Below are 128136 nucleotides of genomic sequence, written 5' to 3' on the forward strand. Positions count from 1 at the left end.
ATTTAATGATTTCAAAAGGATTAAAAGTTGATATGAGACAGGTCATGGATATCAGTATATCATACAATTTTTGCATATTATTTGTTGTAGAAATACTGATAACCACAACTAATGAGAAGCATATTGTTACAAAATATTATTCTGATATGTCTGTAGCTTGTGGTACTTACCTCAATAATGCTAAGAGTGTAACCAGTAATGTAGAAAATTTTAACGCTAAGGTGAGAGCTGCTGCTGACATAGTGGCCCCTGAAAAGACCTTTAAAGAAATCCTCCAGCACTATCCTACCTTGGAAGACCCAAAGAGAGTCTGATTTTAGTACATACCCCCAACGTTAATTCTGCGGAACCCCAGCATGACATTTAAGCAAATTAACTTCTTTCATTGAAATAGATGTACCCAAACCACGTAGAATAAGCCTGCCACTTGTGTCCTCAACACAGTACAAATAGGCTTTTTCAAACAAGTCTCTAATGAGCTAATTGATAGTGTACTTGACATAGTGAACTCATTATTAGATACGGGGGTCTTCCCTGACTGTCTACAGACTGCAGGTGTTAAGCTCATGCTCAACAAAAATAATCTTGATTCCTCTGTCTTTGACAACTTTAGACCAGCCTTTCTTAGGTAAATTTCTAAATAAAGCAATTTTTAAGCAATAAACATTCTAACATTGACAAGTTTCAGTCAAGGTTTCAGACAGAGTCATACTGTATATCTGTTCTTGTTCTCTTAGGGCTGGGATACACCTGATATGATGCGATGCATGTGCACTACACGCAAGCAGTGTAGTGACTGTACTTGCACACACACTTTATGTAAATCTGTAGGATTCCAACAGGTGGCACATTGAGAAAACATCATCAGGTTTCGCCATGTTATGAGCTGAAGGAAGAAAGTTGTTGACAATAAAACTTATTTGCATTCTGATGCTGTTGTGAAGGTGCAAAAAACAGCAACACAGAAGATGGTACATTAGACCCTTAACTGTATCATGTCATTACGAAGGTTAATTTGCAACATTTGTATTGCCATTGTGAGAAATGGGTGAATAAAAGCAACACAAATACTTTCATATGTTAGCATTTAAGTTTGATGATTTGTTTCACTGCATCAAACCATTCATCAAACATCGAAGCACGCACATCACACACACTGTTATCTTGCAACAGGCATCAGTCTGGGAGCATTAGCAGCCAGCTATAAGCTTGGCCCAGCAACAGTTTCCAACATCTTGACTGAGGTCTGCCAAGCCATATGGACTTCCCTAAAGCAGGAGTTTGTGTCTTTACTTGATACAGAGCAATGAGAGAACATAAAAAGAGATTTCTGTTATTTGTGGAACTACCCAAACTGCCTAGGTGTAATAGACAGGAAACACATGAGGGTACATGCACCATGCAACACTGGGAGTGCATTTTTAATTACAAAGGATACTTTAGCTTTATCCTAATGGGCGTGTTTGATGTGTGGAAATTTTTAACGCAAAATGGCAGACACAGGACACACAGAAGGCCCAAAACACACATGTTTATTTTTCCTTTCTTCACAATGCACTAATCACCACAATAAACTCAGTCCTTTTCTTTCCTTTTCTCTTTCTTTCCTTTCTCCTTCTTTTCTTCTGCCAGCTCCACTCCCTCAAGTTCTGTCCTCTGCCCCCCGACTCCAGCTCTCCAAATGGAGTGAGACGGCCCCTTTTATGTTGCACCCAGATATGCTCCAGGTGTTTCTTGATGCTCTTCATGCAGCACTTCCTGGTGTGGTGGAAGTGCTGCATGGGCACCCGAAAGCACTCCAGATGCACCCAGATTCTCTTCTGGCAGCACTTCCTGGTGTGGTGGAAGTGCTGCAGTCCATGGCTCCAGAATTGTACAGGCGCCCCCTGGTGGTGACCACGGGCCCCAAAAGGGCTGAGCTCCTAAGCTCCAAGCCTGTGGTCCCAACATGCTCCAGGGGGGTCGCCTTCTCATGTTCCAGAGGAGGTATTGTCCCCAATATGTCGACTCCTCCAGTCCTTCCATCACGGGGGCGAACTGATGGGGCAAGTTCCCCGGTTGTCTGCCACAGATGACAGATACAGATTCGCTGTTTGTGAGAAGCCAATTTATATCACAATTTATTCAAGGGAACCTGTCCCTGTTGCCTCTTTCTACTCTGCCTGGCAGTGAAGTCCTGAGCCCCATGTGTTCATGGAAGATGAAGTTTTCCCCTTGAAGGAGAACCTGATGGAACCCTATTCAGGTAAGTGTGAAGAATCCTGTCTCTCTCTCACACACACACACACACACACGCACACACACACACACACACACACACAGTTTTCTTTTTTTTGTGTGTGTTCATTTGTTTATCTGAAATATGCACTAATTTAATTAGGCTTTTGTTTCATGTTTTATCAACAGGAACCAATCTCACTCCTGAGTATATTTACAACTATCGGCACTAAAGAGCCAGACAGGCTGTAGAGAATGCTTTTGGAATTCTTGCTGCTAGGTGGAGGATTTTTGGAAAGACCATGGAGTATTCATTTGACAATGCACAAGACATCACCAAAGCATGCATTGCCCTACACAAGTACCTCTGTGCTAGTGGCAGTATGGAGCCTTTAAATAAGCATAGACAATTTTATGGGTGTGTTTGACATGCAAAACAACATATGTGAACAATCAGAACACTTTTTAGTGTGTTTATGTAAACATAATATTATGTTCAAAAAACAAATACAAATGTATATAGAGTTAGCACCTATGAATATAACAAAAACATAACAAATAATACATAACATTGAACAGGGAAGACATAACCTTTTTGTCCGTTGGGGGAATCTGGCTTTTTATGAAAGCTTTTTAAATAAACAAATACATCCATAAATAGGTAAATACATATATTTATACAGAGAATATGGTCTTAACTCATTTCCCATCGGGATTAATAAAGTATCTATCTATCTATCTAGAATGTTTAAAAAAGGAAGAAAATTTTAAATGAAAGAAAACATCTGATTTGAAAATCACAGTCCAAATGAGGCATTATCTGGGACAAAATAAAAGTTATTTCTATGTATCTTACAAACTTCACATATGAATATAAATTCTTTGAATTCTTTAATGTCATTTCTTATTGCAGGCCACCAAAAATATCTCTTCAAAAATTCATCGCTTGCAATACCAAAAATGGGTCATTCTGGTGTTGGAAAAGAGGTCTCTTTTTTGTTTTTCTTTGTCATCGTTTTCTATAAATGTTCTTAAGTGTAGATTCTCCTATGTTGCTACTATTTTGTAGGTGGAATGCCAAGGGGTAGGACCATCTTTGCATCACTGCTAAGGTACCACTCCATCCTTTAAAAGCAGGATGGAAAATGATTTACAGTTCTTTGAAGCTGCTTGGTAGTTTCTGGTGACTTTTGTGTTTCTTTTTTTCTCTTTAATCATCTTGCTTTTATTTAGTTTTTGCTTCTTTTCTTTTGTGTTTGTAACTTGTTCATCTTAAGATTGAATTTCTGCCAACTCCTTTTTGTTCTTTGTGCATTCTCTTATATTTTTGTACTTAGTTACCTTTGTAAATATCCATCCATTTTCCAACCCGCTGAATCCGAACACAGGGTCACGGGGGTCTGCTGGAGCCAATCCCAGCCAACACAGGGCACAAGGCAGGGAACCAATCCTGGGCAGGGTGCCAACCCACCGCAGGACGCACACAAACACACCCACACACCCACACACCAAGCACACACTAGGGCCAATTTAGAATCGCCAATCCACCTAACCTGCATGTCTTTGGACTGTGGGAGGAAACCGGAGCGCCCGGAGGAGAACATGCAAACTCCACGCAGGGAGGACCCGGGAAGCGAACCCGGGTCCCCAGGTCTCCCAACTGCGAGGCAGCAGCGCTACCCACTGCGCCACCGTGCCGCCCCTTTGTAAATATTTTTTATATAAATATCTTTTTGGGACCTGTTATTTACAAGCCAGGGTTTTATGGTTCTCACTCTTGTGAGACATATTTTCAAATATCAGAGACCCCCTTTTAATATATATTTTTTAATTTTCCAAGCCCGTTGTGTTCTGGGGCCTAGTCAGGCCTGAAGTCTCACATTTTCCCAGAGTTAGGTTTGCCTGGATTAGAACATTTTGGGACAGGCCAGTGAAGATTCTGGCCTGTTTTTGTAGATTTATTTAATGTCTCACCTGTTAAGGAATTTTGTGGTGCTAGAATCACAGTACTTGAAGACTAGGCAGACTGAAGTGAGTTTATTAAATCACTTGGAAAGTCCAGGATTATTGCTCATAATCGAATAGTATTTTCAGGTTTATTGAACAGCATTCACAGATTCAGACATTCTGGAGGGAGCATAAGCTGTTATATTACAAAACTATCCAAAACATGTTTTCCCATCTTAAAAATATTAGGAAATTATTTCTTTTTTTGGATTTTATTGATTTTAATAACAAATAACATTCCATACAAATAAGTAAAGTTTTACAAGACATGGTTCAAAACAAATTAACCCCCACCCCTGAGAAAGAGAGCTAGGGCAGTAGAGTAAAACTTTAAGCTAGTAAAAATAAGCAAATAGATAGATTAATAAATGAATAAAAATAAAAAAGATGGAAGAGAATCTGCTTCCTCAATTAAAATGCTTATTCTAAAATCTTATTGATTAGTTCCTGACAGGTTTTGAAAACGTTTTGTACAGATCCTCTAGGTGAAAATTAGATTTTTTCTCATTTCAAATAGTATATAACATCAGTTACCCACTGTTATACAATAGGTGAGTTAGGATTCTTTCAATTGAACAAGATAAGTCTACGTGCCAATAGTGTAGTAAAGGCAATTACAGTTTGTTTGTCCTTCTCCATATTTTCTAAATATGATGGATACTGAAAATTTATTTCATGCATTTATTTTTAATAAGACTGAAAAATGCAATACCTTATTCACTGGTTGTTCAAATTGTTTTACATTCCAGATTTCAGTTAGGTTTAAAGCTGATTTCAAAATCCTCCTTTTACATATAAAGCCTTAAATGGGCATGGCCCTCCTTACTTATCCGAACTTAGTTGTATACATTATGTTGTACTTGTATACTTACTTGTATACATTAAATCTCAAGTTGCCAGCCTAGTTTAGATACCACGAATTAATAAAATATCAGTGGGAAGTTGAGCCTTTAGTTACAGAACCCCAAAGCTGTGGAACGACCTGCCTGCTTGTAAGATATGCCCCTTAAGCCTCAGCTTTTAAACCCAGGCTGATGATACACTACTTTTGTCCAGCATACCCTGACTTCAGCTGATGATTAGCTATGCATACTGCATCTCTGTTTGTAATTTAATTTTTGTAATCTGTGGCACTTGGTGTTACTGCTTTATCGCTAGGCTGTGAAGAGCTCTTTACAAATTTAAATAAACTGAATTTTTAAGTTGTATTATCAGTATTATGTTTATTGCAGAAAGCATGTTTGGGCTATTTGTTGAAAACAGTCTTTGACTGCATCCAAACTACAAACAGAAAAAGAGAATTTTTCGTCAGGCACAGAATTAAGGAACATTCTTAAAGATCAATAGAACTAATAAGAAATGCTGGTAAACAGAATATTTGGTTAATTTAAACAACGATATTAGAACATAACTTACAATAACATCTAATTTCATGATTTTAAAAGGAATCATCCACGAGAATTAATATATATTTATGCCCTCGGGCTGAGGGTTCTAGGTGTCCTACTATATCGACCCCAATTCTTTCAAAGGGGACATCAATCAGGGGAAGGGGGACAAGAGGAGCTTGGTCCCTCCTAGAAATTTGCTACAATTGACACTATGAACAAGACATGCAAAAGCAGTGAACCTCCTCATTAATTCCCAGTCAACAAAATTGGAGCTTAATACACTCTAATGCAGTCTTCTCGGTGCCTGAATGGCCTCTTAGGAGGTGGAAGTGTGCCAATTCACAGACCTGCTGCCGGTAAATTAGTGGAATTAACAGCAGCTTCCACACTCCTTCCTCATGCTCCGCTACCCGATACAATAGGTAATTTTCTAACACAAAGTGAGGACTCTGTGGCATGGGCTGATAAGTGCGTTGGCCATTGACCAATACAACTGCATTTTTTGCAAATTTCAGGGAGTCGTTGTTCCATTGCTTCCTTTTGAAAGAAGCCAGTGTTTCTCTAAACTGACCTCAAGGGGCGGGGTTTCCCCCTGTTCCGCTGAGGCACCATTTGATGATGTTTCTGCCTGCAATGGACCAGGAACCACCCCATCCTTCTCGTGGTCTTCTATATCTCTCTCTGCCGGCTGATTGCATGGCGTGGAGTTAGCCTGAGACATATTATTTAATTAGGCCAAAACTATTCTTAGGAGTGGACAGTACTAAACCGCAATTATTTTTAGCCCAGTGCCGCCCCAGTATCACCGGGTAAGGGCCACTACAACCAACTTTTTTAGCGTTCCCCCATGATTGATGAAACATACGGTGGTCCTATACCCGAGGGTTTCTCCATGGATATAGGCTATACTGGTCTTAACCTTTACCCATTGTCATAGTAGTACATATCGGCGATCAACAATGGAAATGTTGCTGCCGGAATCAAAGAGAGCCTCGATTTTAATACCATTTATAATTACCACTCCCGTATGGGAAATTGTCAGGGGATTTGTAAGTGCACATAACCCTCCTCTCTCTCTCCACCTGAACTCCTCCTCATTCCTGAGTAGATAGCACGCCCGCAGATCCGGGGACTTCAGAACAGGCTCTGGCTTTCAAGGGGCAAAGATTTTGGGACGTAATCCTTCTGGCATCCGCTAAAGAGCCATTCTGCCCTCCCAGATTGTGAGGCTGTCCTGAGCATTTCAATGAGTTCTATGAGCTCAGTTATATTTTTTAATTTTCTCCAGACTGGCTGGGTGAAATTTTTTGGCAGGCAATTTAATAACATGAAGCAGGTCACCTGCTCCATGATTTGCAAGTTACTATTCTGCAATGGCGGCACGGTGGCGCAGTGGGTTGTGCTGCTGCCTCGCAGTTGGGTGATCTGGGGACCTGGGTTCGCTTCCCGGGTCCTCCCTGCGTGGAGTTTGCATGTTCTCCCCGTGTCTGCGTGGGTTTCCTCCGGGCACTCCGGTTTCCTCCCACAGTCCAAAGACATGCAGGTTAGGTGGATTGGTGATTCTAAATTGGCCTTAGTGTGTGCTTGGTGTGTGGGTGGGTTGGCACCCTGCCCAGGATTGTTTCCTGCCCTGTGTTGGCTGGGATTGGCTCCAGCAGACCCCCGTGACCCTGTGTTCGGATTCAGCGGGTTGGAAAATGGATGGATAGATGGATATTCTGCAATGGCCTTAGCCATTGTGTTACCTTTTTCCACAGTATACAAGCTTGCGGGTGGGTTGACTCCTTCGGGTCAAAAAGCCAGTTTTTTAGTCTCATCACCTGTTGGTCTGGGGTTACCCCACGATTAACTGAGGCCTTGGCCTTAGTGGGTGGAGCAACTCTCTCCTCCGAGAGAGCATAAAAAGCCCCTTTCACTTTACCTATAGGAACCAACCCAATCCTGTATGCCTCTCTCATACACTCCCCGTGTTTCTTTATTCACCTGGTTATGTGTATTGGGAGCGGAGCCTGCACTGGGTATTTCCGAACTACGGGAAGAACCCCCCCACCCAGAAACTTGGCCACGGTACTTTCCCATCCAGTTAAACTTCAAGTCCTGTCCCTGTTTCTTCTGGGATTGTTCCATCCTGCCGAATACGCCTGTGTCACAAGAATGAACAGGAGACATCATGGTTTGGGGCAGCCACCCATATATTATGCCCTGGCTGCAAATGTAGGTCAGTGTCCAAAACAGAACTGATTCAGAGATGAAAAGATGGCGGCTTTAAAGGCCGGGACCAGAAGTGATGTCTTCATGGCTGCCAGAACCATGTGGGATTTCCCGTGAATGGTCTGCAGAGGATCAAGAGAGAAAGTCAGTCACCTCGCCACCCTCTAGACTGGTGTGGAACTATCGCTATTCAGGCCTTTTAGCTGCCTCCCATTCTCACGTGTGTCACAATAGATAGATAGATAGATAGATAGATAGATAGATAGATAGATAGATAGATAGATAGATAGATAGATAGATAGATAGATAGATAGATAGATAGATAGATAGATAGATAGATAGATAGATAGATAGATAGATAGATAGATAGATAGATAAGTAAATAAATACATTAAATAAATATACACACACATTTTGGTCTGAACACACACCAGAATAACTATAAAACAAGTTAAATCAAAGGAAAGAAAAGTTCTGACTTGACTGTCACAGTACCAGTGAGGCATTATGCAGATGTATTGCTGTTGGTGTGTTTCATGACATACTTCTTCTGAATATTTTTTTGGCTGAAAGTACTCAATGTTAGTGTATCAGAGAGGGATTGTGCAACAATGTTCATAATGGTACTCTGCTTTGTTTTAATTCTCTCCTTCGCTACTACCTCCAAGGGATCCAGAGTACATCTTCTAACTGAGCCTGTCCTTTTAATTAGCTTGTTGATTCAGTGGGCTGCTCTTGAAATGATGGTATCAACCCAGCACAACACTATAGATTTGTAAAAGATATGAAGAATGTCACTACCCACATTAAAGGAACACAGTTTCCTAAGGAGAAAGAGCCTACTCTGCTCTTTCTTATATAGTTCCCCTGTGTTTCAAGACCAGTCCAACCTATCATTAATATGGACCCCTGAGTCCTTGTAGGTTTGATTCACCTCTGCATCCACTCCTTAGTGACCAGACATAGTCGCTCTTTGGTGCAGTTCCCTTGTATTGCTGATATTAAGATGCAGACAATTCTCTTTTTACAGACAGATGGATTTCATTGTTTCCCAAAATGACATGGCTTACAAACTTTTGAGCTTCCAGAAAAGTGATGGAGTATTATATATTTACAAATGGTACATGTTTGAAAAAGCAGTCTTAAGAATTTTATTGTACAATATACAGTACAAACATGGAATGTGGTCCCTACTGGACTTTCAAATTCTGATGTAAACTTTTGTTTTTGTCAGCACAAAATTCATATATGTTCAAGATACTGATGCTACAGTATTTAAAAAGGTGTATCGCCTTTGCAATATTTAAACGATATATCATAATTTTAAAGGGCCTTCTATACTGTTGGGTCTAAATCTCATTAGCAAATGCACTCAAGGAACAAATTATTGGGTTCACTACATTTATACTGGGTAGGCTCTGTAAAAGGTCTGTGGCTCTTTACAATGTCCCACGCTATTTCTGTGATGAAATTACTCTGTCTTATTTTGCATCATAGTAAATTTTGCTGGCCATGTAGGCTATCTAGAAGTGAGCAGGTTTTATCATTTCTTAAATTGCTCTGAGGGGCATATAATTTTCCAAAGTCACCAGGACACCTTTTGTAGTAATTCTGGATATTTGCACATTTTGGTACCGCTATACTTCTCTGACAAGGAAGACACAGAGGTTTACTGTTTATTTCAGTGAATGTGAAGTCTTCTTTCCATTCTTTGTTAAATGTTCAATGCTCATTTAAAACTTTTCATTTTGACATTTTCTTGTCATTTTCTCTAGTAGCTCTCTAAACTATTTGTCTGCTTCACGTTGTGAATCAGAAAGAAAATAACATCATGTGAACGGAAAAGACTCGTAAAACAATAGTGCACACCCTTCTGAGAGAAAAATGAATGTGCTTGTTTTGAGCAGTTTTAAAAATTATTCCTAGACTTGATTATAATACAACACAATACAGTTTATTTATGTATAGCGCAAAATCACAAAAGAAGTGCTGCAGTGGACTTTAACAGGCCCTGCCTTTTGACAGCCCCCAAGCCTCGAGTCTCTAAGAAGACAAACAAAAACTCCCAAAAAAACTCCTGTAAGGAAAAAAATGGAAGAAACCTGGGAAAGGCATTTCAAAAAGAGACCCCTTTCCAGATAGTTTGGGTGTGCAGTGGGTGTCAAAAAAGGGGGTAAACACAATACAATATACAGAACAGAACACAAGTAATCATCAATCTTTATACAGTGCATCCAGAAAGTATTCACAGCGCATCACCTTTTCCACATTTTGTTATGTTACAGCCTTATTCCAAAATGGATTAAATTCATTTTTTTCCTCAGAATTCTACACACAACACCCCATAATGACAACGTGAAAAAAGTTTACTTGAGATTTTTGCAAATTTATTAAAAATAAAAAAATTGAGAAAGCACATGCACATAAGTATTCACAGCCTTTTCACAACCATTTCGACCTTAATTGAAATATTTAGTTGTTTTGAAAAACTTTTAATTCTGATGCTTTAATAAACTTTAATACAGACTGTTCAAAAAATGATAACAAGAAAAACAAAAGAATATTTTATTTAAGGTCAAATTTTAGTTTTTAAATATTGTTTTTTTCTTAGTCTGATCCCATTTTTTTTAAAATTGAAAACCATTTATGGTCTTACCTTTATTTGTAAATGAAGGGCATGCACCTGTCCTTCTCCATGAAAATCTCCATCACTTTCTTGTATCAGTCATCCTTATTTTCCTTTAGTTTTAAAAGTCCTAATTTTCCATTTTGGCAGTCAGTCGGAACAAAAAATAAAAATAAATGGACCGCTGCAGTGCACTTGACTTTCTGATATCGCTAACTTATTGGCATCTCTGAGTAGAACAGCAGCAACAAGCACCTGTTGGACTCACATGCGCCCCCTTCAGTGCGGCACGGTACTGTCTGCCTCACCTTGTGCCTTTTCACTGTGGATTTATGTCCGATCAGCAAGACTAAATATGTCACACGCATTCATTAAAGATATTAGGCAGACTGTGGAAAGTCAGGGTGTATAATAAACGTGTCTGCAAACATTATATTGGCAATATACAGAGAGAGACAGCAACAGGTTGCAACAGGCCAATTGCATCAACCCTGTATGTGAGGGAGAGTGCACTCCGAGGTGAGACTCGGCTCATCGCTGCCACACCTCGCATTTCTCCCCTGTATTTGAGCAGTATATGTGCAAAGTCAGTGATTTTGACTATAAAATTATCAAAATTATTGAAATCATACAGAAAACAAATATATAGCACAGACCAGTGGAAAAATTTCTTTTATGTTATCATTATTAGTTTTTTTACTTTTCATGATGACCTGCCTCCCCTAACTACACATCCCTGCTCTCACTAGCAGCCTGGGCTGTTGACACAAGTGCAGGGTGGGTGCATGGATTCAAATTGTTGGCTCTACCATCTGTGTGCCTTAGCAGAAATCGATATTTATCAGACCAGACTATGTTTTTCCAGTCTTCAACTGTCCAGTTTTGGTGAGCCTGTACCCACTGCAGCTTCAACTTTTTGTTCTTGGCTGACAGGACTTCGGTTGTAGGCCATTCACCTCAAGGTTTGACGTGTTGTGCATTCTTAGATGCTTTTCTGCTCATCACAGTTGTACAGATTGGTTATTTTCTTTATTGTAGCATTTCTGTCAGCTCAAAGCAGTCTGGTCACTTTCCTCTCTCAAAAAGAAGGCATTTATGTGTGCAAAACTGCTGCTCACTAGATGTTTTATTTTTGTTTATCATAACATTCTGAGTAAATTCTAGAGACTGTTGTGCATAAAAATGCCAAGAGATCAGAAGTTGCGGGGATACTCAAGCAACACAAACAATCATGTCATGGTTGAATTCACCAAGATCACATTTTTCCCCATTCTGGTTTTTGATGTGAACATTAACCAAGGCTGCTAACCTGTGTCTGCATGATTTTATACATTGTGCTAATACATGATAAGCTGATTAGACAATTGCATGGAAAAGCAGGAGTGCAGGTGATTTTAATAATTTGATCAATGAGTGTATGTGCCAATTTTTAACATATTGGTTAAAGGTTTCATCATGTTTTTATTTAATGAAATTTCCAAGAGCAAACTCTTTATAAATTATTTTAAAAATTCTGATAAGAAAACCATGTGGTCAACATCAAAAAATAGATTTTGTCAATCGTTGGCAATATTTTTATCTTTTATTCAAGCCAATAAGCTAATTTAAAACTAGACATAATTTACAATTATGACCTGTTTATGGGTTGAGCACCGCTGGTTAATTGACTTGCTTTGGTTCATTCGATGAATTATTGGTGGGAAATGAACCAGCTTGTACTTGTAGATTTCTTGTCCAACCCCTTTGCTCTTAGATCACCCTCTGAAGGATGAAGATAAATAATAGTCATTCTTCAAAAATTAATAAAGATAAAAATGCATTTTACATTAAACATACTTAAAAAACTCCTTTAATTATAAATCCCAAATATTTGTATTAGTATATGTTAGGATAGATAGTAACCTCCAGTTAGTCTGATCCGGATAAGGTGGGTTTCACAGTAAGCAGATATTTGCATAAATATTATGATTACCTATAAAAAATTAAAATATTGTATATTACAGAGAGAGTTTTTAAAATTGCAATGCATTACTGACAGATGGGATATATGGAGCAGTCTGTTGAGTTGTAGGCTGAAACAAAACAGAATTGATTTTTCCATTTATGATGCTGAGAATAACAGTAACAATATAGTATATAATAAATTTTATTTGAAGTTGCATTATATGGTTTAGGGTTATTTCAGCCACAAAAGTGTTAATAAATGTTGCTCACATGCTTCACGTTGAAAAACTGTAGATACCGGAACTTGTTTTATGGAAGTAGATAAATAAATGTGTTGGGAAATAGAAAAGGGGCAGGACAAAGAATGATGTACAATTTGAGCATATATAGAGCAGCACTCCAGGGCCACTGATCACTATAACTGACAAGACAAGAAGAGCAAAACACTTTCAGCTTTAGCATTCTGAAATTGTTCCTGCATTCAGGTAAGATTTGAAGAAATTATTTTTCAGTTTTTACAGGCAACAGCAGAATAGGCAAATTAGTTTTACGTAGAAGGAAAACATGATAATTTTTGTTTTAATTTGAATGGTATCATTTATCAGCTTATCAAAAAACAAAATCAATTCATTTAAAGCCGGAAAACCTATTATTACTTAATATTTAACAGAATGTTTAAAAATATTGAACTTGAATATGAATTCCAAATATGCTCCTTCTAAAACTTTTAACATCTGGATAGATATTAGGAAGGGAGCTTTTTAAAGTAAGTGCCTTCCCATGTTGCAGAATGTGATATGTAAACAAAATATATCTAAAATATAATGTTAAATTTAAACTGTACAATATTGCATATATGTTAAATAATAACCTATAAAAAGGTCGAGCTGTTTACAGTCAGCCTCTATATTTATACCAGTTCTACTCATTTGTACTCAATGTTTCTGAGGAATATGCTTACTTATAAATATTATTGTGGCATTCCTTAGATTACATATCAAACAAGCTTTGAATTTCAGTTTGAACTGTGAAAATATGCTGATTAATGTCACTCATGTGTAATTCTGTTGTATTGATGTAATTGTAAGTGAACATATTTTAAACCTATTATTAATTTTTATGTTATAAAACTATGGTTTGAAACACATGATTACATAATAGGTGTAATAATGTATCTGAGAAAAATTTGTGTAAAAAATTATGTTTTTGTATGCTACTGGCGTTAAAAAAACAAGTATAAATGGAATACTAAATCAGTTACATGCAGAAAGGTTATTGCAGGCACTTGAATGAATTACTATCCCACTTTCATTCATTAAAATTATTACACTAGCTATGACTTTCTGTTTTTCTCTCTTTCACAACAAGTTCATCTGTTAGATGGAATGGGAATTAAAATGTATTTTTTAAGCTTCATAAATCTGTTTATTTATACAAGGTCCAGCTTCTGACATCTTTAAAAAAAACAGGACAAGCAGTTTAAAAGTTTAGAAATAAAAAGTAATAAATAATAAAAATATTTATTGACTTTTGGCGTGGGAGAAAAAAATGCAAAGCCAAAAACAGAGGAGAAAATGAGAAGCCTGGTTTCAGCATTTAGATACAAAGATATGTTGACTTCACAAGCAATGCTTTATGACTTTTTTTTTAATTAAACAGTTGTGCTATTCAGATGTAACAAAAGTGACATCTGCTGGTTTTGTACAGATTTTTCTGCTCAGGGCATTAAGCCAATTTTATGTCTTACTATTTAAGAGCATTATAGTCACATGTTATATACATTCTATATAATTCCATTACATTTATTAGTGCATTTTAGGTATCTTAAATACCTGTTCTGTCATTCTTTGTGTTATTGTTCCAAGCAAACTGATCTTCATGTGCAATTAAATTATTTTCTTTTTTCCTTACTCAAAAGCATTACATATTTATTTATTTTCATAAACAACTCAAAGAACAACAGAATGACAAATGAAAATATTTGATCAGTACATACATATTGAATCACATTTAAATGTATCAAGAGAAATTATGGGCCTAACTGTAGACAATGCAACACAAGACAGATTGCTCTTTGATGGTAAGCAATTTTTCTGTTAATAGCAAATATTGGTTAATTAATATTATGATTTACTAAAATTAATATGTTTTAGTTTAGTCTTAAATGACTAGTTTCTTTGATGTATATTGCAACATCCTGAAATAAATTGGCATCCAGTGCAAGCTTGGTTCATTCCTTGGATTCTATGTTTCCTGGATAGAATCTAACTCCCCATAGCCCTCTAATGGAAGAACAGATGAAAAAATGAATGAACATAGGTTTCAATTAAAAGGATTTAAAAATATTAGCAAAAGATAACTTGGGGTTGTAGCAGGCTGGAGACCAACTAGACAGATGGACAGAGCATCAGTTCATCACAAGTCCAATTTAGAATCATCGATTAATCGAATATTGTATTTTTGGAATGTGAAAGGAAAACCAGAGGATCCTGAGAAAAATCCCACAGAGACAGGGAGAACAGCCAGTTCCATTTAGACAGTTATCTAACACAGGATTCAAACCTGGGACACTGCATCTGGAAATCAGCAGTGCTAACTATTGCACTACTGTTTCATCTTCTAAAAGAGGTATTTACTTTTTAATTAAAAATAGTACAAATAGTACTGATTACATTTTAATTTAATAAATAAAAAACAGGCTGCATGGCACATATGTTAAAGAAACATATGATTGAAGGATGGCAATAGCTTTTCTTTTTCTTTTTTAAGGGGGTCATATTCAATCAATTCAATTACAGAGCAGTATTTTTTAAAGTTGTATGGTCCAGCAGTGACTGATGGCTTAATGTAAAAATTAAACAAGAAACAGCTCAAATCCACTTTTCCAGTGTAAGCGATGAGATCTTAGGTCTCTTTGAAAGTATTCAGGCCTTGTTGAAGGTTATAGTTAAACAAGTTTCATTTTGAAATTGCATTAAAAGGTTTGCTTTCTTTATCTGTTCTCTCACAAAAAGTATCAGATTTATTAAATGTATAGATTGCTGATTACTTATTTCGTAAAGTACAAGTAACTCTAACCTGACACCCCTGTAGCTAAAGAAGAATGACTGCGGAAGTGAGTCAAGTACATGGTTGAAAATACCTCTAAGTATGAATTCAGTGAGTCTACAGTCAAAAGAAAGAAGTATGTAGTATTCTGATAAAGAGAGAGGTGGGGGGAGCGCGTAGAGGTGTTAAAAGGAGTCAATAAGTCAGAGATTCTCTGCATGTAGACAAGTATTCAAAACCTCTACAATAAAGCCCACTGGGACAAATTCATTTTGTTTTACTTTTGTCTAATTCTTTGTACTTGTGTTTTCACTTATTTATCCCCCCTTGTGTACTTTTTTTTTGTAAATTAATCATGTATATTCTCGTGTATGCTTGCTTAGAGACATTAACCTTTTACAATATAAATACACCAAATAGCTGGGTAGTTTGAATAGATTTAAAAATTAAAAGATGCAGTGTTTTAAGGCTTAAGGACACCAAAATATAAACAAAAAAATAATTTCTATCATGTAAATTATATTGCTATTTGGTCTTTAAAGAAAAAACATGCCTAAATCATGCAGATGTTAGAAGACTAAGGACTCTCAGCTGGCATTTTCAGAGTTAAATGATTAATATGTGATTAATGTTGTAGTGTGTAAGAATGCTTCTGTGTTTAGATAAGGGACAAAATATGATGACTAGGAACATTTACTCCCTGTGTTGCAGAATTAAAAGCACAAACCTGTTAAAGGCAAATCAAAGAGATAAAAATCAGTGCTTGGGTCTGTATTGTTAAAGAGTCCAATAAAGGTTAATAAGGAAAGAAACTAGGGTATGAACATTTTTTAAACATTAAATATAGTATTCTTTTATAGATACATAAAGATATGAATCACCAAAACAGACTTAGCCAAAAGGCCTCAGTATGCTTAGTAATAATTTTAATTACAGCCTAAAATCCTTCAAATTATTCATTCATCCCTAATGCTAAATTGTGTAAGATATAAATCCTCTGTTATATTACTAGTTAGACAATATGCTGAACTACTTTAAAATAAGAAATCTGTTGCACATTTCCTATAATTATTGGAAATTAAAACATCATTTTCTATCCCACATGTGGTTCTTCTCAGCTTTTTTTAATTTAGCTTACTTCACACTGATATGTGAAGAATGCTATCAACATTTTCAAACAAAGTATCACTAAAATTACATACAAACACACAAAATAACAGCATCTTACAAAGGTTTACACATACAGCATAATTCATGAAATAAAAAAAAATTAACATGCAAAAAAAAACACATCCAAAATGCTATTCAAGATTGTGCGATTGTAACTCCAAACACACCACTGGGGAACAAACAAAGAATTTTTTTTTTTAAAAATTCAATAAAAGTCAATTATAGTGACTAGTAACACTATTAATTTTCATTGTTTTTAGCATGTCTAATGCTTTCATGCAATGCCAAAATAATGAGTATTCAGCTTCAAATGCTGTGACTAATGGTACATATCTTATATTGACAGGCAGATCATTACAGAGACTGGATGACCTAAAGCTAGTGGAAGTTTTATTTAACCTAGGATTCTTTAAAAGGCCCAAGTCCTTTGATTGAATTGCATGATTTAAAGCATAGGCATTAGTAAATGTAAGGTAAAAGGAGGTCATTTAAGACTTTAAGTCCTCTAAAAGAGTTTTTTTAAAATCATCTTTACTCTTTATTCTGCCTTACTCTGTGCTGTCCGTGCAACGCGGCTGCAGAGAGCTTAAACAACTCGGCACATCCCACATAAAAACGACAAGGGGTGAGCTTTCTTGAAGGCTTTTACTGGACATACCTCGTTGTAAACTGAAATATATACAAAAGAAACATACATGTATATACAGGTGTAAAACCAAAGACAATAAAGAATGGTTTACAAAGCAATACATAGCAGGCAGTATACATTAAACAATAAACCTTTAAAAAACACTTACAAGGCGAATGATTTCCACGGTTGGCTCAAGACAAAGAGAAGCGCGTAGACAGAGGTTCAAATTGCTGCCTACCACAACTAACCAGACCTAGGGGTTTATACACCCAAAAAGATATGCTTTGTACGTGACCGAAACAAGAGATAAAGGGGTGCCTACATGAGACACATGAGGTATATTGTATTCAAATGATTATTAGGCGACCTACATGCTTTACGTGAGTTTCATAGACATTTATGACACCACTGTGAGTGTGGAACATGGCTGATAGGTGTGTTAATAAATGACAAGATGAAGGGGAGCACAGCTCAACAAATAACAGCAAACAAGATGTGGGGCAGAACACCCTTAATAGGAAGTAATTTCAATAAAGTAAAGATGTGGAGTTATATTGTTATACTTAATCCTTGTTATGATCTTTGTTACCATATTTTGAGTTAATAGAGAAGTGATAAATTTGAGCAGCCTGATCATAACACATTAAAAAAGTAAATTTTGCTTGACACGAAGGGATGAGTATTTTTTCTATTCCGCATATAAAGAAAGTAACTTTATTTTACAGATAGTGCTCTTTTCTCAAGAATATTGAAATTCACACTGCTATATTGCTTTGTTCAGTGCCCATGTCCAACTCACTGTGTTACCCTAAACAAACCCTTAACTAGTGTATGCTCCTGTGGTAAATAATAATAATAATAAATAAATAATGTATATGAACAATTATAGCAACCATGTGGAATTATAAGGTGTTTTGGTTAGGGGTTCACTATAGAAAGGTGCCATAAATAATACTTGTTTTCAAGTGGGAAATAGCAGGTCTCATATATCACGGAAATGTAACAGCTGTGGTAACTGGCCCGGACACAGACAGGCGGACACCGATGGTTCATCACTCAACACATTTATTTACACCGTTCATATGTACAAGTGCCACACACAACCCCAGTACTTCCCCAAAGTCCAGGCCCTCAGGCATTGGGGCGCCCCCTGGCGGGCCCCTATAAGGTTGAGCTTCTGAGCTCTATTCCCCAAAGCCACCAGGGCAGTCACCCCCTCGTGGTCTGGAGGAGGCATGATCCCTCCTCCGGTCCTTCTGTGCATCCCGGCTGGGTGCCACCCCCAGCCGCTTGCCACACAGCTAAAGAATACATTTTTGTCTAAAATAATACCTTGCTTTCCTGTGGATTCAGCTAAGCCAATATAAATGTCTTTGAATTGAGAGTCATCAGTATTGTTTATAATGGCCTGATTCATAACAACTGAAACAGGTTCAGTCTTCTCCTGACCTTAAAGAAAAAATGTTTTCACACACCTCAATAAAGCAATAAAGCAGTAAATGAATGCCATAGTGTATGACAAATAATCCATTTTAATTAAGACCTGAATTTGAGTTTCTACACCATAGAAATGAAAGTTAACACTATGTTTCTCAGCAACATCTCCCAAAAGAAATATAAAAGAACATAAACATAAAAAGAAAGTCAAGAATTGACCCAAGCACCAAGCCCCAAGGGATGCCATGCCTAACTGCACACAATAATGAGGGAATAATCTCTTTGGTGGATTTCATGTATTAAAATGATGAGTATGAAGAAAACCAAATAAAAACAGTGCCTATCACACTGAGTATATTCTAACGGGTGAGTAGTAGAATACTGTGGTCAAAGCTATCAAAAGCTACAACTAAATGCCAATTGGAGGAGTTTAGAATATATAATACAGATCATTTGAAAGACTCAAATGAAAGTAAACAGGTACTGTAAATGTTTTGGGAACTACAGGTTGTGTCCAGTAGTGAAAAGTCAAAAGAAATGTTAAGAAAGGTTAGGTGCATCACTAGTGATGTCTTGGCAGCTTTTTGCAGTTTGTGTATGACTTTGTTTTGGGAGGAGATCCTTTCCAGGTACTACTCTAGTCCAGAGTGACATTGGACTTCCTGTGGACTTCCTGTGGTAATATGGGTTAGGTAGAGGAGGAAGCGGAAAGATAGGAGCTGACACAGTCCATACAGGAAATGGTGTCAGTAATCCTCCAGTGATTTCTCCCCCAGTATTCCCCTAGTTATCTTCTAAAAGTAATAAAGATCCTTCCACATATTCAGACCATAGCCTCTAGGAAGCTGGAGCATTCCCCAAAAAGCACTTGGTGCAAATAAAGAATAATTCACACCCACACACCCCCCCCCCCCCCCCCCCACACACACACACACGCACACACACACGCACACCCACACACATACACACACACATCAAGAGCCAATTTAGCATTGCCAATCCCCCTATTTGGCATGTTTTTAGACTGTGAAAGGAAAGTGATGCACACAGATAAAGCCCATGCAGACATTGGAAAAATGGACAAACTCTATCCATGTAGTACCTGGAACTTGATCCACTGATATTTAAGATACCTGACTCAACCACCCACTAACAAATTACCAATGTCAAATTTTATGGTTATATTCAGAAAACTGTGGCTAATACAGTAGAAAGTGTGAGTGAAATGGGCATGTCTGAAGATGGAAAGGTCATATTAATTTTGGTAAAGTTAAATTTTTAGAGACAGAATATTCTTTATAATTGTTTAAATTTAAATGTCCATATTTGAATAATAGACTAGATTTGTATAAATGACACAAATGTGAAACATTTGCCTGTTCCAGGAAACTGCTTTCAGGTAGAGTAAATAAGAAATGTTTTGAACATGAGAAACTTTATGGTTTGGATGAATTTATTTCTTGAAATATTCTTCTAAGATAAATCTTCTAAATCTTGACTTTTAATGTATATCATGAAAAAAAAATAACAACAACTTAATAAATGAGAATAGGATTTAATCTCATAGTATGACATCTTACATTATCAAAATATCATATATGATTTTAAGATGTCATTCTCATACTTAAAAGAAGTCAGTTATTTATTGCAACTTAATACATAACTAAACTGATCTAGAGAAAATTTGTTACTCATCTTTATCTAAGTAGCAGTGATGATATTTAATATGCCCTAACAGCTTAAACCTTTTACTAATATGCAATGACATGTGACTTACAATTTTAAATTTTCATAGTTGAGTTATTGTAATGTTTGTGATAAATACAAGAGCCAGTGGACCAAACATTTTTTCTACCCATTAAATTTTAAATGCTACAATTCATACACCATTTAAGCCTTTCATTGAGCAGCAAAAAAGCTTAGAGTGGGAATCTAGTGGAAATACAGTAGACTGATGGATTCCATGTTTTTCTCATAGTCATCTATATCTGGATTGTTCTAGAACAGCAAATAGAAAAGATAATATTTTATGTCAAATATTTAGCATAGTTTGCAAAGAAATTTTACAGATTTTTCCTTTTACTTTAGTAATAAGCATGTAATGTTTTATGAAATTTCATACTGTCTCCTTTTCATGCCATTTAATGACAGTATATCAAGATACAGCTGAGGTTTCTGACAGTATCAAATTCAAATATCTTTACAGCTGAGTGTGAAAAGGTCAGGATAAGAATTAGCACTTCCAAATCTGAGGTCAAGCACCCTTCCTGGAAACATGTGGCTGGCTTTGTGCAGAATACTTCTGATAATTTGTTCCATGACAAGTACCTTTGGGTCTTCTTCGTTAGTGAGTATAAAGGTTATATTGAGACTGACCAACAGATCGGTGGAGATGTTGTGGATTTACAGATATTACTCAGGACCATGCATGATGAAGTGTGAACTTAATGAACCTTGGACAAATATATAAATTTGTAGATCTACAATCTCACTTATGGTTGTGACCTACGGGTATGGATTGAAAGAATGAGATCACTAGTATGGTCTGGTAAAATAATGTTTTGATGAAGAGTTGTTGGGTTCACTCTATGTGATATTGTGAGAAGCTCAGGAATACAAGAGGACCTTCACAGACAACTGATTAGGATCCAGTTGGAGTTGTTTGGTCATTATTTAGTTAATATACCAAATGGTGATTATTTGGTAAAGTCTTCTGATAGAAGACCCAGTGGTAGACTGAGGACTCTCTTAGAAGGATTAAATCTCTTGTTTAGGAGATCCCCAGAAGGACCTGAAGGAAGTTACTAAAAATATGATTGTCTGTTTGATACAACTTGTTATAGTACCTTATCCAGAAAAGTATGTTATGGTACCTTAATCAGAAAAGTTTACATATGGTAAAAATTATGTCAGTGTATCAAGTATATTAAGCTACTTCACACTCAATTAAATTCACTTAATTTTACCATGGTGCCATTTCACTGGACACATTTATAAATATACTATATTGAATGCAAAGCATAAAGAGTATACAACAGCATAATATCATAAAATTGGAGTGCTGGAGCCTATCCCGGCAACATTAGGTGCAAAGCACAATTTGCCAGTTTAGACATTAGAAAATTAGAACAATCTAGACAAGAACAGACCATTCAGCCCAAAAGAAACTCACCAGTCCTATCCATTTAATTCTTCCAAATAACATTAAGTCTAGTTTTGAAGGCTCCTAAAGCCCTACAGTCGATCACATTACTTGGTAGCTTATTCCATGTGTCTGTGTTTCAATGTATGAAGAAATATATCCTAATGTTGCAGTCACCAATTAACCTCACTTTCATTTCTTTGGGAATGTGGCCAATGGACGAAGCACCACAGCACTGTGTCACAGAGCATGCAATGTGATATTAGCGCTTGGTTGGCGCTGACCCGACACAGACTGACACCAGAGGCACGGGCAAAATAAACAAAAAGTCTTTATTTTCTTCAGTCATGGGACACATCTTCCCCGTGTCCCACTGGCCCTACACAGTCCCAAAACACAAATAAAACACCCCAAATCACACTCTTCTTTCCTCCACTCCTCCCAGGACAGCTCCATCCTCCTCCTCCCGACTCTGGCGCCCTGAGTAGTGGCTGCAGGCTCCCTTTATAGCCCACCCAGAAGTGCTTCAGGTGGTAATTAAACTCAATTAGGGTGCACTTCCGGGTATGGCTGCGTTGCCGTCCACATGCGCTCAGGAAGTCTTGCAGCTCCCCCTGGTGGTGGCCATGGAGCCCAACCAGGATGAGCTCCGGTGTTATATATTACCGGCCCTGATGCAACCCAGGGGGGCTGCCACCAAGTGTTCTGGGGGACGTAGCGTGAATCCCATAGCTGCTCTCCCGGATCCAGTGGCGAAGGGGCCTCCCGGCCAGGCATGGGCCCCGGCCGTCCGCCACAATACATATGTCAAAGGAGACAAAATCATATCCCATTTTTATAGGGATATGCAACTGGATTAACAGCAACTTGATTAATATCATTTTTATTGGCATTAATAAAAAGGCTTCAAGAGTTCTTTATTAATGGTGCAGATCATGCTGGAAATTATTGTCTATTTTAAATAAAAATGAAAACAGCAAACCCAGAACTGATTTAACTGGCTCTGCATTTTTTCTCTCTCTTCTCATCAGTTTTTACTGTTATTATGTGATTGGACTTTTTAGCATCATTACTTTAAAGACAAGAAGAAAATGCTTACTATTGAAGCCCTCCTTTAAATTATTTTTAAATTAGAAAACAAAGCCATTATTACAAGAATGGGCATGGTACAAAGAGAACTTCTGAGTTGGGGCTGGTTGTTAAATCTTATTATCTCAAACGACTGATAAAATGATCTTTAATTTAATACTTCAGAAAGTTAGTTTAATGCTGACATCAAATAGCTTTTGGTTATACTTTATTAAAGCAAACTGGATAGTAAAAAACTTGGAAAATGAGGATATTGTGGGTTCAGTGAAGTATTTAGTTTAAAAACTACAATGAAATAATTGTTCACTTTGAAACATCTTCATACACCAGTATTCCTTTGAAACTTGAATGAAAAAAAGTTTTATTTTACATTGGTTAACAGAAGAAATTTGCAATTATTATTAACTGTTCATTTTGTGATGTGTGAGTCACTGTCTTACAGCCGAGAGAAGAAGCTGAGTCTAAAAGCTTCAAGAAAACCAACTTTATTCCAATTTACGGTCTTTATTCAAGCAGGATTTATCACTTCAATATACACAGAAACAGTAAACAAGCAATGATGGGGCCAGGTCAGTGTCTGGGTTAGAATGATCCCCATATCAATCATTGGGTGATAGACATGTTACATGGGAAGGCCTTGAACTTGCAGTTGCCTCAGTGGCGTCACGAACCTGCAGTTGCTTCGGTTGTGGACAAGCAACCCTCGGCAGATGCATCAATTGTGTTTTCAGCATGCACCACAGTTGGGGAGAGTCTCAAAAGAGCTCAAAAAATCTCACAGTTTGTAGTGACTAAAAAGTGTATTCATTCCTTGTAAATTTTAAGATTTTATTGTTATATAACATTGAATCACAATGTATTTGATCTGGCTTTTTTGAGATTGATTAATGTGACGGACAGGCAAGAGTGAAAGGAAAGGTCTACAAGACTGTAATGGAACCAGTTATGTTATATGGGTTAGAGACAGTTGCACTAACAAAAAGACAGGAGACAGAGCTGGAGGTAGCAGAGTTAAAGATGTTAAGATTTGCATTGTGTGTGACGAGGATAGACAGGATTAGAAATGAGTAAACTAGAGGGTCAGCTCAGATTGGATGGTTTGGAGACAAAGCCAGAGAGGCGATATTATGTTAATTTTGACATGTGCAAAGGATAGATGTTAGGTATATTGGGAGAAGGATACTAAGGATAGAGCTGCCAGGCAAGAGGAAAAGAGGAAGGCCTAAGAGAAGTTTATGGATGTGGTGAGAGAGGACATGCAGGAGTTGGGTGTGACACAGCAAGATGCCAAATACAGGAAAACATGGAAACAGATGATCCTCTGTGGCGACCCCTAATGGAAGCAGCTGAACGACAAAGAAGAAGATCAACAGAAAAAGACTCTTTCATGTCAAAAACAGGTCCTGACAAAGTGATCTTGTTTAATTTAAAAGCTAAAGCGCAAAATAATTGATCACATAACTTTGTCACCGCCTTCATGTTTGTTTTTCGCAAACACCCAGTCTATAGCCAACAAGATCAATAAGTTGAGACAATGGATTTCGACCCACAGGATGAACAGCTGCACCTCTCTTTTCATCGAAACCTGGCTGAATGCTAACATCCCTGGTGCGGCTATTGAGCTTGCAGACTGGACTGCTTACTGCTCGGATCAAAACGCTACATTCGGTAAGGACAAAGGCGGGCGAGGTGTGCATATATGTAGATAATGTTCAAAACTTGCCCTACTAAAGTTAAACTTAACAGATTTTAGTCCTTGCATCACCGCTTTATAAAACACTGAGAATTCTATTATATTATGGTCACTTGACCCTAATTTTTTTCCTTATTATTACAAAATACAAAATCAAGACAGACTTACATTAATATATTGTGTTAAAAAACAGTCACCGATTAAGTCCATAAACTCTTGCTTTTGCACTCTGCAATTTGCAAGATTAGCCCAGTTAATATTCGAGTAGTTAAAGTCCCCTATGACTATAATTATGACTATAATGGCCCCCTGTACACTTGCCTTTTTAATATTATTAAAGAGATGTGCATTGAAATTACTGTCTGCATAGGAGGGTCTATAGCAGATTGCTAATATAAGGAATCTTTCCTTAATGCTATCCAAGCGAAACCAGACATCCATACTCAGGTGTGGTTCATCAGCCACCTCAAGAAGACTTGTATTTAAATTCTGCTTTACATAAATGGCAACCCCACTACTTTTCTGTTCTTTCTATCCAAAAAATGTGTGCTGATCCATGTTATACTTATCTTCCTCTTTGTTATTTAGACAGGTTTCAGTTATTGTTATAATATCATAATCATGCCCAGCTACATACAACCTCTACTACCTTGGTTTTTTTTTTTTTGGTACTTTTTGTGCAATCTATTTTAATGGTGTTATTCATTTTACCTACTTACCTAAATTTTGGGTTAGAAATTATGTTACTACGCATTTTTATTTTTACACTGTTGTTTGTTCCTTCATGCACAGTTCTAAACCTGGCCTGTCCTAAAATCTCTGCCACCCTAATCCCAAATTTAATCAATCCTTAACTAACCTGTTTATATGCCTCCCCAACACATTTGTTTCTAAAGGAGTCCCAAAACCCCATAAACCTATATCCTTCACCAAGGTCTGAGCCATAGGTTAAGCCTTATAATCTCCTCAGTCTTACCTGGACTGGCGCCTAGCACAGGTACAGAATTCCAGAGAAGTCAACCTTGTCAGTTCTGTTCTTCAGCCTGTCACCTAACTTTTTAAATTTGGAATACAGGACTGAGACACAATGGACAATGACAAATTGATCCACCCCTGCTCTGGCCAAAACCTATCACCACTTCCAAGAAGGTCTTCCATCTGTGCATGCAACACACTGTAAAAGACTCCCTGTCTCTGGGTTAAACCAAAGTTTCATTCCCCCTAATGACTGAAACTGCTGTACGAACAGCGGAGACCCTCACTGTCTTCAAACGTCGTCTGAAGACACACTTCTTTCAACAGCACTTGGACTAAAGTCCCTATACTTTTTTTCTACCCTTTTTCTCAAAAAAAAAAAAAACATTTTTGTACTAACAACTTACTATTTACAAGTACAATAGCATGGTTTTGTGTACAACTTGGTCAGCGGTAACTTGTTTAATGACAGTAGATTTAATCCTAGCCTTAAAGACTGAAGAACAGTCGTAGACTACTAAGCACTGTTGTAAGTCCCTCTGGATAAGAGCGTCTGCTAAATGATGTAAATGTAAATGTAAATGAAACCCCCAGTATCACAACCTATCTCTTTTTAGGGGCTGGTTTTGAGGTGGCCCTTACCACCTTAGAGTCTTCAGAGACACCGTCCAACTCAACAAGAACCTGAAAATTGTTTTACACTTCTAATTCTGGGGTTGCACCTTGCCACTGTGACTCTCCTGTCTCTGCCTGATTGGACTGGAGTCTCCTCCCACACCACCTTAAGGGTGCACACCAGCTCTCTAAAGAATACCAGGACCAGGTCCACCAATTCTCTACTGCAACAAAGGCCAGCCAACTCCTCCTCCAGTTCTGCAAAACAAGGCAAAAAAACCTTTTCATGGTTCTTTAGAGACATCCAAATAACAATTTTTTAGGAGCAAAATTTGCATTTTAATTAACTCTTACACAGCAGTAGCACAACACACTTTGCACTGCTTCCTATTCAGTTTGTAAAGATGATATCAGTACATCTCAATCTCTAGAATCAACAGGTCTGTCTCCAATCCAAATGTTGCCTGGATTGTTGTTGTCATTTCATAGGTTAGATGCACGTATTCATGAGTGAAGATTCCTCACAGGGCTGCTGGACAGACAGATACCGTGAGTACAATACAATACAATACAGTTTATTTTTGTATAGCCCAAAATCACACAGGAAGTGCCGCAATGGGCTTTAACAGGCCCTGCCTTTTGACAGCCCCCCAGCCTTGACTCTCTAAGAAGACAAGGAAAAACTCCCAAAAAAACCTTGTAGGGAAAAAATGGAAGAAACCTTGGGAAAGGCAGTTCAAAGAGAGACCCCTTTCCAGGTAGGTTGGGCGTGCAGTGGGTGTCAAAAGAAGGGGGTCAATACAATACAATGCAGTTCACAGAACAGAACAATTCCTCAATATAGTAAGGAATAAAAAATATAAATTTTAGAAGTACAGAGCAGAATTTAACAGTAGATGATATATCCCATGATAAGATTTGGATTTGTGTAGAGTCCTGGAGACCTCATCCTTCAAGCTGCCTCCCCCATTTGGCCATTCCATGGCTGAAATAGTGCTGGGCCAGCCAATCCGATGAAAGGACCCCTCTTTCCCACGATTCCTGCGATCCTCCATCTGGGATGACTTTTCCTTAGGCAGGCAAAACAACTTGGCAGGTGGGCCATGGCACCAAGTGCCACATTTGAGTACCGAGAAGAAAAACAGAATAAGTGAGGGTTAGTATACAATTATAACTGTCAAGTTACTTATGTTTAAGTGCTAATGACTAACAACAGAGATGCAGTCTGTACAGTTAATCAGCAGCTCTAGTCAGGATATGCTAAACTGAAGTAGTGAGTCTTCAGCCGGGATTTAAAAGCTGAGACCGAAGGGGCATCTCTTATAGTAGCAGGCAGACCATTCCACAGTTTAGGGGCCCTGTAACTAAAAGCTTGACCTCCCACTGTTATTTTATTAATCCTTGGAATCATAAACAGACCGGCATCTTGAGATCTTAATGTGCGCTCAGGTTTGTAAGTCATGATAAGTTCAGACAAGTAAGCCGGACCTCGACCATTTAATGCTTTATATGTTAAAAGAAGGATTTTGAAATCTGCCCTAAACTTAACTGGGAGCCAGTGTAAGGATTTAAGAACTGGAGTTATGTGTTCGTATTTTCTTGTTCTTGTAATAATTCTCGCAGCCGCATTTTGGATTAACTGGAGGCTGTATAAAGAACCGTTTGAACATCCAGTGAACACCGCATTGCAGTAGTCAATCCTACTAGAGATAAATGCATGAATTAGTTTCTCAGAATCCTGTTTATTTAAAAAGTGAGTGGGTGAGATGCTCAGCAATTCAAAAGATCCTCAGAGTCAACGGTTCTTCTGAAGTGACAGAAGCAAGATGAGGTGGTTTGGGCATGTCATAAGGATTCACAACCCCAAAATTCCCCCCATGGGGGAATCCCCCAGAAGTGCTCTTGGAAAATCCATATTTTTAGATTATATCATTTGGATGGCTTGGGAATACCTGGAAATTTCTCAGGAAGATTTGGGCTGACCTGCTTGGCCTCCTGCCACCATAAACCTCATAAGGAGATGCAGTTCCCAATGATGAGATGAGACTGCACCATCCAGTCAGAGGTGCATTTATAGCTGTCTATTACAATCAATTGGAACTCTTTGACTACTGATAGATGATCTCTATTTATGTGATTATGTCATTTTTAAAACCAATTGGATGATTTAGGTGTGTCATATTGAAGGGTGAATACTTATGAGATTACTTATTTAATTTTGCGTTCATGTTTGCAATTAATTTAGAATACTTTGCAGGATCTTTTTTCACTTTGACATTAAAGAGTTATTTTCTGTTTATCAGTGTCAAAAAAGCCAAATTAAATCCATTGATATTCAATGTTGTACAGCAATAAAATGTAAAAACTTCTATGGCAGTCAATACTTTATATAGGCACCCAATTTTTGTTCAAAATACTGAAAATCACATGCATTCCTACCAGGGTTATTTTTTGCTTCATGTCTGGTACTCCCAGCTTAGCCTTTCTTTCCATAGCTCCTGAAACAACAAAAAACAAATTAAAGACTGGTTGGAGGAATAAGCAACAAACATGCAAATTCTGTACCTCAAATGGTTGTAATTCTGATACAGATTTAATAATAGTACAGCTAATTGTCACGTGTACAAGAATTAATGAGACACTTAATGGTATGGACTCTCACAAACATAGATAAATAACCAAAAGCTGACAATGTTTTAATAAAGAACAAGCAGCATTATTTAACAAACATTTAACATACTTACACATTATAAGTCTATGCATCATTATACAGTAGTCAGCAATCATTAAAAAGTCTAATGATGTCAGGAAAGAGGCCAGTTTTTAATCTAGACTTGTGGACATTTATACTTCTATACCACTTAGCAGGAAGAAAAGCTTAGGACCTTGCCTATTGTAGTTCTTGTGTATGTTGTCTAATTTCCTGTGGCAAAAGATTATATAAATCTTCTTGGCTTGAGAAATCTATTTCTATCAACATAATTGCATTGTGAATGTATTGAAAATGGCGGCACGGTGGCGCAGTGGGTAGCGCTGCTGCCTCGCAGTTGGGAGATCTGGGGACCTGGGTTCGCTTCCCGGGTCCTCCCTGCGTGGAGTTTGCATGTTCTCCCCGTGTCTGCGTGGGTTTCCTCCGGGCGCTCCGGTTTCCTCCCACAGTCCAAAGACATGCTGGTTAGGTGGATTGGCGAGTCTAAATTGGCCCTAGTGTGTGCTTGGTGTGTGGGTGTGTTTGTGTGTGTCCTGCGGTGGGTTGGCACCCTGCCCAGGATTGTTTCCTGCCTTGTGCCCTGTGTTGGCTGGGATTGGCTCCAGCAGACCCCCGTGACCCTGTGTTCGGATTCAGCGGGTTGGAAAATGGATGGATGGATGTATTGAAAATGTGACATACTTGGATTTCTGGAAACACCTGAGGAAATGGAGGCACTGAAGAGGTTTCCTGTTAGTGATTAGATCCACAATGGAGTTCATCAGCACCCTTACATTTGAAATTTGCTTAGCCACACAGTCATTTGGAAGCAAGTAGTGAAGCAAGGGACATTTCTGAGTTGAGAGACAAGGATCTTCTTATCAGAAAATCTAAAATTGATTTGCAGAGATTGATTCTAAATCCCAAATCAATTAGGCTTAGTGAAAGTTTTAAAGGAGTTATAGTGCTGATTTGCTATAGTCTGAGAAAAGTAATCTGATGAACATGGTTGATTTTATTGTCTGAGATGAAGCAGCAAAGAAAACAAGGTAAATTACCTTTTCCATGGACATGTTACAACAATGAACAAATTGGAGCAGGTCTACTCTGAGAGAGATGCCAGCTTTAATGTGTGCTAACAGCGGCCTCTCAAAGACTTTCATTAAAACTGAAATAAGGACTACTTGGTGAAAGATGTTGATAAATGTATTTCTATCAAATTTATACAGTGGAATTAATGTGTTTTAAAGTAAAGACAAATAACACTCAGGAGCAGAAAAAACTGCAGACACACGGAACATCATTTTTGTGGACACAACCAGGACACCATACTGATCTACAGCTCTATATTTAGTCTTTTGAAAATGATCTTTATGTCAGTCTATGTGACAGTGAGCACAGGATTTACAGGAACTGGCAGTTCCTTGTTCTCTTGTGCGAAGTGAAAATAAAATGAATTTTGTTCCTGTATTGTTTCTGTATTGTCCCATTAGTTTTTGAAATTCATATTTTTTCCCTAAAAAACACGGTTGGCTTTCTTGTCATGATTACACAAATAAATAAACAAATACTGTCCAGTCAGATATAAACATCAGTTTATTCATCCATCAATCTTCTGAATCTACTTATTTCATTTTATGGTTATGGTGTCGGGTCACATTAGACACAAGCTAGGAATCAATGCTAAACAAGACAGCAGTCCATCAATGCACAATTATACACACAGTTATACATGGCCAATTGGACTCACCAATTAACATAAAATTTGCATCTTTAAGATGTAGAAGGAAACCACACTAAATGGAGAAAAGCTGGGTGAAATTTTAAACTCTACATAGACAGTGACCAGGTCAGGATTTAAATACCTTCTTCTTCACATATTCTCACATATAAATATTATCTCTTATACGTATATAAAGTAAAAACTATAAAGAATGGCATTTGTCTAAATTGAAAGCATTACACATGTTCTTATTTTACACACCTTTCAGTAAAAGAGTAATGAGTCTCCAGTCTCCATGTTTTACATGTTTTTTGAAAGAAATATAATAGAAAAAAAGAATTCACAGTTGATGATGTATTAATTATAAAGTAGGATCAAAAGATAATAAACAGTAGATAAAGTGAAAAAGAGAAAAAGAATGGTAACAGAAGTGGAGTGTTCTAAACATTACCAGTCTAGTACAGAGCACAGTAACTGACAGAATACTTTTATACTATGTGCTTCAGTAACATGTAACACTGCACAGCAGCTTCTTCGTAAAATAAAGCATTAATATGAAAGTCTGGAACAGTGACCTTAAAAATCTTAGTGTCGCCTTTGAAAAAATAATAGCAACCCCAACAGCTCCAGTGCACAAGGTCAAAAAGTATATACATGCCTTAGTGTCAATTGTTACATTTTCCATTGCCAATTAACACTAGAATTACCAAAGTTTACGAAAAAAACTCGGAAGCCTGGCCCACCTTAAATCCCTTCACACTTCTCTGTCAGCGTCTTTTGTCTGCAAATGTGTTGATCAAGATAAGCAGAAAGCAGCCTACAATTCCATCTCCCCACCGTCGCAGAATGGGCACAAAGTTCTCCCAGCTCAAGCCTTGATTATCTGGGAGTCATGTACCTAGAGCTGTATAGGGAAATAATAGATTGTTATTTGGAACACATGAATTTCATGTGTGTTCCGTTTCTACAATAATCTATGTGAACACATCGTTAAAACAGAAATGTTCTTCATATTTTAATAATAAACAACAAAATTTAGACATAAACTGTATAATGTGTGAAGCCTGAAGTCCAAAGATCAAATAAACACTTTCACAAAAGGTACAAGGATGATACAGCAGCTTCTGTGGCGCAGCGGTAAGAATTGTTGACTTGTAATCAAGAGTCTCCCTGTTTGATCCTGACTGCCTCCTATATTTACCTTTTTAAGTAGTAAGCTGCACTTATTGTTTGCCCATATATTTGAATTGCGTCAGTAACAGCCGATGTAAATTTATAGTACTTGTAAAAGTTCATTTTTTTTCACTTTTATTCCCTAAGTCACGATCATGATACATACTAACCATCCCTGTTAGATTTTATTTGAAACTGGGAATAACTGTAGATGTCAGTGGTGTTTTGAGACAATGGAACTGGAAATTCACTGACCTGGATGCATAAAAGCTGACACACAAACGCTGGTGAATGTCTTGTTTGGAACTGGTGATGTTATTAGTGTGGGATGGATGTATCTCCAGTCTGAATAATTCATCTGCTCTCCCACTAATTTTAATTCATGAGTAAAAATAAGAGCTTTGTGTGTCCTTTTATTAAAATATTTAAACCTGTATGCCAGGAGCATGGCTATTGATAAGTGGTGGTGGATAGTAATCAGTAAAAGATTATTGTGCCATTTAACCGCCCTCCCTACATATCCAAATGAACAGCCCAGAATGACATCCTACTGTAGTATGTATGCAGTTATTTTTATGCATGAGAGAAGAGGAATTATAGATTGGAAAGAGGGTAGATACAGGGCTCCCTGAAATCATGGGGTCTCCTACTTTGAGATGGACTTGCCCATTAGCTAAGAAATGTTTCCTCTAAAGCAAAGTTGCATTTCTGTCATTTCTGTCGGGAAATATTGGAGCATTCCAATGATTTTATATTTTATATCTTACAGATTCATTATTGACTTTAAACTAAATAAACTAATGCAGAGTTTGCAAGTAAAGATAAAATCACAAAAGATGTTTTACAGTTAAATGCTTCATCACTTTCTCACAGTTTAAAATAGATCATCGTACTATGTGCAGCACTAAAATTGAAAGCAGAATGTATCGCTTTTGCACAAATTCACTAAAAAACTGTTCCAAGTACTGATTCCTGTGTTTTTGAGCTTCTTTGAAGCACATTTTTTGAGCACATTTGAAAAGCTTTTTAAGTGCTCTGACATGTAAACATTGCGTTTTGACTGGGATTTTTCTTTTTCTGCATACAGAGAGTGAGTCACATCAGATATGAAGACTTTATTAAGGATCATGTTGTTTCTGTGCCTCTCTTTACCTGGACATTGTGACTGCCAGAGAGAATGTCTAATCTGTAGCCAAAAACTTTTTCTTCAAAAAACTTTTAACAGATTGGTGAGTGTTATTATTCTGTATTATAAATAACTTTGTTTACTAAGATATACACATTATTTGAGAAGTATAATTTAAAATAAGAGATCAAAACTAAAAGGAAAATATAGTTTTGAGTCTTGGACAATGTAGCTTTGGTAAGCTGGGGTTATTCCTTAAAAAAGGTACATTTTTTGAAAACTTTATGAAAGTTATTTCTATATGATGTAATAATTTTTGAAAATATTAAACCCTTATTAATGCAACATATTTCTTCATTGTTTTATATATGGTTCTGTACATGCACTTTATTTATGTTTTCTCCTTCTTCAGATTCCCTCAATAACAGCAAAAATAATTATTTTCAGTTACATTGCCTGGAAAATAAAAATCATTTACAGTATATGAACTTTATTCACTTAAAATAATCTATAAAAGGTAAAATGGAAATTGCAATCAAAGTGCATGGTATGACCCTAAATGCAGACACCGACACAATCTTGAAATACAGGAAACATGATCAAATCAAGGAAACATAATCAAATCAAGATATTTTTACATGAAAAGTTCTCAGGCTTACATTGGTAAAAATGCATTCACGGTGTAGAAAACCTTTACTGTTTATGGTATCAGCTTTGGGCAAAATTTGCTTTATTCATAAGAAACAAAGAACAGCTTTTGAATAGAACAAGCAATTTACTATACCATATTTCATTGTATTGTATTTCATTCCTGTTTACTTAACTGTTCATGTCAAGATTTAAAATATTTTGAGGATGCTACTTTTAAAAGCACTGATGAGTTCTATGTATCTGTAATTCTCTATGTGAACAAGTATTTTCTAACATTTATGTTTACTTACCTTCAACTACAGTAACTTGAGTTTGTACTCCCTTGTTCTTAGTGAAGAAAATGTTTTAAACTAGCAGCTAGAAGATGCTCTGCTGACTCACTTCATAATTTATGCACTTGTCTCATATTATAGTTCTCTTGTTTAAAAATATAAAGCTATAACTTCTATTTTTCTTCAGGCAGAATTTTTACTTCCCTCAGTGTTTCTTATGTCCATCCTAAAATAAACAGACCAAAACTGAGCACACCATTACAAACATGGTATTAACAAGTTCATTATACATCTTAAGAGTAGCATCCTTTACTATCATACATGTTGTATTCTGACACATACTGTGCTAAACTACTCCTGTTTTATGAACAAGAGTATTGTGTAGATTTGGATGGCATAACAACAATCAGTTTATAGCTGAAAAAGCCTGAAAATGATTTCTTATGGCCAGATCAAAATGGTGATGTGAAACATTTCACAGAAAAGCTAGTATGCAGGAGCCCACTTAGTGCACACTTTTATGGCAGAGATACTTTTGAATTACAGTATGTCCATCAACAGACTAGGAAATAACCACTGGCTTATGTAATAAATTAAATTAGAATTCTTTTATATGGGCTCTCCATCCCAGCTGAAGGAGCTAGTGCTGATGTACTGAACCTTTTAAATGGACTATGCTCCCAATTTTAATATTTGTCTTGGGATATGATGTAAATATTTAGTAGCACAGTTATGACTTTAAAATGCAATTATTATAAGTTTGTCTGGCTCCCATAACCTATGGTAAATGTCAAGCTCTGCCCATGGCAATAATCTATTTTAATCTGTCTGAAAATTAGTCTATACACAGTACAAGCAACATGACAGACCTTCATTTTAACCACTGCTGCTGCCTTAAGGCCTCAAAGACTCTGATGATACAAAGATAATGGAGAGCCCATTTTACAAGATGAGGCCATTCTAATCTTCCATGACTATCTGTGAAAGGCAATAATTAGAGTGAGATGGCAATAGTGGGCCATATATGCACAGTGAAGTGACAGTAGGTAGTGATTGCTTTATTCAGCTGTTTATGTACATTAGTTTTTTTTTTCTTTTTCCTTGGATAATTTCAGGTTATCTTTGAATTAGTAATTGATCAAGCAGGTCCAGAAAAAATGTGAATATGATGTTGAATTTCTCCTTAGCTTTAAAAGGAAATGAATACTGTGGTAGAAATTTAACATCTCTCTATCATACAAGAAAATCTTGAGACAAGACTATTGCCAAGAGATTTTTTCAAGTCCTGTGAGACGAGACTATTGCCAAGAGATTTTTTTCAAGTCCCGCCCTCCTCTCAACCATTTTCAGCCACGCAAACAGTCTTCTCACCTCTCATTCGTGTGAATGCTTTTGTCAGACACAGTTCCTGCGCTCTCACGTTGTCACGATGTAAGTCCAAACGCAGAATCAAAATTCAATGCGATATTGAAGAAAAGTTAATTCCAAATATTGTTTTTTACTGAAGTTTTACAGTAAAAGTGTAAGTTTAAAAAGTATTTGCGTAAGTTTAAAAAGTATTTGCGTGTTAATTTCAAATCCAAACAGAACAAAAATGTATAAATCAATGAATACCTCTAATGCAAAATGAAACATAATTTTCTTTCAATTTATTATGTTTTACTATTTTTTACTATGGTTAATTACTCACTGTAACAGTTTCTATTAAAAAAACAATCTGTTTAAATTGTACATCCGCTTACCCATACAGGAGTAGCAGAGCCGTGAAGTGGCGGGTGCTTGGCTAGCGAAGCGAGCAGGGGGCAGAGCCCCCTAGTCTTATTAAAGAAAGAAACATCCTCTAACAGGACAAATCAGTAATCGGGCAGGAGAAAAGCTGTTCATTGTATCTTTTAATTACTCCTTGGCAAAATGCCTTAAAGAGAACATTCTTCAAAAGCAGCCTGTTACAGCATGGTTAGAATGATCAGAGCAGCAAATAATATAGGTTAATTTTATAAACTATTGAAATGACATACAGTGTCAATCAATGCATACATTTTACTCTGGTTGGTTCATTGGTTTACACCCAAATGACTTCTATAAAATGAAAGTCTGTTATATTATATTCTGGTTCTTCTTATACCTTTGAGTTGAGCCACCTCCCTTGAAATTTCTATGCATATAACAACTGTCCATTCTGGTTGTTTCACAGAACATCTGCTGATTTCTTTGTCATCTTCCAGTAGATTTTGTTGTTCACTTGAACTGTATCTGGTTTCCTGATATGCCTGCAAAGGTTTCTGACATTTATTAACCCTTTATGGTATTTCTTTAAGATGAATGCTATGTTACCCTAAAATTATTCTTCCACAATACCTATTAATTAATATAAGGACAATAAAATCATGTACTGTATATTACAGTATGTTAAATGTAATATGCATTTGTTTAATATGATATTAAGCATAGAATATTTAGGGTCAGATTTAGACATATGTCAAACAAGCTATGCCCTTGGGACTCACTAACTCACTTTCAGAATTTGAAAATGCTTTTAATTGTTTTACTGTTTGACTTGAAACATTTTAAAGTTATAAAGAATAACCCTTTTCCCACCCCCGCACAGGTTTGTTATGCTTGTTGGCAGCATTTTATACCAAGTTTACCTGCTGCACATTCTTAATCTATGACACCACTTGTCAAACAGGACCTCTACAAAATCATATTACTTAGCGCCTCACCAAGTTTACATCTGGTCCTGGGCATGTTGGTATAGTGATTAACTTTGCTAACTTACATTTCAAGGAGTTTGCAATCAAATCAGAACCTGGTCATTGTCAATGTATCTTCTAAAAAGATCATGGGTTCTTGTCCAGGGTCCTCCCTGTATGGCTGTGCTTTGTGTAGTGAGAAAAGTGATATATAAATGTAAAGAATTATTATTATTATCATTACCTTTCTATGTTTTTCATTTTCTCTTGTTTTCTAACCTAGACCCAAAAAAAGCACAGACAAGGTTTTAACCTAAACCAGTCCAGTAGTAATAAATGGTAGGCCTTCATCAGTCTCAAATGACCATGGATATTGTGCTCTATCTATCAGTGTTACAGCAGCATCCTTTATGGCTGATACAGTATGGCCATTTCAATAAAGGCAGATTCTATTATAGAGGTCACATCAGTTTGAGAACTCAGTTCTAGTGGGGTTGCAACATTTATATCTACTGGCCTGCTTGTCTTCAGATGCTGCTTCAAGACAATTTGCCACTTAGTGCAGTTAGCTGTGAGCTCTTCCCAGGAATCGGTGTCAGTGTCAAGTTCCTTCATGTCTTACTTATAGACATCCTTGAAGCAGAGATACAGACAGCCAGGTGCCATTTCACCATAGAAGATGTTCTTTGGGATGCAGCTATACTGTGCTACCTGAGGACTGTGTTTATGCTGGGGGTGGTGTGGGTTGGTATTGGGCACTTTGTCTCACCAGGACATGCACAAAAGGCACTGTATATGAAATGTGCTGAGCCTCTTCTCCTATTTGGTGTACATTGTTCATGTCACTCCAGTACAGCAGTTTACTAGTGATGCAATCACTCCCATACTGGTGTTTATAGTAAGCATGGAGTTTTCCCAGATGTGTGTGGTGAAGTGAGTGAGGGAGGTGACAGCCTTACTAATGCACTTGTTGATTGTCTCATCCAAGGAGAACTTATCAGTAAATGGTGGAGTCCAATTAAGTAAGCTGTTTGACAATATTGTCAATGTCAATTGTTGACATTAAAGATAGCTAATGGTACATCAACATTCTGCCCCATAACATTGGTCTTCTTCAGACTGATGCTCAACCCAAACTTTTCAATGGTTCTGGTCTGTTGTGATTGAAGTGAACTGTGCCCTGTAAGTTCTCATGATAAAATATAGTCATATATTTATTATATATTTATATAATTCATGTCTACAGTCTATCTTTCTGCCCAGAGTCTACACTGTGATTCTGGGTAGACAAGTTTAGCCAGTGTTTAGAGTTGCACCAGAAAGATACAAGCAAAGACTTTGTCAACAATGCACAGTAGGGAAATGCCTCTGGAATTGTTGCAGTCACTTCTGTCACACTTGTTTTTGTACAGGGTGATGATTCTTCTGTCTCTCACGTCTAGAGGTACTGCTCCCTGTTGCCAGCATTGACAGAGGATTTTGTGCTGTGGCTTTAGAAGAATGGTCTTGCACTGGTTGATTAAGTCTGAGAGAATGTAAGACGATGATTAACCTGTGGCCAGTCTGTCAAAGGCCTTGCTGAGATCTTTCATAGTGGACTCTTTAACAAGCTCATGCATGGTTGTTAGACACTCAAAGGAGTCAAGGACTAATGCAGTTGCAGTGTTCATGCTGGAATAGAGTTTAGACTAGTGTTCAACCTATCTGTCAATCTGCTTGCTATTGCCTGTGAGCACCTCCTCACAAGTGTCCTTGTGAGATTGTGTCTTGCTCTGCATACAAACCAAAGGCTTTCTTCATGCAGTCATATATCCCCATGAGGTTATGTGTTAACACTGCTGCCTAAAAAGCTTCACTGAGCTGTACCCAGTACTTATTATCACTGTGCCTGGGATTCTGCTGGTCTTTGTGTCTCACAGCCCTGAGAATTTACAGGTTCTGCTTGTTTGATGAGTGATTGTATTCTGCAAGAGTAGTTTGGCTTTAATGATAGGTTTCATCTCACTGAATTTGGTATCAAACCAGTTGCTTGTTTTTTGACGTCATATTTCCTAAGATTGTTAAGGCTCTGTGGTCCACAGAAGTTTTTATTTCTAAGTGGCTGTGTTCCAATATTGCAAGGCAATAAGCTCCCTCATAAAGGTCTATGCGAAACAATTCCTGTAGGTCTTGGTGGGCTACCTTGCTGATATCAATGCAAGGGTTCCATTCTTTCTATGGGCATGAAAATTCTTGGTCTGAAATTTTATCTTGCAGCACACAAATGATTGGTTGGTGTTACAGTTGGCAAAGTGGAACGTGAGTGTTTTTGAGAGAAGAACAGTTGATGCCAATACTTGAAGGCTTGGTGTAGAAGAAGGAACTGGTGATGCACAGTTTGTGACAGTAGCAAAACTCAAGCCTTCGCTGGCCATTTTCATTCATCTTGCCCACACCAAACTATCCAGGGCACGAGGGTCATGAATTGTTGTCTGCATCCTGAAATTGAAGTTGCTATGATAGGCCTGGGATGCTACTGATGATAGCTGAGAGGTTCTCATAGAACCCATCTTTGGATCCCAGTGTTGAGTACAATGTGTGAGGTGAATGTGCTGACCAGGGTGATGGTGCCTTTGGTGGTGTGGAGATCAAGGAAAAATGCCATTGTTGCCTGGTTCCACCATTTTCAGCATTGCATTCTTAACAGCAAAGCCTACTCCATGCTCTCTGAGCTTGTCAGGGCCTCATTCCCTGTCCAAAAAATTTGTAGTGTTTCTCTGTTATTAGCCTGCCTCTACTGGTCAGATTTCTTAAAGACTAGCTATGTCTAGCATGCAGTAATTTCTTACCTAGTGCGGTGTTAGCAGCTTGCTGATCAGACATGTTTTTCTAATCCCCATGCACCTGGTAAGGAAAGCAGGCTGTTGAAAGACAGGACCTAATTGGCTACCTTATGCCAAGCTTAAGGAAAGCAATAGCTGTACATTGAGATCCAAAAATTCCCCCACCATCAAAAATGGCCCCTGGTGCAACAGTGTATGCTAATTGAGCTCAAAGGCTAATAACTGGTATCTGATGTTTCCTGTATTGTACCCAAGCCATAAGACTGAGCTGAAGTGTCTTTTCCAGGGTTGTGTAAATGCTGCAAGGTAAGGTTTTATGGAGCACAAACTGTTGCCCAGGCAGCAGGTTCACTCTCTCCACATGGCTGATGAATCTAATGGAATGGGAAGGACCATTACAGTTTGGCACCAACCGTGTTGAAGAAGTTGCCAAAGCAAGGTTTCATACAATGAGAGCTGTCTTACTGGCCCCAGATTCTTCTCAGGATTAACTCCCAAATCCTTTACTTAAAATGATTATAGCCAAAAGGCAATGAAGGTCTGAAGTCTTTAGTTTCTCTACACTAGCACCATTCAATAGTATTTGAGCCTCTTCTGCCCAAGGTGACTGAATTGGGTGCCAGTAGTCTGCCTTTACCACTTCTCCTGACAGTAGTTTTAGTTCCACCATGAGAAGGCAAGGAGCTAGATTTAGTTGTCTATAATAATGCCATGTTGAGCACTTTGTAGGGAGTGGGAGCTTAACCCCATTTCCACCACCAGCTATGACAACCATTTGTGCCTCTTGTCCAGTATCAGTGAATATAACTTTTTGAGTGAATGTGATAGACTGTTATTGTTAAGGGTAATTAAAAAATAGTATATTTACATGTGTTGTGATAAAAAAATTAGGCAACAGACAGAAAAAGGTTTGGGATGGCCATGTCTTTAAAATTGTCCGAAAATGTATCCAAGGCAAGATTCAGTATGTGAACGCTGCAATTTTGCTTCAGCCTCACTGGGCTACATGTTAAGGGCACACGCCGAATTAACATCATTCTGGATAATAATCTTTGAAGGCCTATCAGACAGCCTTGGTATCACAATCACTCCTAACCCATTAACAGTTATGTTTGGTGTAGTACTGGATGAGCTTAAAGTGGAGAAAGACAAACTGATTTTAATTGTCTACATCATACTAACAACACATAGACTTATCTTGCTCGCTGGTAGCCCAGCCCACTTGTTTTAAGTCAGTGGGTAACTGATTTTCTATACTATTTAAAATTAGAAAAATATTAATTCTTACTTAGTGGATTTGTTCAAAACTTTTGTAAAATATGGTAAGTTTTAATTAAACAAATCTTAAAATTTGCTGTTGTTGTTGGATCTCCTCTCTTTCTCTTGAGTTGGGGTTTGAATAATGGTTTGTTAAGTTTAAAATGATTGTATGGAATGTTGTTTTCTTAAACTATCAATAAACTTAAAAAAAGTAAAAGGGTGTAAAGAAAGACAAAGGAGCATAAAATGGTTTGGGGTTTTTCCGGTCCCGTGTACTGTACAGTCTGCACAACATCACAATAAGGTCCAGTGAATATCAATTGCATTCAACAAAAGACAATACAAAATGGCAAAACGGGGACATTTATAGAGGAGGGACCGGAAGTGCCAGAGGAATGCTGGGAAGTGTTGGTGAACTGGATGCTGGGAGCCATGATGTCATCAGGGGGGAGGACTAGGCGTAAGTGGCAAGGCGTGGTCAGAGACGTGTTGTGGTTTCATGGTGGTGACGCTTTCTTCTTTCTGGGAAAACAAAGAGAGAGGTTAGTGCTCCACCATTCCCGCTTGGCATGAGGTTGCACGTTACGTCTTGGGTCCTTCCGCGGCTCCCTAAGCGCGCGTGCGTGACATGACCCCCCCTCAGCCCAGACCCATCGGGGCGGGAGCACCGGACCGAGAGGTCATGAACCCAGGAGAGGGCATCAGCATTGACCTGAAGGTTGCCCCGACGATAAGTGACAGTAAACTTATATGGCTGTAGGTCCAAAAACCACCTGGTGACCCGGGGATTCGACTCCTTATGCAGAGCCATCCATTGGAGAGCGGCATGATCTGTCACCAGGGTGAACTCCCGGCCCAACAGGTAGTACCTCAGATGAGTCACTGCCCACTTAATGGCCAGAGCTTCCCTCTCCACTGCTGCATACCTGGTCTCCCGGTCCAACAGTTTCCGGCTCAGGTAGAAAATGGGGTGTTCGACACCGTCGACACTTTGGCTCAGCAAGGCCCCCAGGCCTGTGTCCTGTGTCGGTCTGGAGCAAAAAGGGGAGAGAAAAGTCAGGGGTTTTCAATATCGGTGCCGTTGTCAGGGCCGTCTTTAGGTCATGAAATGCCTGTTCTGTTATATCGTCCCATACCACATACAAAGGAGCCCCATTCTTTGTGAGGTTAGTCAAGAGCGCTGCTCTTTCAGAGAAGCGAGGTACAAACCGGCGGTAGTACCCGGCTAACCCCAAAAAGGCTTGCACCTGTCTCTTGGTATTCGGACAGGGCCATTCAAGGATGTCTTTGACTTTAGAACATTGTGGCTTCACCTGTCCCCGTCCCACTAGGTAGCCTAAATATTTGGCCTCCTTCAAACCAAAGAAACATTTGCGGGGATTTATACGGAGACCAGCCTTCGCTAGTGTGGCGAGGACAGCACAGACCTGCAAAATATGTTCCTCCCAGGTGTCGGAATAGATGACAACGTCATCCAGGTAGGCGGCACAATAAGACTGGTGGGGCCAGAGCACTCTATCTACCAGGCGTTGGAAGGTCACTGGTGCCCCATGCAGTCCAAATGGGAGGACCTTATATTGCCAATGTCCACCTGGGGTACTAAAGGCTGTTTTTTCTCTCGTGGATGCCGTTAAGGGAATTTGCCAATACCCTTTGGTCATGTCAAGAGTAGTCAAATACTGTGCCATACCCAACCGTTCAATAAGGTCATCAAGTCTAGGCATGGGATAGGCGTCGAACTTGGAGACCTGATTCAGATGTCTAAAGTCGTTACAGAATCTCCAGGGCTTGGAAACGAGGACGATAGGACTGGACCAGGGGCTATGACTTTCCTCAATAACGTCCAAATCCAGCATCCATTGGATTTCGACTTCTACCTCAGCGCGTTTTGCCTCTGGAAGACGATATGGCCGTTCCCTGACTACCACCCCGGGGTCTGTAACGATATCGTGCTCAATCAGCGAGGTGCGGCTAGGCGTCTCGCTGACCACCTCGGGGATGGCTAGGATAGCTTGTTCCAGCTCCTGCCGCTGGTAAGGGGTCAAATCTGGTCTGAGATTAAGAGTTGTTTTCTTCGAAAAGAGGGAGACGGATGCACCGGAGACTGAGGTGTCATCTTGTTCTCTCCATGGCTTTAACAAGTTCACATGATACACCCTTTCCGCTGGGCGTCGATTTGGTTGTTGGACCAAATAGTCGACCAGCCCTTTCCTTTCCTTAACCTCGTAAGGTCCCAGCCAATGGGCTAAAAGTTTAGAATGGGAGGAGGGGACGAACACCATCACCCTGTCCCCGGGCTGGAATTCCCTGAGGACTGAGTTCTTACTATAACACTGCGCCTGCGCTGATTGAGCTCACATCATGTGTTCTTTTAGAAGTGGTCTGGTATGTTCCAGTCTATCACGCAGTTGCGCGATATACTCCAAAACATTAGTGGAAGGAAGAGGTTCCGCCTCCCATCCTTCTTTTAACATATCCAAAAGTCCCCTGGGTTGGCGTCCATACAAGAGCTCAAAAGGGGAAAAGCCAGTGGAAGCTTGTTGTACCTCCCGATAGGCAAAGAGCACAAGAGGCAAAAGTTGGTCCCAATTCCTACCGCCCGCGCTGACTACTTTACGTAGCATTTGTTTCAGCGTCTGATTGAAGCGTTCCACCAACCCGTCAGTTTGCGGGTGATAGACAGACGTCTTAAAATGCGAAATACGGAGTAATCTGGCTACTTCCCTGAACGTATCCGAGGTGAAGGGAGTACCCTGGTCCGTGAGGACTTCTTTGGGTATTCCTACTCTAGAAAAAAGGTTTACCAGTTCCAGTGCGATATTTTTTGTGTTAGCGGAGCGCAATGGAACCGCCTCTGGGTATCGAGTTGCGTAATCAACCATGACTAATATATACTTAAAGCCACGGCTTGAAGCACCTCACCTTCGTGAGTCGCCACCCAATACAACAGATCATTATCTAGGACAAAGTAGGGCTCAGGTGGTAGGGGACTAAATGACAACTGGCCATCCACAGAAACAACAGCATTTCTAGTGAACTTAAGGGAATCATCGTTCCACTGTTCACATTTAAAGGAGGTTGGAGTAGAGCGAAACTGTAAGTCCACGCAGCCTAAAGGATCGTTTGTTGCCGGGAAGTTATCGGGCGCACAGCTCGGGCCTTCGCCAGGCGTTTCCGGGTTAGGGTCCGTCACCTGCCTATCTTCCCCCCGGCAACCTACGTCATCAGTGCATGGCGTGGGAGCCACGGGGAGGGAGCTGCAGGGAGAGCGCCCCGCCCACCCATAGCGAGACCCAAGCTGGCGACAGGTTGGTTTTTATTTTACCGCTTTTAGTTTTAGACCAGTCATGTCCTAGGATCACCAGGAAAGGGGGTTCGGGTAACACAGCGACCGACAGTTGACTTATTTCCCCTTTCCAAGTAATAAAACACTTCGCGGACCGATATGCCCTGGTCTCACCATGTACACAGGTAATTCTCACATGTTGATTCAACCACTGTCGCGGCAAAACAAAACGGCGAGCAACAATGGTAATGTTACTCCCAGTATCAAATAAAGCAAGGACCGAGTGTTCATTCACTAAAACCACCCCTACATTCAGGACTGCCAAGGGAGTAGACAAAGCACCATACCTCTCTGCAACTGTGACGCTGCAATCCATCGGCTCCAGGTTGAGTGGGCACGCAGGGAGAATGTGGCCGACCTCGCCACACTTGAAACAGCACGGCGCGGCCGTTTTTTCTCGGGGCTTCATTGTGGCTTCCGCCGCGCGGCAACTGGGCTCGGGGTTGACGGCACGTCCCTGTCGGGCCCCGCAAGCCGACCTCTCCGGCCCCCCGACTCGGTGTACCGCGAGCTGACGCTCCAAGACCTCCATGAGACCTTTCATATCCTGCTGGGCAATATAGTCTGGCATGGCGTTAATTAAGCCCTCGCAGGCAACCTGCTCGACTACCCGGCGTGCCTGCGGCCCTTCTGGCCGTAGCCAGCGGCCCATCTTGCCCCAGAAATCGAATGCCTGCGCTCTGGCAGGGCGCTCCGGATCAAATCGCCAAAGCCATCACTCGCTCGCCTGCTGGTCCGAAGTTATGCCATAGCGGCTAAGGATTTCGGCTTTTAGGAGGTCATAACTCGTGGCCTCTTCCTCAGGGAGGTCGTGATAGGCCCGCTGCGCGACACCCTTCAGATACGGCGCCAAATGGACGCCCATTCCGCCTGCGCCCACTGGTTCCTAGAGGCTGTCCTCTCAAATATGCTTAGATGTAGTCTGCTTTGGAGAGAGGTACAATCGGTGGAGGCGGAGGCCGGGCGGGCTCTGGTCTTACCGCTTCTGCGTTGTCCAGGCAGGCCGTGGTTTCCTCGAGCTTCCGCTTAGTTGCTGCATGTTCCACCTGTAGGTTTTGGAGCTGAGTAGCAAGGGTGGTCAAGACAGAGTTCAGGTCCTGTCCTTCAGTCATACTCGGACGTTCTATCCTGCCGACTACGCCACTGTAAAGAAAGACAAAGGAGCATAAAAAGGTTTGGGGTTTTCCGGCCCTGTATACTGTACAGTCTGCACAATATCACAATAAGGTCCAGTGAATATCAATTGCATTCAACAAAAGACAATACAAAATGGCAAAACGGGGACATTTATAGAGGAGGGACGGGAAGTGCCAGAGGAATGCTGGGAAGTGTTGGTGAACTGGATGCTGGGAGCCATGATGTCATCAGGGGGGAGGACTAGGCGTAAGTGGCAAGGTGTGGTCAGAGACGTGTTGTGGTTTCATGGTGGCGACGCTTCCTTCTTTCTGGGAAAACAAAGAGAGTGGTTAGTGCTCCGCCATTCCCGCTTGGCATGAGGTTGCACGTTACGTCTTGGGTCCTTCCGTGGCTCCCTAAGCGCGTGTGCGTGACAAGGGGCTGGAGGTGTATTAATAGGGCAAAACTGGCTTCCTTGCTTTATGCTAAAATAGGTTCATTCAAATTCAAGCTTAGAATACAAAGTGCCTTTCTTAGATGCTCTTCCAATTTCAGCAGCATATACTTCTCAAGCGACAGCTTCTATACACTGAGTGGGTGGCCAGAGTATGCAAGTGAGGATGAATTGAATCCTTATTTCCAGAGGACAGCAGAGATCACAGTAGAGAACAATTGTCTGCATTGGGGGCTGAGACTGATAACTCCAGCATCGTTACATAGTACCCTACTGGACAGGTTACATGGGGAGCACTCAAGAATAGTAGAAATGAAAGTGATAGCCCAGAGTCATTTTTGGTGGCGAGGACTGGATAGGCAGATAGAGGAGAGGGTGGCTGTGTGCAGATCCTGCCAAGAAAATAGGAATCTGGCCAGAAAAAGCACCTGTACATTCCTGGAGTTGAGCTAAATATGGACAGATGTTTTTTTGTGTTAATGGATGCCTATTCTAGGTGGGTTGAGATTGAAAAGATGATTTGCCACTACTACCACTAGGTTGTTTGAGGTTTTGAGAAACCTATTTGCTGCCAATGGTCTTCCTGAAGAGATAGTATCAGACAATGGTCCTGAATTCAATTCAGCTGAATTTGCTGAACTTCTCAGACTCTGTAAAGCAATGGAGCTGCAGAATGGATAGTGCAAACATTCAAATTAGAATTAGAAAAGCAAACAGGGTGCCAGAGATTATTACAGCAAAATATAGCTAACTTGTTTGCTAATTGTACCACACCTCTTGTGTGACCCTCTGTTGGAAAGGACGTCTTTGTGTTTTGCCTGTTTTAGAAAGGTACTTTTATTTTGGAAATAAAAGTGTTGTTCATTCCTAGTATACCAGACCTTGATACAGAATTTTAATCCATATAAGGCAATACATCTCTCCAGTGTTAATTAGAATGCATCTGACTGTTCTTTTATTGCATCAAACTGTTTTATATATACTGAACATCATGTTTGAATGTAAGCAGTTGTCAATTGGACTTGTCTCCGGTCTTCTGTTAATTTTTTTGAGAGCTGCCCTGTATCGAGTTATGTACCTGAGACACAATATTTTGTGCTGTCCATTAAATAGTGTTTAGCATTTTGTAAGCACAAATTATTTTCCGCAGGGGAGGCATAAAAGGAGTATATTTATCATACTGTATGCACAGACTGATTAGATAATGCAGTCTAAATATTCCAAAATTGTAAATCATTTCTAGATTACATCAATAGTACTAGGGTGTTGTACCGTGTTAGCCATTATGAATGTAGAGAAAAGCCAAGCAAAATGACACCTTTTATTGGCATATTGTAATCTTTTTAGTTAGCCAATAAAAGGTGTCATTTTGCTTGGCTTTTCTCTAGATTACATCAAAAAAATTCTTAATTTATTTAGATAGTGGTGTTTTCTTATTTGTTTGGCCCGCATTTCAGTTTGTTCCCAGAGGATTCAGGCATATTCTCTTATGCATTGTCAATACCCTGCTTTTCTCTGAACAGATTACAGAGTCCTTATCTTTCATTTTCAATTGCTACAATCCTTCTACTCCCAGACTATTTGTGTAAAGGAACAGTACAAAACAGAAAAATGTTCTCAGTCATCACAGCAGCTAAAAGAACAATTAATCTAAAGCCCTCTCCACTCTCTTTGCTGGAGTTTTCTTCAATTGTAAATAATTAAAAAATTAATTTTCCTTCAATTGTACATTTTGAAACTTACAGTTGATTGATTAATGGTTTTATAACACTCTCCTAATAAACTAATATCCATTATAGTCAATGTGAGAATGTCAGAGGACTTGTTAGAGCATGACATGCCTTACAGGAAATTGCATGGTTAAACCAACATTGTTTAAATGTGATACTTTACAAGAAGACATCCAAATCAAAATCTTTCTTCTTGCAATGTAATAATTGACTAGGTCATTCTAATTCAGAATTTGTTGCATCCAAAATGGCACTATGACTATCATATATATATATATATATATATATATATATATATATATATGGTTGAAATAGTTTACTGTCAAGTAATGTATGCTAATACTCAATGCACCCACCTCTCGGTGAATCGAACCTTGAACGTCAGTGAGTGTGTACGCCTGATGAGCCCAGAATTAGGGCAAAACACGTGTCACATACTCTTTATATTATTTGACAGTAAACTATTTCAACCATTCTATGATCTGCTTCTCGCAACTGAAAGAGGGCACCATGACGGATATTAGCCAACTTGCTGACCAACCACAAGCGTTACCTGGTAGGTAACCACCCATACAATCAGATTGTGATTCAAACTACGAATGCTTGGCATTATATATATTATATATATAGTATTCACAGCGCATCACTTTTTCCATATTTTGTTATGTTACAGCCTTATTCCAAAATGGATTAAATTCATTTTTTTCCTCAGAATTCTATACACAACACCCCATAATGACAACGTGAAAAAGTTTACTTGAGATTTTTGCAAATTTATTAAAAATAAAAGAATTGAGAAAGCACATGTACATAAGTATTCACAGCCTTTGCCATGAAGCTCAAAATTGAGCTCAGGTGCATCCTGTTTCCCCTGATCATCCTTGAGATGTTTCTGCAGCTTAATTGGAGTCCACCTGTGGTAAATTCAGTTGACTGGACATGATTTGGAAAGGCACACACCTGTCTATATAAGGTCCCACAGTTGACAGTTCATGTCAGAGTACACACCAAGCATGAAGTCAAAGGAATTGTCTGTAGACATCCGAGACAGGATTGTCTCGAGGCACAAATCTGGGGAAGGTTACAGAAAAATTTCTGCTGCTTTGAAGGTCCCAATGAGCACAGTGGCCTCCATCATCCGTAAGTGGAAGAAGTTCGAAACCACCAGGACTCTTCCTAGAGCTGGTCGGCCATCTAAACTGAGCGATCGGGGGAGAAAGGCCTTAGTCAGGGAGGTGACCAAGAACCCGATGGTCACTCTGTCAGAGCTCCAGAGGTCCTCTGTGGAGAGAGGAGAACCTTCCAGAAGGACAACCATCTCTGCAGCAATCCACCAATCAGGCCTGTATGGTAGAGTGGCCAGACGGAAGCCACTCCTTAGTAAAAGGCACATGGCAGCCCGCCTGGAGTTTGCCAAAAAGCACCTGAAGGACTCTCAGACCATGAGAAAGAAAATTCTCTGGTCTGATGAGACAAAGATTGAACTCTTTGGTGCCAGGCATCATGTTTGGAGAAAACCTGGCACCATCCCTACAGTGAAGCATGGTGGTGGCAGCATCATGCTGTGAGGATGTTTTTCAGCGGCAGGAACTGGGAGACTAGTCAGGATAAAGGGAAAGATGACTGCAGCAATGTACAGAGACATCCTGGATGAAAACCTGCTCCAGAACGCTCTTGACCTCAGACTGGAGCATCAGTTTCATCTTTCAGCAGGACAACGACCCTAAGCACACAGCCAAGATATCAAAGGAGTGGCTTCAGGACAACTCTGTGAATGTCCTTAGGTGGCCCAGCCAGAGCCCAGACTTGAATCCGATTGAACATCTCTGGAGAGATCATAAAATGGCTGTGCACCGATGCTTCCCATCCAACCTGATGGAGCTTGAGAGGTGCTGCAAAGAGGAATGGGTGAAACTGGCCAAGGATAGGTGTGCCAAGCTTGTGGCATCATATTCAACAAGACTTGAGGCTGTAATTGCTGCCAAAGGTGCATCGACTAAGTATTGAGCAAAGGCTGTGAATACTGTACTGTACTGTACATGTGATTTCTCAGTTTTTTTATTTTTAATAAATTTGTAAAAACCTCAAGTAAACTTTTTTTCATGTTGTCATTATGGGGTGTTGTGTGCAGAATTCTGAGGAAAAAAATGAATTTAATCCATTTTGGAATAAGGCTGTAACATAAAAGGTGGAAAAAATGAATACTTTCTGGATGCACTCTATATGTATAAATATTATATATATTGTAAAGATAAAGAGGGAGAGCACTCTTAAGGAGCAGTCTCGTAAAGGGCTGGAGACTGTCCAAGTACCTAGTTTAATACATAAAAATCAGAATAATGAAAGAGTTCAAACAAGCAGTTGGGACATTTCACATTCTCTGCTGTCTATATGTGCTGTACCTTAAGAGAATTTCTCTCTGGTTCAGGGTAATTGTTCAAGGAGATCTGTGCTCATTGGGTGCAGGTTCCTGATTTTACACCCAATTCTAGTGCTGCCAATGTAAATGGGCATGCATTATATGTATATGTGTGTGTTTGTGTGGGTGAGTGTATGTATGGATATATGCAATTACTCTTAGTTGAGACAGGAACTGGAATAAATTCCTGTAAATTAAGTGACAAGGGAAAACACATTTCCAGAATTGTACTTTCCAATTTTGTAGAAGAAAAAATAAGAAAATGCCATTAAGTGATTCTTCATCATGAACATGAATGTTTGAGTATGTGCTGGTGAAATCCACAAACCTGATTAGAGACCCAGAGACCCAACTATGGGACAGCCAAGGCAGAACCAGTGGATGAAAAGATGGCAGTGTTCTCCTAAACTGGCATAATGTTAATGTGGATCAAACTGACCTTTTTGACTTTTACACTGCCAATTATTTTGTATATGCCAAGATTACTATTGAAGTTGTTAAGGAAATACTATTATTTCTTTTATTTCAGAGTTTCTTAAGTAGATAATGCATATGCAGTGTGTATATATATATATATATATATATATATATATATATATATATATATATATATATATATATATATATATATATATATATATATATATATATATATATTGTAACAATAGCACCTTCTTGCGCCCGTCCCAGCACAGACTCATATGGAGGCACGTATAAAAATCCAAATAAAGATTTATTTTTTTTCACCTGTGGGGTACGTCTTCCCCGTGAACTCCACAGGCAATGCACAGTCCCAAGCAAGCACGGATCACAACCAAAACACGCCCTTCTGGCGCCACCACTCCTCCCTTGAAGCTTCGTCCTTTCCTCCTAACTCTGGCCCCTTTTATTCCCACCCGGATGTGCTCCAGGTGCCTGATGACACTCTTCCGGCAGCACTTCCTGGTGTGGTGGAAGTGCTGCCCTTGCACGTCCCTGGAAGGTCCTTCCTTCACTTTCCCAAGTGTGGGAGAAGTGTCGATCTCCCGGGCTCCACGACGCTCCCGGCTGGGTCTGACCCCCACCCTCCTTTGACACTATATATATATATATATATATATATATATATATATATATATATATATATATATATATATATATATATATATATATATATATATATATGTATATATATATAATTTTCAAATGATCTTTGTACTTAGCATAATGCAAAGAAATCATTAGTGAGTAATAAACACAGGCAGAAAACAAAGTAGCCAGCAAACAGCAAATATACCTAAAATTATGTGCCTTTTAGGACTTAAAAAACAATAAACAATTATAAAAAACAAAACTAATTTTTCAATTAGATAAATTCTACAGAAATAACCGATCACAATAGTTAGGACTTAAAGTTCCGACACTTCACTGTGGGTGTTGTCTTCTCTTAAAATACAATTGTGCTAATTCCAGGCCCAAAAAAGGACCAAAAAGTTCAACACCTGATGAGAAATGGAAAACAAAAATATATTTTAGAAACAAAATAAACATTATTATGATTTGTAAAAAACATTAAATGGGGCAGACCCAAACCCAACATGTTTGTAACACAAACTAATACAATTATGTATTTTTGAATTCTTTAACTTTGTTGTCACATGGAGAAAAGCTACAACAACTGCACAGAACAGATTAATAGATGTATTTAAGTTTTCTTAGCTCCTTTTTGCAGATTTATTCCATATCTGACAGGAACTACTTATGTCCAGTCACAACCAAAATGCCATGTTAGCCCTGTGTGTTGCTTTCTAAACAATAAACCCTGGAATACAAAGGAGCTAACAGGTCTCCTGAATGAGAAAAAGAGAGCATATAAATCCAATGACAGAGACTCTGAAGGATGTTAAGCGACTACTGAAGAAAAAGCTGAGTGAAAAACTGAGAGCTAAAACAGAAAACAAACTCACTCAGAATATCATGAAAGATGTCTGGAAAGAATTGGACATAATTACTGGACTCAAGCAATCCAAGGCTCAGGTGCTAGAAGAGAGACAACGCTAACACCCTGAATCAACTGTTCCCTCACACTGCCACCTTCCTCCAATGACCAGTCTGCCCACACTAAAGACCAAGTAAGGAGGCAACTGTAGAAGCTACACACAATCAAAGCCACAGGACCAGTCCTTGAATTCTTAGAGCCTGTGCTGACCAATTTTGTGGTATCCTTTGTCACCTGTTCAGTCTGTCAGAGAGGCTCCAGAATGTGCCACTGCTGTAGAAAACATCCTGGATTGACTCTGTTACGAAGAAGGCAGGCATCACTTCATCTAATAACTACAAACCTTTGAGAGGCTGGGCCTTGGTTATATATGTCGACTTGTGATAGATCACCTGGACCCACTTCAGTTTGCCTATCAGAGAAAGATTAGAGTGGAGCATGCAATTTTCTGTCTATTCCAAAAGGTTTATTCTCACCTGGATAAAAGCTGGTAGCACTGTGAGGATTATGTTTCTTAATTTATTCTGAGCCTTGAATACCATTCAGCCATCCTTGTTAAGAAATAAGCTCAGATATATGCAGGAGGACAAGACTATGGAGTCCAGATAATGGAGTATTTGTTGGGCAGACCACAGTTTGTGAAACTCAAGGACTACATTTCTAATATGGATGTCAGCAACACTGGAGCACCACAAGAAAAAGTCCTCCTTTTCTCATCACTCTGTACACTTCCGACTATAAATATAGCACCAGGTCTTTCACACTTGCAGAAATTCTCAGATGATACTGCAGTTATGGGGTGTATGAATAAGAGGGGTTGTACAAATTATAGCAGTCAGGTGGAAAACTTTGTTTCTTGGTGTAGAAAGAATTGTCTGCAACTAAATAACAGCAAAACTAAGGAAGTGGTTATTGACTTTTCTTCTTCAGTTAGTGGATGTAGGGGTATTGCACTCCTATAGGTACTTAGGTTTTCATCAATGACAGGCTGGACTGGTCTCATAACACAAAGGAACTATATAAGAAAGTGCAGAGGAGGCTCTTTGTCATTGGGAAACTGCATTCCTTTAATGTGGGATGTGATATCCTTCTCATCTTCTACAATTCTATGATAATCAGTGTGATTTTCTAAACTGTGGTGTGCTGGGCTGGTAACATCGCTTCAAGAGACCCACTGAATCATCAAACCAATTAAAAGGGCAGAGTTAGTTATGGGGAACACTCTGGACCCTCAAATGGTGCAAACCCTCTCCCTGACACACTTACATTGAGCTCATTCAGCTAACGAACCATTCAACAGAAGTGTGTCACGAAACATTACTGGGGCTCCTTTATACCAACAACAATACACCTGTATGATGCCTCACTGTGACTGTGACTGCCAAGTCAGAATTTTTTGTTTCCTTTCAATTTTCTTCCTTTTAGTCATTCTGGTGTGTGTCATACTGTAGCGTATATCTATCTATCTATCTATCTATCTATCTATCTATCTATCTATCTATCTATCTATCTATCTATCTATCTATCTATCTATCTATCTATCTATTATTTTAAAAACTTCTGTAAAAAGCCAAATCTACTTTTGCCACTCAAAGAATCTCCAATGATCTCATACAACTAATTTCAAGTGTTGGCAACTACATATTATACCTTACAATAGCAATTTTGAAGACTACCGCTTAGACTTAGTGGAACCCTCAGTTAACAAAAATGACTTCTATCCAAGTCTATACAAAAGCATGAATGTTTTTCCCAACTGTCATCCTCAAGTCATGGTAATTAGCCAACACTTAGTATTTTCAATTGCTCTTCTTTTATCCAACCCCATGCTTTGTCTTGTCTTTGGGATTTGATGTCATCAAACACTGCCCGGTGAAACCTACCATGTTTGTGTCTATTCTTTTTTTGTTCTGCAAAATATTTTAACTTAAATGTTGTCAAGATCTTACAGTATAATATTAAGATTTTTGAGACAAAAAAAATCTTACATTTACCTGTTGATTTTGTTTTCCTGAAGAGATTAAATTTGTGGCATTGTGTAGCACTTTCCATTTAGAAAACAGATCCTTAAAAGCCATTAATATAACTGAGGACCAACTTAAATGTGTGCGTTTGCATTTTGTATGTTTGAGTATACACTGGTTCATGGTTATTTTTATAAGGACTGTTTGAGGTTTGACATGCTAATCCAGGAGTATCAATCTGACCTCATGGAAGCTGAAAACAGAAAAAGCTGGAAGAATTGTTTTATATAATTAGTTATAGCAGCTCATAGCACTGGACTTCGGGTGGCAAAGCAGATGACTTCTAAGTATTCTTGTTTATCTGGCATAATAATGTGTAAAGGTTGGGAGGACCCTCTTTATTAGAAAGTTATATGCTTATTTCATTTGATTGGCTAACAAATAGGTGAAATAGGTGAAATATGTAAAAGGTTTCCCCCTACAGATGTAAATGGCAGTTGGTTTGTACGTTTTTGGAAGATGCTGACTGGTTTAAACATATTTTTCTTATTTACCTTAGGCAGATATTTCTAAAGTTCTAGGCAGATATTTCTAAACTTTCCTTTAGGTAATGAGAAATTTTAATTGTTGCAAACTCAGTGCCATTTAAATATTTTTGGAGGTGGACAAATTCAGTCTCTTTAGTTTGCCAAGCCCAATTTAGAGATCCATTTATTTATTGAAGCTAATTTGCTTAATATGATGTTTTTATATTTTCAAAACAAATTTCTTTGACCTGCCTGCATTTTTATTACTTCACCACTCAAAATACCAAAAGTTATTAAACTCATCTTTGTGTAGTATCTGATCAGTGGGTACTTTAGACATGTTTAGTCTTGATTAAAAAGCAAGCCAATTCTCACCACCTTATCTTACATGTCATCTTCCAAACCAAATTATTCCAGTCAAGTATTCCAGTATTATGCGCAAGACAGAAGCCAGCAGTAAACTGAATGCAAGCCTTACCACAGGACATACAGAAGTGTTAACCTACACCTAATCTATAACCAGTTAATTTACTGTAACAGGTATGTCTTTGGCATATAGAAGGAAACTAAAGTATCCAGAAAAAAAATCTATGCAAATCTGGGAAGAATGTGCACATTCCACATAGAAAATAAAAGGTTAGACTTGAATTCAAAGGCAACCATTCCAACATTGAGCTGGTTGCATATTTAACATGTTGTCCAGGCTACAAAAAGGACATTACAACAGTGGAAAAAGTCCTGAGAGGAGTGACTAGTTTGCTTCCTGGGCTACAGGGGATGAATTATGAGAAAAGAATAAAAGTTTAAAGAAAAGGAGATCAAGAGAAGACATGATTGAAGGGTGTAAAATTGTGAAGGGAATTAGTATAGTGGATTGAGACTGTTACTTTAAAATGAGTTCATCAAGAACACGGGGACACAGTTGGAAACTAGTTAAGGGTAAATTGAACATTAGGAAGTTTTTCTTTATATAGAGAACCATAGACAACTGGAATAAGCTATCAAGTAGCGTGGCAGACAGTAAAAATTTAGGGACTTTCAAAACTAGACTTGATGTTATTTTGGAAGAATTAAGTGGATAGGACTGGCAAGCTTTGCTGGGCTGAATGGCCTGTTCTAGATTTTTTTTTAAAGTTCTTTGCAAACTTAAAAGTTACAAGCATACTTTTTCCATGCCCTTTTGCTTTAAATAATAAAGTTACAAACCTACTTGTTTCTGTGCCCTTTTTCTTTAAACGGTCATTTATTTTGTCAGTATTTAAATTACTGTACTATAATGGCCCTATGCTATTGGATTTGATTCTTAAGATGCAACAATAATTCTTAACTGTAGCAGTAATGACTCATTCAGATTAATAGCACTCACTGTGTAATTACACAATTCTACAATGGATGAATCTTGCTAAACACATTTGCCAGTTTCCATTAACTTTATGGTAATTAGGAAGATGCTATCTCTAGTGTTGCCAATGGGCTGTGTACAAGCAAAAATATGCATTTCAGACAGTAGACTAGGAGCTGTAAGCTGTTAAATGCACTGGAATTAAAATGACCTTTTATAGTTATTTTGCTTTAATGTAGCTAATTTTATTTGTCTGAAATCCCCTGAGTAGCATGCTGTTTTTTAGTGTAGTGCCTTCAGTTTGTTACATTCTGACAAACTTACTGATTAAAATTAACTTAGCTGTCTCACTAGTGTCTACCATCATTTTACAAATTATTAATGGCTATGGCATTGACAATATCTTACAACTGAACAACTCTAAATTTATTTGAATTCTTATGTTCAATGGAATGAAACAAACATATTTTTAATGTAATTTAATGTAGCAATGTAAATTCTACCTCAACATTTAAATGTAGAAGTAGTAATACATTAAAATAGCTTGCCTTAATGCTAGAAGTATCAAGTGAGTTGGAGCTGTATATAGCAGAGCATAATTATGATATTATATCAATAACGGAAACCTGGCTAAATAACAAAGATGGGGATGAGTATAACATAGAAGGACACACATTTTTTTAGGAAATATAGACAGAAAAGAAAAGGAGGTGATGTTATGATGCTGTTTATGTCAAACAGAATTTAAATGCAAGTCCTCTTCAGTTGAATGATGTGTCCCATCTTAGTGAGGACATATGGCTTTTTTTGGAAAGCATTAGGGAAAGAGGCCTTATTTTAGGAGTGTGCTATAGACCACCCAATGCAGAAAGTAATTTCAACACAAATCTGTGTTGTGTACTTGTGTACACAAGTTCTCCGCTTGGTTTTGCAAACTGGCGATATCCAGTGTCAAAGCAGTGCTACTGTTCCTATGTGGTTTCCCTTTATTTTTAGATTCACATCCCTGACTTGGCTTTATCAAATACACTGAAAATAACATCTTATTGTTTATTAGTTTAAGGCATCTGATTGTAATCAACCCCTAACCATATAACGGTGCACAGAATGGCCAAACTATTCCAAACACTATAGCTGCTTTAGCGTTGTCACTGTCATTGCACCACTCAGAGTATTTAACCCACTGTACTGTATCTGAGTGTGGAATCACAGCTCTACAGAAAGCTCTACCGCAAATTGCATCAAGAGCAGGGAAAAATATCGGGATAGAGCTTCTAACACACACTGTCTCAGCCATGCACACAGTCTATTTGAACGTCACACATACAGCAAATGCTTCAAAGCCTTTCCTGTATGAACCTAGTGGTTCAGAAAGTTTCATCCCCAGAGCTCTAAATGCACTCAATCAGTCCATCAAGTGCTCCCAGTAGAACTGTTTGTACTTATAAGTACAATTACCTCACTGTAAACTTGCATTACAGTTGTAATATATAGCGGGTTTAGCACAGTTAGAGCGGACAGAAACGCAAGTACCTGTGGGAAGCACAAAGGAAGAGGACTCGCTCTCTATGTTAATACACGGTGGTGTAACTCTGGACATGTTAAAGTCAAAATCTCCACTTGCTGCAGGGACATCGAACTGTTGGCCGTAAGTCTGCGTCCCTATTACTTGCCCAGAGAGTTTGGACACGTCATTGTTGTCATCGTGTATATTCCTCCTCGGGCGGACGTGGAGATAGCGAGTGACATCATCCATTCTGCTGTTGCTAAGTTACAAACACAGCACCCCGAGGCACTTGTGCTAATCGCTGGAGACTTTAACCATGTGACGCTGGACAAAACATTACCTGCATTCTCCCAGTATGTGGACTGCAACACCCGGGGAAATAAGACTATTGATTTACTGTATGCAAACGTTAAAGACGCATACAGTGCCACCCCGCTGCCTGCGCTTGGGAAAGGAGATCATAACCTGGTTCTGCTTCAGCCTCACTACAAACCAAAAGTGAGAGTCCTACCTGTAACCACACGATCATTCAGGAAGTGTACCCCGGAGGCTGAGAATGCTCTGAGACAATGTTTTGGAACTACAGACTGGGATATCCTGCAGGGATCACATAATGAGAACATTGAGGAGGTTGTTGACTGCACTACTGACTACATCAACTTCTGTATGGACACTGTAGTTCCAGTAAGAACTGTACGCTGCTATGCTAACAACAAGCCATGGATTACAAGTGACATCAAGGGCCTTTTGAACCAGAAGAAAAGGGCCTTTAAAGACGGTGATCAGCATGAGCTCAAGCGCGTGCAGAAGGAACTCCGAGTCCAGCTCAGGGCGGCGAAGGAGCAGTACAGGAGAAAGCTGGAGCAGAAGTTGCAGAACAACAGCATGAAGGAAGTGTGGGATGGGATGAAGATCATCACTGGCTGCAGGTCAAAGCGGGGTACCACCATCGAGAGAGACGTGAAGAGAGCAAACCAAATGAACATCTTCTTTAACACTAGAATTACCAGAGCCTACGAAAAAACTCGTATATCCGGCCCACCTTAAATTGCTTCTTAAAACCTTTCTCATCTCTCCGCCAGTGTCTTTTGTCATCTAAATGTACTGATAAAGACAAGCTGCCAGCAGCCGGCTATTCCATCCCCCTAACGACTTAGAACGTAAACAGGCTTTTCCCAGCTCTTGCCTTGATTGATTATCTGGGAGTGAAGTGGAGTTTTAGAGTAGAAATAATAAGATTGTTATTTGAAACACACGCATTTCATATGTGTTGCATTTCTACAGTAATCTGTGTAAACACATTGTTAAAACAGAAACGTGTTATATATTCTAGTAGCAATTGACAAAATGTAGGCATAAACTATATAATGTATGAAGCCTGAAGTCCAAATATCAAAGAAACACTTTCACAAAAGATACAAAAAAAAGCCACCGCCAAAAAACCCGCCTTAGTGTGAGACATTGATATGAATTAACTGTCACTGCTTCCGTGGCGTAACAGTCGCTAACTACGCATCAGAAGGTCATGAGTTCGATCCTGCACAACTCCCATTTGAGAAGTGTTCTTATTTTCACTATTTTAGAATAAAAAGATACATTTGATTTCAGTCTGTAACAGCTGGTGTAATTTATGATATTTGTAAAGGTTAGCTTTATTTTTTTTAAATTCACTTTTCATTGTCTCAGTCGCGTTCAGGATCCATCCCTACCGCCCCCAACCTGACACTGCGGTTTTTACATAAAGACGCGCTATAGTTCTGCAGTGTATCACGATACATACGACCGCGTGTTTTTTTCCCCCAGTATTGCCAGTCCCCACGTGTTGCTGTATGCTGTTTCTTTTGTACTCCAGGACATGCAGAGGAAAGCATAGTAAAGAGCAGTAACTTCAGCGCTATATGCAATCATCAGACACTCCCCATCTGACACTGCTGTTTTCACATAAAGACGCGCCAAACCTCTGCAGTGTACTTGTGACTGCATTGTCGTACCAATGCTTGCGAACTGAAGTGTCTGCATGCACTTTTCGTGGCATTACACGCGTATTTTTTGAGCATGCCCATGTAGCTCAAACACAGGAACATATGTTGATGTAAAAGTATAACAAAACAAGTGCACTTTTATTCAAGACTATATAACCGAAGAAAAAAGAAAGCAAGTTACAGTAGGCGGTTGATATGACAGCTTGCGTGGTGGAATGCTAAGAACTGCTGATTTCCATTCTGTGCTATATAACTTAACATTTGAATCTGATGATTGCATATAGCGCTGTCTGATTTAGTGTGCGCAAGAACATGCAGGTGGCCAGTTGCTGAGTGCTACAACGCACATTTTAAAAAAGAAAGAGACAAATATATGTGACGTTTTGAAGAAATCATTTTATGACGCGAATAGTACCAATCAGAAAACATCGTCGAAGTAATGCAATATTATTTGAAAACGAACAGCGTCAGGTTGGGTGTGAAGTTATACTGGCGCTGTTTGAGTCAGATCAGAAGCTGAATAAGCTGAAAAAGCTCCTGTTCTGACTCTAAGTAAAAAAGCATGAATTAATCAACAGAAATAACCGCGATTGACATTTTAAAGTTAACGATTTACAGTGCATGCCAATTTATTAATTCAATGTCCGTTTGAGGAAAAAAAAATCACTTTCTTCAAAGCTGGGAATCGAACTCGCGTCTCTGTGGCACAGTAAGGCAGTGGTGCTCCAAGTCAGCAAACCGTCCTTATAACTTATTTTTTTCAAGATCCATAACACACAGACAGACAGAGCACTGCGTAATACAGAGACAGACAGGCAGAGATATACAAATAAACAGGGAAGGCACATGTACTGAAAGAAAAAAAAAATCAACATGTGCGTTGTTTCTGCAGCACTGAATGAGCTCACCTGGTCTAACATCACCCCTCCCCCCGATCTGACTCTCTAAGTAACAGCGCAAGTACAGACACAAATCAAGTGCATGTGTGTACTGTATAATATTAACAAAAAGAGCAGCTTACTACTGAAAACGGCAAATATAGGAGTGAGTGGGGATCGAACCAGTACTCTTGATTACACTTGGTTTGCGTCTGTACTTGCGCTGTTACTTAGAGAGCCAGATCGGGGGAGGGGTGACATTAGAGCGGGTGAGCTCATTCAGTGCTACAGAAACAACGCACATGTTGATTTTTTTTTCTTTCAGTACATGTGCCTTCCCTGTTTGTTTGTATATCTCTGCCTGTCTGTCTCTGTATTACGCAGTGCTCTGTCTGTCTGTGTGTTATGGATCTTGAAAAAAATAAGTTATAAGGACAGTTGTTCATGTTAATTGCAGTCTCAATTGTTAAAAAAATATTTTAAAAGGAGCATCCCACATGAAAATATAACGATCTCATTAACTGACAGTGCATACCATTTTACAAATTTTATGTCCGTTTGAGGTTAAAAACAAAAAAAAGAAGTAACACTTTATCCCCAGCGGGAAATTGAACTCATGTTTGTGAGGCAGAGAAAAGCTACTTGGTCTGAGAAGCAAATCTTAGCGTGCTACACCACAGAAACTGTTATACGGTGTGTGAAGCTTTTGTGGAAGTGTTTATTTGATCTTAGGAACTCGGGCTTTACACATTCTACATTTTGTAACATTTATTACTAAAATATGAAAAAGTTTCTGTTTTAGCAATGTGTTTACACAGATTACTGTAGAAATGGAACATGCATGAAATGCATGTATTCCAAATAGCGATCTATTATTTCTATTCTAAAACTCCAGCAGTTCAGTCACTCCCAGATAATCAAACAAGCCATGAGCTGGAAAAACTTAGTGAACGTTCTGCGACGGTGGGGGACGGAATAGCCGGCTGCTCGCTGCTCCTCCAAATCGGCACATTTAGAAGACAAAAGAGAGGTGAGAACGGTTTTAAGGTGGGCCGGATCTACGAGTTTTTTCGTAGACTCTGGTAATTCTAGTGTTAACAGGTTTGACCACCCTAACCCACTCTCACCTCGGAGTACTGCACTCTCTACACATCCTTCTGCTGATACCAACATAGAAGAGACATCCCCACCCACAATTACAGCAGCGCAAGTGAGCAGAGAGCTGAGGGAACTTCGTGCCAGCAAAGCAGCAGGTCCAGATGGAGTATCGCCACGACTGCTGAAGGTCTGTGCATCAGAGCTGGGGGGTCCTCTACAGTGCATCTTCAACCTGAGCCTGGAACAGGGGAAAGTCCCGAGGCTTTGGAAAACATCTTGCATCACCCCAGTCCCAAAGGTATCACGTCCTGGTGAGCCGAATGACTTCCGGCCTGTCGCTCTAACATCACACGTGATGAAGACCATGGAGCGGCTGCTGCTTCACCACCTGAGGCCACAGGTCCAACACGCCCTCGACCCTCTGCAGTTCGCATACCAGGAGAAGGTGGGAGCGGAAGATGCCATCATCTATATGCTACATCGATCCCTCTCCCACTTGGACAGAGGCAGTGGCGCTGTAAGAATTATGTTTCTAGACTTCTCTAGCGCCTTCAACACCATCCAACCTCTGCTCCTTAGGGACAAGCTGACAGAGATGGGAGTAGATTCATACCTGGTGGCATGGATCGTGGACTATCTTACAAACAGACCTCAGTATGTGCGTCTCGGGGATTGCAGATCTGACATTGTGGTTAGCAACACAGGAGCGCCGCAGGGGACTGTACTTTCTCCGGTCCTGTTCAGCCTATATACATCGGACTTCCAATATAACTCGGAGTCCTGCCACGTGCAAAAGTATGCTGACGACACTGCTATCGTGGGCTGCATCAGGAGTGGGCAGGAGGAGGAGTATAGAAACCTCATCAAGGACTTTGTTAAATGGTGCGACTTAAACCACCTACAACTGAACACCAGCAAAACCAAGGAACTGGTGGTGGATTTTAGGAGACCCAGGCCCCTCATGGACCCCGTGATCATCAGAGGTGACTGTGTGCAGAGGGTGCAGACCTATAAATACCTGGGAGTGCAGCTGGACGATAAATTGGACTGGACTGCCAATACTGATTCTCTGTGCAAGAAAGGACAGAGCCGCCTGTACTTCCTTAGAAGACTGGCATCCTTCAAAATCTGCAGTAAGATGCTGCAGATGTTCTATCAGATGGTTGTGGCGAGTGCCCTCTTCTACGCAGTGGTGTGCTGGGGAGGCAGCATTACGAAGAAGGATGCCTCACGCCTGGACAAACTGGTGAGGAAGGCAGGCTCTATTGTTGGCATAGAGCTGGACGGTTTGACATCCGTAGCAGAGCAATGGGCACTCAGTAGGCTCCTATCAATTATGGAGAATCCACTACATCCATTAAACAGTGTCATCTCCAGACAGAGGAGCAGTTTCAGCGACAGACTGCTGTCACTGTCCTGCTCCACTGACAGACTGAGAAAATCATTCCTCCCCCAAACTATGCGACTCTTCAATTCCACCAGAGGGGGTAAACGTTGAACATTATTCAAGTTATTGTCTGTTTTTTACCTGCATTTTTTATTACTCTTTAATTTAATATTTTTTGCTGCTGGAGTATGTGAATTTCCCCCTGGGATTAATAAAGTATCTATCTATCTATCTATCTATCTATCTATCTATCTATCTATCTATCTATCTATCTATCTATCTATCTATCTATCTATCTATCTATCTATCTAATATTGTACAACCACTTAAGTTCACTCCTGGAGGACCACATGGCTGCAGGTTTTCGTTCTAACCCTTTTTAATTGAGTGCCCTGTTTGTGATGTTAATTAACTTCTTGTGAATTCATTATAATTTAATTGCTTTTTTAAGATTTGTTCCCCTGAATTTCTTCATTATTCCTCTGAATTGCTTCATTTCTTTCCTCAAATGGCACCTAAACAGAAATGAAATGTGAAGTGAGGGAGCCAACAGAACACCAACTAAGTCAGAGCCTTAAACTCCAACCAGTTTCATTCCAACCAGCTGCTTAATGTGGTGCCAATTCCTGTCATTAATTAAACCAGTTCTTTAATTTCGTGGCTTGTTGCTGCTCTCATGGTGCATTACCAGACATTTCCAAAATTGTTGATTTTCTCTTTTCTAAAAGCACTATTAAAATGTTTTGGGGACCTGAGCAGATCAACATTCTTGAGACCTTCATCTTTCTTTATTTTCAGATATTGTATGATGGACACCAGTTGTTTTGGCTCATTTTATATCTCATTATTGTTTGGTAGCTAATTAAGGAAAAATAAATAATTAAGGGGTCTAAGTCTTCAAGAGCAAATCAATTAAAATTAATTCAAAATACGGTTAATTAGCAGGAAAAACAGGTCACTCATTCTGAAAAGGGTTAGAATGAAAACCTGCAGCCACAGTGGTCCTCCAGGACTGGAGTTGGTGACCCCTGCATTAAAGTATGTACAGTATATTACATTATACAGATACTTTTTAAACTTCATTTAAATAATGTATATTGGTAATGATAAAATATGCAAGGACTCGGTGGTGCAGCATCAGCGCTGAGCTGGCGCCCCATTCAGGGTTTGTTCCTGCCTTGCACTGTATGCATGCTGGGGCTGGCGTGACCCTGGATGGAAAGATGGATGGAATAATTTTTTTTTTTAATTAATGTTTATTGTAATCATTCCATACAAATAGATCAATTTTTAACCAAATAAAATTGAAGACATATCAAACCCCACCCCTGAGAAGGAGAGCTTAGCTAAAGGAGAATTGCTTAGGGCTTTTTAATAAGACAACAATAAGCAAAAGAAAGGGAGAAATAAATATATATGTAAATAAGAGATGGAGAAGGGAATTAAATGTGGTAATAGCTATTTCTCCTATTCTAAAATAATATTGATCAGATCCTGCCAGGTTTTGAAAAAAATTTGTACAGATCCTCTAACTGAGAATTAGATTTTTTCCAATTTCAAATAATATAAAACATCGGTTTCCCACTGACTTATCAGAGGAGAATTAGGATTCTTCCAATTTAACAGAATAAGTCTGCGTGCCAAAAGTGTAGTGAATGCAATCACCGTTTGCTTGTCCTTTTCCACTTCAAGTCCATCTGGAAGAACACCGAACACAGCTGTTAGTGGGTTAGGAGGGATTGTGACTCCAAGGCTGTCTGAAAGGCACTTAAAAATTTTGGTCCAAAATGATGTTAATTTGGTGCAGGCCCAGAACATGTGACCCAGTGAAGCAGGAGCTTGGTTGCAGCGTTCACAGGTTGGATCTTGCCCTGGAAACATTTTGGACAGTTTTAAGCGAGACAGATGAGCTCGATACATAATTTTTAGTTGAATAATTCTATGCTTTGCGCATATGGAGCTTGAGTGAATTCTCTGCTTTGCTACCTTCCACTCCTTTTCTGATATATTGATTAAGAGATCTTCTTCCCAATGTCCTCTTGGATCTTTGAAAGGTAGGGACTCTAATAGGATTTTATATAATGCGGAAATGGTGTTTAATTCCTCGAAATTGAGCAGTATTTTTTTCCAGCATTGTGGAGGATGCGAGGTGGGGGAAATCGGGCAATTTCTGTTTAACAAAATTTCTAATTTGAAGATAGTGAAAGTAATGTGTAGCTGGGAGGTTGAATTTTGAACGTAATTGTTCAAAAGATGTAAATATGTTGTTTATATAAAGATCTCTGAGCATTTTAATCCCAAAACTTTTCCAGGTATTAAAAACTGGATATGTTTGCGATGGTTGAAAGAGGTGGTTCTCTTGCAGAGGTGCCACGGATAAAAGATTTTCCATCTTAAAATGCTTTCTAATTTGGTTCCATATTCTAAGTGAGTAAAGCACAATTGGGTTATAAGTATATTTGCGATAACTTGCATTTATTGGAGAGCAGAGCAGGGAGTATAAAGAAGTACTACAGGATTTTACTTCTATTGCGGACCAGGCCTGTGTATGTTCATTTATTTGTGTCCAGGTTTTTATGGCTTTTATGTTTGCTGCCCAGTAATAAAACTGAAAATTAGGTAAAGCCATGCCACCTTCTGCCTGAGGTCTTTGTAGGGTTGCTCTTCGGATACGTAGGTGTTTTGAGTTCCAAATGAATGAGGTTATTATTGAATCTAACTGTTTAAAAAACGATTTATTGATATATATTGGAATGTTTTGAAATAAAAAAAAATGTTTAGGAAGGATATTCATCTTAATGTTAATTCTTTCGGCTAGAGTGAGATGAAGGGTTTACCATCTATCCAGGTCTTGCTTAATTTTTTCCATACAGACAGCAAAATTTTGTTGATAAAGAGCTTTATGTTTACTTGTGATATTTACCCCTAGGTATTTAAACTGATCTGCTATGGTAAAAGGTAGGGTGTCCAATCTAATATTATATGCTTGTGAATTCACTGGAAAAAGTATACTTTTATTCAGATTAATTTTAAGACCAGATATCTTTTGAAATTCTGTTAGTGCTGTTAGAACTTCAGGGACAGTGTTTTCTGGGTCTGATATACAGTGATCCCTCGCTATATCGCGCTTCGCCTTTCGCGGCTTCACTCCATCGCGGATTTTATATGTAAGCATATTTAAATGTATATCGCGGATTTTTCGCTGCTTCGCGGGTTTCTGTGGACAATGGGTCTTTTAATTTCTGGTACATGCTTCCTCAGTTGGTTTGCCCAGTTGATTTCATACAAGGAACGCTATTGGCAGATGGCTGAGAAGCTACCCAGCTTACTTTCTCTCTCTCTCTCTCTCTTGCGCTGACGTAGGGGGGTGTGAGCAGGGGGGCTGTGTGCAGCTGCTTCCTGAAGGACAGGCTGCACGGAGCTTCGCATACTTAAAAGCTCAAAGGGCACGTATTGATTTTTGACTGTTTGTTTTTCTGTGGCTCTCTCTCTCTCTCTCTCTCTCTGATCCTGACGGAGGGGGTGTGAGCTGCCGCCTTCGACAGCTTTGTACCGGCGGTGCTTCGCATACTTAAAAGCCAAAAAGCCCTATTGATTTTTTTTTTGACTGCTTGCTTTGCACTCCTTTGAAAAGGAAGATATGTTTGCATTCTTTTAATTGTGAGACAGAACTGTCATCTCTGTCTTGTCATGGAGCACAGTTTAAACTTTTGAAAAAGAGACAAATGTTTGTTTGCAGTGTTTGAATAACGTTCCTGTCTCTCTACAACCTCCTGTGTTTCTGCGCAAATCTGTGACCCAAGCATGACATTCTAAAAATAACCATATAAACATATGGTTTCTACTTCGCGGATTTTCCTATTTCGCGGGTGGCTCTGGAACGCAACCCCCGCGATGGAGGAGGGATTACTGTATATAAAACCATATCACCTGCATATAGAGAAATTTTCTGTTCCAGTCCTTCTCTGACAATCCCCTTTATCTGATAAGAATTTCGGCAGTGAACCGCCAGTGGTTCAATAGCGATTGCAAACAGCAGTGGCGACAAGGGACATCCTTGTCTGGTGCCACGTTCTAGCTTAAAGTAGTCTGAGCAAATGTTATTAATACAAACTGAAGCTTCTGGATTGGTATACAGTAGTTTGATCCATGCACAAATATTCGGGCCAAACCCAAATTTCTCCAATGCAGTGAAAAGGTAGTTCCATTCAATCATATCAAATGCGTTTTCTGCGTCTAATGATAGTAATATCTCTAGGGTGTTTGATTTTGCTGGTGAATATATAACATTAAACAAGTGTCGGAGATTGGAAGATAGATGTCGGTCTTTAATAAATCCAGTTTGATCCTGTGATATTACCGAGGGAAGCACTTTCTCCATCCTTCTAGCTAGAATTTTTGAGAGTATCTTAACATCATTATTCAGGAGTGAAATTGGTCTGTATGATGCACATTGTAACAAGTCCTTATTTTGTTTAGGAAAGACAGTGATTAATGCTTGTCGAAATGTTTGAGGTAGTATTTGGTTGTCTCTAGCTTCTGTAAATGTTGCCAATAAGAGGGGAGCTAGCTGAGTGGAGAATTTCTTATAAAATTCTACGTGGTAACCATCAGGGCCTGCTGATTTCCCGCTTTGTAGTGACTTTATAGCATCTAGTAATTCTGTTAGCGTTAGAGGTTTATCCAGTTCCTCAGCACTTAAAGCATCTATTTGTGGTGTCTGTAATGTATCCAGAAATGCATTAGATTGTGTGTTGTCTTCTTTGAGCTCAGTAGAATATAAGGATTTATAATAATCTCTAAATGCGTGCATTATATTTTTATGGTCTATAATTTCTTCTCCATTTGTGTTGGTGATTACTGGTATTGCATTGCAAACTTCTTGTTTGTGAATTTGTTGAGATAAAAGCTTATTAGCTTTTTCTCCGTGTTCATAGTAATGATTTCTAGACTTATAAATAAGTTGTTCAGTTTCTTTAGTTGTTAAGATGTTAAGTTCTGTATGCAGGGCCTGCCTTTTCCTGTGGAGAGCTTCACTTGGACGCTTGGCTTGTTCTTCATCTATTCTAGTAATTTTGCTTCTTAGCTCTGACACTTTCTTGATTTCTAATTTATTTCTGTGGGAAAGAAATGAAATAATCTGTCCTCTTAAGAAGGCCTTTAGAGTTTCCCAGAGTGTTCCTGCGGAAACCTCTGTGGGCGTGTTTGTCTCTAGGAAGAAGCTGATTTGTTTGGATATAAATTCTGTGCAGTTCTCGTCTGCCAATAGAAGAGGGTTAAGGTGCCATCTGCGAGGTGAGTGTGAGGGGCTTAATGATTTTAGCTCCAAGACTAGAGGGGCATGGTCGGAGATAACAATTGTGTCGTATTTGCATGATTTAATTGTAGGCAGGAAATTATTATCTATAAAAAAATAATCAATTCTTGAGTAGCTATAATGCACTGGTGAGTAGAACGAATATGTTCTTGAGTTTGGGTTAAGAAACCTCCAGGGGTCTGAAAAGTTGTGATCATTTAAAAACTGTGTAATTGTCTTTGCAGTATTAGATGTTGTCCCCCCTGTCACAGGAGTCCTATCTAAGAGTGGATTTAAAACACATTATAATTTTATGAGTGTTCACATTGGGAATGGATGCAAATAGATTTTGCATGAATTCCTTATCATTGACATTGGGTGCATAAACATTTATCAAAATCATTTTACTGTTATATAAGTTGCCCATGACCATCACATATCTCCCTTCAGGGTCCGATACTACATCTGATGCTACAAATGGAACTGTTCTGTGTATGAGAATTCCCACCCCTCTAGTTTTCTTTATAAAGCTAGAATGGAACATTTGACCAGTCCAGTCTTTTTGTAGTCTGAACTGATCTTTGCTTAGTAAGTGGGTCTCCTTTAAAAATACTATTTTAGCGTTTAAGCCTGTTAGGTAAGAGCATACTTTCTTTCTCTTTAATTCGTGATTCAGGCCTTTAACATTCCAGCTCACAAAGTTAACTGTCCCATCATGGAGACATTGATTCTGAGTTTTTAATGTCATTTTATAGTCTTAAATGGTAATGAGGCAGTTTCAATCTTAGTTTCAAAAATTCCCCATGAGTTATTGCATTTTAGCCTATTGTTGCATTGATATTTATAGTTATAGGGATTACAAGAATAGATTAGATATAGCCTGCTCTCCTTCTCTCTCCCCTTTATTCCCCCCCCATTTTGACTCCCCACATGAGGCTTGATCCCACTTCGCGATGTCCCAGTCCTCTGACATACGAAGAGACAGAGCACGTCCAAAACAAAACAAACCCCACCCTGCAGCGGCATTAGAGAATTAAAACAAACAGATATCTATTGCAGCTGAATTCTCAATACTATCTGCCGAAAATACTGTATAATCATTAACAATCTTTAAGCTTAAAATAATCTTCAGCAATTTTAAGATATTAAGATAAAAAAAGAATGATCCCTGGGAATGATTTTAAAAAGTAGTCTAGGATAAACATGGTAATTACTACTGTTATAGTATAATGTAATAGTATAAATAGCAATAAACCAAGTGTATGATGTTAAACAGTCTACTTTAAGGTAGTAAAAAAAAAAAAAAAAAAAAATCCTACTTTAATTACTTCCACACTTCCGTCTATAACTCTAATTAAGACATAAACATATAATGTCCAGATAAAGAAAAGGATGTATAATCATAATACCAGTCTCTTTAAATATGGATCCAGAGAGCAGATGATAGGTCCTTCCCATGCCTTGATAGAATACGGCTCCTTATTAACTTTCAAATGAGTGTCGGAAACAGCTTCTTTAATTCCTGTTCAGCTTCTTCTTTGCTTGAGTTGGTCTCGTCCGTTATAGGAGATGGACATCTGAAGCAGAGCTCCTCTTGCAGCGGCTTTAATTTCCCACGTATTTCACATTATTTAAAGGTATCCTGTATTTAACCCGACCAAGGAACTTCCACTACAATATACAAGCATGAGCAACTTAAAGAAACTTAGAGAAACTTAAAGCTGCTTCAAAGTCTGGACAGACATCCGGCCCGAGTGCAAGGTATGGCCTCTCGGAAACTGACCTGAACAGGCAGACGAAGGCGCAGATCTCCTGGGACCCCGCTCCATTGTATCGTCTCCAGTCGAGAGTGAAAACGGGAGCGAAGGTGCAAGTGATACAGGTGATACAGGTCGCGCTGGATCGCCGATTTCTAAGGATCACTCGAGACTAGAAAAGGCCCTGCAGGATGTGCTCTCATCTACTCATCGCGAGCCTGCAGCACCTGCTATAACAGGAGCTGCATTTCCACTCACAGAGCACGAAATCCGAAGCGAACTGTCCGAACTGAAAGAGATGATTGCTACACTGGCTGCCGCCATGGCTACGGCCATAAATGAGCTTAAGAAGGATAACAAGAATGAGCTTATGAAGTCTAACATTGAGCTTAAGAAGGATAACAAAGACCGGGAAACGCGTCTATTTAAACGTTTTGACGTGAACTTTAAAGGCATGTTGGAGAAATTAGAGGAACACGTCGCAGAAAATAGATTCAAACTGAAAATGGTTACCGACCAGATTAAAGACGTTACAGATCAGCTGGATGACGTTAAGCAGGCATTCACAGCTTGAGTTGAAACAGCGGAACAATTGGCGTCTAATGCCGATGAAAAAGCCACAGCTGCGAATTCCGAATGCAAAAAACTTGGAGACAGACTTGCTGCCCTGGAAGATGGGTACAGAAGAAATAATATAAGAATTGAGGGTATACCTGAGAAACGAGAAAGCTCAAGCCCAATGAAATTTGCAGTAGAATTACTGTCGAAAATAATTGGAGATGATTTTAAACTCGACATTGAGATAGCAGCTGCTTATCGCACATAAAGGTCTAGTACCTTTAAACCTAGGTCTTTTATTGTCCGCTTCGAGCGACTACGATGTAAGCTTGATGTGATGGCACTTCTCAGACACAAGCAAGAGATTATATTTGAAAATAATCTTATTCGTATTTTCCCCAACTTCTCACCATCAACAGCTGCAAAATGTGCAGCCTACTTTGACATTAAAAAGTTGCTACAGGAAGCCGATATCAAATACAGCCTCTTGTATCCCGCCAAACTGAAAGTGGAAGTTCAAGATCAATATTATATTTTTTCAAGCAAAGAAGAAGCTGAACAGGAATTAAAGATGGATGGAATAATTAAACATATACTATGAAGATATTTCAATCTTCCTTAAATGTTTTGAAGAATCAGCGTTCTAAACTTACAGATGGCTTGACATTTATTAAAGAGCTGATTGTTTGGCGATTGGTTATTTGGAGAAAGTAAAGGAAGGACAGGAATTGGGGGTTAGTATGTTTGAAAGAGACAGTACTGCTACAATAAATTATTTTATTGAGGGTTGTGCACGGGGCAGCAAGCATCTTGCAGGAGGCAGGAACAATCTCTGGAAGGGGTGCCAGCTCGTCAATACCACTGCGCCAACGTCCCTCAATGTTTTATACATTGCTTTAATTTCTATCATCATGAAAATGATACCAAGTATACATCTTAGTATTTAAATTGTTCAGAGAGCTGTAACATCATGAATGTAAATGTATTCTGTGTCCTGTCAGCGTAAGAGAAAGCCCACTTAAGAAGCACGTACTGATTCACACAGGTAAGAGTACATAGAATACAAAGCATTTAACATGCTACTTTAGCTACAATGGCATTTGAGAAACTATTAAATTAAACAATTTTAAGATGGGGTGGTGCAGGGGGTAGCGCTGCTGCCTCGCAGTTAGGAGACCAGGGTTCACTTCCCGGGTCCTCCCTGCGTGGAGTTTGCATGTTCTCCCCGTGTCTGCGTGGGTTTCCTCCGGGTGCTCTGGTTTCCTCCCACAGTCCAAAGACATGCAGGTTAGGTGCATTGGCGATTCTAAATTGTCCTTGTTGTGTTTGTGCCCTGTGGTGGGCTGGTGCCCTGCCCGGGGTTTGTTTTCTGCCTTGTGCCCTGTGTTGGCTGGGATTGGCTCCAGCAGACCCCCGTGACCCTGTGTTTGGATTCAGTGGGTTGGAAAATGGATGGATGGATGGATGGATTTTAAGATGAAGTTTATGATGTTCTACTTTAATGACAAAATAAACTGCATGATTAAAATCTTTACCTTTTTTTCACTGTGTCCCAGTTTTTTTCTTTTCCCTGTACCCTAATACGCTTCCATATGACACTCAGACTGTGGGCTACGAATCACCTTTTCACGACATATCTGACCATTTCTTATTTATTTTGGGCACTGTGCAACGTTCTGAACTTGAACTTTCGAGCCACTCTGTCACTTGATCAACTTCCTTTTGTTGTTTATATCACTGCTTAAGTCAACAAATAGTACTTTTCCTTGCCTCTACTTGGTATTTGCTGAAATTCTTATTTTTTCCCCATGCTTTTGCCATTGTCTTTTCACAGAATGCAAAACATAAGGGGCTATTTATATTGATTTGCATATTCAAAGAGGCATAATTCTGGGAGGAGTCGGGGTGGAGCGACAAGCATGTATATGAGTGTTATTTTTCATGCTGACCAGTATTTATGTAGCAGAAGAATGTGGAAGTTGGCGTATGCACAGATTTATGCATCTGGATTTTTTTGTGCGTTCGCACATTTCCGCTTTTGTCCTTACACCATGTTTTAGTGTGAATTCTACGCATACGCACAGCTTATACATGAGGCCCCAGGAGTTTTTAGAAGTAATCAATGACTGTTTTTTAACACAGTATGTTCAAGCAAAAACATGGGGAGAAGCTGGACTGGATTTAGTATTTTGTAATAATCAAGATAGAATTGAAGGTGTGGAGGTGATTGAGCCATTAGGGTCAAGTAACCATAATTTAATACAGTTCTCAGTGCTTTGTAAGAGTGCAGAGCCAACCTGTCACGCGCTATGAGGAGAGCTAAGCAAGCCTACGCGCAGAGGATTAACAAACACTTCAGCAGCGCCAGAACGTCCGATCGCTAGATAACAAGCTGGATTACATAAAGCTGCAGTGGGCCAAGCAGTGGGCAATGAGAGACTGTTGCATCTTTATTTTCACTGAAACATGACTCCAGGAAAACATTACAGACACATCCATCCAGCTAGATGGACTGACCATCTTCCGAGCGGACAGAGACGCCTCTTTGTCCTGTAAGACCCACTTGGACTGTGTGTTTATGTGAACTGAGAATGGTGTACGAACACTGCTGCAGTCACGCGGAACTGTTCCCTGCTGATAGAGGTTTTACCGGTAAGGTGCCGGCCTTTCTACCTGCCGAGGGAGTACATCTGCGTGCTAGTGGTTGCCTAGTGCAAATGCTAACCAGACGCTAGCAGAACTCTATGAGACCATCAGGAAACTGAAAACAATGCATCTGAGGCATTTTTCTTTATTGCTGGAGACTTCAATCATGCCAACTTGAAGTCAGTTCTCCCAGAATTCTTCCAGAATGTGAACTTTGCTACTAGAGGGGGAAGCTGTCTGGACAATGTTTACACAGGCGCTGCTGATGCCTACAAGGTCCTTACCCTGCCCCCACCTCGGCTACTCAGACCATATCAGTGTGTTTATAGTTCCTGCATACAAGTCCCTGCTGAAGCGCACTAAACCAGCCTGCAAGAACATCAGAGTGTGGCAGGATGGTGCTGTTTAGGCTCTCCAAAACTGCTTCAAAATGACAGACTGGGAAATTTTCAGGGAGGCTGCTGTGAATGGTGACTCCATCAATCTGCAGGAGTACACAGACTCTGTGACTGGGTACATCTCCAAATGCTTAGAGGATGACTGCTTGAATGACTACCGACCAGTTGCACTCATGCCAATCATCATGAAGTGCTTCGAAAGGTGAGTCATGTTACACATAAAGACGAATCTCCCTGCCTCCCTTGACCCTCTTCAGTTTGCATACCACTCAAACAGGTCAACTGAGGATGCCGTATGCTCTGCCCTTCACCTCTCCCTGGCACATCTGGAAAAAAAAGACACATACTGTATGTCAGGATGCTATTCATAGACTTTAGCTTCACCTTCAACACCATGATCCCTCAAAAGCTGGTTGTAAAACTGAGTAGGTTGGGCCTGAACATTACCCTCTGTAATTGGATCCTGGACTTCTTGACAGAGATGCCACAGTCAGTTCGGATGGGCTGCAACGCTTCAAGTATCATCAAACTGAACACTGGAGTGCTGCAGGGCTGCATGCTTATCAACTGCTCTACACCATGCTGACTCACGACTGCACAGCCACTCACAACACCAACCACATCATCAAGTTTGCGGATGATACGACGGGTCTGGGACTGATAAGCAGGGATTATGAAACAGTATACAGAGATGAGGTGGTGTGAAGACAACAATCTATCTCTCAATGTTGACAAGACAAAGAGATTGTAGACTTCAGAAAATCACATCCTGCCCACATCCCACTCAGCATCAACAGTTTAGATGTGGAGACTGTTAGGAGTACCAAGTTCCTCTGTGTGCAAATAATTGTGCACGCTTAATACCTCATCACTAATCAAGAAAGCCCAGCAGAGACTACACTTCCCGAGGCAGCTGAAGTGAGCAAGTCTTCCCCCTTCCATCCGCACCATGTTCTACAGAGGCACCATTGAGAGTGTTCTGACCAACTGCATCACTGTCTGGTATGGCAACTGCAACATATCTGACTGCAAGCGCCTGCAAAGGATAGTGAAGACAGCAGAGAACATTATTGGGGTGCCTCTCCCTTCACTACAGGACATATTTTACAAATGCAGTGTACGCAAGGCCTGCAGCATTGTGCAGGACCCCTTGCACCCCTCACATGGACTTTTCACACTTCTGCCATCCAAGAGAAAATACTGCAGCATCAGAGCCAGATCTGCCAGGCTGCAGGATAGTTTTTATGCCCAAGCTGTCAGACTCCTTAACACCATGCTGCCCCCTGGGATCTTCCACACTGCCTCAACCACCTCTAAAAACAGAACTTTTATACATGCAAGCTACTTTCCTGCAAAGACTAGTGTGCATGTAGAAAAGAACTGAAAATCTCATACTGACCTTTAAGTATTCTGCACATTGCACTTCTGCACATTGACATTCTTTGACTTTCTTCGATATCCTTCTGCTGTGAAACATTCTGACCTGTCATTGTTTACACTTGTCTTAAACAAATATTATCATACACTAATAATTTCTGTATTATATATATCTATTATTTATTTATTATATTACATATTTATTGACTAGGCGGCACAGTGGCGCAGTGGGTAGCGCTGCTGCCTCGTAGTTGGGAGATCTGGGGACCTGGGTTCGATTCCCGGGTCCTCCCTGCGTGGAGTTTGCATGTTCTCCCCGTGTCTGCGTGGGTTTCCTCCGGGCGCTCCGGTTTCCTCCCACAGTCCAAAGACATGCAGGTTAGGTGGATTGGCGATTCTAAATTGGCCCTAGTGTGTGCTTGGTGTGTGGGTGTGTTTGTGTGTGTCCTGCGGTGGGTTGGCACCCTGCCCAGGATTGTTTCCTGCCTTGTGCCCTGTGTTGGCTGGGATTGGCTCCAGCAGACCCCCGTGACCCTGTGTTCGGATTCAGCGGGTTGGAAAATGGATGGATGGATGGATTTATTGACTATATTTATGTATCTAGTTTGCATAATACCATACATTGCATCAATGTTCATATTGCTTACTACACGTCAATATTGCTGCTACTTCTTTGTCTTGTTTTTGCACAATGTCTTGTCTTGTTTGTGTTTTAATTTCAATTTTAAATCTTAATTTTAATTTTTAATTTTTTATTATAATTCTAATTTTAATTTAATTTTAATTTTTTTATTTGCACTTCATGTTGTTACACTGTGGACCCTGAGCTTCGCAATTTCGTCTATCTGTATACTTGTATATGGTTGAGATGACAAAAACGTTTTCTTTGACTTTGACTTTGAGATGCAAAGACTAAGATTGTTACGTTTAACTTTGTAGGATAGACTGGAATAAGCTTTTAAGTGTGGAGATAGTAGAGGAACAGTGGAACAGGTTTAAAAATGTTTTACATGTAAATCAGGACAGATACAGTACATACCTAAATTTGGAATTAATAGGAAATTTTAAAATACTCCACAGTGGGTTAATAAAGAGTTAAAAATGAAGCTGCAAATGTAAAACCAGCTTTATAAGGCATGTGAGACAAATAACTCCAAAGTGAATCATAGGGCGTATGAAAACATGAGGGCAACCATTAAGAAAGATATTAAGGAAGCTAAAAGACTGTTGGTGAGGACTATAGCAGATAAGGGGAAAGATGATCCTAAGAGATTCTTTCAGTATTCTTGTAGTAAAAGAACAGTCAAGGAGGAGGTAAAGTGCATCAGAAATAGTAAAGGGGAATTAAAAGATACAGACAGTGAAATAGTGGACACTCTAAACTTGCATTTTTCTGAGGTCTCCACAAGTGAGGAAGTGGATAACCTCCCACTGGTAAATGGGACTAGTAAAGAGGTACTGAGGGATTTAGTACTGCTCAGATTAAATATACTGAAGTCAAAAAAATCACCAGGACGAGATAATATTTTGCCCTCGAGTTCTCAAGGAGGCTAGCCTTAAACCCTTGTCACATATTTTTAGGAAGTCACTGCACACTGGGGATACTCCAAAGGAATGGAAAAATGGCAAATATTATCTCATTATATAAAAAGGGCGACCTGGCAGATCCAAGCAACTATAGGCCAGGAAGCTTAACATGGATCATAGGAAAATTAATGGATGGAATTATTAAGGATAAGATTGAGCAGTGCATGGCAAGTGTTTTTCTGAATAGTCAGCAAGGGTTCAGAAGAGGGAGGTTGTATTTTACTAACTTGCTGGAACTGTATGAGGAAGCAACAAAAGGATATGATCAAAGTGAGGCATATTATCTTACTTATCTTGATTTCGAGAAAGTATTTCTTAAGGTACCACATGAGAGGTTTGGGCGTCAAACTAAAAGAAGTGGGAGTTCAGTGTGATGTTTTTAGATGGGCGCAGAATTACCTCAAACACAGGAAGCAGAGGGTGGTGGTGTGAGGAACCTTATCAGAACTGGCTAATTTTAAGAGTGGTGTTCCACAGGGATCAGTGCTAGGCCCAGTGCTATTTTTAATATATATAAATGATTCAGATAGAAACTTAAGTGTGCAGATGATACCAAGATAGGTGGATTGGCTGATAATTTGGAATCCATTAAGAAGGCAAACAGAATGTTAGATTATATAGCGTAATGTGTGGAGTACAAGTCCAGGAAGGTTATTCTCAAGCTTTATCATGCACTGGTGAGGCCTCATCTGGAGTATTGTATGAAGTTTTGGCCTCCAAGCTACAAAAAGGACATTGCAGTGCGAGAAATGCTCCAGAGAAGAGTGACTAGGCTGTTTCCAGGGCTAGAGAGGATGATTTATGAAGAAAGATTAAAAGAGTTGAGCCTTTTCATCTTAAGCAAAAGAAGATTAAGAGGTGACATGATTGAAGTGTTTAAAATTCTGAAGGAAATTAGTACAGTGCATCAAGACTTGTATTTTAAAATGAGTTCATCAAGAACTCGCAGACACAGTTCAAAAATTGTTAAGGATAAATTTCATACAAACATTAAGAAGTGTTTCTTTACACTTAGAACCATAGACACTTGGAATAAGACTTTAGCGAGTTTCAAAACTAGACTTGATGTTTTTTTAGAAGAATTAAGTGGATAGGACTGGTAAGCTTTGTTGGGCTGATTGGCTTGTTCTTATCTAGATTGTTCTAATGTTCTAAAGTTACTCAACTTTACAACAACTCAATGGTTAAACATAATAATATATACTTTAATATAAAAATACAAACATAAGAAAAATATAGAAACAATATTAACATAAGAACTGACCAATTAACAGTAGATGAAAGGAAACTAAACTCCAGTTGACAGGATTCCTGGATACAATAAATCTCTGGAGTGTTTAATAAATGACAACAAGTGTGGCGGACAGCCGGGTCCCATGCCCGGCAGGGACGCCCCTGCTGCATCTGTTCTGGGGGAGTAACCATAGGCAGCTCAATACCTCCCCCGGGACACTTGGTGGTAGCCTCCTTGGCAGACGGTAATCCCCCAACCTGTCGCATGGCTCCATGGGAGATGGAGTCCTCCACAGCCTGGTTGGGGGCTTGGATGGCCGCTAGGGGGAGCTGCATGGAGTCAGCAGCCCGGCTGGACGAATCTTCAGCCCCACCCGGAAGTGCAATTAAGACCAGGTGGGCTATAAAAAGGGCCAGCCACCACCACTCAGGGAGCCAGGGTTGGGAGGAGGAGGACTAAGCTTGAGGAGGAGTGGTGAGAGAGGAGAAAGATTTGTTGGATTGTTGCTGTGTTGGACTTGTGCTTTGTGGGACTGTGTATTGCCTGTGGGTCACGGGAAAGACGTGTGCCCACGGGTGAAGAACAATAAAGTCTTGTTGGTTTTATACGTGCCTCTGTGTCCTTCTGTGTCGGGTCAGGCACCTATATAGTGCCTTGTTACACAAGTTAAACTCACAAATTTGATAACCTAGGCTAACTGCTGCCTTTCCCTAGGGGAATATAATATCTTAAACTATTTTAAATTAATGAAATAAAATAAGAAAGTCTACAAACTCTACAGTGGATTACTGTAATAAAGATTTAAAAAAGAAGCCGCAAAGGAAAAAACTGCTTTATGAGGCATATAAGACCTGTTCTCATCTAGATTGTTCTAATGTTCTAAAGTAGTAGTGATGCAAATGCCATAGCAGGACATTAAGAAGAAGGAAGGATTAAAAGATGGTCAATAACAGTTGATACTGAGGGACAAGCTTCTGTTTTTGAACAAATAATTCACACACATAACTACAATATGAACAGTCTAATCAAGTGTTCTAATAACTGTATGCTAGACTGAAGCAGTGCATCTTCAGCTACTAACTGCATTTACTGTAGCTTACTGACCAAGCCTGCACATTGATTAAGTGCATGGCTAGCAAATTTTACAGATTAGATAAACTTAAAGGGACAGAGTTCTATTAATTTTATACATTGACAACCCTAATATTCAGCTGGGCTACATAGCATTCACTTAGAAAAAAAAACTGATGCATATTTAAAAGTTTGACTTTTTAAGTAACAAGTACATTTCCTCAAGTATACTGTATATCTGTCTCAACAGATTATTCCCATATTAATACATTGCATAAATGTCCACTTTTACCTTGAAAGTCTCATGGGTAAACAAGGAGTCAAGATCCTGAAAAGGCAAAGTTACATATAAAAAAATCCCATAGTCTGCTGAATAACTACTTGGTTTTTCCAGTCTGGGGAGAAGACCTCTTTGTTCAAACCACCAAAAATAAAGCACCTTGTGCTTGGAGTGCTGTCTGTTTAACAAGCAGCACTTTTGTTGTACATGTGCTCATGAACTAGAGGCAAACCAGATGTAATAAATATTTTTTAATAAGAGATTTAATTCAAGGGGCCTCATCAGATTGGTATTTTACAGTATGAGCTGATATCAGGTCCAAGCCAAATTGAAAGACCTCAAGATTAATGCAATTATCTTCAAGGTGATGGCTGGAGGAGAAGAGGCAGTAGACGTAGATGTAGAAGTAGTGGCATGAAAGGCAGCGAGTGAGACCTTTGTTATTAGAAGTTGTATGAGCAAGGTGAAGGGTGATCATGAAGTAAGTGTAAATTTAAATATCAGCAATGTTTTGGAGAAAGCAGTGATAATTTGCAACTTAGGGAACAAGGACTTTTACAAAAATAAATGACTGAAAAATGTAAATGGAATTTCTATACTAAGAAAGAAAATTAAAATTCTTTATTAAAACTGAAAACTCATACCGCCACAGACCCCCAATGCACTTTACCATAGATCCTCTTTGATATCTTATATAAGATATTGACAGCAGATTAATTAACCTGGAATCTGCATAACCCAAATCGAAGTAGACAATAATTTATGTCTAATTTACAAATCAATGCTTATTTCAGAAAAGTGAGAGGAAAATCACTTTAAGTTTTCCCTGTGTTTTGTTTTGGAAGAAAATGTAACATTTAGCTTGTGAGCCACTAGGGGGCATATGCCACCCTAACCCGGACACAGACAGGAAGGAGACAGGTTTTGCCACAGTATACACGTTTATTTACAACTTTGGCGTGCCAAAAATACCAGTCCACACAACATACCAATACCATTCAGTCCCTTCTTGCCGCCAGTCCTTCAACCCCAACATTCCTCCTCAGGCTTTGTCCTCTCCTCCCAACTCTGGCCAACTTATGGAATGAGGTGGCTCCTTTTTATAGGGCACCTGGATGGATTCCAGGTGTCTAACGAGCTTCTTCTGGCCACACTACCGGAAGCGTGACCAAATAAGGCCCTGGAAAGGTCCATGCGCCCCGTGGCCACAACAGGTTTGAGCTTCCATGTTCATAACCCGTGTCCCAATTGCAGACCAAGGGGGCTGCCCTCTATCGGCCCGGGGGAGACACTGTCCCACAAATACTCTCTTCCCCGGTCCATCCACACTCTGGGCGTCTTGGCCAGGTAAGGATTCCAGCGACCCACCACAAGCTGTAGAATACCCTGAACCGACCAGGGCCAGAAAACAGCACTCACATAGAGAATAACTCTTAGGGGTGTTTGAGTATTCATATAATGCCTCAGAGAAGGTGATTGTATATATCTCTATGCAGCACTTAAATTATAAGTCAAAAAAATTATTGAGATTTTCTCAAGCTATTTTCTGGTTGAAGGCTGTCAATTGTCTGTTTTGGAAGTTGAAATTGCTATTATTTATTCTTACTTCAACTTAAAAAACATCTAGATTCCTTTGAATGATGATATCAAGTGAAATGTACAATATATTGTATACATCTTTCAAATTGTTAAAGCTAATATTTGATTACATTTTTAGGTCTGTATTGATGAGTGTGAGAGGAGGGTCGCCACTGCACTTATCTGGGATGCCTGTGATAAAGCAATAGTCAACAGTTTGACACAAGATCAAGATGGTGGCTTGTTGAGATTGGAAAGTGAGGAGGTCACATTGCCTAAGGACTGGAAAGATGGCACCATTTACACTGCACTGCTGAAGCATCTTACTGATGTAGTGAAAGCCTCTGGAGGAAGTATTCGAGAGGAAGATCAGAAAATGTCTCAGACTCCAATGGATTACCTGGAAGAACAAGATGTTCAAGAAAGCAGCAATTCAAATGGTGAAAACTATGAAATCTTTTTGGGGAACCACAATCTTTCCAAACGATTTGGAGGGTTTCTTAAGGGAAAGTATGGTTACAAGAAACTTCTATACCCAGGAAAATCTTTGTATAAACGTTATGGAGGATTTATAGGTGTTCGCAAATCTGCACGCAAGTGGAACAATCAAAAACGTTTTAGTGAGTTTCTGAAGCAGTATTTAGGAATGTCAACTCGTTCTAGTGAGTATGATAGTCTTTCTACTGACATTACTGTACAGAATGATATATAAGACTCATTAATGACTGCAAAAATATAAATAAAATTATTCATGATCTGTGGAATGTCTATTTTGTAAATACAGTATCCAAATTACATGTGTATGAATGTATTATTGTGTGAATGTATGCACGTGTGTTGATAAAATTTTACAAAATAAACATTTCAGTAGAATGTTAATAAAACTGACAGAATGATTTTAGAACAGATTGCATTATAAAAACTGTGAAATGCAAAGTTCATTTGAATTACTATATTTCACATTTTTTATCCTCTTATTAAATGTACCGTTCTTACATTTAATTTCCAAATATACATGACATGACTTTTTGAAAATGATATCTATGTTCTTACCATTTTTAATAAAATATGCATATATATGGTAAAGCAAAGAATATTTTCTTTTTTTCTCACCTTTTGAAGTCTTAAATTTCTCATATTTGCTTTAAAATGTTTGCATTTGTGCAATGTTTTGTTTTATTAATAAGTCAGATTTAAGGATGGCTAGACATCGAGTTGAAGAACTTCCATTTTGTTACAGTAAAATAATCCTCACATGGTGTGCTGTGACTTCCAATGTATGAGACTGTACTCCCATCTAGTGGTCAATGCAAAAATACAATTACATTTGGAAAAAACATACATAATAATAATCATCATCATCATCATTTTATGTATATAGTGCCTTTTCCATGCATAATAAAGTATCTATTTCTCAGTTGGCATTTGCAATTAATATCTAGGCTTATTCAAAGCTGAATTAGGTACCACTAAATGTTTAGCTAACTCATCATTTCTATGCTTTATTACTGCTTAATGATAGGAATACCTGTAGCCAGAATTTTTTTTTTTGCTTAACAATTAAAATTTCATATAAGTGTACTATACAATATTTCTTTTTAAACCTCATTTTTATTAATATAATCAAAATCACAGTTATTTTTTACAACAGATTTTGCATCCTTTTAGAAACAAAGAAAAACATTTTTATTTTTGACAGATGAATACAACAACTTCCTGTTTTGTCTGAAGAATTTTAAATGATTAGATGTGTAACTGGGTTAAAGAGTCTTTTTTATGCAACAGAAGACACATTCACATATAGGGAGAAACTCTCAAATAAATGTGGTTGTCTGTTATGTCGAACATTTTTATCTCCCAATGCCAAAGTCCACAGAAAGTTAAATACATTTAAGAAATTGTTCAACTACTGTCTATTGTAAAACATGTAATACGAGTGAAGGAATTTGTAATACACAAACATTGTTTACAATTGTGCTATTTATCTGCTGTCTGCAGTTTGAATAAAAAAGTAACAAACCAACGTTAGGGAACAGCAAACAAGGATTTAAATGCATGCTCTGACAGGCATCTGTGACAAGCTAAGGAAACTGAGTCTCACAACTATGAAAAGAAGGAAGAAGAATTTTAGAGATGTAACTTTAAATAAAATGAATCCAGTGGAATTCTTTCTGTTACATAGTGAAATTGACACACATTGAAAATTATGTGTAATTATATTTCATGACAGAAACCTGAAAGCACCATCTGTCATACAGAGTCATGGTTAATTAAAAATATTGATCTGGAAATTAAAAAAATATCCTGACAATGTTTACAAAAAGTGTAATTGTAATTTTCCATTAGCTTGTGTATAACTTTGTTAAATTTCCATTTTGATTTTGGAGGTATAGTATTTAAAGTAAAAGTAACATTTTAACAAACTAGTTTTTAATTAATATTCTGTACCTGTGACAAGGGACTCCTTCTTGAGGAGCATATATGCCACTGGAGTGAAATGAAAACCGTTCCCTCCAATTGTCTAGTATATGCCTTATAAGAAGGTAAAAAATCCATCCATCCATCCATTATCCAACTCGCTATATCCTAACTACAGGGTCACGGGGGTCAGCTGGAGCCAATCCCAGCCAACACAGGGAGCAAGGCAGGAAACAAACCCCAGGCAGGGAGCTAGCCCACCGCAGGGCACACACACACACACAAACACACACTAGGGACAATTTAGAATCACCAATGCACCTAACCTACATGTCTTTGGACTGTGGGAGAAAACCGTAGTACCCGGAGGAAAACCACACAGACATGGGGAGAACATGCAAACTCCACACAGGGAGGACCCGGGAAGCAAACCCAGGTCTCCTAACTGCGAGGCAGCAGCGCTACCCCCTGCACCACCCCAAAAGTAGACTTGTGATATGACAATCATGCATAGCTTTCAGTGAAACAAAATTAGCATATTTAAAAGTCACCATTGGGGATTTACAGTATCTTAGACTGGTGCCTTGTACAGCAGGCATGTCAAACACGTGGCCCCTGGGCTGCATGCGGCCCGTGACAGAAATCTGTGCGGCCCGCATGACAGATCCTAGTTAGTACTAAACTTGTACAAAATGATTACTATCGTTTGTGATTGAATCATTCTGCATCTTCCGCATTACTTATTGACTTTTCTTACTTCTGCTTTCTGACAAAAGCGCGTTTTCCCATGGTATTACGGTACCGGAAATGTCATCTGCTAGTATAGCCACAATCCTTGTCCAAAGTTAATGAGCTGCGACGTCGCAACTGAAGTGCTAGGCTACAGCAGCCTGGCAGCAGGGGCGGCCTTAAGGCATGTGCAAACTGTGCACCTGCACAGGGCCACTATGCCAATATATATTGAATATAAAACAGAAAGAGAAAACAATGACACAGCTAATGGCAATGTGGCTGAAAAACATTGTGTTTCTTGTTAATTAGTACTCTGTATTTACTAATGTCGCTCGAGTCGGAGCAGTGAGCTATATGTAATATTATAACGTTGTGCCGTAATGAGAATATCATGGGCCGCCACTTGGTTTTCAAGTTACGGACACGCGCATATAAAAGCGTGTCATGAGCATGAGGCGGCTATGCAGTGTCTGCAACGGATTTGACCATCCGCCGTGCATAATATACCATATTGACATTGGCAGGCAAAGGGGCCACCGAGTCTTTCTTTGCAAAGGGCTGCCACGAGCCTAGAGCCACCCCTGGCAGGCTGCTGAGACTGGCCACTGGGCAGAACTGACCATCACAAGTAGTAATAGCTCGCATATTTTCACGTTTTTTTGCTCTAGTTATATGTAATTTTGTGCTAGTATTGTAACAAACAGTTAGCGCTGACTACAGCTGAAGATCTGAAGTGGACGTGAGAAATTGTTTGAGTTGTTTATTAACAAATTTTTGTGATTTTGAGTTTGTAAAATTAGTGTAGGTCAGGGGGGTTTTGCATATTGGCTTATTTTACAATATAAACTTTGAAGTAAACTTAGTAAAGTAAAATTTGATTTTTGGAGGATTTGTTTTCCAACTTGAATTACTGAGCAATGAATTCAGTGAACGTTTTTGTAATTTCAGTTCACACGAACAGGACTTCGCGATGTTTACGTCACCATACTCTTACAACGTTGAGAATGCACCTGAGAATATCCAAATGCAATTGCTTGAACTAAAGTCAGATTCTATTCTGAAGGCAAAATACAACGAAGTTGGTGTGCCAGGCTTGTATGCCTACCTGCCACCCTCGTATGTGCAGATCCATAAGTTGGCATCGAGAGTACTGTCTATGTTCGGAAGCACTTACCTATATAAGCAATTGTTTTTGTTAATGAAAGCTACCAAAACCCCACATCACTCAAGACTTACCGTCGAGCATCTTTCATCCCTCATAAAAGTTGCAGCTGCACAAGATTTCAAGCCTGATATTGACAACCTGGTTACTAACAAGAGATGCCAAGTGTCGGGACAAAAGAAATAGATCTCACACTGTAAGACTCCTATGTAAGCAATGAATATAATATAATGAATATAATATAATAATATAAGGACCTAGCTAAGAGGCTAAGACTCTAATTGTACGCTGTTGTACAGAGATTGTATGGAAATAAATTGCTTTTCTTTAAACTTTAAACTTTAAGTGTTAGATTTTTTTAAAGTTTTCAGTATTGGAAAGAAAGCTACAGTAACTTTGTATAATAGTATTTGTTACAGTGCGGCCCGCTGACACACGTATGGAAGTCGAAGTGGCCCACCAATGGTACTGAGTTTGACATGCCTGCTGTACAGGATAGCTTTTTTGCCTTGTGCCTTTATGCTGTTTGGGATATCTCCAGACCCTTGCAGCCCTAAATTGAATTAAACAGATTTCAGAATGTTATTTTATTTCAATTTAAAATTGATTACACTTTTTCAGAATGTGTGCTAATAAATCATTAAGAGATTTATAAACATAAATAGTAGCAATGAAGCACAATGAAAAATACACATGCATTTTATTCTTATCTTTCTCTCAGTTTTCCACAGAGAAGTGATTTCAAATAGGGATTAGTACAGTTTTCAGGTGGCAACAAAGAATAAGAGTAAATAACATATTAACTTTTGACCATGCTGTCTTGGGGTCTGAAATTGTTGTGTTTGCTGGTGGGATGCAAAGTTCTGGAAAACAAAAGTATTCAATAAATTTAGAGCTATTAAAAAAACACATGACTTGTAAATGTAATTTCCATTAAAACCATGAGGAAACTTTGGACTGCATGGTCAATTTTCTCTGTGGCTCATTGTGGCTCACAAGACCACTGCTATTGTGACCTCATTATCCCTCCTGGAATTACAAATAACTAATAAATAAGATGTCATTTTCTCCAGAGAGGATGGGGACATACTATTGTAAATTTCACCAGAATTACATACATTACCTTGTATCTGCAAAATGCCCAAAGACAGGCTCAACAACCACTGTTGGTAAGATAGACTTTTTTCCTGGAAACTGTTGGCCCAGACGTTGTGATCTTAAAGATCTGTATGAACTGGAAATTTATCTATTTAATCTTTAGCAGATTAACATACCTTACTAACAAGGTTCTTAATGACCTATAAATAACACCAACATCTTTGAAAATGTGTAAATATATGTTTAGATGTATGCATGTATGTTTACACAAGTGGAATTATGCCTGTACATCACAAGATGTTTTATGTTTTAATTTACCAGTATTTAATAGAGAGACCCATTAATTAGCTAAACCTATCTAATCCCACTTTCATTTTCCCTCATTAAAGCCTTCATTTTTGGTTTGTTCTTTTCTCAGGCACTGAAAAGTCTAAAACAATCTCTCTTCTAGCATAAGTGCTTTAATTATGCCATTCTTCAAATATCTAGGCTATCCTGTGTTTTAACACTCCTATTGAAGTTTCATATAGTACAATATGACTCTAAAGCAACAATCACCAGTAGAGCCATTAAAGCTAAAGTGAGTAATGAAATACAGCTTACTAAATGCTACAACAGATTCAATAAGAAACAAACATAAATCTGCCAGGTGATGCAATTACAGAAGCAACCTGGCCGGTGTACTCCAAATCTAACAGTACTCAAGCTCCTTCCCCACTCAGCAGTGAGACTGAGGTAAACTAGGATGGAAATCCATTCTCTTTTCATTCAAAACATAAATGGGGTTCATCTGTCATATAATTCTACAGCCCCTATACCTACACACACAAATTAGGAAACTGACATCAGGATGTCTAAAGAGCACTGACGATACAATACAATACAATTTATTTTTGTATAGCCCAAAATCACACAAGAAGTGCTGCAATGGGTTTTAACAGGCCCTGCCTCTTGACAGCCCCCCAGCCTTGACTCTCTAAGAAGTCAGGGAAAAACTCCCAAAAAACCTTGTAGGGAAAAATGGGACAAACCTTGGGAAAGGCAGTTCAAAGAGAGACCCCTTTCCAGGTAGGCTGGGCATGCAGTGGGTGTCAAAAAGAAGGGGGTCAATACAATACAATACAATACACAGAACAGAACAAATCCTCAATACAGTATAAAAATAAAAATTTTAGAAGTACGGAGCAGAATTTAACAGTAAATGATATCACATAAGAAGATTTGGATATATTTAGAGTCCTGGAGACCTCATCCATCAAGCTGCCTCCCCAATTTGGCCATTCCATGGCTGAAACAGCGCTGGGCCAGCCAATCCAATGAAAGGACCCGTCCTTCCCATGATTCCTGTGATCCTCCATCAGGGATGACTTTACCTTGGGCAGGCAAAACAACTTGACAGGTGAGCCGTGGCACCAAGTGCCACATTTGAGTACCGAGAAGAGAAACAGAACAGGTGAGGGTTAGTATCCAATTATAACTGTCATGTTACTTATGTTTTAGTGCTAATGACTAACAACAGTGATGCAGTCTGTACAGTTAATCAGCAGCTCTAGTCAGGATATGCTAAACTGAAGTAGTGAGTCTTCAGCCGGGATTTAAAAGCTGAGACCGAAGGGGCATCACTTATAGTAGCAGGCAGACCATTCCACAGTTTAGGGGCCCTGTAACTAAAAGCTTGACCTCCCATTGTTATTTTATTAATCCTTGGAATCATAAGCAGACCGGCATCTTGAGATCTTAATGTGCGCTCTGGTTTGTAAGTCATGATAAGTTCCGACAAGTAAGCCGGACCTTGGCCATTTAATGCTTTATATGTTAAAAGGAGGATTTTGAAATCTGCCGTAAACTTAACGGGGAGCCAGTGTAAGGATTTAAGAACTGGAGTTATGTGTTCGTATTTTCTTGTTCTTGTAATTATTCTTGCAGCCGCATTTTGGATTAACTGGAGGCTGTATAAAGAACAGTTTGAACATCCAGTGAACACTGCATTGCAGTAGTCAATCCTACTAGAGATAAATGCATTAATTATTTTCTCAGAATCCTGTTTATTTAGAAAGTGCCTTAATTTCCTAACATTTTTAAGATGGAAGAAACATGATTTGGACAACTTTGTAATATGCGCTTTAAATGACATGCTAGAGTCAAAGATAACTCCTAGATAGCGGGCTGATTCAGTATAATTAATGGGGATTCCAACTGAGTTAAATGATAACAAAATATTCTTATGATCAGCGTCATTCCCTCAACAATTAACATCTCTGTTTTATCTTTGTTTAAAGACAAGTAGTTCTCATTCATCCACGACTTTAATTCACTAACACAACTAATTAAAGACAACATTTGAGAAACTTCATTTGATTTAAATGAAAGGTATAACTTGGTGTCATCTGCATACGAGTGAAAATTAACATTATGTTTCCTAATGAGAGATCCCAGTGGAAGCATGTAAAGTGAAAACAGTAAAGGTCCCAGTACTGAGCCCTGCGGGACACCATATTGAACTTCTGTGTATAATGATGGAGTACTGTACATATTGGAATCGATTTTATAAATAAGAACTAAACCAAGTGAGCATGGTGCCTGTAAGCCCCACATCATTTTCTAGCCTGTGTAGTAAAATAGAATGGTCAGTGGTGTCAAATGCTGCACTTAAGTCCAACAACATAATTACAGTGGAGTTTCCTTCATCAGAGGATATCAGAATGTCATTTACAACCCGTGTTAGTGCCGTTTCTGTATTATGACCAGTGCGAAAACCAGATTGGAATTTCTCAAATAAATTGTAATGCGTAAGGTGTGACTGAAGCTGACTACTTTTTTTTAGTATTTTAGAGAGGAACGGTAAATTTGAAATAGGCCTATAATTATTTAGTATGTGTGAGTCTAGGTCTGACTTTTTAAGTAATGGTTTAATGACTGACACTTTTAGTGCATCAGGTACTGTGCCATGCAATAATGAACTATTGATAATGTTTAGAATAGGCGCTGCAAGAACATCCATTGCACTTTTTACTAGTTTTGTTGGCACTGGATCTAGGGAACAAGTAGTGGGATTCATTTTAGAAATTAAAGTTAAGACTTCCTGCTCAGTTACAGGATTAAAATTATTAAAGTGCTGAATGCAATGTGAGACAGGGTCTTCTAAGCTAGTATTTGGTTTGTACTGTGATGCAGAGATCTGGGTTCTTATATTTTTAATTTTCTCATTGAAGAAGTTCATAAAGTCTGTACTGCTAATATCTGTTGGTATTTTGCAATGTTGATCTGAATTTCCATTTGTTAATTTAGCCACTGTTCTAAACAGTACCAGAGGATTTTTATTATTTATTATTGCTATCTGACCAATAGAATATAAAGAAAAAACTACTGACGAGGAAGTTGATAATTAAGCAGGGGGGGGATATGAAAAAAATGCATTAAAATATGACAGATATGATAAGACTTTAAATGATGCTAAGTGGTAAATGAAAGATGAAATGTTTAGGCAAGTGCTACATTTGTATGTTAGAAAAAAATCAGAATAAAACAGAATAAAATAAATATGTTTGGTGCCCAACTCTGAGACATAAAGCATTTATAAACAACCAGCAGTGGAAATCTGGAACAAATGGAAACTGACAACCTTAGAACATGGCAAAAAAAAACTCTTTAAAATAAACATGCATCAAGAAAACAAATGTTAGGATGTATAGAATTCCTGAAGGATGGACATTTGCCAATCCTAGAAAACTGATTTATTCACTGGAATCCTTAATTTTGATGCCATGAAAGAGTAGCATACCAGTTCCTCACCACATGGAGATCTTAGGGCTTCAAGATTTTGAGCACAAAACTGATCTCAGTGACACAAAAGAAATTAAATCCCCACAGAAAATGATTTGATTGGACCCTAAAATGCTGAACAAATCAGTCAGCTATGATTAGCAGATCACTTTGCTGGAAGGGTGGGTCATGTCACAGAGTACTAAATTTACAGAACTGGAAGAATGCAATCACAGTCATAATGTTTGCATCCTATGAATTAAAGAAAATGCTGAGATTGGAAAAAAGAATTATTTTCCTGAAAAAACAAAACTGTAGTCTTGCCAAGGTTCATACATCCAAATGAAAGATTCATGAGATTTACTCACCTAATCAAGATTCAACCCACACAGGACTGTTAAGATTAAAGTTTCTCTGCTTCATTGATCGTAATATCCCTGTATGTTTCTGTCAGTAGCTCCCTCAGACTTCACCAAGATAAAATTTTCACTATAGTCTTTCTCTTGGGAATATTCTCCCGTACTTCTAATTGACCTAGATGTGGAAGAAATTTGGCCAAGGCACAAAGCATACATGTAAGTAGGAAAACAAAATAATTAATTTAAAATATTTAAGTAATACCATTACATGCAGCTAGTGCCATTAAAAAATGAACTAGAGTGTGCAATTCACACCTGTTGTTGTGTAAACAGGTGGGCGTAAAGGACAACATGACTGCTTGAAGTTTAAGTAGTGCCTCAAAGCATTTTTGGTCTCCTTTTTCAGTTAACTCATTTGTACAGTTATACTGTATAGATACTGTATACTTAGTTGTAATTCTGTTTCCAGTTTCTAAAATCAGTCACTTTGGAGCTAACATTCTTATGCTTCTGATATCAGCAGTGAGAGGCAACAATGGCATGCTTGCATAACTTATATACAGGGTTTTAAAAAGTGCTCTTAAACTGCATACATGCTTAGCAGATGCATTTTTTTTAACCCATTGAATCTGGCAGGCTGGTTTCAGGGCGAACCACATAATGGTATATGCCCGAAGGGCTAGTAAAATAGCCCACCTATCCACAATCATAACCACGCTGTCCTGAATAATGGCCTAAGCATAGCTGTTACACTACACTACTCTGTAAAACTTGCACTCTGGTACAGTAGAGGAATATTCCCAAAAGGCTGCTACATCTATCCACCATCATAACCCGAATAGACTTACACACATATTATACCACTGTCTAGTTATGCTGTTACAAGCTATGCTGCTTTTTTTTAGGTCAGTTTTGTCTTTGCTTGTAGTTTTCCAGAAGTAAAAGGAAAGGACTTTAGTTGCATTTGCAAAAAGCGTGGGAGCAACCGAAAACAATAAGTGCTGTACGGGAGGATTCTTGCCACCCTGAGCTCACCTTAGGACACCTGTATTACAGTGTGCTGCTTGATGCCAGAGAAGAGAGCCTCACAGGCAAGAGGTGAAACAGGAAAGTTGATGGAAAGGTGGTGTAAATTATGTGAAGTATATTTACTTTTGGCACTGAAATCTGTCTGAAGCATTTTGTGCATTTTTGACATTAAGTCCATTAAATTAACAGTATAATTAGCTATTTTAATACAGTATGTATAAATAACTAGCTAACATAGCTGAAATACCCGGCATTGCCCGGGAGGAAAATAAAGTGTTTTTTTTTAATTGTTTGTGAAAAATATATTTAAAAAAAAAACACAACGTTAAAAATAAAAACAAATTAACAAACAATGAAGGACTCACTAACGTGCTTGTCTTGCGGTCTTGTTAGGTCCACAAATATTTGGACAGAGACAACTTTTTTCTAATTTTGGTTCTGTACATTACCACAATGAATTTTAAATGAAACAACTCAGATGCAGTTGAAGGGCAGACTTTCAGCTTTAATTCAGTGGGGTGAACAAAATGATTGCATAAAAATGTGAGGCAACTGAAGGTTTTTTTTAACACAATCCCTTCATTTCAGGGGCTCAAACGTAATTGGACAAATTAAATAACTGGAAATAAAATGTTCATTTCTAATACCTGGTTGAAAACCCTTTGCTGGCAATGACAGCCTGAAGTCTTGAACTCATGGACATCACCAGATGCTGGGTTTCCTCCTTTTTAATGCTCTGCCAGGCCTTTACTGCAGCGGCTTTCAGTTGCTGTTGGTTTGTGGTTCTTTCTGTCCGAAGTTTTGTCTTCAACAAGTGAAATGCATCCTCAATTGGGTTAAGATCATGTGACTGACTTGGCCATTCAAGAATTTTCCACTTCTTTGCTTTAATAAACTCCTGGGTTGCTTTGGCTGTATGTTTTGGGTCATTGTCCATGTGTATCTTGAAACGCCGCCCAATCAATTTGACTGCATTTAGCTGGATTTGAGCAGACAGTATGTCTCTGAACATCTCAGAATTCATTCGGCTGCTTCTGTCCTGTGTCACATCATCAATAAACACTAGTGTCCCAGTGCCACTGGCAGCCATGCACGCCCAAGCCATCACACTGCCTCCACCGTGTTTTACAGATGATGTGGTATGCTTTGGATAATGAGCTGTTCCACACCTTCTCCATACTTTTTTCTTGCCATCATTCTGGTAGAGGTTAATCTTGGTTTCATCTGTTCAAAGAATGGTTTTCCAGAACTGTGCTGGCTTTTTTAGATGTTCTTTAGCAAAGTCCAATCTAGCCTTTCTATTCTTGAGGTTTATGAGTGGCTTGCACCTTGCAGTGCACCCTCTGTATTTACTTTCATGCAGTCTTCTCTTTATGGTAGACTTGGATATCGATATGCCTACCCCCTGGAGAGTGTTGTTCACTTGGTTGGCTGTTGTGAAGGGGTTTCTCTTCACCATGGAAATGATTCTGCGATCATCCACCACTGTTGTCTTCCATGGATGTCCAGGTCTTTTTGCCTTGCTGAGTTCACCAGTGCTTGCTTTCTTTCTCAGGATGTACCAAACTGTAGATTTTGCCACTCATAATATTGTAGCAATTTCTCGGATGGGTTTTTTCTGTTTTCGCAGCTTAAGGATGGCTTCTTTCACCTGCATGGAGAGCTCCTTTGACTGCATGTTGTCTGTTCACAGCAAAATCTTCCACATGCAAGCACCATACCTCAAATCAACTCCAGGCCTTTTAACTGCTTAATTGATAATGACATAACAACGGACTTGCCCACACCTGCCCATGAAATAGCCTTTGAGTCAATTGTCCAATTACTTTTGAGCCCCTGAAATGAAGGGATGTATTAAAAAAATGCTTTAGTTGCCTCACATTTTTATGCAATCGTTTTGTTCACCCCACTGAATTAAAGCTGAAAGTCTGCACTTCAACTGCATCTGAGTTGTTTCATTTAAAATTCATTGTGGTAATGTACAGAACAAAAAGTAGAAAAAAATTGTCTCTGTCCAAATATTTATGGACCTAACTGTATGTTATCATCCAACTCTATTTAATTTCAAAAGCAATAGGGGTGCGGTGGTGCTCAAACATAAAGTATATAAAATCCATAAAATATAAAATTCAGTTCATCCTCTGGTGGTCGTTCCGATAGTCAACTGGATGATAACATGCATACAAGTCCGCAAGATTACCCCCCACGCTACCCAGAAGGGGGTGGGTTAGGGTTGATTTCACCCTACAATATTTTTAGTCAACCAATGAGAAACATGTGTACCAAGTTTCATGAAAATTTTTCCAACTATTTGGAAGTGATGCTGGAACATACATACATACACACACACATACCATGCATCCATCCATCCTCTTATCCAAGATCGGGTCGTGGTGGCAGCAGCTTGAGCAGAGATTCCCAGACTTCCCTCTCCCCAACCACTTCTTCTAGCTCTTCCAGGGGAATCCCGAGGCGTTTCCAGGCTAGCCGGGAGACATAGTCCTTCCAGCGTGTCCTGGGTCTTCTCTGGGACCTCCTCCCAGTTAGACGTGCCCGGAATACCTCACCAGGGAGGCATCCTGATCAGATGCCTGAGCCACCTCATCTCACTCCTCTCGATGCGGAGGAGCAGTGGCTCTACTCTGAGCCCCTCCCGGATGACTGAGCTTCTCACCCTATCTTTAAGGGAAAGCCCAGACAACCTGCGGATGAAATGCATTTCAGCCGCTTGTATTTGTGATCTCATTCTTTCGGTCACTACCCATACCTCATGACCATAAGTGAGGGTAGGAGAGTAGATCGACTAGTAAATTGAGAGCTTTGCCTTACAGCTCAGCTCCTTTTCACTGATGCAGAGCCCGCATTACTGCGGACGCCACACCGATCCTCCTGTCGATTTCCCGCTCCATTCTTCCCTCACTTGTGAACAAAACCCGAGATACTTGAACTCCTCCACTTGGGGCAGGATCTTGCTCCCAACTCTGAGAGGGTACTCCACCCTTTTCCGGCTGAGGACCATGGTCTTGGATTTGGAGGTGCTGATTCCTATCCCAGCCACTTCACACTCGGCTGCGAACTGATTCAGAGAGAGCTGAAGATCACGGCCTGATGAAGCAAACAGGACAACATCATCTGCAAAAAGCAGTGACCCAATCCTGAGCCCACCAAACCGGACCCCCTAAACGTGCTGGCTGCGCCTAGAAATTCTGTCCATAAAAGTTATGAACAGAATCGGTGACAAAGGGCAGCCCTGGCGGAGTCCATCTCCCACTGGAAACGGGTTCGACTTATTGCCGGCAATGCGGACCAAGCTCTGACACCGGTTGTACAGGGACCGAACAGCCCTTATCAGGGGGTCCGGTACCCCATATTCTCAGAGCACCCCCCACAGGATTCCCCAAGGGACATGGTTGAATGCCTTTTCCAAGTCCACAAAACACATATAGACTGGTTGGGCAAACTCTCATGCACCCTCCAGGACCCTGCTAAGGGTGTAGAGCTGGTCCACTGTTCCGCGACCAGGATGAAAACCACACTGTTCCTCCTGAATCCAAGGTTTGACTATCTGATGGACCCTCCTCTCCAGGACACCCGAATAGACTTTTCCAGGGAGGCTGAGGAGTGTGATCCCTCTGTAGTTGGAACACGCCCTCTGGTCCCCCTTCTTAAAGAAGGGGACCACCACCCCGGTCTACCAATCCAGAGGCACTGTCCCCGATGTCCATGCGATGTTGCAGAGGTGTGTCAACCAAGACAGTCCTACAACATCCAGAGCCTTGAGGAACTCCGGGCGTATCTCATCCACCCCCAGGGCCCTTCCACCAAGAAGTTTTTTGACCACCTCGGTGACCTCAGTCCCAGAGATGGGGGAGCCCACCTCCGAGTCCCCAGGCTCTACTTCCTCATTGAAAGGCATGTTAGTGGGATTGAGGAGGTCTTTGAAGTACTCCCCCCACCGACCCACAACGTCCCGAGTCAAGGTCAGCAGCGTACCATCCCCACCATATGCAGTGTTGACACTGCACTGCTTCTCCCTCCTGAGATGCTGGATGGTGGACCAGGATCTCCTCGAAGCCATCCGAAAGTCGTTCTCCATGGCCTCCCCAAACTCCTCCCACGCCCGAGTGTTTGCCTCAGCAACCACCGAAGCCACGATCTGCTTGGCCTGCCGGTACATATTAGCTGCCTCCAGAGTCCCACAGGACAAAAGGGTCCTGTAGGAATCCTTCAGCTTGACAGCATCCCTCACCGGCGGTGTCCACCAACAGGTTCGGGGATTGCCACCACGACAAGCATCGACCACCTTACGGCCACAGCTCCAGTCAGCCGCCTTAGCAATAGACAACACACATACATTGACTTTTATCCATATTACTAACCGAGAATGGTAAACCGGAAGGCACGGACCCAGGTACACGGCGATGGACGCAGGAGACATAGTGCGCAGGCACCTACAGCGCGCGTCTCATAAACCGCAAGCGAAGTCTGATCCACCGCAAACGAAGGAGTCATGGCTCAAAAACAAAAGAGCTCAACTAACGAAGGAGTCACGGCTCAAAAACGAAATAGCTCAACTAACGCCACACAGAAAAGAGGATTCTGCACTGCACCCCAGAGTCAAACGGAAGACACTACGGAGTCTGCAAAGGTCCACAAAAATAGTACGGAAGGCGCGAGAAAGTACGAAAGGCGCAGACGCCTACAACGCGCTTCTGAACTAAACGTCCACACTACACAGCATGGTCCGGGTAATAAGAATAAACAAACTCTCCGTAATAAACGTTCGGCATCCTCACACGTCCAAACCATATAGCATATGTGAATCACATTACAGTGATGCATTATTAACAGTACAACCACAGATAACGCTCCGTATTAACAGAAAGTGCAATTATCCATATTACTAACGGTAGACAACGGATAACTAATGGAGTCACGGTCACGGCTCCAAAACGATCCAGCTCAACTAACGTAGCTACAAGAATGAGCCCGCATGGATAAAATCATTAAACGTGGGCGCCTACAAAGCGTCTGAAACCGCGAAAGCAAAACTGTCTCGGCTCCAAAACCAAACAGCTCGACTAACAGAGCTACAAAAACGAGCCCGCATGGACAAATACAACAAACAAAGACGCCTACAACGCGCATCTGAAACTGCGGAAGCAAAGCAGGCACGGGTTCAAAACGACACACCACAACTGACGGAGATACACAAACGAGCCTGCCTGGATAGAATCAATGAACGCAGGCGCCTACAACGCACGTCTGAAATGCCGCAAGCAAAGCAGGCACGGCTCCAAAAAGAAAGAGCTCGACTAATGGGGCTATAAAGACGACCCCGCCTGGATAAAAACAATGAATGCAGGCGCATACAACGCACTTCTCAAACAACGCAACCAAAGGAGTCACGGCTCCAAAACGAAACATCTCAACTGACAGACATACAGAAACGAGCCCGCCTGAATACAATTAATGAACGCAGGCGCTTACAACGCGACTCTCAAACAGCAGAGGCAATACATAAACGGCAAAGAAAGGAACGACAAACAGCCGCTAAACAATTCCGCCAATTAGCTGATAACGTATTCTATAATAAGTCCACTATTAATGAACATTCATTGGGATTAATGAATATCATTTGCTGTCATTGTCATTCACTTAACTTCCCTGAAGAAACAACTGGCACTACAACTAATGAGTTTACACATTGTTGTCAAAAGGGTCAGGTTAGACTGCCTCCTTTAGATGACTTTCCTGAATATCTACGGAAGCTTCTAACTAACAATGTACCCGAAAGTAAAAACTTTATGGACTGCATTGGATCCTACAATAGTTCATTTGCTTTTGCATCTACCAGGGTAAATATCAGGCCACCAGCTGGCAATGGCCCATACTGCTTTGTGGAAATGAGAAACGTCGCTAAAGTCATAAACAGTCACCCATTAGCTAAGTCTACAAAAGTACTTACAGGATCACATTCTAACAATACTGTTTTGATTCCTACAGTTGACCTTCCAAGTTCTGACCTGGAATTACCTTTTACACTTAAACGACACCAATTTCCTATTAAACCTGCATTTGCCACGACAATCAACAAATCCCAAGGACAAACCATGGACAGAGTTGGCATAGACCTCTCTGAGCCTGTACTTGGACATGGACAACTTTATGTAGCCTTCACAAGAGTTTGGCGTTCATCTGACATTAAAGTTAAAGTTGTAGATACTCCATACCAAGGAAAACTCATTCAAGGACAACACACAATCTTTACTACAAATGTTGTGTATAAAGAAATATTCCAATAAATCTTTCTAATGTGCCATGCTATGGGTTCTTTACTTCCTTTGTTCGTCATTTACACCTTTACACTCCAATATATCTCATACATACATCAATGTATTTCGGGTTACCCAACACCAGGGGTTGGCGAGCGAAGCGAGCAGGGGGCAAAGCCCCCTAGTATATATAGATTTGGAAAGGAATATAAATAACAAGCTGGTTAAATTTGTAGGTGGTACCAAGCTAGGTGAATTGACAGATAATATGGAATCCTTTGAATCATTAAAGTGGGACAAGGACAGCGTACAGGCATGGGGAGATATGTAGCAAATGGAATATAATGTATGCAAAGTCCACAGAAGAACAACTAGGCTGATCCCAGGGCTATAGAGAATGAATTATGAGAAAAAACCAAAAGAGCTGAGCCTTTTTAGTTTAAGCAAAAGGAGATTATGGTAAGACATGATTGAAGTGCTTATTAATTATGAAGGGAATTAGTACAATGGATCAAGACTGTCATTTTAAAACAAGCTTAACACGAACATGAGGACACAGTTGAAAACATGTTAGGTGTTAGGGTAGATTACGTACAAATATTAGGAGGTGTTCATCACACAGAGAACCATAGACACATGAAAAAACTTACCAAGTAGCGTGGTAGACAGTAGAATTTTAGGGGCCTTCAAAACTAGACTTGATGTTATTTTGGAAGAAGTGGATAGGACTGGAAAGCTTTGTTGGTCTGGATGGCCTATTTTCGTCTAGATTGTTGTAATTTTCTTGTATTCTTCCTTTTATTCACTCTTAGCCAGGAAGAAGTCAGTCTCAAAGAAGACCAATGAACACATCTTCAGCTCCCATCCTTCAGATTGCATCAACAGAAAAGCCCAAAGAAACAAGATGTGCATATCCTTTCAGGACCACCAGAAGAAAATTAACTCAATATTCTAATGATATTTAAACTTCACATTTATTAAACTTGTCATTTTCAACTACCATATTTTAGCCTTTAGCTAATAAATGAGGTCTTCAGCTTTGAGCCCCAAAGCTTTGTGAATTACTTATGTGTTTAATTTTGTTCCTGTGGCATAATTGGGAGCATTCCTGGTCAGTATGATGCACCTGATATCAAACTAACATGTTCTCACATAGTGGAGGAGAGTTCAGACAAGACAGGTAGAGATAGATGGGTCACAGTTACAAAGCATAAGGTAAAGGGTGCATAATTGGAAGTGTCAAATTATTTTCAGGTCTTTACAGAGCTGGACTGTGTCTCTGAAGATTCAGAGGTTGTAGGCAGACACAAGGAGCCCTGATGGACCACCTCAAAACCACTTCCCCGAAAAGGGAGACATAGTGGTGGTTGGGGACTTAATCATTATGGGTATTGAAGCACAGGTTTGCTCCAGAGACAGAGAATCTTACAGTCTGTTGCCTTCTAGATGCACAGGAGATCCCCCAGGTAACGTTGACAGGCTAGTTGGCCAGGGCGAGAGTTTATCCAGTTGTCATTGTCCATGTTGGAACAAATGACACATATAAGGGTAATCTGTTAGTTCAGCAATCCAGATTTCAAAAGTTAGGTGCCAGGCTAAGGAGCAGAACTGACAAGCTAGTCTTCTCTGAAGTTCTGCCTGTGACAGGCCCCAGTCCAATTAAGAGTGGGGAGCTTAATGCAGGCCGTGTAGGGTAGAAGGGTATAGGTTTATAGGGTATTGGGAGTCCCATTGGAATAGATGGGACTTGTTCTTCCGTGACAGGTTATATCTGAACCGGAGGGGTAGCAATGTGTTAGGGAGGTGTATGAGTAGGTTAGTCAAGGATTGTTTAAACTAGGGTACCAGGTGGGGGACTAGGAGTTTAGGATAGGCCAGGCTCAGAACTTTACATAAAGGAACAAAGAATAGTGTACAAATAAAAATACATAGTAATGTAAATTCTAATCCAACAATTAAATGCAAAAGTAAAATGAGTAACACATTGAAAATAGGGTGTTCAGTTTAAGCAAAGGAAGACAGAACATTAGAACAATCTAGATGAGAAACAGCCATTCAGACCAATAGAGCCTACCAGTCATAATCATTTATTCTAAAATTATAAAAATATTTATAATGCTAGAAGTATCAAAAATAAAACAAGTGAGTTAGAGTTCTATGTAGCAGAGAATAATTATTATATTATAGCAATAATAGAAATCTGGATAAAAAAAACATGGGGATGAGTATAACAGAGAGAGATGTACATTTTTAGGAAGGATAGACAAACCAGAAAAGGAAGTGGGCTTGCTGTTTGTATCACAGAGAATTTTAATTCACATCCACTTCAATTAGACAATGAGCCCCACCTTAGTGAGGAAATCTGGTTTCATCTCAAAAGTATTAGGGAAAGAGACCTTATTTTAGGAGTATGTTATCGATCGCCCAATGTAGACAGAAATTTCAATGCACTTTTTTTAGTAATATTAAAAAGAAAAGTTTACAGGAGGATATTATAGTCATAGGGAACTTTAACTACTCAAATGTTAACTGGGCTAACCTTGCAAATAGAGAAGTACAAGAGGATTTTTTAGAAGTAATCAGTGACTGTTTTTTAACAAAGTATGCACCAATACAGGGGGGAAGCCTGTCTAGATTTAGCCTTTTGTAATAATCAGGATAGAATTGAGGGTGTAGAGGTGATTGAACCACTAGGGTTAAGTGACCATTTTGATTAGTTCATCAAAAACACGGACACACATTTGGAAACGTATTAAGTGTAAATTTTGTGCAAACATTAGGAAGTTTTTTCTTTACACAGAGAACCATAGACAATAAACTCCCTAGTAGGACTTTAAGGACTCTCAAAACTAGACTTCATGTTATTTTAGAAGAATTAAGTGGATAGGACTGGCAAGCTTTGCTGGGCTGAATGGCCTGTTCTTGTCTACATTGCTCTAATGTTCTAATATGCTTTATACATACTGTCAGAAACTCCACACAGAGCCATAGCAAGGTTTGGGGCAGCCACCCGTATAATTGGTATCCTTGCTGCAAAATCGTGAATATATTACTCAGCACTGATGTACACAAAACCGAGTCCAAAACAGAACTGAGGGAATAAGGAAAAGGTGGAGGCTTTTAAAGGGGAAGACAGGAAGTGAAGTCCAATGGGTCAGGCTCATAAGGGTCTTCAGCCATAGGCTCGAGCCCGGATGTGACATCAAAGGGGCCGGAACCGACAAGGTCTTCTTTCATAGGCTTGGACCCGGAAGTGATGTCAACAGGGCCAGGTGTAATCTCCCGTGGATGGTCTGCAGGAAAGCAAGAAAAAGAATCAGTGCACTCTGCCACCTTGCCCTTACTCAAGCCCTTAAACTGCCTCCCATGCGCACGTGTTTGACAATACACATACATATATATATATAGTTGAATAAGCGCTCCTTAGCGCCTCTTGAACCCTCAGACGACACGTCATACACCTGATACAAGTCCAATATTTGTAGTTTTTATTGTAATAATGTGCCCTAAGCACCTCCACTCCACAACACTCCAATAATAAATCAATAATTATACACAATACCAACTCCTCTACTCCTCCCAGCAGCTCTGTCGCACTCCCTCCCAACTCCGGCTCGGGCTGCTGGGGTTACCCATAGTCCCTTTATACCTCTTAACTCGGAAGTGTTTCTGTCCCTCAGTCCATGTGACTCTTAACACTTCCGGGTCAGGTGAAAACTCATTTTCTTCAACCCGGAAGAACATAATTGCTTCTGTCCCCTCGACTGGGAAGTACTTCCGGGTTATAAGGCAAACAGAAGTCCCTGGGCCTCCCTGGAGTGTCCCCATGGTATCCAGCAGAGCTGTGAAGGGAAACTCCAAGGTCCATGATGCCCTGCTGGAACCCGGGGCATCTCCACGTTGCAGGGAGGGCTCCACCTGGCGGCTTGGGGGTATTAGCCGGGATAAACTGCCGGCCATAGTCCACTATATATAAAGTGGTTTTTCTTCCTGAGCTTTCAACCCCTACCAGGGGTCTTCATCAGAGGATAATGCTTAGACTTACAAGAATCAAAGGCAATATATATATATATATATATATATATATATATATATATATATATATAGTGGGATACGGCCCGGACACAGAGAGGTAGACACCGATGGTTCAAACACCCCCTCCAAGGATTCCGTGCCTTCCTATTTGGGATATCACATGGGACCGCTCACACCCCTGTCACCTCAGCCGACGTTGGGGTTTCCCTCTGCCTCCACAGAGGGCAGCCCTTCTCTGGAACGTGAGCAGCCAGCCTCACGTCCTCCCTTATCAGAGGAACCGGCTCTCTTCCTTCTGTTCCTCTTCTTTCTCTGGGACGTCGTGACGGTTCAGGTCTCCCTATGGGAGAGGTATAGATCCTGTCCCGTCTGCGTCCTTGTAGAGTGGCGTGAGACTGAGGCTGGCTCAGGGCATGGGGCCCTGGGACACCCAGCACACATCAGCCGGTGCCCTGACTGCCCTCTCGCTCTTTCCCCCCTCTCCACGCGCTTGGCTCTCACCATCACATTCACTATCGGAGCCCCAGCTACTTGAATCCGATCACGTATTAAATCTTAAGGGTTCTTTTTTGCTTAAGGATAAAAATTAAGGCCTCCCTTATCCTTTACAGTGCTGGTATTACTTACCCGCACCACCGCGCCACTCTGGCCGAAGACTCCAGTGTTGCGCCGATCCGCCCATTGTCGCAGCTTCGTCATGGACGTGGCCGCCTTCACCTTCAGCTCCTTCAATACTTTACGGAGCACGCATATTACCTGGAAAAGTGACTCTGCAGGCTGAAGGCACTCCTCCAGCTTTCGCAGAGCCACCGGCAAGCACAGTTCGTCAGCCGGCAGTGGACTTACCTTTTGCTCAGCCACACCTGCCGACTGCGTGCTGTGGGGCCTCTCCTCTGGCCCAGTTGGGTACGTCCCTGGCTCGGGATGGACTTTAATTGGTCCCGCCTTCAACAAATCATCAGCGGGCATACAACACACACTGTCCAATCCTTTGCCTGTCTTGGGGAGGGACTTCTGGTCCGCGGCCATCTTCTTTGCCCTCCTCCTGGTGCAGCGGCGAGCCTCCAGGCAACCTCACAGCTGCCACAGCCTTTCAAGCTGCAGTGACTTCTCTTCCGCAGCTTTTTCGCGGATCCGTGCAGTCCCTGCCTGCAACAGAAAACACAAGTCCGGCCCCCCAGGGCTGACTGCTGTTGGGCAGGGCACTTACCTCCCAGGTTCCGTCTCTCCGAGGCGTCTTACTCGGCATGGCCTTCATAGATGCGATGCCGTCCCGGGCATCCTCAGCGACGGCGTGTTCGTGGGAGCCCGCTGCACTCCGGCTGCGCTCATTGTTGTCATTCCGCACCAGTGGGAAATGGCCCTTCTGTGGACTGGATGCAGTGCGTGTTTTGGCTCACCTGCTGCGCTGGGCTGTCCACAAAATAATTTAAGTAGACAGTTCCCCGCTTAGTATCAGGCGGAGAGTCCCATCTAGGGTGCCATTGTGGGATACGGCCCAGACACAGACAGGCAGACACTGATGGTTCAAACACCTACACACGTTTATTCATATTGACAGTGAAACAGCACACAACCCAGTATTCCTGTAATCTCAACCAAAAAGTCCAGGCCTCTCACAATGCCTCTCTTCAGGTCCACTTCCACTCCTCTCCTCCTGAGCTCTGTCTTTCTTCCTCCCGACTCCAGCCATCGAATGGAGGGAGGCAGCCCCTTTTATATCCACCCGGATGTGCTCCAGGTGCCTCCCAACGAACTCCTGCCGCCACTCCCTGGTGTAACGGAAGTGCCGGATGTGCACCCGGAAGCACTCTGGGTGTCCCTGGTCTTCTTCCCCCCAGCACTTCCGGGTGTGGCAGAAGTGCCGAGGGCCAGGGCTCCTCAGGCATTTGGGTGCCCCCTGGTGGTGACCACGGGTCCCTATAGGGTTGAGCTTCCAAGCTCCTTTCCCGTGGTCCCCATAGCCACAAGGGAGGTCACCACCTCGTGGTCTGGAGGAGGCATAATCCCTCCTCTGGTCCTTCCGGGCATCCCGGCTGGGTACCGCCCCCAGCCGCTTGCCACAATATATATATATATACACTACCCCAATTCCAAAAAAGTTTGGACGCTGTGTAAAAAGAATGCAATGCTTTGCAAATCTTATAAACCCTTATTTTATTCACAATAGAACACAGAAAACATATCAGGCATTTAAATGTACCATTTTAAGAAAAAAATAAGGTCATTTTGAACTTGATGGAAGCAACACATCTCAAAAAAGTTGGGCTGGGACTAAACAGAAATAACTGGAGGAACATTTTGCACTAATTAGGTTAATTGGCAACAGGTCAGTAACATGATTGGGTATAAAAAGAGCATCTTATACAGGCAGAGTCTCTCAGAAGTAAAGCTGGGCAGAGATTTACCAATCTGCAAAAAAATGTGTCTGCCATAACCATGGCTATATCTGCTATAGATTTTCCTAAAAGTTATATTTTATTTGTTGTTATGTGTTACTGAGTTTACTTTTCAGATTTGGGTTTAAAGGTAGTCAGCCCACCATAATAATTTTACAGAAATGATGGTTATGTATTTCAGTGAAGACACAAATTGGCAGAGGTCAGTTCTTCAAATAAAAAGGAGCGAAACAGAATAAGAATTTACTAAACAATTCAAGTCATTTTCTAAAGTTTTTATTTTAAGAATATATTTTAGCCTGAACAGAACTGAACAGTTGAATTCCACGGCTGCATGTTCCAGTCAAGAGCAACTGAGCAAGAGACCTAACATCTGATGCACATGAGCTTAACAAAATGTACACAATGAAAAAAAAATATTAATTTATAAGAACAACAAATTAGGCACAAAATAGTCATTTTAAAAAGACTTGAATATTCTTGCAACAACCAAGACAGATCACTTACCAAATAAATATATGTGGGATATTTGCGCATTCAGATTTACAATATGAGGGAATTATTTGATTTGTTCTGGATATCTGCACTCCTACACTGAATTTCAAGCCCTGTATATTCTCTTTTAAATCATGTGGATAGCCGGGTACATGTGCATTGTTAACCTGAGGAAGAGATGGCATCAGTAGGAACTATGGGAAGAAGGCAAGTTGGCTGAAGCATTGTGGGTCCTGGCATTCATGTGGATGTTACTTTGACATGTACCATGTACCTAAAGATTATTGCAAACTACATACACTCCATCATTGCAACAGTATTCCCTGAAGGCAGTGACATCTTTCAGAAGGATAATGCATCCTACCACACTAAAAAAATACTTAGAAACGTGACATAGAGTTCAAGGTGTCGACTCAGACACCACAGGACACCTACAAAGTTCTTATGGAGTCCATGCCTCGAAGTGTCAGAGTTGTTTTGCTGGCATGACCTACACAATGGGGACCTACATAACACTAGAAAGGTAGTTTTAAAGTTGTGGCTGATTGCTGTGTGCATATACATGCATTATATATACAGTTGTGCTCATAAGCTTACATATCCTGGCAGAATTTATCAAATATTGGTCATTATTCGGAAAATATAAGTAATCATGCAGAAAGCTTTACTTTTAATTAGGGATTGTGCTCAGGCAAAGCAATTTACTATCACATAATTGTGCCCTTTTTAAATCATAATGATAACTGAATCACCCAAATGGGCTTGATCAAAAGTTTAGATACCCTTAAATGTTGGGGATGATTATATATACTACACAAGTTGACATACACAAGTTAAAATTAGGGTTAATTAAGGGAGAGTGTCCACACTTGTAACCTCCTGGATTGTAATCAGTGGCTGTGCATAAATAATCAATTTAAATTCACGTAGAGCTGCACTGACTTTGTTGTATACCAAGCCATGGGAAAAGCAAAAAAACTGTCAAAGAACCTGTGAGAAAATGTTGATTTTCATAAATTAGTGAAAGGATATAAAGAGATCTGAAAATGCCTGTCAGTAGTGTTCAAACTCTGATAAAAAAGTGGAAAGTTAGGTGCTCTGTCGTTACCAAGCCATGGTCAAGTAGACAAACCAAGATGTCAGCCACAACTGCAAGGATCATTTGTCGAACTGCCAAGGGAAACAACGCACAAGCCACTTCAGCTGAGATACGGGCTTCTTTCCAAACAAGTGGTATTACTGTTTTAAGATGCACAATAAGGAGGTACTTGAACAAAAATGGGCTGCATGGTTGAGTTGCAAGAAATAAATCTTTATTCTGCCAATGCAACAAAACAGCCCACTTAACAATATGCCAAACAGCATCTAGACAAGCCTCAAAACTTCTGGAACAAAGTGATGAGACCAAAATTGAACTTGAGAGGATGCAACAAGGCCCATGACGAAAAGCACACCATCCCTACTTTGAAACATGGATGTGGGTCTCTAATGTTCTGGAGGTGTGTGAAAATTGATGGCAAAATGAATGCAGCATCTTGCCAAAAATATTGGAGGACAACTTGCATTCATTAGTCCAGAAGTTGTGTATGGGATGCACTTGGATCTTCCAACATGACAATGATCCAAAACACAAGGACAAGTTAACACATCAGTGACTACAGCAGAAAAAAATGAAGGTGCTGGAGTGGCCAACACGGTCTCCTGACTTCAATTTCATTGAGCTGCTTTGGGGAAATCTCAGATGTGCAAATCATGCAAGACAATCCAAGAATTTATGGGACCTGGAGGCTTTTTGTCAAGAAGAATGGGCAGCTCTACCACCTCAGAATATCTAGGGACTCATTCACACTATTTCGAAAAACTACATTCCATCATTGCTAAAGGGTGCAATAAACACTGTTATGAACTAAAGTTATGTATATATGGCCGGGATGCTAGCTGGATGGAAGGACCGCGAGAGAGAGCATCGGCAGGGTACTACCTTCCCCGGGACGCTAGAAGGCAGCCTTTCTGGGCTGCTGTGGCACCATGGGTTCCTACAGGGCATGCTGGGAGTTAGAGTTTAGCACAGACCTGTTGGGTTCTGGTGGGGCCACCAGGGGGAGCTGCAGAGCCCTACATTGGGCTTTCGCCACAACTAGGAGTGATTCTAGGTCAGATTAATGAGCCACCCGAAACATTCCCAGGGCCAACATAAAAGGATCCGCTTCACTCCATTCAGGGAGCCAGAGTCAGGAGGAAGGGAGATGAAGCTTACTGGAGGAGGAGGAGGAGGAGGAGTGGAGGCAAAGAGAGAAGTAGAGAAAGAAGAAAAGAATGTGTTTTGTGCTTTGTGTACTGAGAACTGTGCTGTGAAGGTGGGAAATGAGGGAAAGTGTTTCCCATCTGGAAAAAATAAACAGCGTGTGCTGAACTTGTGTCTCTGCCTGTCTGTATCGGGATTGGGGCAGCTTGTGCGCCCCCGGTATTCCACAATATATCTATTCATCTATTGTGATGGACGCCCAAGAAGGAAAAGATGAGGGAAGGCAGCAACTTTTGGACACTGTCTCCCCCAAGACGCTAGATGACAGCTCCCCTGGAGTATAGTGGTGACCCAGATTCCCGCAGGGCATCCTGGGACTTGGAGTTTGGTTTCACAGCCCTGTTGAGTGCCGTGGGTGCCACCAGGAGGAGCTGTCGAAGGACTGGGGGAGTCATACTTTCCCTATAGCCCGGAAGTACTAATAGATCACGTGGACAGGAACCCCAAAGTACTTCTGGGCTGACTAAAGAATTTGAGTTCTCCATCTGAAGTGCTGGCAAGCTATGTTGAAGGAAGAATAGAAGCATTTCTGGGTAGGGCACTATATAAAGAACTGCTTAAGACCCAGCAGACAAGCCTGAGTCGAGAAAAATAAAGCAAATAAAAAATAAAGCAAATAACACAAGGACATCATTCCAGATGTAAACCTAAGGTGGACAATGCTTGCTGGGAGGTGTGGAGGAGAAGAATATTGTGCTTTATTGCTGAACCTATTGTGGTTTTTGTCAAGAAGAATGGACAACTCTACCACCTCAGAATATCTAGGGACTCATTCACACTGTGGAGGCACTGTGTGGGAAGAAGAAATAATAAAATACTTCTTGGGGGTTTTAACCTGTGTCCAGAACGTTTGTCTGTTGGGGTTAAAAGGGGCAATATATATATGTGTGTGTGTGTGTGTGTGTGTGTGTGTGTACTGTAAGGTTTCTAAACTCTTTTGGGACTCCCCCCAATGGGACGACACACCGAAAAGTGGCCCAAAGCGTGATCGCCATATCTGTGAAAGACAGTTTATCTGTTGCCGGGGCAACCACAGGCTTCAGCACTACAGCAGCTCACCGTGAAAGCAAATCTGGGCTGACTGGGCTGACTGCGGTCGCTCTGTAAGTGCTTGTTGTTGATGGGTGATGCAAAGAACATTATAAATGCAGGGAACAGTATTACTTGGCCACAACCCTGCCTGATTGCTGTGTCTGTGTATAGGAGAGTGGTAGTTCCCGCTACAATAAATAACCTTGCTTTTTCTGTTTCAAGCAGAATAAAGCTGGTTTTGCTAAAGTACTGAGACTCAGCCTTGTCTTTTGGGGTGCAAGACAGGGACTCACACATCACAATATATATCCACAATAAAGAGTTAGAGCACGACCCGGAGATCCTGTATAATAAACAAGCAGTAATCATTTTTTCAAACAGGAGTTTTAAAGGGAGCTGATTTCAAAATGGCAGAACGTCCAGTCATATGTCCTTCTGGCAGGAGGAACCGGTTCCAGGCATACAGACACTGGAAACAATGTCAATGATGTTACAGCTGTCAATTATCTAGTCTACAGGGGGAGGAAGAGAAAAGACATTAGAGCACAGTGTCAACCCCTAGAGCGCCGTGTAATTACAATCACCAGAGCCCTTATGCTGTCCTTTACTATATGCACACATGTGTGACAATACATATATATATGTTGAGATTGACAGGTACGCTCATGCTTCCCAGTCTAATCCTACTGACTATCCACTGAAATAACAAAACAAAAGACATTATGACTGTGGTGGGCTGGCACCCTGCCCGAGGTTTGTTTCCTGCCTTGCGCCCTGGGATTGGCTCCAGCAGACCTTCGTGACCCTGTAGTTAGGATATAGCGGGTTGGATAATGGATGGATGGAAAACATTATGAAAGTTTGGGTCATCATTGATGATCCCACTATAATTATTAAAAAAAAAAATAAAGCAAATAACACAAGGACATCATTCCAGATGTAAACCTAAGATTTCACTGGAGAAAGGTGGCAGTGCTGTCAGGTGATTTAGGTGATGAGGTGGGGGTGGGGGGGGGGGGGCATAAGTGATGTCATGTGTTCTTGAGGTATGTGTTTCCGGATCAGCAGAATGAAGGAAAGGAGAAGTGTTATATGGCAGTGCCAGCCCTTGACTCGGGGTGGAATTACAGGTCAACATATCCTGAAGTTGTCTCACATGTGTGGAGTGGTGACTCTGAGTCTAAGGATCTACACTGGTATCTGGAAGGTGGCTGTCTCATATCCCATTATTGCCATAAGGGATCTTACTCTGTTGGGCTCTTAAACAAGGCCCTTTACCTTAAAATTGCTACAGGGTGCTGTTCAATGGCTGACCCTGCATCATGACCTCCAAAGGTCTTGCAAAAAGACAGTTTTCCCTCAGGGATTAATAAAGTATACCAAATCAAATATCAAATATCAGATCAAATCTTGTTATAGTGAATACCAAAGTAATATTGCTTGTTGGCTGATCAAACATTCATGCAACATCATGTTTAATAAATTTGGTTTTAACAAAATGTAACTTTCTGTATTTGAAACGAGATAGGAATTGCGACATGGGTAATCACCCTGCTTTAACTCTCATCTTCAGATTAGAATAATACCAGTGGCTCAGAATCAACTCTGTGGCAGATGTGGTCTGGAGAAGAGAGGTCAGGAGACTGCAAGGAAGACCAGGTCCAAGCCTGGTGTTATATGTTCTAAACATTGTGCTACAAGCACATTATGCAGCAAACCTGATCCCACAGAGGACAACCAATTAGTTTGTCCTTAGTTTACTGTTTACAAGATGCAGCGGAACAGGTACAGACCTGTCCTTGCGCTGCTGTCATTAGAGATGATTAATCATCGGCAACCCTGGTCACAACACAGGTATATGTATTTTCCCCATGTTCGTTATAAAGAAATTTAGTATAAAAAATATTTTTATGGTCCAATGAATTTCATAATAACAGCATTCCAACTGTGTATATATAAAACATACAGTAAAAACAAAACATCTCTCTCTGTAAGCAATGAAACTTATTTTCATATATAAACTATAGAACATAAAATAATAAAAGGCTGCACCCTCTACACATATGACTGTGTCCCCACTCACCATAGCAACAAGATTATAAAGTTTGCGGATGACACGACGGTGGTCGGACTCATCTCGGGCAAGGAGGGTGAGCTAGCATACAGGGACGAGGTGGAGCGACTGTCAGAGTGGTGCACAGTCAATAACCTGCTCCTCAACAACAAAAAAACAAAGGAGCTTGTTATTGACTTTAGGAAAAACAAAACTGACATCCAGCCACTCACCATTGGCGGGGCATGTGTGGAGAGGGTCCCGGTGTTCAGGTTTCTGGGTATGGAGCTGGAGGATGACCTGACCTGGAGTGCCAACACCAAGGAGCTGCTAAAGAAGGCACAGCAGAGACTGTATTTTCTGAGAATTCTCAGAAAGAACCACCTCCCAAAAAATCTGCTCCTTGCTTTTTATCATTGTTCCATTGAGAGTGTGCTCACGTACGGACTGTGTGTGTGGTACGGCAGTTGCACTTCCTCAGAAAAGAAAGCGCTACACAGGGTCGTCAGGATAGCGGAGAGAACAATTGGTTGTACCCTCCCCACTCTGGAACAAATCTACACCTCCCGAAGCTGCAAAAAAGCAATAGACATTTCGCAGGACTCATCACATCCCGGTCATTGCCTCTTCCAGCTTTTGCCATCGGGCAAGAGATACAGAGCTATGAAAACTAGGACAAACCGCCTTAAAAACAGCTTTTATCCGAAAGCAATCATGGCCCTGAACTCAAAATAAAACTGCTCTATATTATTCTTCCAATGTGCAATATATACCTTAGGTCAACAAGTGCAATTTGTATATTTATTACTATTCGGTTTGTTATTATATTCTGTCTTTTTGTCATTTTAACCCTTATTCCTCACACTGAGTTGATTGCACCTTCAATTTCGTTGTTCCTTTGTAAAAGTGACAATGACAATAAAGATCTATCTATCTATCTATCTATCTATCTATCTATCTATCTATCTATCTATCTATCTATCTATCTATCTATCTATCTATCTATCTATCTATCTATCTATCTATCTATCTATCTATCTATTATACAATACGTCTAACTCCTAACTTCAAATGAATATCCAGGTGTTATCTGGGTAAAGTAATTTAAAGTTTCACTTTTCCAATTGACACCACCCAAAGGTTTGTTTGCCCTTTTTTATATCATATAATTGATTCTGTTATAACTTTGCATAGAATCTGGAAGATATGAAAAACTATTACATTCTTTGTTCTTCTTTTATATACTTGTTTTACTTTTTATTTTTTTCTCTGCCCTTTTTATTCACCAAAGTTTAAAGTTATGTGACCAGAAAAAGAAACATCAACTAGTGTGTTGGATTTGACTGCTCTTCATTACGCACTCTATCCAAAGGAATCATTTTGCTTGTCAATCATAAACCAAGTAGAAACCAACAACAAAACAAGTGTACATAAACACTGCACAGATCAAAATGATCATAATATTTGGTTTCAGAGAAACTGGCATACCCTAATCTGGTTTAGAGTAATAAAGTTTGGAGTTGTTACCCTACATTTTCTAAATGGCCTAATGATTACCTGATCAAAGGTTCAAAAGCCTAAAAAGTTTTTAATGTATTCATCCATTTTAGCCTCCCACATCACCATGTATAAATACTACCAAACTTGTAGGCCTTTGCTGATGCTAAGAAACATGTTGCAGTGCTAGCAATTGACATACTAACATGCTGAAAACTTCCTCTGTGAACTGAGCTGAGAGTTGTGTATTTTGTATGTGATTTATGATGGATAATTCATTTGTGGCATCTGTTCCGAAAACTTTGTTTTTTGGCAATGCAGTACTTTTACAGATTGTTTACCCTTTAGAAAAGTGTCTTGTTGTTTTTTGCACCTGCACATTAGCAAAACAGATGAGCTTGCATTTCAAGGTGGAAAAGTTTGTGGAGGCTAGTGTTGTACAAAGCAGGTGAAGCACAAGCTGAATTCAACAGAAGCAATCAGACAGTAAGTAAATAGTTGACAGTCATTGTTGTTAATAGTAATATTCAGTTAATAGCAATTACACTATCCATTTTATCAGAGAGGAGGGAAGTAAAGGATAGGAATAATACTTCTAATGTGCTCAGTTACACCAAGCACTAGCTGGCAGGTGATCATAGTTGAAATAAAACAAAGGCAAACATCATAATGGAAGAGGAGGCATTTAAACAGGTATTGTCATGATAGTGGCATCAGAATCAGGGTAGAAAGGATAACAAAAGAAAAAAATTGATATGAAATGGCCCATACAATGCGTCCATGTAAATTTCACTTTAGTGATAATGCAGAATATTTTTCAATACAGTCATCTGTACTGTACAATAATATACAATAATGTACTTTAACTTATATTTATTATGCATTATGTACACAAATAAATGTAGTGCAAAATGAGCAGAAAATGGTGTCTCCTCTTCCTTTTCATCATCTAGCATTTTCTCTGACAGGCCAAACAAGCTTTCAGCTGTCTCCACTTACATATTTCTTTGAGTGTGTAAGTTGTGAGCATCCATGCTGCTCCTTATCGTGGAGTAATTTCTGGCTCAGGAAAGGCATTCTTTTGTTCAGCATTCTAATGTGAAAGATTGTCAAAGACTATTCTATACAGCATTCTAATTCACAGGAAACAGCCTCGGACTGACAAATTCGGGATCACCTGCGGGATCAGCTGCCATCGTATGAGTCTTTAGAGACAGTTTACTCACCTGTTGTTCTGTTCTCTCTCTGTCCTGTGCAGACTGCATCTGACCCAGTCCTAGCCTCTGCTATAACAGCAAGGTGTCCAATCTAAAATTTGTTTGGTCAGGACTCTCCAGCCTGTCTTTTGTGGAACCCATGTAACCCAGATGTGATAAACTGTATGTGCATGTGTGCACATCCTTGTGTATTTAAAAAAATTACTCATACAAAAATATTGCAAATCAATAGGCCTGGTCCAATGACTATTGAGAGAGCAGGATGCAAAATTCCTGGTTAAATTAACAATTTTTTTATTGAATTTATTTAAAGCATGTAACATTCCATTCAATCAAATCAAACTTAACAAAACTAAATTCCCGTGTGATGGCTTTAGAAGTGGCTGAGCGCAACAGAACAGCTTTGGGGTATACAGCTTTATTTGGTAGCATAATCCACAAGGAATAAAATGCACTTGTGTCTTCGGGCTCTAGAGGTCTGACTAAATCGACCCCAATTATGTGGAAGGGAATATCAGTCAGGGGAATAGGAACAAGAGGAGCATGGTCCTTTCTAGGAATTTGTCGCTATTGACACTCCGGGCAGGAAGTGCAAAAGCGATGAACCTCCTCATTGATTCCCGGCCAGTAGAAGCGGAGCTTGATCCGCTCCAGGGTTTTCTCGGTGCCCAAATGGCCACCTAGGAGGTGGGCGTGTGCTAACTCACAGACCTGCCGCCGGAAGGTCCGTGGGATTAGCAGTAGCCTTCTCTCCTGCACTTCATGCTCAGCTACGTGATACAGAAGGTCATTTTCTAACACAAAGTGAGGACCTTGTGGCATCGACTGGTTAGTGCGCTGGCCATTGACTAGGACCACTGCATTGTTTGCAGACTTCAGGGAATCGTCTCTCCACTGCTCCCTTTTAAAAGAAGCCTGGCATCTCTCTAAATTGGAACCGCATAAAGGAGAGAGAGTCTGGGCCGACCTCAAGGGGCGTGGTTTCCTCCCATTCCGTCTCTGCGCTGGTGGATGACGTATTGGCATGCGATGGCACGGGAGTTGCCACGTCACTTGGGGGGCCACTTCATCTCTCTCTGCCGGCTGGTTACACGGCGTGGAGGCAGCTTGAGATGGCTCATTCCCATCTGTAACTAGGCCCAAGTTAACCCCAGAAGTGGTATGTGTCTCACCACTTTTAATTTTAGACCAGTCCCGCCCTAGTATCACCAGGTGTGGAGGATCTGGGAGGACCGCCTCGGTTAATTTCTGAACTGATCCTCCGTAACTGATGACACAACAGGCGGACCTGTACCAGCGGATTTCTCCGTGGACACAGGTTATACTGGTCTCAAAGTTTAACCACTGTCGCGGTAGCACAAATTGGCAGGCAACAATGGAAATGTTGCTGCCGGAATCGAACAAAGGAGTTGTTTTGTACCCATTTACGATCACCACGCCTGTGTGTGAGACAGCTAACGGGTTAGTCAGAGCACACCAACCCCTCTTCCCCCTCCTCACTCCCAAAAGGTTTGCGTGCCCGCGACTCCGGGGATGTCGGCACAAGCTCTGGGTTGTACGTGGGGGGGCTTGGGGGTGGGGCTAGGTTTTGGGATGTAATCCGGTTGAGTATGACTGCGGGACAGTTTCGCTCCCCCAGATTGTGAGGCCATCCTTTGTGTCTCTACGAGCTCTATGAGCTCTGCCATATTTTGAAACTGTTTACCCCAGACCAGCTGGGTGAAGCCACGGGGTAGTGTTTTCAGGAGCAGGTAGCAGGCCACCTGCTCTATTACGTGGGAAGGCTTGTTTTCCTGTGGCTAAAGCCACTGCCCTACCTTTGCCCATAAGGACCAGGCTTGTTGAGGGGTCTGCTGCTCTGGGTCGAACCTCCAGTTTCTCAGTCTATTCACCTGCCAGTCTGGGGCAGCCCTAGGTGGAAATTGGGGCTCTGGCTTCACAGGGAGGTGGGCATTCTCCTCTGAGAGAGCATAATAAGCCTCTTTTGCCCCCAAGGAGCAGCCCAATTCTGTGAGCCCTTCCCGCACACTCCCTGGCCTGCCTAGGTTGCCTAGTGAAGCATGCCGGGCGCAGAGCTCGTACCGGGTCACTCTGAAACACGGGACACCCTCCCTGCCTGAAAACTCGGCCCCGGTACGCTCCCACCTAGGTGTATTGCAGGTCCTGTCGCCTTCTCTTCTGGGACTTCTCCATCCTGCCGACTACGCCAACGTCACAAACTCGACACAGAGTCATAGGAAGGTTTGGGGCAGCCACCCGTTTAATTGGTTTCCTGGCTTCAAAAGTCGCTTAAATGAATACGGCACTGATGTGCACATAACCAAGTCCAAAACAGAACTGAGGGAATAGGAAAAAGGTGCAGGCATTTAAAGGGGAAGAGAGGAAGTGAGATCATAGGGGTCGGGCTCATGAAGGTCTTCAGCCATTGGTTCGAGCCCGGACGTGACATCACAGGGGCTGGAGATGGCAAGGTCTCCTTCCATAGGCTCGGTTCTGGAAGTGATGTCAAGAGAGCCAGGTGGAATCTCCCGGAAATGGTCTACAGGAAAGGGAGAAAAAGAGTCAGTACACTCTGCCACATCCTGGTATGCCTCGGAACTGCTCTTACTCAAGCCCTTTAGCTGCCTCTCATGCGCACGTGTGTGACAATGGATATTTCAAATTCCAAATAAATGAGGTTATAATTGAACCTAATTTGTTAAAAAATGATTTGTTAATTTATATGGGGATGTTTTTAATAGAAACAGAAGCTTAGAGAGGATATTCATCTTGATAGTGTTAACTCTCCCCGTTAAAGTAAGATGGAGGGTAGACCATCTATTCACATCTTGTTTAACTTTGTCCATGCAAACAGCAACATTTTGTTAAAAAAGAGCTTTATATTTTTATTTATGATGTTGAACCCTAGGTATTTAAACTGATCTGCAATGATAAAAGGAAAGGTGTTCAATCTAATGCTGTTTGCTAAAGAATTCACTGGACATTTGTTCAAATTAATTTTGAGTCCAGATATCTTTTGAAATTCTGCTAGTAAAGTTAATGCTGCAGGCACTGAATTTTGTGGGTTTGATATATACAGTACCATTTCATGTGCATATAGTGTGTGATATATGGCCGGCAGTTTATCCCAGCCAATACCCCCACGCCGCCAGATGGAGTCCTCCCTGCCACATGGAGGTGGTCCGAATTCCCGCAGGGCATCCTGGTCAATGGAGTTCAACGTCACAGCCCTGCTGGATACCATGGGGGCCACCAGGGGACGTTGCAGGGAGGCATGAGTTTTTATTATAGCCCGGAAGTATTACCTCGTCACGGGGACGGAAGAAATGAAGTACTTCCAGGTTGAAGAAAAAGAAGAGTTCATCTGACCCAGAAGTGAAGGACGGAAGCACTATAAAAAGACTGTGGGAGATCTCAGCAGTGAGCCGAGTTGGGAGGGTGTGGAACGGAGCTGCTGGGAGTGGAGGATTGTGATTAGAGTATTGATTATTGAATTATTGAGTACTTTGGAGTGGAGGTGCTTTGTGCACATTATTATTGTAATAAATATAATTATTGGACTTTTACCTGGTGTCTCAACGTGTTGTCTCAGGGTTCAAAGGATGGACAGCGCCCCCTATCTGTCACAAATGATATTTTCTGTAAAAGTCCTTCTCTGAAAATCCCTTTTATTTCTGATGTGCTTTGAAAGTGAACAGCCAATGGCTCAATGGCAATTGCAAATAGCAGTGTGTGACAAGGGGAATCCTTTTCTAGTACCACGTTCTAGTTTGAAGTAGTCTGTGAAAGTGTTGTTAATACAAACTGAAGTTTCTGGACTGGTATACAGTAGTTTGGTCCATGCACATATGTTAGGGCCAAACCCAAATTTAGGCAAAGTGGTGAATAGGTAATCCCATTCAACCATATCAAATGTTTTTCCTGAATCAAAAGGTAATAAGATCTCTGGAGTGTTGGAATTTATGGGTGAATATATTACATTAACACCAGAATTACCAAAGCCTACAAAAAAACTTGTAGATCCGTCCCACCTTAAATCGCTTTGCACCTCTCCATCAGCGTCTTTTGTCCTGTAAATGTGTTTATATAGCAGCATGCAGCCTACTATCACATCCCCCCATCCACCGCACAGTTTTCTCAACTCAAGTCTGTTTACCTGCGTGTCAGTTGCTTAGAATCATATACAGTGAGAAGTCAAGCAAAATGACACCTTTTATAAATATTATATCGTTATTTGGAACACATGCATTTCATGTTTATGTAAACACATCCTTAAAACAGAAACGTTTTTCATGTTTTAGTAATAATTGACAAAATGTAGATATGAAGTATATAATGTGTTAAGCCTGAAGTCCAAATATCAAATAAACACTTTCACAAAAGGTACAAATATAACAGAACAAGTGTGCTTCTATTCAAGACTATAACTGCAGAAAAAAAAACCCACGTTAGGGTGCGACAGTGACACGCATTTGCTACAACCGCTTCAGTGGCGCAACTGTATCAACTGTTAACTGCTTTAATAAATCCGATTTGGTCTTGTGATATTACTGAAGGGAGTACTTTTTCAATCCTTCTAGGTAGGACTTTGGAGAGTATCTTAACATCTTTATTAAGAAATGAGATTAGGCTGTATGGTGCACATTGTAATACGTCCTTATTTTTCTTAGCAAAAAAACAGTAATTAATGCTTGGTGAAAAGTTTGAGGTAGAATTTTATTGTCTCTGGCTTCTATAAAAGTTGCTAATAAAAAACTTGATTGAAAATTTTTTATAAAATTCAGCAGGGTAGCCATCAGGACCTGGTGCTTTCCCACTCTGAAGTGAGTTTATAGTGTCCAGTAATTCTGATAGTGTCATAGGTTTATCTAATTCCTCTGCACTGAGAGTATCTAGCTGTGGTATCCGTAATGTATCAAAAAACTCATTAGATTGTGTCTTGTATTCTTTAAACTGAGTAGAATATAAGGACTAATAGTAGTCTTTAAATGTGTGAATTATATTTTAATGGCCAATGATTCTATCTCCATCTGTGTTTGATTACTGATAGTGTATTGCGAACTTCCTTCTTGTGGATTTGTTGAGCTAAGATTTTATTAGCCCCTAAGCAGCGATGTAGAAGGAATAGAATAGAGATATCTATTGGCGATCCAGTCTAAACACTATAAACCTAGAAGAGACTCGAAAGAATAGATTCAGGGTATGATGTTAAACAGTACCCATGGAGATGCAGATAATGTATGGAAAAAAAAATGTATACATATATATATATATATAAAGTATGCATATACGCATACATACACACATGTATATGTAAATATATATGTAAACATGTGTATGCACATATATGAAAATATATAGAGTATATACATATACACATACACACACATGCACACACACATGCATACACATACAAATAGAATTATAATTGTAATTAAAATGTTAAAGTAGCAGGGAAGGAAATAAGATGTAAAATTATAGTTAAAGCCTCACTGCAAATAGGCCAAATTGCAGGTACAGTCTTCTTTGCCTTGCCAGGACACGATGTGACTCACAATCGTATTTAAAAAAAGTGTCAGGATCAATTTTTTTTAGCTCTTTTCTGCTTCATCCGGAGAACTAAATGTAGAACTTGCCTTGAATTTCCAATCTTAATTTAGCAGGACATAAGACATTGTGGCTAAATTCAGCTTTGCGTAAGCGTTGTTTAACACTGTAAAATGTTGAAAGTGAAAAATCAGGAAAATGTGAATGCGATTATTTTCAAATATAATCTCTTGTTTCATTCTGAGAAGCAACATCAGATTCATTTTAGATTGTAATTCTTTGAAACGTACATTGAGGTCTCTATGTTTTGAGGCGTTCGATTCACATATGCGGTAAGCTGCCAATTTGAAGTTCTCTCCAATTATTTAAGAAAATAGTTTAGTGATGAATTTCACTGGTTTTGGCTTTCACGGATTTCAGGGAGACCTTCAATTCTGATCTTATTTCTTCTATATCTGTCTTCCAACACAGTTACTCTGTCTCCAAGCACATTGCGTTCGGATTTAGTAGCCGTTGCTTTTTCGTCAGCAGCAGAAGCCAATTGTTCAACTATTTCAATACAAGTCATGAACATTTGCTTAACACCTTCAAGCTGAGCAACAAGTGCTCTAAATTTATTTTCAAAACTACTCGCATTTTCCTGTATTTTTTGCTTAATTTTTTCGAGCTTACCTTTAAAGGTTGCCTCAGAGCAATTTCTTAAACATTTCTCAGAGTCTTTAATATCCTGAAACTGCTTCACATTGTCATGTTTATGTCTTTTATATCTTTCCTTATATCATTTATATCTTTACTTATATTGTTTGTGATCTTCTTTATATTACACTTCATCTCATTTAGGTCCTCCCCAAGTGTGGTAGTTATTGCGGTTGTTATTCTGGTGATCATTGAGGTGATCATTACCTTTGGCTCAGACTGCTCATTTTGGTCTTCTCCGAGCTCCGCAAATGGAGTAGCAAGCCCAGTCAGAGTCAGTGGTGCTGGCTCACGGTGGGTAGTTGACAGTGTGGAAAATAAGGCTATTTTCAGTTTCAATTAACCTTCTGGAATCAATGAGGTCTCCTGGCCCAACTCACTTGCACTTTCGCTCCCATTTTTGCTCTCTGCTGGAGGCGATGCTGTAGCGTCAGATCCTGGGAAATCTATTCTTTTGCATACCTGTTCCAGGTCAGCCTCTGCCAGACTTGAACTTGAGGCCTGTTTAGCTGAAGCTTTAGCTGTCTTTTCTGTTTCTTTCTGAGCTTTTTTTCTGCCAGTCATGCTTATATATACACTTGTATATGCTGTAATCAAAGTCCTTCGTGTTGAGTAAATACAAGATACCTCAGAATGATAAAAAAAAGGTAAAATAACACTGCTGCTAATGGAGTTCCACCTCAGACATCCATCTCCTGAAACGGATGAGACCAAAAGCAAAATTAACAATTTCTACATCAGATATTGTTGAACATAGTTTAAACTGTTATTGAAGGATATGGAACTACATCCTGAACCAAACTGGAACAGAAACAGTAGCAGTGATTGTTTAAAATGTGTGATATTGGGGCGCCACCTCCCCAAATATTTTAAAAACTGTACTTAAATTAATTAGGTAATGAGAAATAATTATGAAAAGAATTTGTACATTTGCACAACATACCTGGTGTCAACGCATGTCTACATCCATTAAAAATTGTTTCCGACTTGTATTATTTAATTTCTGTGTGAATACCCATATTTCCCGAATGAAGGGCACCAGCCAAATGAGAGTCTATGTAAGTCCTTGATCTTTTGGCAAACAGGTAACCTGAGGCTGCCCTTTAATTGGTTGCTTTAAGATTTTTCTAGGGACTTAGCTCTTAATGCTCCCACATTTGTTGGTAGTAAATTAGTATTATTTTAGTTTTTTTTTATTTTAATGTGATTGGACAATCATCAATGCAATGTCATGTTGACATCAATGGTTCACAGTTCACATCCACCTTTGATATTACGTAACTACCAATGAGCGAGTGTGAATTTAAGAATATGGCAACTTCAAGTGGAACTACAGAAATCAAAGAAAATTCTTTTTTTTTTTCTTAATGAAACACCCCTTCATAAATTGATCACTTGAAGAAAAAAAAGAAGATAAAGGACCTTGGATTGGACCTACGTGACTTAAGAATTCAGCAGAAGGCAAGTGATTGAGGATGAGCTTACGCATGGACTTTTTCCAGCTCTTGTTATGACAAATGGTAAGCTAACAATGAATACAGAAAAGGCAGGTCTTTGTATGCATATCATTTGCAAGGAGATCAGTTCCTTAGATTTTTAAATGTTTAATGCTGCTGTTAGTGTTATTTTATCTAAGTGATTACTTCTTCAAACCATGAATTAAAAATTGGGAGTGTGCTCCCCTGAGGCAGAGAAAAAGATCATCAGAACCACTTCCAGTTGCGCAAAACTTTTTAAATAACATATCTCTTTGTTTCTCATCATAACTAATTGATAATATCAATAAACATTCATTTATCTTTATTTATAATCAAACTTTATGTTAAAATGATATTGTTGCAGAGAAGGGAGGTGGGAATTTTTTCATGATTACATATGCATTACCTAGATTACGTGCAAAGTAAAAAGAGTTATAGTCACCTAAAAACATAGAAAAAGTGTTAGTATTATATACTATTTGTTGCAATAAATTGCTATAAGTAAAACTGCATTTAACTACATTTAATTATAATAATGAAGGCAGAAATAAATTTAAAAAAATCTTATAATTAAACATATCACCAGGAACATGAAGGGGACGTAGCAGCTTATTGTTCCCATTACATCTTTATATTTACATGGCATGTTTATACGTTATTAATAAACTGATGATGTATAAATTAAAATAAAATTAATAAAAGTTATTGAAAGAATATGTGCTATATTGAATACCGTTTTAAATATTGTGTACACATTTATATTTCCATGATACAAAAAATTTGGATGGTTGTTTAAATAAAATACTACTCCCAGTTGAGTAATTTTTCTCAAATTTCATATCTGTTTGCTTTTTATCATTATAAATATCTATACAAAAGTTGAATCATATATCTGTAATTATAAAGAAAATTCACAAACATTTTCAGTTAAAGTACCCAAAAGTTGATAGGATTCCTTATTTTTGATATAAAGCTGGTGTACAAACTTGGTAAAAGTGTTTTTGAATAATTTTGTTTACACACAGAAACACAGACAGAGACAAAATCTCAAGGTTGAATACTTTCTCTATGTATATGACAAAGTAAAAGTAGTAAACTAAGTATTAACAAACAAGCAAAATTATTTGCATAAACCTGACAACAGACTTGGGATATTTTGATTCAGGTGGTTTGTTATCCTTGCAAGCATTTCAAAATCTGTCTTTTCTTTTTATTGCGTGTTTTATTCCTTTAGTGTGCTGTAATAATAGGCCTACTGTTTGTTAAGGTCATGCAGGTTAAGAAGGTTGAACTGATCAAAAGCTAGAGAGACAGAAAAAAAATTCATTTGACAGTATTGTTCACCATATGCTATTATTGGTGTCTACAGTTTGGGTGCTATCATGCCAGTTAAATGTTTTTGGGTTTTTTTTTTGTCATGTTTTATGCATCATCATAGGGCCATACCCAGAAGGCTGGGTCTTCAAATTTGAGTGCTTGCATCTTCCAACATTGTATGCATTACTGAGCAGGGTTTTAATTAGAGGATCCCCCTCATTTGGCTGTTGATGGTGAACCATCTAATCTGGGTGATATTTTACTTGCTCACCTAGTTTCATATATACCCACCCACCAACACATTTCTTCCTACGCTATTAATAATAATAACAATAATAATTCTTTACATATACATTTCTCACTACACAAAACACTCTGTGTGTAAGCAACATTATATTACATGTATATGTTTTTTTTTTTCCTTTTCTCCTGAGCTGTGAAGTACTGTTTCAGTTTATCCCCCAAATAAACTGAGCCCCCTTTCAAATTATTTTCACCTGTCTCCACTGAATGATAGGTCTGGAACTTGTATCAAGACAAACATGATACAAATTTCAAATGATGTTTGAAAAAATGTGGTCATTTTTTTCAGAAGTTACAGGTTTCCACATGCGCACACATACAGAAACCATGTTAAATCAGCTTTCCTTAATGTTTTGAACATCATAGAATTAGAATATGAACTTAATTCGACAGTGAATTTCTGACCCATCATGAAACTTCCATTTGCATGGAAAGGAAGATGACAGAAATGAATGAAAGATCAATATTGTTATGAGTCAGAGTTACAGACATGACAAAAAAAAAATCAGATTCAGAATTACTTTATTGACCAGGTTCACTAATGTGTATTAGGAATTTGTCTTGATAGTGTTGGTGAATCATACAAGGACAACACAGAATACAAAAAATAAATATAAACAGATAAATAGGGCAATACAAAATGTAAAGAAAATAAAATAGGATTTAAAATGTCCAGGTAGTCCAGGGAGCAGGTATACATAAATACTGAGTAGATGCTTAGGCCTGTTTAGTCAGAATAACTACACAAAGGGAAAAAAAACTTTTTAGATGATGTGTTGTTTTAGCTTTCATTGTATGATGGCATTTGCCAGAGGGAAGTCTTTCCCAGGTGAGTCGGATCAGCAATGATCTTTGCAGCCCTCTTCCTTACCCTGGACTCATATAGGATTTAAATATGAGATAAGTTACAGCATTCAATCTTTTCAAAGGTTCTGATGATGCATTGCACATTGGCCTTAGCCTGAACAGAAGCAGCACCAAACCAGACAGTTACAAATGAAGTCTGAATGAACTCAATGATGGTTGTATAGAACTGGTCGAATATTGTTTGAGGGAGATTAAATCTCCTCAGCTGATGCAAAAAAAAAAAAAATCTCTAATGGGCCTTCTTAAAAACACATATGATGTTATTGTCCTACTTAAACTTTTGTGACAGCACAGAGCCCAGAATCTTAAATAACAAGTGACAGGTGAGCAGGTGGTTGTTTTCTGAAGTCTATAATCATCAGTTTTTTTTAATTTTAAGGTCCAAATTATTATGGCTGTAACACACTGTGAGGTGTTTCACCTCTTGTCTGCATATAGACCCCATCATTGTCTGAAATGAGTCCTATTAGAGTGATGTCATTTGCAAATTTAAAAAGTCTGACAGACGAATCACCAGAGGTCATTTGTATATAATAGAAGAGTAGTGGGGAAAGGACACATCTCTGCGGTGCATCAGTACTAAGAGTTAATGGCTCAGAGTTGTGTGTGCCTGACTGCACATACTGTTTCCTTTCTGTAATACAATGGCAGATTGAACTGGCTAAATTCCACAGATATAATCCTCACATATGTACATGGCTAATAAAATTGTTAGTAAATAAGATCAGACCCAAATTAATTGAATCCTCCATAGACCAGTTGTGTCTGTTTGCAAACTGAGGAAGTCTTTTCTAGCATTCTTGAGATAATTCAAAATTAGGCACTCAAGGGTCTTCATTACCACAGAGGTTAAAGCTACTGGTCATTACGTATTCAGCCCTGAGACATTTGACTTTTGTGATTGGCTTTCCTGTACTCCATACAATTACCTGATTTGAAAGCATAATCTTTGTCCTGGCACTGCCATCTGAGTTACAAGGGTGAACCAAGGATTATCATTGCTAAACTTCACAATTGTTTCTTTTGGAATGCAAATATCTTCTTAAAAACTAATATATGAAGTTATACCATCACTGTATTCATGTATGTTGGAGGTGGCAGTTTTGAATGCAATCCAGTCTGTATAGTCAAAATAGTTTTGAAGTTCCTCTATGTCTTGTTTGCAAGCAGGATAAGGTGAATCATAAAATTGTCAGAATTACCAAGGGGGGCATGGAAGAAGGCAAAATAAGCATCCCTAACAGCTGCATAGCAGTGATCTAGCTCTCTGTTTTCATCTTTGGTAGGGTGTTTTAGTTGCTGTTAATATTTAGTAATATTTTGCATGGTTAAAATCAGCCAAAATAATGATTAGCGACTTATCTTTTTCAAATCTCAATAAAAGCATCAGGGAATCACCACTGCACTTCATGAGCATTAACACAAGGGCAAATATAAATACTGGCCAGAATCTCTAAGTATGAAAACTTGCATGGTAAATGTAACGGCTTACAGTTTATAATAAGGAATTCTAGTTCAGGAGTACAAAGTTTAAAAAGAGCTGTCACATCATTACACCAAACTTGATTAATGTAGAAGCACTCTCCTCCACTTTCATTTTGTTGCAAAGTTCTCTAACTTGGTCCACTCAGTACAGTGTGAAGTTGGGTAGGTTCAATGTAGAGTCAGGAATAGAGTCATTCAGCCATGTTTCAGTGAAACACAGAGCAGATAATAAAAAAAAGTTAGTTTTAGTACATTAACATATTAACAGCTGTAGTTCATCGACTGTGTTTGCCATTGAGTGCACATTAGACATATTCCATGCAGAGGTTTTGCCTCTGTTCTCCAACCGTCGGGCTTCCTGTTTAGCTGCATGAGGGTCTGTGATCAACAAAGTTATCATGTCCATGGATGCAGTTATAACATCTTTAGTCACACCAGGTCGCACACTGCAACCAATATTTAGAAGCTCTTCCTGAGTATATGTTATGACTTTGCATGATGACAATGAATTTCACACAGTCAGGACAAAAGATGGAGCACAAAACTACTATGGCTGCCTAGGTGCCATCAAAATAACCAAAAAAAGGTGTGAAACCTCCAAAAAGAGCCACTAAAGTAGGTCACAACCTTTACCAGTCTGCCCAATGTCATGTTTCAGCCAGCATTTCTCCCCTTGCTGGGGTTCAAAGTTGTGTTTTTGTCTATTTTGTCTAATTTTATATTATTTATTTCTATAAACATTTCTTTTGCTTATTATTCTTTGTGTTTATTTGAGTACATCCCCTGTGTTTTGTGGGTGGTTCCCCAAGGGGTGAGGCCACCTGGCAATCACTGCTAGGAAATGCTCTCATTCTATATAATGAAGTGCCTCCCATAGTTCCTGGTGGTTCATTTATTGCATACTTTTTGCTTTTGCTTTAAGATTTCCTGGATCTTTTTAACCTGTGCTCTTTTTTCATTCATCTTCTGTATTTGGACTTTGGTTGCTGTGGATTGCCTTTTGCCTTCTCTGGGAATTCCTTTATGCTTTCAGGAGCTTTGTGCATTGTAGAGACTTTTGTTAAAATAAACATTTTAGTTAATAAAGATTTTCAAGGCCATTATTTGTATCTAGTCAGGGTTTTAATTGTATTTCACCCCCAAGAGGGCAACCAGCCACAGGGGATGCACAAACCAGTGTGTTTGCCAGATCAATATGTGGACACCAATACAGAGGTCCATTCTGGATCGTTAGAGAACCAGGTTAACAACAGCCACCACCAGGGTGCTGGTGGAAATTGCACTACTGTTGGCTGAAGAAGGAGAAGAAGAATGGGGAGATGTGTCCAGAGACTGGAGAAGTGGAGGAAGGTAAAGAGAGTGGAACTCAAGGTAGGAACTTTGAATGTTGGCAGTATGACTAGTAAGGGGAGAGAGTTATCTGATGTGATGCAGAGAAGGAAGGTTGACATATTGTTCATGCAAGAGAATAAGTGGAAGGGGAGTAAGGCCAGGTGGATCAGTTGGTGGATTCAAATTGCTCTATCATGGTGTAGATGGGAGGAGAAATGGGGTAGGGGTTATTCTGAAGGAACAGTATGTCAAGAGTGTTTTGGAGGTGAAAAGAGTGTCAGACAGAGTGATAATTATGGAGCTGGAAATTGATGGTGGGATGATGAATGTTGTTAGTGCGTATGCCCCTAAAGTTGGGTGGAGTGAGGTGGATGAAGTGATGAACAGTATACCCAAGGGACAGAAAGTGGTGATTGGAGCGGATTTCAATGGACATGTTGGTGAAGGGAACAGAGGAGATGAGGAGGTGATGGGTAGGTATGGTGTCAAGGAGAGGAATGAAGAAGGTCAGATGATAGTGGATTTTGCAAAAAGGATGGACATGGCTGTAGTGAATACGTATTTTAAGAGGGGGGAGGTACATAGGGTGACGTACAATAGTGGAGGAAGAGGCACACTGGCAGATTATATCCTATGCAGGATGGTCAACCTGAAGGAGATTGAAGACTGCAAAGTGGTGGCAGACGAAAGTGTAGTTAGGCAGCATAGGATGGTGATTTGTAGGATGATATATGAAATCAAGAAGAGGAGGATAGTGAGTACATAGCCAAGGGTCAAATGCTGGAAGTTGAAAAAGGAAGACTGCAAGGGTGAGATCAGGGAGGAGGTAAGACAGGCACTGGATGTCGTTGAAGAGTTACCAGACAGCTGGGCAACTACAACAGAAGTAGTAAGGGTGACAGTAAGAAGGGTGCTTAGCATGACATCTGGTCAGGGGAAGGAGGAAAAGGAAACCTGCTGGTGAAATGGGGAAGTACAGGACAGTATACAGAGGAAGAGGTTGGAGTAGAAGAAGTGGGATAGTTAGAGAAATGCAGAAAGTAGACAAGAGTACAAGGAGATAAAACGTAAGGTGAAGAGAGAGATGATGAAGGCTAAAGAAAAGGTGTATGATGATTTGTATGAGAGGCTGGACACTAAGGAGGGAGATAAGGACCTGTACTGATTGGCTAAATAGAGGAACCAAGATGGGAAAGATGTCCAGCAGGTTAGGGTGATAAAGGTTAAAGATGGAAATGTACTCACAAGGAGAGTGTGTTGAGCAGATGGATAGTGAATCAGGAAGTGAAATGGATTAGCAAGGAGGAAATAAGGATGAAGAGGATGAAAATGGAAAGGCTGTTGGTCCAGATACTATACCTGTGGAAGTATGGAGGTGTTTAGGAGAGATGGCAGTGGAGTTTTTATCCAGATTGTTTAATGGAATCTTGGAAAGTGAGAGAATGCCTGAGGAGTAGAGAAGTGTACTAGTACCAAATTTTAAGAATAAGGGGGATGTGCAGAGCTGTAGTAACTGCAGAGGGATAAAATTGATGAGCCACAGCATGGTTATGGGAAAGAGTAGTGGAAGTTAGGTTAAGAAGGGAGGTGATAATTAGTGAGCAGCAGTATGGTTTCATGCCAAGAACGGGTACCACAGATACAATGCTTGCTCTGAGGGTGGTTTTTTTTTTTTGTTTTTTTTTTGATTTTATTAAAATCACACAACATTCCATACAAATAAATCAGTTTTTACAAACATAAGATCGGAAACAAATCAACCACCACACCTGAAAAAGAGAGCTAAGCCAGTAGAGTAAAACTTAAATCTAGTAAAAATAAGTAAGTAGATGAATTAATAAGTGAATAATGATAAATGGAGAAGAAAAAAGGAGAGAGTATCCGCTTCCTCAGTGCTTTAAAAGCTTATTCTAAAATGTTATTGATTAGATCCTGCCAGGTTTTGAAAAACAGTGTCTTTTAGAATAGTTTAAAACCAAAAAAAAAAGACAGAAAAGAAAGAACTACTTCAATTTACATAGGCGTGTAATTGTAATTAAAACATAAACAAAAAGTGGCCAAGAAGAAAAAAGGATGTATAATTATGGTACCCGTATCATTACAAGCAGATCAGACAGCAGGTAATATCTTCTTGCCATACCATGACAGGATGCGACTCACTTTCGTATTTCAAAAAAGCGTTGGGATCAGCTTTCTTAACTCCTTTTCTGATCCTCCTTGGAGAAGAAGATGTGATATTTGTCTTGAATATCCACTTTCAGTTTGGCAGAATACAAGAGGCTGTTTTTAATGTCTGGAAAACATTTGGGATTAAATCACTTAGAGATCCGTACATAGACAACGTCTTTGCATCCTATGAACAATTACATTCCAAATTTAATTTTCCAGCAACAAATTTCTTTCACTATCTTCAAATTAGAAACTTTGTCAAACAGAACCTGCCCGATTTTCCCCATCTCCCACCTTCTTCTATGCTGGAAAAAATATTGCTCAGTCTCGAGGACTCAGACAGCATTTCTGCAATATATAAAATATTTTACAGTCCCTCCCTTTCAAAGATCCAAGAGGACAATGTAGAAAAGGACCTCTCACTCAACATATCAGAAAAGGACTGGAAGGTAGCAATGCAGAAAATTCATTTGAGCTCCATATGCGCAAAGCATACAATTATTCAACTCAAAATTATATATTAAGCACATCTGTTTCACTTGAAATTGTCCAAAATCTTTCCAGGGCAAGATCTAACCTGTGAACGCTGCAATCAAGTTCAGGCCTCACTGTGTCACATATTTTGGGCCTGCACCAAATTAACATCATTCTGGACAAAAATCTTTAAGTGCCTTTCAGACAGCCTTGGTGTCACAATCCCTCCTAATCCACTAACAGCTGTGTTTGGTGTTCTTCCAGATGGTCTTAAAGTGGAGAAGGACAAACAAACTGATTGCCTTCACTACACTACTGGCCTGCAGGCTTATTTTGCTAAACTGGAAGAATCCTACCTCTCCTCTTTTAAGTCAGTGGGTAACTGATGTTTTATATTATTTGAAATTGGAAAAAATCTAATTATCACTTAGAGGATCTGTGCAGAACTTTTTCAAAACCTGGCAGGATCTAATCAATAATATTTT

At 39.7% G+C, this 128136-nt stretch overlaps 1 protein-coding gene across 1 annotated transcript; it reads left to right on the top strand.

Annotated features, from left to right (window-relative positions):
• Nucleotides 1-12788: 12788 nt before the first annotated feature.
• LOC114649702 (prepronociceptin-like) lies at nucleotides 12789-81140 on the top strand. Its single transcript, XM_051924281.1, has 3 exons — nucleotides 12789-12881; nucleotides 32871-33010; nucleotides 80255-81140. The coding sequence occupies exons 2-3, from the start codon at nucleotides 32888-32890 to the stop codon at nucleotides 80825-80827; spliced, it is 696 nt and encodes a 231-aa protein (XP_051780241.1). The 5' UTR covers nucleotides 12789-12881; nucleotides 32871-32887; the 3' UTR covers nucleotides 80828-81140.
• The last annotated feature ends 46996 nt before the right edge of the window (nucleotides 81141-128136 follow it).

The sequence above is a fragment of the Erpetoichthys calabaricus genome, chromosome 3 (assembly GCF_900747795.2).
Source record: "Erpetoichthys calabaricus chromosome 3, fErpCal1.3, whole genome shotgun sequence".
Lineage (NCBI taxonomy): Eukaryota > Metazoa > Chordata > Cladistia > Polypteriformes > Polypteridae > Erpetoichthys > Erpetoichthys calabaricus.

Excerpts from the sequence above, each read along its gene's own strand:
- LOC114649702 (XM_051924281.1), top strand. The coding sequence starts at position 32,888 with ATGAAGACTTTATTAAGGATCATGTTGTTTCTGTGCCTCTCTTTACCT. Across the intron at positions 33,011-80,254 it reads AAAAAACTTTTAACAGATTG|GTCTGTATTGATGAGTGTGA; the intron begins GTGAGTGTTATT and ends TTACATTTTTAG.